This window comes from Nipponia nippon, unplaced genomic scaffold (assembly GCF_047370975.1).
Source record: "Nipponia nippon isolate SJK-2023a ecotype South Korea unplaced genomic scaffold, ASM4737097v1 scaffold_1, whole genome shotgun sequence".
Lineage (NCBI taxonomy): Eukaryota > Metazoa > Chordata > Aves > Pelecaniformes > Threskiornithidae > Nipponia > Nipponia nippon.
Window position 1 is genome coordinate 164718574 of NW_028262290.1, and position 127658 is coordinate 164846231.

General features: G+C 45.6%; 1 protein-coding gene across 1 annotated transcript; it reads right to left on the bottom strand.

The window, feature by feature from the left end:
* Nucleotides 1-283: 283 nt before the first annotated feature.
* Nucleotides 284-88677, bottom strand: WNT3A (Wnt family member 3A). The gene is made up of 4 exons (XM_009475326.2): nucleotides 88607-88677; nucleotides 38867-39108; nucleotides 5049-5314; nucleotides 284-2045 (listed from the first exon to the last, which is right to left on the bottom strand). Exons 1-4 carry the CDS (start codon nucleotides 88675-88677, stop codon nucleotides 1566-1568), a joined length of 1059 nt encoding a protein of 352 aa, XP_009473601.1. The 3' UTR covers nucleotides 284-1565.
* Nucleotides 88678-127658: the final 38981 nt, after the last annotated feature.

Sequence of the window (127658 nt, forward strand, 5' to 3'; positions counted from 1 at the left end):
TGTAAATACCAGGGTGATGGGCTGAGATTCATGCCTGATACCCACATGGCTGAAGGAAGCCCTGATGCCCACGGGGGAGGCAAGAGTTGTTTCTGTAAACTGGCAATCTTGATCTGAAATCAGAAATAGAGCAGCATGCAAAGACGGGGAGTCAGAGGTGAACAGCAGAGATGGGGCAGCGCTGCAAAGTTGGGATTTGGCTCTGTGTCCAAAATTGCCCAAAACTCTGGGCTGGTTCAGAATCTGAGTTTTGTGCATTTTAATCTGTGCCACTTTTAGAGATGGGAAGGGCTGTAGAAATTAGGTGTGGAACAAAATTTGTCTTGAGTCTGAAACTGTTCCAGCTTGTGAGGGGTGGTGGTGGTGGGTTGGTTTACCGTCATGTAAATTAATGGGTAACAAGCCGTCCTTCAGAGTCATGTTCCTGACAGACTTGTGGTCTAAGGGTTTTGCTAAGTGCCCGGGGGAAGCCTGCATGAAGTGCAGAGAGCAGATGGACTAAGTGCACTTTCCACTGTTGGTGACCGCATCCTGTAACGAGGTGGGAGGGGGAAACGCTTTCCCTTTTCTCCTCTATGGGAACAAGCTGGGATGTTGAAGAGCTGGATGTCCCACGCCCAGCAGCGAGTGTCCAGCCCCAGGAGATTCCCTCTGCACCGCATGTTTCCAAGGAAGGCTCATTGGCTGAGCCGCATACCGGGCCACAGCTGGAGCAACATCTCCCTTCATGGGATTGTCTCCTTAATGCACACACCGAGTCCTCTTCACTTCACATATGGGGCACTGAACATTTACGTACCGTGCACATCATCTGTGTGCCAGCAGGGCATTTGCAGGAAACCATCAGCAATTCTCTCTCTTTCTCTCCCTCTCCTTCTCCCTCCCTCCCTCTCTACAGAGAATCCTGAATCCTATGTCAAAACTGGCAGAAGCTACTATGCTAAAAAGTTCACGCGAAGAGCCTGCCCACTCTACAGCTCTGTTACATATTTGTAGACTTCTCTGGTTCCAGGGCAAAAGCAAAGGAGTATTTGCATTATTTTTTTAAAAAATCATTCACTTATCTGCTTTTATTTCTTTTGCTGCTGTTGTTGTTGCTCATATTATACACAGAGTCTGGCCATTTGGGTATGTAGATAGATCCCAGAAAGCTTAGTGCTGCTGTCCAACACAGCCTCTGCCTGGCTGAGGGAAAAGGAGATACTTAGGAAGATGCAAGTCTTTCAAAGGATACTTAATCACACGAGTCACTTCAGGTGGGTGAGAGCAGAGCAAATCCATGCTTTTGCTGATGCCCTTCTTTCTGGCTCTGTGTTGTCAGCTGGTTGAAAAACCGCTGTCTCCTACAGGAGGCATCATTGGGGCATAACTTGTGTGACTGCCAGATGTACCTCAGGATAGCCCAGAAGTCATTAGACCTATTCTATCCAACCAGTTTTAGCCTTTTTTTAAGTTTTTATTCTTTTAATATCAAAAAAGTAGACTTCTCTCATGTCTGCAACCTCAGAGGAAGTAGGCTCGAATCCATTTCTCCCCTTGAAGCCCAGCGAAGGGTTTTGCCTGCTTTATTTGCACGTGTGGACATCATAAACTCGTATGCACTCTTGGCAGCGGACGTAGCAGCACCAGTGGAAGATACAGTGACATTTCTCCTTCCGTTTTTCAGTCCTTGTGTTGTGCCCACGGCCGCAGCACAAAAGATCGCAACCATCAATCCCGTGGGAAGTGACATTACAGATCCTGTCACGGGTCCCAAAGGAACCTGTCTCAGGGTTGGGCTCACAAAAGTTTGGTGAGTTCTCGTAGTAAACCAGGTCCTTCTCAGTTGGAGCCTTGAAGAAGTTGTATTTGGGCCTGAGGGTCTCAACCCAGCCACGGGATTCTCGATGTTTTTCCACCACCATTTCAGAAGCGCTATCATACTTGTCCTTGAGGTAGTCACCGATGACCCTGAAGTCTGGCTGAGACCACCAGCAGGTCTTCACTTCACAGCTGCCTGAGAGGCCGTGACATTTGCACTTAAGATGCATGAGTTCTATAATAGACTGAAAAAGAGGAGAGGAAAGGCAAAGAAGGAAGACATTAGCCTGTAATCAAAACACATATTGCATTGTGCTATTTAGTCAGGATTTCCTAAAGAATTGCAGTGTTTTCATAGATATATTTACACACTTTTGAACAAAAATCACCTTATCCTTCAGTCAATGCCCTGCACAGGTGCTGGATCTGAGGCAGATAAAACCTCTACAACTTTATTATTTTCAAACACTGTCTCTGATTCCCACCCCACCTTTTAGCATCTACCAAGTGCTTTCACTAAGGGCTGAAGTTATTTCTGTGCGTACCCACTTTTATCTTATCAATGTACATGGGTGAATATTGCCGCCCTGTCACCCAGGAACACAATTCAGACACATCTAGGCAGAGAAGTGAAGAACACAGAAATCTTCTAAAACAATGTTTTCGTAACTGAAATATACACCTGTTCCATTGGAAATTAAAGAAATATGAAATGTCCTAATGATCTAGTCCAGAATTCCATCTTTTATATATGTTTACATTAAGCAAATAAGATTCTAGCCTTGCTTGTGGCTATGTTCAGAAACATGAAATGTAATGTATTTTTTATTTTTAAGCCAGAATTACGATTTTTCTAAAACCATTTAAAAGAAAAAAATAGGAGTCCAACTTTTGATTTTGAAAGGCCTAGACTTCAACATCAACATTGTCCTGGAATAAATGGAAAGGTGATTATTGATCCCAGAAGTTTTCTATTGGCTTTTACCTCTTATGAAATTAGTCTAAAGGTTTCTAGAGGTGTTGCCCTCCAGTGTACTGAGGTGGGAGACAGCCTTATGCAACTTACTTGATAATCTGCATTTTCAGACTGATCAGCAAATTTCCAGGTACGTGAACAGACTAGTGCCAGCCTGAGTCCAAAAGATTTGCCATGAATCAGCACCTTGGTGTTCACCAGGTGCTTTCCTGTGTTATTTACGGAGTATCACCCGCCGCAAAGGAGGTTGTAATTAGCGATGAGAGAGAACCACAAAATGTTTGGTTCATATAATCATGCTGAACTTAACTTAATCAAAGCTTCTGGCATAGTGGTAGGGTTTGAGTTCATATGGGAACTAATATGAAACATTGCCTATGGCTCAGGTTTAGCTGGAAACACTTGAGTATGGAGGCCTGGAAGACCTACCCCATGAGTGCTGGCACAGTGAGAATGGAAAACACTACTGCCTTATAAAACAGTAGGATTTCAGATAATGGTGTGACATCTGCTCTCTAATCTTTGGCATCTGTAAAATGTCTGAAAATAACTCAGTGTCAAGTAACAAGACTTGCAGTAAAAAGACCTCTGCAGGCCTGTGACCACAGGGATGTTTGCTCAAAGCTCAGTTTTTCCAAGTATTCTCACTTTAAGGCCCTTCTTTCCACTCTACCCAGCTTCTCCACAATCCTATTTGTCTCATTATCTGTCCCAGCAACTGCCACCAGCAATGCACGATACCTTGGGGTACCTGGGATAATTTGGGCCAGTGCTGGAGGAAACCACATTACTGCTTGTAGTCATCTACATTGCAGACAATTTTTGTTTCTGGTGGTATTTAATTTTGAAAGGTCGTATTCCCTATTTCAGACCAGCTCTCCTGTGGTGTGAGGTGGGATAACTCCATTAGGGTTTGACGGTGTCCACCTGAGGGGCTCACACCAAAGTCCTAGCTTGCCTGAGGACAGCTGTTTCCTAGCACAGCGCAACTGTGGTGGCTTTGCTATAGCTCACTGCACAGTCATATGTCCTCCTAGACATGTGTAAGGCCTTCTGCTGAGGGAACAAGACCATATTAATCTCTTCTGATTACAGCGAGGTATCTTTCTTCCACTGAGGGATAAGCTGTCTCAAGTTTACTACATGAGAAAAAATGCTGTTATCACAGAGAAGCTGTGGCATGGTCTCTATTAGCAAGACCTTTGTGGTTCAGTTTCACAAATTGTTTCCCATAGCTTACATTCTTCTGACATTTATGGGCTCTTCTTGAGATGAAAAAGGGAATGTCCTCTTACTGGGATTGTTCCACCTTATGGAAAAGATTCACTGTGTACGATGCAGTCCCTGTGATGAGGGCAAGATTTTGTGCTCTCTGTTCCCTTATACATTTTGTTCCATGAGTGTTTGAAGTGAAAACACATTAGCTGGCTTTGGGGCATGGTCCAAGTTTAATCAGGAGGTACCAAAGTCATATTCCCTCTTATTTTCTTTAAATATTCCCTGGGAAATAGAACCGTGTTAAGAAGAGGGGTGTTGGGAAATGCTCTCCTGCTCTTCACCACCCTCAAGCCTACAGAGCAGAGTGGTGATCCCAGGAGAACGGACAGTTGCACTTAAACTAGGATTCAGTTGCCTAAACACATGCATCTAATGCCATTGGTGAGCTCCAGGGGTGTCTAAGACATCAGTCCCAAGATGGCAGAGGACCTGCAGGAGACACAGTCTTCCCCAGTAGCAGCCCAAGGAGAGGCTGGATACTTCAGGATATCTCAGTTTATACTTAAATACATTTGCTTAAGCAGCTGAATCCTGCCCATAAACCCTGGTCCATCTCTCTTAACTTCAGGTGTCTACAGCACGGACATTCTGGATCTCTGGCTGTACAGCTCACCTTCTTCCTACAGCCAACGGAGGGGAACAGGCACAGTCAGGGCATCATTTACTCAGGTATTTCAAATGTCTCCATCAAGCTGGGATGAAATCCCATCCTAGACCTGTCTGTCTTGATCCATTCTCTATAAAAAAGGTCTGGACAACTGACTCCAAAGTAGACATTTACATCTGTGTGCGTGAATTTACTTATAACTTTCATAGATTGGGTACATCGATCACCTCCCTGACAAGAACTATCATAGGGGAGGTATCATCGTTTCATGATGTAAAACTGCCCAGATTTATGTTTGGTTATTCCCCTCAGTTCCCTCCCACTGTTCATTATGGCAGGTAGAAAAGTTTAAAGGGAGATAAGAAAGGTGAAACTAAATGTCCTTACGGTCCTTCCAGCTTCGTTGTTGTGCCTGTTCATGGCAGACCGAGCGTCTGGTCTGTTCTCTCGGGCGTCTGCAAACTCCCGAGACACCATGCTCCCAAACTCCACGTCCTCGCTGCAGCCCCCCCATTTCCAGCCTTCCCCAGGAGAGCCCTTGTGGCGGGTGTCACAGCCGCAGATGGTGGCTGAGCCTTCGGCACAGGATCTGGTCACTGCGAAAGCCACTCCAGCAGAGGCAATGGCATGCACAAAGGCCGATTCCCTGGTAGCTGTGAAAGAGAGAAATCAATGAATAGTGGCCAGTGAAGGGACCACTTCATGCCACCACATCATGATCACGATCATGCCACCACAGGGCATGATCAGCCCTGTGAACACCTTGTCTCGAGGGCATGGCAGAAGGCCAGGAAACTCTCCTCTTCCCTGTGGTCCGGCTTGGACCTATTCCAAAGACATTTTCTTATACGAGGAAATAAGCTCCTATGTAGACAAGACCAGGCTTGATTCAAGGCCACTGAGGTCAGCCAAGAAGTTTCGACTAAAGTCCTCCTAAGGTCTTAGGATAGGGCCATGGCAAAACAAAAAGCAGTGCAAACCTGAGTTTCAGGGGACATATAGAATATTCTGTATGGTACTTTGCAGGCAATGCACCACATAGCCATACCCTGAGCTGCAGTCTTGGCTTCAGATGCACAGAATTTGGGCTATGTTCCCATAACATGGAAAATGCAGATCTATACTTAATGACAGCCTCCATCCTTAGTGGTGGGACCAGCACCAGGTAAAGCACCTCCTCCTCCTCGACTGGGAGAGCTGCTGATGGCTGGAAGGTAGGAAAATGCCAGGATGGCCAGATACTCCCCAATCCTCACTATGTAAACTAAACACTGTCCCCACCCTCCATCCTGAGGCCACCTTCTTTTTCCTAGGCTGTCTAGCTCACTTAGAGATAGTGTTCAATATATGACATCTTGCATCAATGGAAAGTTTTGCTCACCTGCCTAATTAAGGCCCCTGCCAAGGGGACTGGAAATGAGCTTTCTTTTTCTGCCCATTGCCTCAGGATGGTGGGTGGGATCAGCCAAAAGATGTCATGGTTAGGGACTGAGGAGCCTTAGTCTCTGTGGAGATCTTCCTTCATAGCCTTTCACCCTAGCTGGAGCTGGGTGGGGAAGGGCAGCTCAGCATTAGCCTGGCTTTCCTGGATGCCAGTGCTTTTTCTACACTGTGCCAAAATGAAAACCAAACATTTCAAACTGCTTTGCAAATGGGGAATATACCAAAATATCAATTTTTACTCCCCCCACCCCACAGTTTTGGTCTCATTCTGTTTCTTCACTCACTAGAAATGACTCTGAAGTTCAACACCACTCCTCAGAAAACATGACTGCAATGTTTTTTGGCTTCAGCAAAATGGCATTTTTATCATGAACAAGGTTATTCTCAAACCCTTGAGGCAATTCTAAGAAGACACAACAATTCTGATAACTGGCCTCCCTTAACCTCCTATACCATTCCCCACACGAGCTCACCTCATGCCTATAGACCAGTTAGCCAAGAAAGTATGTTGTCTCTGACACCTTTCAGATGATTAGGCTACGACAGTGTTGAAATATGAATGGATCTATAAAGGCAGAAGGTCAGGCTTTCAGTTGATGCAGCTTCACCAGCTTCTATTGAGCTTTGCATCAGCTGATGAGGTGCCTACTCAAAACCACTCAAACCTTCTCTGTACCATATTTTGCTGATCTGAGCTTTCTCTGGGCATTTTGGCTTAATCTTTACTTTCTAGATGCTTCCAGGCTTTACTAACGTGAAGAGAGTTTAATATGCCAAGCCAACAAGCCAACATGTTCTCGGGGAGAAATCAAAACTGCATGCTTGCAGAGCAGTCCCGTCTGGATTGAAGGCTTAAGCAAGAATTTGTGCAGCACTGCTTTGCTTTGGGAAGACTACCAAATACAACAATATGCAAATCAAATAATGTGCATGAACTTACAAGCTGAAGGTATGAGCAATGTCCTGGAACATGTTGTCAATACGCATCGTGAGGTTAGTAAGCCACCGAGGGCTAGAACCAAAAAAGTAAAATGCAGGAACCCTCAGTTCCACAATGTGATTTTGAAAAACCCTTGTTCAGCATCTGTCCAGCCTGGAGGATCCCAGCTTCCTGCAAATGGTGGCCATGCAGTTCCTGAGCTGTGTGAAAGTTCAGCTTTTGAGCATGAACAGATGAGTCCAGTTCTAACAGGACTGGGGACTTGGCGTCTTGCACTTGCCTAAGCTCAGATGGAATCCTGAAACCAAATATTGAGGGTGAGGAGCTTTGTATGATGTCTCCAAGGACACTGAGGACCAGCCCTGGCGTCTGTGAAAGGTAAAGGCTTCTCATAGAAGCCAGTCAGATAAGATGGTGGGATGAATGTCATTACCCTCTGGTAGGGAGGTAGAGGGTATAGTGCCTGACCAGAGAAGAGCTGACACACCTTCCACCTCCTCCCATTGTGGTCTAACTAATCTTGAAACCTTTTGATATGCTGCTATGCCTTGGGCAGGAGAGGAAGATGATAATTCTTCTTCTTCTTCTTCTCCCTTCTGTCTGACAGCTGTAATGGCTAAAGCACGTTGCTTTGGTAGAATCATAGAATCATAGAATGTCCTGAGTTGGAAGGGACCTGCAAGGGTCATCGAGTCCAACTCCTGTCCCTGCATAGGACAACCCCCAAAATCACACCAGGTTAGGTCTCATCTCTTGGGAATCACCCCTTCTTCTGCTCAGGAGGAGAGACCTAATCCAGGCCTTTGGCTATTTGGGAAGGTGTCATAGGTGCTGAACTGATGTTTGCAAATGCCATGGAGAGCCGCTGTGCCTTGCTATGCTGGCACTGAAAAGAAAGCATCTACAGCCATAGTGTCTGTGCAGAAAACCTTCCCCTGTGAAGTATGAGAGGGGCGGCCTTGGCTTAGGAGTCCACAGGTTGTGGATCCCACCTGGGCTTCAGCAGGAGCCATTAGCTCAGAACAGAGGTGTTTCTCTGTGCCTACAGGTGCAGAGCTCACCAAAACCCAGGGAGCTTCAGGCAGCGCAGACAGAGGGTCCGCAGAATTTCTGCATTTGCCAGGACTTGGTTGCAGCTGAACAAGGAGTTACAGGAGGACAGCTTTGGTTTTAGATACCCAGTCCTAAATCCCAGGTCCGTTACCTAAACTCTCCACTGTTGCTAGCCCTTACTGAAAGCCTACAGCTCCAGGAGGGTATTGATAGGATTTGCCTTAAGAAGCACCGATTATACTCGGCTCTCCTCTTCCCAGAAAGAACCCAATGCCTTTTACAGCCTGTATACGCCGTAATCACTCCCCTGCTTTTGAAATGCAGCCACCCCTGGGGTGGAGCACAGCCACCACTTAACAGCACACAACAGGAAGCAAATAGCATTGTATCTGATCGTAACTACCTGGGGAATGCAGGCAGGCAGAGCAAAGAAGCTGAGATCTGGCCCCGGGCACTGAGGTTAGGAGTTTGTCTCTTGAGAAAGTTGCAGCCGATCTCTTAATGACTCCACGAAATTAGGGCACTGGGTTTAGATCTCTTACCCCTATCTTAAGGCACCGAGTTCAATATTGACGCAGATGGAAGACTGCCATCGCGTGAATCACGTCCTGCCACCTCCTAAGTTATAGGACTGTCCTCCGATTACTAAGCAGACCTGATCCTGCTGAGCTCCGAAGAGGTCCCCAGGTTGTAGCCGGAGGCGATATGGCTGCAGGAATGGAGAAGGAGTGTATAGAGATACAGATAAGCAGAAGGAAAGCATGCACTTGTAATGGAAATGAGGGGTTATTAAGGTGCCATATAAAAATGCAAGAGACTTAGCAAAGATAACAGGAAAGTGCAGTATATTTGTCAGGTCGCCTCATTCCTCTGGGTGGTTCTGGTAGCAGGAGACAAGCAGCTCGTTCTGACCTGAAGAGAGCTTCTGGAAAGTCATCTGGCAAGAGAAGGTTAATAGGGACTAATACCTCATGGGGATGTTGACTTAAGAGCATTTTAACCACTTTGTTTTCAGTGCAGCACAAGGTCACCAAAGCTCTGACTTCAGCTTGTTTAATTCCTGCCTGCTCCTGAGTTTCCCTGCAGGGCTTAGAGACTTGGATGGCTGGTGCTTCAAGGTACCCTGTTCTGGACCCTTTTGGGGGGGTTGGCTATCAATGAAAAAGGTGCTGAGACTTACAGAGGGCCTTTAGGGATGCTTCGTAGATGCCCCCTAATGCAGAGGTCTCCAAGTCACTGGTCACTTCTGGAAATTGTTTCCTAAGGAGCCCGGTCTGTGAAGCTGAGAGCCTGAATGTCCTATATAGAACACCTCTGACCACCCTGTCTCAGCAGCAGAAATATCTTGGGATCCAAAAACACACGGCCAAGCTGTATCAATATGCGAAGTCGGAGGCCTGAGGATGAGGTGACCTAAGATTTGATTTCCTGCTTTCACAGGGCTTTTTAACGTGACTTTGGTCAAGTCTTTTAGTCAGTCTGTGCTTCTGCTTCCTTATCCATACACCTGAGGAGAATCCTGCTTATCTCCTCAGGAGCCTGCAATGCTAAGTTCAGTGATGTCTTCAGAATCATGGGCAGAAGGTGTTGGAGCCGAACAGAGGGTCATCAAGTTGTGGGATGAGGAAGACAAATGAATAACCGCATAGATATCTCTACTGTCTAATATATGAAACCTGCTCTCATGTGTTCTTCTGCCCAGACAGTGATTTATTTTCCCTGAATCTTTCTCTGAATGACCAAATGATTAACCCCAGGTCAGGTAGATATCCCAGATATGTGGGAGAAAGAACTACGGTGATGCAGAAGGATGAACATAATGGTTTATTTTGGTCTTAAAAAGCTACAGTCCCTTTTTACGACCTTTGTACCATAGTACCGAGCCCTGTTGTCCCCACTCTTGACACCCTAAATGTTTCCTTCCTCCCTGCACAGTGGTCTGGTGGTAACAGCAGGTTTCTGGGACAGGGCAATGCAACCCACCTTCAGATGTGTTGGCAGCTGAAGTTGCAAGTCCTGTGTCCTGGACTACAGCTCAAAGAACTAGGTGGCATTTTAGAAAGGGGGCACTGCTGTTTCCACTGACTGCTCTTTAAAAAGCAGTGAGATCTGTGCGGTCTAAGAAAGAAAGAAAGAAGGAAAGAAAGAATGAATGAAGGAAGGAAGGAAGGAAGGAAGGAAGGAAGGAAGGAAAGAAAGAAAGAAAGAAAGAAAGAAAGAAAGAAAGAAGAAAGAAAGAAAGAGAGAGAAAGAAAAAAAGAGAGAAAGAGAGAAAGAGAGAGAAAGAGAGAGAAAGAGAGAGAAAAGAGAAAGAGAGAGAGAGAAAGGGAGAAAGAAAGAAAGAGAGAAAGAAAGAAAGAAAGACAGAGAAAGAAGGAAAGAGAGAGAAAGAAAAGTGAAAGAGAGAAAAAGAGAGAGAAAAGAGAAAGAGAGAGAGAAAAAGGGAGAAAGAAAGAAAGAGAGAAAAAGAAAGAAAGAAAGAAAGAAAGAAAGAAAGAAAGAAAGAAAGAAAGAAAGAAAGAAAAAGAAAGAAGGAAAGAAAGAAAGAAAGAAAGAAAGAAAGAGAAAGAAAGAAAGAGAAAGAAAGAATGAATGAAGAGGAAAGAAAGAGAGGAAGGAAGGAAGGGAGGGAGGGAAGATATCTTGCTTGAGGTGGTTCTAGGCTGTACATCTTGTGAGGGAAGAAGCAGACCTCAGCAGCTGGAGAACAGATAGCCAAGCAGTAGAGATGGACCCTGCTCTAAGGGTTTTCCACTCAGCATGCCACTTTTCTAGATGGTCCTACTGAAGATGTGGAAGCTCCTTTGCAAAGGGAACCTCATGTCTCCAGGACGGCTACTGACTCTGCTCTGTGGAGACAAACCTCCTACGCCAACAACCCTTTACTGCCTAGGACCTTGTCACCATCCTTTTTGAAATGTAGCCCTTGGAGTGAAACACTGACTTAATGCCTTTTTGGGCTGGATAATGTATAAACAACATGGGAAAGAATAGAATTGTCCCAGATTGCTTCTGGAGATGTATGACAGTGAAGGAAAGAGTTCCCACATCTTAGCCACTCCTCCCAGCCATCATTAGCATGTCTGCTCTTGAATAGAGGATCCTACTCCCTGTTCGACACTAGGAAAGACACTGCAGTGATGTGGCTGCAAGCCTTGTTTTTCTGACACCTCAGACTTCTTGAGTGCTCTTGGGAGAGTCACTTAGCAAGAGGGGTAAAATGGAGAAAATGTCATATCTGCTTAGCAGGACTGCGGGAAGGAGACATGCTGTTTTCTCTGAGCTTCATTTTTCGAAGCTGAAAGACAAGAGAAAGCTACCTTGTGTCAGCTATTTCAGACACCCAGACGCCCATCTCTGAGGGGTGGAAGGTATAAAGTCTTTCCAACATTTGGCTGGTAGGGCATGTACCTGGGGAGTGTGAGAAAGGGTTTCAATTCCCTCCCTGGCTCGAGGGGATACAAACCCACAGCTGTCATGTTAGGATTCGCACAACAGTTGACACTACATTGACTCTGGATTAAAAAAAAAAATAAATCTGAATAAACCCCAAGAACCTGGAAATAAAACTGGGGGCAGACTAGTGCTTCTGGTATTTGGAGCCAGCACAGCCCTGCCTCTTAGAGCAGGGGCTTGTCCTAACAGCTCAATTTCCCCCTGATTACTGTGGTCGGGGTCCTTCTTGTAGGTTAGACATCATGGGGATTGCAAGGGGGAAAGGCATTGTCTAATGGAGGAAGATGGTGAGGAATTTGTGAAGTGAGCTTTGAGAGTTTTGGAAGCCCAGTCTTTGACTCAGGTGAGGTGAATTTTGGTTTTGAGCATAGTATAAAGAGGACTACCCAGCTGCTATCAGCACACTGTGGTTTCCTCCTTGAATCCATCAAGAGAGCCACCTTACCCAGATGTGGGAGGAGAGCTGTGCCGTTCCCTCATAGGGAGGGTCACCCATAAACACCTCCATGGTGAAAGCTAAACCAGAAGGGCTTGAATGAAAGGCCATGTTGCACCACTTTTTGGATGCCAGAAAAGATTAATACCAAATGCTCCTCACCATGGATGCAGGAGCTGAAGCACTGATGGTGTAAAAGTCGGTGCCTGCTCCTTATTTGCAACTACACTGAAGCCAAGGCTGGAGGAATGCCTCAGCTCTGCAGGGCACCTCTCAGAGCTACCTTGAGCCAAAGGCTCATCAGTTGTTAAGTAGATGATGACCCCCAGGAGAAGTGGGTTTCTTTAGGCTCACACTGACAGCTTTGCAGGTGCAGCTACTTTCTGAATAGCAAAAGTGAAATCCAATGGAACTGGTGAGTCAGAGCTCACAGGAGCTGCAAAAACATATGCAGACATCACTATTGGCTTATACTAACATGAATGACATTACCTGCTGGCCCTGAAATCTGTGTGCAGGATAAGCAAGGGCCACCTGCAGCAATGTAGCCTTGCTTGTCCCAGGTACCAGCAGAAGATACTCCAGTCTCTCAGCCCAGCTGGCCTCTGTGCTAAACTTGCCAACCAGCAGATCCCTCAGAGCCAAGAACCAAGGGTTCAGGTCATGAGGATGATGTCGCCCACCTTACGATGCTCTTTGCACTAAAGCGGGCTTATAAGAAAGATAGGGACAGAATTTTTAGCAGGGCCTGTTCTGTTAGGACAAGGGGTAGATAATGGTTTTAAACTAAAAGAGGGTAGATTCAGACTAGATATAAGGAAGAAATTTTTTACAATGAGAGTAGTGAAACACTGGCACAGGTTGCCCAGAGAGGTGGTAGATGCTCCATCCTTGGAAACATTCAAGGCCAGGTTGGACGGGGCTCTGAGCAACCTGATCCAGTTGAAGATGTCCCTGCTCATTGCAGGGGATTGGACTAGAAGACCTTTAAAGGTCCGTTCCATCCCAAAGCAGTCTATGATTCTAAGAAATGAAGGGTCACATCTCAGAGCACAGGACATATTTCTCCCCAGGGAAAGGAGGAGGGAAGGTGGGAAAAAAATGTTAAAAGGCTTTTTTGGTTTTTTTATGATCACAAGGAAGCAAATCATTTGCCAATCAGAACTATTAAATATTGGCACAGCACCAAGTGAAGATGGAGAACAAGGAATGCCTTGGCACACGCCAGCTGACAGATTCATCCGTGCTGCAGAGACAGTGCCCAAGTGCTGGAGGGGAATAAGCATTGTTTCCATCGTAGAGGAGGATCACAGAGATGTCACGGCTGCTGTGAGCCTGACATTGCTTGTGGGGAAAATACTGGGAACGTTGGAAACAAAATATTGGCTCTCACGGCCTTGGAGGCAGGCAAGCAAGCTTCAGTTTCACCACATTCCTCTCGATTGTAGCAATAGAGGATCCCATCTCAGATAAATCAACTGAAAGGGTTTTACATAAGCTGCCTGGCTCAGCCTCAAGCTTCCTTCAGCTTCTCTCTGCAGAGGCCCCTGTTTCCAGTGTTCATGTTTCCCCTCACCCATCCTCACCAACATCAACATGTTGGTCTCCTGCAAAAGAATCTCCCGGCCTGACACCGAAAGCTCCTCAGTTACCCCCTTACCCCTTAAAAGGGGATCCTTGTACCATGCTTTCTGCTTGCTTTCAAAGATGCATCTTCTACCCATTAGGAAAGGTGGAGAGGAGCAAGTTGTGGCCTTGGATGTGCTCAACAGAAGGACTATAAAAGGAGGGGACAAGTCAGGCTTCCTGGTGGGAGGGTGAATCATTCCACAGAGCACATTCCCAAATTCAACAGCACGTGCTGTATTCATACTAGGTATATTGGAAAATGCTTTCCAAAGTTAAAGCTTTAGGAACAGACCCTGAGCTTCTTTAAACCTTTCATTTCTTTACTTGGTGTTACTCCCAAGTCTAAACACCAAGCAGCCAAGTGCCCTGACCCTGATTTTCTGCTTGGTCACAGCACACCATCAGTTAGGAAGTCTTTGTTGTTATTCTAAGAAGACTCTAGAGGCTTTAGGAAGATCAGAGCCTGGTGTCTGCCTCACCCAGTGGGCTACAAATGCTGCACAAAGTCCCTCTCTGGACATGAGTGACTCTGAAACTCTACCTCAGTTTCCCCGTTTGCAAAAATGGACAAAATTCATATATCATGGCACATAAAAAAACACTCATCAATTTATTCAAATGGTGATCACTATTGACTGACACCACAGACCACATTTGGCATACTGTCCATACAGGACAGAGACAGAAAGCTCAGCTTACACTCTATAACCTGAGCTTCGTGCATCCTTTCAGCCTACAACATTACAGAGGAGAGGGGCAAAAGGGAGGACTTTTCTCCTCACCCAGTACTGCATGATGCCTTATTATCCTAGGAGTGATGCTTATGCTTGGATCACTCTTTTTCCGTAGGGCCTTCCATGAGAACATCAGTACCTTGAGCTGCCTCTGTGCTGAGCTGTGTGAGCATGGCTACTTTCTTATCAGCACCTCATCTGGTGTTATAGCCATTATAGGTCTTGGCAGTAGGTCCAGGACTTTCCAGACCAGCTCTGCATTGCACAGAGAAGACATGTCCAGAGCTATATAAACCCCCATCAATCTTATCCAGAAAAGCATGATTGCATGGGATCCTTTGGACAAGAGCAGAGCCTAAATGATTGCATGGTATCCTTTGGATGCAGAAGGATCACTAAGTCCATTCCTCAAAGATCTGTTTCCAAGACTGCAGTCTCAGTGTAGATTTACAGACTGACCTGAACGATTTGGAGCCATACACTAGTGAAACCCAAACACCTGCTGCCGTTGTCCAATGTGTAGGCTTGTTTCAGGTCCCCTAGTCTTTGGCAGCATTTCCCAAGTGGGTTTATCACCAAGTCTAGGGAAGCCCGCTTTGCAAAAACAGCAGTCCTTAGGGGCTGCAGGTAATGAAGGCTTTCAGGTCTAACCCTGAAATGGGGTTGGGGTGGCTCCAAGAGCAGATGCAGCAGTGGGAGAAATGCAGCTTTGGAGCACCTACACTGCCGCAAGTGATGCCAGCCAGGAGCCCTGCAGATCCATGCCGGGCTCTGTGTGATGCCACAGCCTATGCCTTTCTTCACAGAGAGCCATGCCAACTCCATGCCCAGCTGATTCTGCACTGTTTCTCATCAAAATCCAGCTCCGGGGTTTGTTTGACTTTTTTATCCTTTTAAAAATCAGGCCCCAAAATGCAAAGACTTATGCAAATGCAAAGCATAATAACAAGAAGCTAACCACACTTTTGCATATCTTAAAGGAAAGGTTAGGTTTGGGTCCCATCTGTGTTTTGAACGAAGTTCTGATTGAGTTCTTGTTTCCTCTGAACCAGCATGCTAGTGTCAACACATCCCTGGGAAGATGAAAGGCCCTAAAAAGACATTTGATCAGATTAGCTGTAATTCAGATCATTGGAGGGAAATTATTAAATGGGCAATTCCTGCCAGGGAACATGAAGGCGATACAGATAAGAGGGAATGTTGGATTGAAGGAGGTTGGATTAACACAGCTTGTAAAATCCTGAAGGCTGAGTTCCCCTAAAACATCAGAACGGTGTTTGGTTTTTTTTTTTTTCTTTTTTTTTCCCCCCACTTTTTTTCTGCTGGTTGCTTATGGTTATCATTGCACCCAGCACAACAGAGCTGCAACCTCCAGGGCGGTGCTCGCGCTTCCAAACCTTTCAGGCTTTACCTGTTTCAGGTAGAGCCAGATTGTCAGATGCCAGAGAAGCCTGGGAGCCTCGTGCACGGTGCTGGGAGTGGGACCGGTGCTCCCTGCCACCCTCTGAGCCCTCGTGTGAGCCGAGGGTGGGTCGAGGGCTGGAATGCTCTCGCTAATTAGCTACTGTCAAAATAACCCCAGGTGATCGCAGGTAACCAGACCCCGAGATAGGCAAATCAGCAGGACGGTCTGGTATCAGTAACCCAAGTCTGATACCTGCAAAGCAAACATCCCTCTATCTCACTCTCTATCGCCCTATCTCTCTGTCAATCTAATCATTACCATGTATGTCTCCCTACCTACCCTGCTTAATGCAAGCACGTTTTATCTGTCTTTCTGTTGGCTTGGTCATGTGTGAAACACTCCGCGTCTGATCCCCCCCCTCCTGCCATCCCGTAAATGCCGCCTTCTGAATATTTCATTGCCGTCTCAAGTTCTGAAACAGCACGGTCCTCTCGGCCCTTCGAACCGCCCCAAATTACCCCGACCCCTCGTCTCCCCAACGCCTGATGTCCCTGGGAGGCTCTAGACAAAAGGAAGCTGTGTGCCAATTGGGGGTTATTAGCAGAGATACAGCGCTCTTATTGTGGCAGGACTGAGTCCTTAATGAAAGGGGAAGGCGGAAAAGGAGTCGGGAAGGACTGGGGTGAAATTCTCTGGGGTGCGTTCCAGGTTAAAGGATCATCAGGGTCCCTTCTGGCCTCGAAAAAAAAGGCAAGGAAAAAAAGGCAAGCCCCAAAGACTGCTATGCAAAACAGCCCCACTGGTCAATAGGATATGGGGAAGAAAAAAAAAATTGTATTCTGTTATCAGAAGCAACATGGTCGAACAAAAGGATCGCCTTCGCCCACCTGAGAATGGAATGTGAGGCTCCATTTCGCTGCTCTGATCGTATTTGACAGCCCCCCTCGAGACTGCCTGGTTGGTATGGCAAATCGTCCTTATTACCTGCTGGGGTGAATGAATCCCCCTTTGTGCTGGCACTGTCACGCTGCATTAGGTTGACAATGGCCCGAGATATTTTATATGAAATTTGCCCTCACTTGTGATTAGCCAGCACCAACTAAGTCATAGCAACCTAGAACTATGCATTGGCCGGGCCCCGTTGTCGGCCGAAAGGGAAATCCCTATTCAAATGGTTTAATAAAACAATCTAAAGGGCGTGTGAATCGTGAAAAGCATTTTCACTTTTCTCTTTAGCTTAATCTCATGGTCGCTGGGATATTGTGCTCTGAGCAGACCCCAGCAGGGTGTGGGCTAAGGTCCCCCATCAACTTCTTTTACAGCCTCCTTTTCTGCGAGTTAATGATATACCGGTGTGATTGCCTCCCGCAGCAAGAAGAAACACGCATTTGATGAAAAGGATGGACCTCCTAACACATCCTAAATGGCAACAATTTCTCATCCAAAGGTCACAGGTCATAACCTGGATTTTGAATCACCACCCAGATCTTTTTCAAAGCCTTGCTAAAGCTGGGGGATTCTGCAAGGCCATTTTACACACAGACACACACACACAGACACCGTGTTATCTCCAGAGGTTCCTGCTCCGCTTGAATCCTGAGTTTAGTGTTTGGAAACAATTGGATTTTCCCCTGGTTTTGGGCTACGGTTTGCTGCCTTTCACGTCCTCTCAACCCTGGGTTGCGACGCAAGGAAAAGCACAAGACAGAGGTGGGCAATGCAGAGATGCGTTGTCTCTCTGCAAGACACCTCCTGAGCACCCCCAGAGGGTCACCCAGAGCTCAGCAGTGCCCGGGGTACAAGCAAGACCTTTGGTTGAATCAGCAGCTGGCCGTTCATCCAAAACTTGCCACGCTCCCAGCCCTGAGCATCACCTCCAGCAAGACTTCAAGGTCTCAAAACTCTCCCCACTTGCTTGCAGGTGTGGAAAAGCTCCCCCAGTGCTGACCCCTTGATAAGCAAGGTCTCCCATGCACAGGCAAGATGCAGCCACAGAGATTTGGCTGTGGAGTGGGGTGGGAGGAGGGGGAAGGAGAAGCGTAGGGTTCCCCTTTTGCATTTTTGCTCCTCTTCCTCGCCCGGGCTGGGAAGAGGAGGAGCACAGCGGCAGCGGGTGTGGGGTCTCTGCAAGGCTAGCTGAAAGCCGGGTGCTCATCTTAACATTTACCTAAAGAGAGGAACGCTTTGCGTCTGCAAAATGAGGCTGGAAATCCCCAGGGAAACGAACTCCCTCGTGAACCTCCCGCAGCCGAGCTTCCAAGCACAAATGAAAGGTGAAGGGAAAAGCAGCACGGGAACCTGTTTTGTTTTCCCCACTTTTCTTTCCTCTTCTCTGTTTCCCCCCTCTTCCCACCATGAAGCCTTGGGCCAGGTCGGGGGTTCCTTGGTTGTATGTCAATATTGTCCCTCGATTTTTTTCCCACTGGAGCTCAGCAAGAAGAGCGGGGCTGCAGGGAGCATGCACAATGAAAGCAGCCCAGGCTCTCATGAGGGACACTTTGGGCTTTTGAAAACCACATTAGCCTCTCCTAAAAGGTGTTCATATGAGCTGTGGTATGCTTCCACTGCAGCTTTCCATGTAATAGTAAGCTATGTGGGGCAAGGAGTGATTTTGTTATTATGTGCTTGTACAATATTTAGCACAATGGGGCCCTGATCTCTGCTTGGGGCCTCAGAGTCTACTGTAATACAAATAATTAACCATAATAGAGCTGGGCAAATATCTTAATAAAACCATGGAATCAATTTGAGGCAATTAAGCAATTTTTCGGCTTGCAGAAGTTTTTGCTTTACAGGCTCAATTTGGAGAAGGGAGGGGGTTTTGGGTGCTGGGGGAACTGCAGGGAACTGCTCTCCCCCCTGCAGCAGGCTTTGGCGGACTTTTTTTTTTTTCTGTGGGTTTCAGTTTCACCCAGTTGAGGACGCAGAAAAGTTTTATGCAGCTCCCAAAGCACAAAAGCCACTTTTTATAAATAGCTCGTGAGAGGAAGCATGGTTTGGAGGATGGATCTCTGTGGTTTCTGAGGCAGAAGGGGCTCAGTCCTAAACAGCATGACTTTTGAGAAGCTCATCTGCCCTGCCTCTGCCCCAGTTGTCCACCTGTGAAATGGAGAGCAATCATTATCTTCCTGCTTTCTAATCCCAAGCACTTGAGGACACAGCTAGCTGCTAAAGCGATGGGGATTGCAGATCTATTTAGACAGAGAGAAATAAGAAAATTGCAAAGCCCCAGACACAGATTAGATGATTTACAAGCAATTATAAGTCAGGAGATAAGCTTTGGATGACAGATATTCTGATTATAGTTGAAGCTCTTGTATAATTTGCAAGCGGAAAAGGGAGCTAAATATATTGAACACTTGTCTAAAGTTGTATTCAGTTCTGTACTTGTCCATCACGGAGGAAGTGCATGTGAGGACACTACAGCAAGGAGCGCATCTTCTAAGGGTGGGCAAACTAACAAATCTCCTGGCTCACCCAACCAAAATAGTAACCTCAAGAACTGAACTACGCCACCCTTTTGTGAAGGAAATAGCTATACCTTCCATAAACACATCTGCTGGCCAAGTGGGTGCAGACCCCGAACTTTGTCATGCATAGATCTTTTATGGCCAAGCCTTTGCAGGAACTCTTATGACCAACAGTCCTGTTCTCAGAGGCATTCCCTTAAATCTTTCAGTCCTAGGAAGACACAATCAGAATAATCACAATAGAAAAAGTGAAAAAAATAAAGATATCCCTCCATACACCATTGTGTATTGACAATATTGCTAAGAAAAGTCTGTGAACTTGTGATCAGCCTGTTGTTGGTCCCAGACATGGAGAAATGAGTCCTAGTACTTAAAAAATGAAGAAAAGGATCTGCACCACAATGCTTTCAAATTAGACCTCAGCCTCTACTGCATGTATGTCCTAATAACCGTTCATTTTAGCTACCATGAAGAGTTAGCCTGTCATCCTGCTGGACTGAAAATGTCACCAGCTTGATTTGGGAAGCCGAGCAAAAAATGTGCAAGGTGAATACTTGGCTAGGAGACCACCTGTCAATCTGTCACATCCAGAATAAGACAAAGAGCTTGAGTTCTTGGTGAATATAAGACCGCAGAAATGAGATAAATGGAAGTTTTCCATCAGCTTCATTGTCAAATGATAGACAGAGGTTAAATAATAATAATACCAACAGTAAAATAGCCATAACTTGTATCTACTTGTGATTTGAAACAGTGAAGCTCTCACACACACAAACAGTGTCTACCTTGCCCACACTAATGTGAATGGGCTACTTATCCTGGACAACTGTCCACCCACATGCCTGTGCCACAATGGAGAAGTGGGTGACATGCAGTTCTCATCCTGCAGTGTGAGCAAGTGCCACATGCTCTTACTGCAGGGACAAGGAGCCAGCTCGAGGAGGGAGCTGTCTTCAACTGGAACATCCAAACTGGGTTAGGAGAATGGTCTGGGTTTTCTGATGCCCACCAAGAAGCTGTCAGACATGATGATTTCTGTTCCTCACTGAGCCACGCAGATTTTTGAACCAGTGACCCCAAAACAATTTCAAAATTATGGATAGATGTTGTCAAGACTCAGTTCTCCTGCTGCTACATGATCCCTCCCATAATCAGAACTGCAGCACAGTTGTTGCAGCATGAGATAGATAGCTACCTGACCTCAAAAAAAACCCTGTTGTAGAAGCAAAGGATACCAAACACCTCCAGACAACTTTCTCAACCAGTGATCATTTGTATTCATAAGACAAGCCAATTTCATTAATCTTATACTTACCTTATTTTGCCCAGGTTTCTTAAGCTCAAATAACACCCACCTACCTAATTACAGAGGTGCAGTTTTCTCGCCCAGCCCCGTGCCATACACTCGTCAGCCTTCATGGCGAATGGAGCTGGGATTGTGCAGAGATGCTCTCTCCTATGGAGATGATCTCTTCCAGTCTGAACTGCACATGGGTTTTGCCCTCCCAGGCAAGGAAAACGATGGGCACCCAGAATGTGAATAACCTCCAGGTAGGGATTGGAGTCTCTCTGAAGAGAGACGGGGGCTGTGAGCGAGTGGGAAGAAGAGGCAGGTGCTGTGGGTTTTGATCCAGCTTCGATCTCTGTCTCTGGGTTCACCCATTTTAAGCCAAATGATAACATTTCCTTTGATGAAGAATTCCCTTCCTCAGGCTATACGTCGTTATGGTATTTTTGCTTCTTCTCTCTCACATTGTGAGTCTTTTCCAGAGCTTCTCCAACCTGATTGCAAGAAAACTTGCAATTCCAGCTTATACTTCCTTATTCTTGCTGCTTTTAATTCACCGAATGCCTGTTTGCTCTTACGTCAACCCTGCCTTCATATTTGACGACTGGACATGATGTTATTCCTGATTTTGCATCTGCTGTTCTGCTGCAGGTTCTTAAAAGAGCATCCACACCCCACGGCTATGGGTGTGTGCGCTCCAGAGTTGGTGGGAACAACTCATGGCTCCTTATCCAACATATTAACTTGGGGGGGAGGAAGGGTGATGACCTGTTCTGCCTACACTGTCTTTGGTGACTTTAGTGGGAGTGGAAGGCATTTGCCAAACTGCTGGAGGAACCCAGTACCTTAAGGGTTTACTGACAGTGCACATCGCTTTCATCCCTGCCTATCTTACAGCAACGAAATCAAAGCTACACATCCTCCAGTCTCTTGGGATGGAAACTGCTAAAGATTCCTCTCTTGCTGTTAAATGTAAGCTCCCTTGGTGCCAACACTGCTGCTGCCCTATGTAATGAGTGGGGATAGATGATACATGAAGTGAAGGGAAAAAAAAAGAACAACCAAGAACCCTTAGGAAATGTCTTTGAAAATCAGTTACTGAATAAATTGGGTAAAGTAAAAAATATATTTTGGCCATCAGCAGAACAACACAGGGCCTGATTCTCGTTTTGACCTGGTGTAAATCAGAATAACCTTTATCTAATTCAGTGGTAGTGGCAGAAAATTTAAGCCAGTGTAATAAGGGGTGCATCTTGGTGTAAGAGTATTTTTTCCTACAAAAATGTTGCTTTTTCTAATAAGACACCTCACTTCCTGTTATTTTGCATGAAACTGATATCTATATGCACTGGCAGGCTTAGCCCCTGCTCCAGAAAACCTTAAAATCATAGATATCAGACTTGGGCCCCGCACCCTTCTGCCCAAAGGCAGGATCCACTCTGCCTAAACTATCCCTGACAGATGTTTGTCTAACCTGTTCTCGAAAACCTCCCAGGTCGCAGCTCCCACCCCTTCCCCAGGCAATCTATCCTCATGCTTCACTACCCTTACCGTTAGACGGCTCTTCCCAAAGTCTAGCCCCAGTCCCTCGGCTGCGATTGAAGTGGACGTGGAGAAAAACTTGTCAAATTAACCTGGGCAAACCAAAGGAGGAGGTGGAAGTGCAAGGAAGACAGGAAAATGAAGTAATGCTGTGAAGTCGTGTAGCAGGTAAGTGGCAGAGCTGGGAATGGAGCTCAGATCCCTTGACCCCATGACTTACACCTGTGTAAGCGAGGGAGCCCTTACCTTATTAATCCCACTGGGTACCTCGCCTTTCTCCTGGCCTTTTTTCTATTCTCCCTTTTCTCACTCACTTCCATCTCTTATGTTAGTTTCCCTTGCCTTTCAGCATCTCACATGTGCCCTCGGAGGGAGAGGCTGTTGTAACATATTCAGTCTTTGACTGATTCATCCCTTTGCTTATACATGACTAATACTCATGCTATTTGTCTAACTATTTCAACTGATGCGCATTTAATACGTAAAAATTTAATTAAAGTGTTATTCATAAAAAAATATCTGGGCCAATTTAATATATTTTTTTTAAATACCTAAAGGGAATATTCCAATTAGGGACTAAATGCCAGAAAACACTGTCAGATTTTTTTCCCCCATCTCTAATCAAAGCAGCAGGTTTTGATATTATAAAGAAAAAGCCACCAAAACCACAACAACATTTACAGGCATTCACTCTGCAGGTGCAGAGATCAATCCTGAGAGAAGCTGAGAACTTCCAGCTCTCGGTGGAAACCAGTGGAAGTTACTCTGAGGAGAAGCCAACTACATACCCAGAGCCAGCTCCTCACCTAGTGGATCTGTGCTAATGCTCTGATTGGAGAATTTGCTGAATCTTTCTAATCAGCTTGGTCCTGCAACCTTTAATCATGCAAATAGCTCAGGTCTTCAGTGCAGTTCCAGACTTGCCAGCAAAAGGCTTGCAGGACTGAGTATGGAAAGGGGAATTGGGATTTGTGCTGGCACAACAAAGTTTCTGACAGTTATGGGCCTGAAAATGCATCCCTCGAAATAGGTGCTTCTCCCAGGTTAGCTGGGAGGAGTAAAAACTCTCAGGGTTGCATATTACATGGCCCAACAAGTCTCTTAGTGGACAACGTCATTCAGGAGCTTAGTGGATATATTAGCATTTCCTGCTTCCAGATAGGCCGGGACTACCAAAATGAAGGAGTTGGATGGAAACCATGGCCCCAAAAACCACAGCAAACATCTGAATGTGTTTATCCTAAGAGGATGAACTTGGTTTGTGTCTTGGGAAAAGGCTGAGATCAAATCACCCAGTCTTCAGTTTAGCATCATCCAGAGCTGATTCACAACCTTGGTCAGAAAGTCCGGTCTCCAGCAATTTCAGTTAACTGTGTAATAGCAGTTCAGTTCAAAAGTCTGCCCAGGACAGTTCCCCACAACAAGGCTGCGTGTGTTGTGCACAGGGCACAATGGGTGGTATAACAGTGAGGACACAAAAGTCTTGCGTGACTCACAATGGGGTGCCACACCAGTCAGTGCTGATGGTGGCCCTTGGCCTCCCTACCCCCTCCCAGCCTCCTGCCATCCACCACAAGCCATGAAAACTTGCGCTCCCTAACACTATCAGTGCCCCCTAACAAACAGCATGACCAAAATGTTCAGTCACCTACATCCCAAGCGGACACCTTCACCCCAAACCTTCAGTTGCTCCATGGCTGACATCTACCTACAGGTTTCTGAGATCTTTTGAAGGCTTTTCAAGACTTGTGAAAGTCTTGAAAGGCCTTACTGTCATTCCAGTGCAAGCCCAAAGGAGCTATAGAAATCTCAGAATTTTCCTCAAACTGGAGTGCCTGTTTCCTACCTACACCAAAGAAGTCATGGCTGCCATGCCAAAAACGAGGCCAATGGAAATGCTGTGCATCACATGTAAGGAGTGGTCCCCAAACTCTCTAGCAGGAGGCTGCGGATGAGTCATGAGATTTGTTCTTCATGGAGATCTCCAAGCCCATTTAACCCAAGTCTTCATTTCAGGCATTTTTATGAGGTGGTTGCAAAGGCTTAGTCATTTATGTCTTCAGAGGGAGATAGTAGGGTACCTGAAGTATGTGTTGGTACGTGATTTACCTCCATGGAGCAGCAGCCTTGCAGTGCACACGTAGGAGCTGTTAGATATGCTAATATGTGAACACAGGCCTCATCTTGAAATCTTAAGAGGGGATTAGAGCAGATGAGTCCTCATTTAGTTTTCCAGAACAGCGGCAGAGATAAATCTGGCTGGTCCTTTGCAGGGTGTTAAAGGGGGATTTCCTGGTGGGTGGGTCTCCTCTGTGGGGTATTATTGTATTGACAGTGGGGCGGGAAGGAATGGATTAAGCAACTGGCAATAGGATATGGAGCCTTTGCATGTGCTGACAATGGATATAAGCTGGGGAGGGTGGAAAGCTGTCAGTGGGCTCTAGGAAATCAGGTTTGGTCCCTGGCTTATTCCTGGAGACCACACTGTTGCTTTTAAACTGAGCATTACTCTTCAGAAATTCAGCCATGGCTCCCACACTGGATATGTCACCAGTGACCAGCGATAGGGCTCAGGTGTTGTGGACACTGCTGGACCTCCTGGTGCAGAAGGCAGTCAGCCAGTTGGAGCTGCTGAAGTTGGGTCACCCATACACTGCCCAATCCTATCCTGCGGTGGAGCAATGCCAATGCTGGAAAGAAATGTTATGTCCTGCCCGTAAATCACTCCTGGGCCTCGCCATCCTCTTTGCTTTCTTGAATATGTGCAGTTTTTCTGCTATGTTTCTTGGCTATGGTGAAGATTTTGGTATGCTTTTCTTCTAACCTGCATGTTTGGTCTTCTATTCTGGATAAGCATAGGCGCTATGGGCATTACCCCTAACTTTGGTGCTAATTTGGGGGATTGGTGGAAGCCTGCAGAGAGCTCAGGAACTGAGAGCAGAGCTGAGCAAAAGCAGAGCTGAGAATGGGTTTCCACTTCACCCTGGAGATGTGCTCTCATTTAGAGAGGAAAGATTCTGGTGAGGAACTGCAGGGATTCTTCAAATTTCAGGGCCTGTGTTTGCCCTTATTTTAATGCCAAGTGCAACATGGCAGTCTCTGAAGCTCAAAGTCCTGTTGAGTAAATACATTTAACTTAAGAACCAAATGTCCATGATCTGCAGATTCCCACAGTCTTACAGAGCTGCTTGGAGATCAAGCACAGAAATGAAGAGCTCCCAGCCAGTAAGCCCTACACAAAGAAGATGGATACTTCATGAAGGCTGGTTAACCTCAGTTGGCTCAGTCAGGTTAAAACAGTTTTTAAGGCAAGGCAGTTTGTGTATTAGTTCAGGTGAGGAGTTTAAGTTCAAGGCAGGTTTGGGTATTAGCTTGGGTGAGTAGCTTAAGTTCAAGCTGTTAGGGCAGGAGTGGCTCCCCAGCAGCTCCTGAACCACATGTGGCTCTCCAAAGTTTTGCATATGGTTCTTTGCCCCAGCTATGGCATGTGGTTGGTTAGCAGTAGGGCTGTGTTGTGTGGGGGCCAGAAGCCCAGTATCGCTGGGCTGTATTACTCTGGGATGCGGCTCACTCACCCAGGCCAGGTCCAGAGGAGCCACTGTCATCTTCTGAGGCAGTCCCAGTACACCGCTACCCTGGACTTCCTGATGTACATCACATGTGGCTCGCAAAGTGAAGAAGATCCACCATCCCGCACTGGGGCTCATCCCAAGCTGTCTGATCCCAATCAGTACCAAGTTTAGCTCTTCTGTTATTTTAAGCCAGCCTACCTGGCTCAGTTGCCCAGTCTGAATTAAGAACACCTTTCTTCTTCTGGCAGGGTTGATGGAATCAAAGAAAAATCTAAAACATCAGCAGGCATAAGCCTCACAAGAGACGGTGCAGCCCTGAATTAACAAACTAGCAGTCAGCCCCACAGAAGACCCAGCCCTAGAAAGAAAAGCCCAATATAATTCCAGCTTTTGGTCAACCGCATTAGTGGTCAACCCCATAAAATAGGCAAATACGTGTACTTAATAGTTCAGAGTGCTTGACGCAGTGACCTCACTGTGTTGCAACACCGGTGATTACAGCCTCTTTTCCAGTAGAGCTGTAATGCTGATACATATATTTTTAAATTGCATCTATCCTACTCTGCAGACTTTGAATCACTATTATTTTGTAGCCAGCCCTAGTGTATGAGGCCTGTGCCAGAGTCGTAATGGTGAGTATGGCTGTTTGAGCAGAGTATCATCCATTTATGAAGTATCTACATGAAAAGTCAAGTTAAACATGGAGATATGTTTGGATACCTTAAATAATAATAATAAAAAAAAAAACAAACACCCTTTTAACTTTTCCTTCTCGGTTCTTTTTGAAAAAATGCTGGCTTTATGTCAGGCTGATTTAAAGATTTCAGGGAAGTCACAGTAACCTTAACATGAATAATGAACACAAGTATTAATGACTGATGGGACAGGAATATTCTGAAAGTTAGTGGTTGGCTTTGGTTGAAGTGAGGAGGTTTTAAGGAGAGTTTTTAAATCTTACATTTGATTATTCTTACACATTGATTATGGATTATTTGATATGGTTCCTGAAGCCTTGGGACAAACATTGGCAACATGGAACTGAAAACTGAGGTGGTGCTTTTCTTCTGGCTGAGAAGTTCAAAGGCTTCAACGTCTGTCTGGCCTCTTGAGAACCAGCACAAGAAGACAAGACTACATTGTCTTGCTCAATGGAAGTATAAAGTATTTTATGATAAGATATTTGTATCCTCTTCAACTTTTTCCTGATCTGCAGGGATCAATGATATGGAGATGTGTTTGGACCAGGATTATAATTGATAAAGCCATAAACAGAACTTTACAAAACCTATTATTTGCCAGGGTCTTGCCATCAGAAGCTCACTAAGTCATCTCTGATGTGTTCAGGTGCAAGGGATGTGCACATTAACTTTTGATTGAGAAGACACTGTGCTCAGGCTAGATATATACAGAGCATATTCTTCATCTCAGATGCTGTGCACAGATGGTACTTCAGTTACAAATCTCATCAGAGTGCCGCTGTGCTGGACACAGGCTGAACATCTAACATAGACTGGCCGTGCTCCACAAAGCTCCCATCTACCTCTCTCAAGATACATCTATATCTTCAAATTCATCTGTCAAGGAATCTATATCCGAAATACAGTTAGGAAAGCAGACTGAAAATGTTGTATGAACAGAAACATCTTTCTCCACCAAAACCAACAGCACTAAAATACTTTTCCACCTTTTCTTTCTTCTCTAAGAAGAATATGTGCAATTTCCTCTTGCAGCATCTTCATGACAGAACCCAGTGTTTATAACAGTGGAGAATAAGTCATGGATTTGGGACCTATCTGTTACAGCCCTCATTTTATAGAGCTGTAAGGCTGCTTTATGAATTTAGGGGAGCCCTTAGGAGAGCACTGCTAATACTTCACTCTAAGTCAATCTGGATTTAGGCAGCATGTCAGAATGAAGGAGTTTGGAGAGCATGTCATGCCTAAGGATATTAATGAGGGACAAAAAATCTAATTACCATATTATAGGAAATTCTGTTTGTTTTATTTTAAAGAGTTGAAAATCAGATGGATAATATGAGAGTCTGAATTTTTGCATGTGATAAGAGACTGGGAAAAAAAAGGTATTTTAGGCTGTTGAAGTATTTTATCTTGTTAATGTCAGATTTTTTTGTTTGACAAGATAAAATCATTCAGCTTCAATAATATCAAAACACTCCAATATTCTATAAAATATGAAAGGTACAGCAGTGTGCTTCTTTGATAGTTTAATGACTTTCTATTTTGACATAAGATCATGTTCAAAATAAAAAGAAGTAAAATGGCTTCTTTTCAAGAACTCAGATGAAACTATCTGAAATGTGCAAAACAAAACAAGAAAGCCACAGCTGTGCATTTTTGCCTTGAAATTGAGGGGGTTCTGCAAAACATCTCAATTTTGATGCAGCTGCCTTTTCTGATGGAAAACTGGCCCAGAAAATAAATAAATAAATACATTTTTGACAAGATATAATATCTCCTAGGGTGGATCCTGCGTGCCTAGCCTAAGGGGTCTCCAACTTTTTTATGGCTCCGGGTGAACAGAAATATCTCCTCGTGCCCTCCCCACCCATTCACACTCCCACAACATCCCTGTGGCAACAGCTTCCCTGGGAAAGTAGCATGATTAGGAAAGGATAAACCATAATTATTAGCTATCATTTAATGTGATTTAGCACCTGGAAATAATGGAGAGGAAATTGTGCCAGATGCTTAGTCAACAAACTGCAGCCTACCAGGAAGCGTTCCATGAAGCATTACTGACCCGTCGATCAAACTTGAGAGCAACAGTCATAAGTAGGCCAATAAAACTACCTAAATTATGTTGCAAGAGCTGCAGGGCCCTACATATGACCTACTTTGGTATCATTCTCTTTGAAGTATCCAGTCATTTCTGTGGTATACTCCGTGGGAAGCGGAGATGGAGAGGAAGAAGGACCTGCTTCACTGTCTCCATCACAGCCAAAAGCAGATCCAGAACCAGAACCTCTCGTTTCTGCCTTGCTCCCCATCACTGGTCCAGGCTGGGTCTGGAGAAGCCAGCCAAATAACATGTATGCTTTGGAAACTGTCTGCCTTCTCTAGGAAGGGTGAGATGAGTAAAGATGAAATAAAAACTGAAAGACACTCTCCATTCCTCCAGCCATGACCTGTACCCACTCTTGAGTTCCACCTCAAGCCATGTGGATGCCTCTGTGTTTCCCAGGATCTGGTGGGCTCTCTGGCTTTCTGTCTGTGCTTTGTCATCAGGTTTTAGGGTCACCTACAGCCAAAGCTCCAGACCCTCCCTGAGGTTCACAATGCTGCCTTCTACTTCCTAAAAAAGCCTGCCCAAACCAAAACAAAGCCATGACAATTTCCTTCAAGTCCCTCCCTAAAGCATATCCATCCTGTGACATATGTATAGCCCTCTTTTATGGGCCCATCTTACAGTGATCTGCTGTAGGCAACACTCTCCAGAGCATCTCAGTGACCCATGGGAGCACGTTGAAGGTAAGCAGGAGATGGTACACCATACACTTCCCTGCTTAATGTCTTGGCATCTACTTCACACAGTCATCAGCCACTGTGGCTTCACCCATCTCATGCTGTTTTTCCAAAAAATGCCAATTCTGTGCTGCACCCCTGCCTGGAGTGGTGGAAATCCCTACCTACTTCATCTGGGTGTTGCCTCCCATGAAGCTCTCTGATTCTGTGACTTTGCATCTCCCAAGACTTTGGAGCCCCCAAAGGTCTGCTTTGCTCTTACTCCTGTTTTGTCCTCGCTGCTCAGTCTTAAGTCAACTGTTCCCTAATCATTCCTATGAGCACATCGTTCACATGCATAACAGAAATCCAAACACAGTCATAACAATCCTTTTGAACTGTTCCCTCTCCTGGTGGCTGACCCCTTCCTCTTTGTTAATCCTATGGATCTTCTTGGATGATGAGTCCTTCCTATGAAGGAGGTTCTCCCTGAAAGATGGGGCTGAGGGAGCAAGGAATGAAAGAAGTTGATCCATGAAGGTGCACGCTTCCTTCTGCAGCAGACCTTAGCAGGAACCATGCTAACCTTTCTCTTGTGAAAAGTGCCTCGTCTGTCTGTCCTGCCTGCCCTGCAGGAGACAGCCCCGTTCCCCTGCTGTGCAAGTCCACAGTGCAGAAAGAAACATGCAGGGCATCTTTATACACCCTGTTTTTCCTCTTGCTGCCCTGTCGTATCTGCTTGGCGAGGAACAGGAAGAAATTCTCTGTTACACAGGAGTCCAACCAGATGATCCCACAGCCCCTTCTAGCCTTAAAATCCCTGCGTCTATTCAGCACTGCCAGCTCATAACACATCTCACAGGGAAGAAAAGCCACATTCATGGGCTTGGATCCCTCTTTGTCAGAAGACTTTGCTTGTTTTGGCTGTTTGGTACATAAGAGTGCGGGCAGATGCATGTCTACCTCCTCAACTGGCAAAAACCACCCTTGCAGACCTGAGGACGGTGCACCCCGATTCAGGACCCATCCCATAGCGGTGCTTAGGGGTGAAACCCGCCGCTTCCCCCTTCCCCCCAGCGCTTGGATGAAGGTGACCAAGCCTCCGCCGTCCCTGTTTCCCTCCCTGGCTCCCGTCCATGCTTGTGTGTGTTTGTGCCGCCTGTTGTGCACCGAGGGCCCATTTGGGGCCGGGATTCTCCCGGGACAAAGGGATGCTAATCAGCTCCCTCTACTGTTCCCTTTTGTCTAGGACTAGCTCCCACGCTTGGACTTGGCACTCTGGGATGCGGCAGAGGGAGCTCCTTGTTGCAACCAGCCGGAGCCCAGTTGGGGAATGCAATGTACCCAGCAGGGAAAGGGGAGGAGAGGGGGAAGGAAATAAATCTATAACTCCACGCAGCCCGCTCCCTGACAGCCCGTCGCATTTTGCACGCCGCCCGAGGCAGAAGTTTCCAGTGCCTCCCACCGCCGAGAGAGACGCCACCGGTTTTATAGCCACGGGCTGTCTTGTTCCTTCTCCCCTCCCTGATCCCCTGTCTAATGTTTTTAGTCGCCAGAAAAATCTCCATGTCAGGGCTGACAGATGAGGGTTGGTGCAGTGGGAGGTAGAGGGAGCACAGAAAGCAAACAGGATCGGCTCCTGGTATTGCTGCCATTTCCTTTTCACTCTCACTGCTCTCCCAGCTTTGCAGCCTGCGTCTGGGTGTTGCCTGTTTGCAGCTGTTTACATGGGCTGTCTCATCTCCAAAGAACCGTGCAGATGCACAAGAGCCAGATCTTTATCCCAGGATCACTTTGCAGGTGGAGAGGTGATGAGGTCAGGGCCTCTCACTAAGAAACCCAGGCTACGCTTAAGCCCACCAAACCCCGGCCACGTGCAGCCTCCAATTGCATTGGGGATGGAGAGGCAAATGCAGCCAGATGTGATGCTAACCATAGTCTTCTGAGTGCTATCCTACTGGTCCTACAGCCACGGGGCTGCCCAGTGCTTGGCATTAAACACCTCTGAAGTTACAAGGGGCTGAAGTGACCCCTTCTGATGGTGACCTGGCCCTAGCAGCAGGTCTAGCAGTAACAGAAGGAGCTCCTCTACCACCTCACTGGTATCCTGCTCCCAAAGGCTGAGGGACTAACATGTTGGCAAGTTTCCTCAGCATCTCTGTTTGCTGCCGTTGCAACTTGCAGATCTTGCCAAGGCTCAGTGGAAGCTGCTAATCTCCCAGTACTGATGTGGGCTACAAACCAGAGATGTCGCTACAGCTCATCTAGGCCTCCCCAGACTGCATTTCCTCCCCAGTGCTGCTGCCTGTACTGAGCTAGCTACATAAAAGCCAGTTCAGAAATGCTGCAACCATGAATATGGGCTGTTCTGTACCTGTGGGCTGGAATGTTGGACTCAGGCAGTGCAGCGATATACTGGCACTTATGACTGTCTCATCCCCTGCAGTAATCCCCAGCTCCAAGCTCAATTTACACTGACATTAAACACAACTGATGCTTCTGTGTTAAGCCAGGATCTGCCAGTCTTTTTCTCAGCACTATTGGCAAATCTCTGGCCTACAGTATTTATGCATCTTGACGGCTGAGTGGAGCTTGCATAGTCACATTTTCAATCCTGATCCTTCCAGTTTCCTTCCCCATAGTTACAGGGTAGAGTTTGTAGATCTCCGTTGTTGATACCAGGGCAGCTGCCCAAATTGCCATTAGCGGAGAGGTAGACGGGGTGTGGTTGGAAATCAGATCCTCTTGGGAAGAGTTTCATGAGAGAGCAGAGAGTACCTCCTACATGTAACTAACCTCCTGGATGGATCAGTATCTTGTGGCTTTCTGCTCATGCCTTACTTTATTGCAGAAGTGGAGAAGTCTGATCTAGAGCAGGGAAAGGAGGGGAAACATTTGGCACAGAGACAACTGAGATGCCAGAATGCCATCAGGAAAATATGATGAGGTCTGCTAAACATATTAATTTTAAATCATGCAAGACATTATGAGATGGTATTACGCCTGAAATAGCAAGGGACTGCCTGTATTCAGTGGTCCAGAAGATCCTTTTCAGTGCCATGTTCTTGCATTAGTAAAATGGCCTCTCCAACAGAGGCTGGATGTCAGGACTGCTTTCTAACAGGAGCAAGACAGGGGGTGGGAACTATTTGTCCCCAAACTGGGCCTCTAAGAAGTACATATGGAAGTCTGAGCCTGTAGCCCTAGGCTCCCTCTATAGTCAATGGAGAGAAATAAACATCTTGGTATGATTCATGTTATCCTGAGATAGGTGTCTAAGATAGGTCAGATGAATTGCTCTCCGGAGATGCCGATTGCTCTCCACTGACTACAAAGGGAGCCTGGGGTGACTAGCTCAGACTTTGACATCTAACTTTGGTAGATGAGATCAGGCCTATCAGAGAGTCTGTGGAGCGATATTGTTACGACACAGCAAGAAAAAAAAAACGGAGGAGACTTGTGTCTCCAAGGTATTATAACTGAATTTAAAAGTCTTGTTCCATTCTTGCTAAATCTGGGGAAAAACTCTCATGGATTTCACTAGACACAAGATAAGCTTTCTCATCCACAGTAGTAATAGGGACAAAAGAGTCAACCCATGAACACAGCTATGTTTTGGCTTTCTTGAGAGAGACGAGACATGGGGCTTATCCCCAAAGGGTTTAGAGTCCAAAATAAGCCTAGCTGCCAAATAAGCCTAGTCCAAAATAAGCCTAGCTGCAAAGGTAACAGAGCCCTGCATCCCATATGAAACTGGATGTGACTTGAATCCCACATCTCTCATGAGCTAGACAAATGCCTGCTGTGCCCTTCATGTGGTCCCTGGGAGCAGGAGTCTTCTCATCAAGAGCCGGTCTCCCTGGATTCCCTCAGTGATTGATGAAGAGATGTAGAAACTTCAGGGTGTGAATAATTTAATCCTAACTGTCTAGAATACATCAGATGAATCATGCCCCAGAGGACCCCAGCATCAAATGGAACTCCCTCGACCTGTCTCGCTGTCTGACATAATGGACCCAAACTTTTGCTGACCCACTGCTCTTCTGCAGGCCTCAATTTTAACTTTTTATAAAGTGTAATTAACAAAGAAAATTCTCTGTTCTAGAAGATTTATTCTGAATCTAGCAAAGAAAAATATAGTGGCTGGTTGTCAACACCAGAGCCACATTGCATTAGAAATGAGGAGACTTGTAAAAGGGGAGGTAGATAGATTGTCTGTCTTTTGGTGGTATGTCAAGGCAAGATGTCCTTTGGGAACAGATGTTGTAGTCAAATTCAGATTTTGGTTTCCATTCCAGAAGTCTTGAGGTGAAATTCTCCAGTCTGCATCATGCAAGAAGTCTGCTTGGATAATCTGAGTCTTGGCAAGCCATAAACATGCAGTGTGAGCTCTACTGCAGGAAGGAAAGAGGCATTTGAGATCCAGAGATCTCATATCTCTACCAATAACACACTATTATTGCTGCCCATTGCCAAGTGGCCTTGAAAGAGATTATTTGGTATCATTTTCTGAAAGACACTCTGCCATGTCTATAGGACAGTGTCGTCTGCAGGAACATCATGAGTGAAGGTAATTAATAGTAATTGTTTAGGGCTCATGGTCTCCCTGGATAAGATGACAGGGAGATACCACCCTATCCCATCCCATCCCACCTTGATTTGAGTTGGAAGTGCTGGAAGGCAAGACATCTAGCCCGTTTAATAATGAAGCAACCAAGTGGTCTCGTATTTCATTCCACGCTCATCCTGGTAACTGCACAAACAGGAGCTGTATCAAAAAGAACATCTCTTTGCTGGACAAGAACAGGGTTAACCCAGGGGGGCACGAACAGTGGGTCACTCCACCGCTTTTGTGGCTCTTGTCATTTGCCTTCTAGCAGGGTCGACGGCCAACAATTATTTCCGGAATGAATTTATGCCTCCGAGCCTCTGCATCACCCATTAGGCTCTCATTTGTCCGGTGGGGAATTTGATATATGTCCTCAAAGGGCACATCCGACGGGCACAGACACTTGACAAAGCAACGGGACATGCGCGCACCCGCCCCGGCTCGTTCAAACCCTCTCGCACGCCGGCAAACGTCCCGACGTACAAAAAGGGACGGTGTGGCTTCCCAAGGTTGCACGAGTGTTAAACTCTAATAAACAAGCCCCATCGGTGAAAGCTGAAAGAATCTGAGCCCTCTCCAACAAAGCATTTAATCCAGTTTGGCGTAACCTTTGACATTATTAGGGATCGCAGTGACCCTAATCCAATCAGATTGATTAACTAAAGCGAAGACCCCATAAGCTGACCCCCCTCTGGCCTCTGCTATTTAGTCCTGACCAAACAGTGGGAGAGACGTGCCGTATTTACACCACAATGGGTCTGCGCTGAGAACCTGTTTCATTACAGAGCGACTTAAACTCCCATTACTCCATCAATGTATCATTCTTCAATAGTTCATTAAAAGCTGCTCCTCCACAATAACTATTAACCATTTCTCAGTCCAGCTGGCAGGTTTAAAGCCCCAGCCAGTCTTTAGCAGAAGGAGGTGGGAGTGAGTGAAAGAAATAGATAGACAAGGGCTCCCTTTTTAAATTTAAACGAACTGGGGGTTTAAATAGTTTGAGGTAATTTACTTTTATTGAATGGGGGGAGGAGAGGGAGGAAACTTTTATTTTGACTTAATTATGTGCTGAGGTCCTTTAAAGAGACAGGGCCATGATAAGCTTTTATTGTATTACTTCTCTTGAGATCAGTTCATATTTCTGCCCAGAGGAGTTTCAAAGAGAGCTCGCACAGTGTTGAGAGACTAGGAAATGCACCACAGCTTAGACATGAACAGCATCTCCTGTCCATAAATGTTAAAAACAGGGAGAAAGACACAATTCCCAGTAAATGCCACTTAAGTTTGAGACGGAAGATGCCTGTTAGGTTGCACGGTTCATTTTCTGTTGCCAGTGATGGCATGTCCCTCTACTACATCCTCCAAAGTTTTATCCTGTATATTTTTAAAGGCAACGCAAAAATTTTCCCTTGTTCTTGGGAAACTGCAAGATGTGGCAACTGCCTTACAAACTGCCAGACCTCTCAGGTAAGTGGCTGGGCATGAGCTGTGGCTAAGGTGATCATTTAAGGTCATGTGGCTATTGCCATGTTCTGCTCCACTGCTTCACACAATACAGGTGATGTAACCGTATCAGTCCCAAAGAAATAAATGAGAACAGATTTTTTCCTCTAGAAATTACTCTGTTAGAAAAGTTCAAGTGAGGAGTTCTTTCTGCTGTCCAGTAGTTGAAATTTGAACTTCTGGGAAACTAGAAATTACATTAACTCTAGCCTCTTATATATGACTGAGAGACAGACAGGGAGGTTTATATAGAGCGAAAGACATCAGGCTCACTTCTTTTCCTCTAAAGGCATCCTGTTCTTTGCATTCCCGATAGCTTAGGGTACCTGAGTCACCTATTTCCTAATTTCCTAGCCCTTTGCAAGAAATACTCAACAGTGGCACCTATCTGAATGTTTCTCCATGGAGCTGCACAGCTGCTTATATGCTCCCAAGACCAAAAAGGAGAAAAACCCTCTTCCAATAGCCCCGTAGCAATTTCACCTCCTGCTAATGCCTGAATCATTCCCCACGCAGGTACCACAGCACAGCAAGGAAAGTGATTCTTCCTTTTGAATAAGGAACATTTAGTCCACAGCCAAGGACAGGCAAAACTGAGTAATCGAATAGCTGGATGGGATGGGGGACTTCTGCTCTTCATATGTCCTCAGTGACATATGAAGAGCTAGAGGGACATAGGGCCAAGCCTGTCAAGTATTGCCTTGAAATAGCAGCAGGTCTGGACCCCCTGAACATCACCATTCCCTTGGGCTCATGAATACCATTGCTGTTTAATATGTGATTCATTAGGCTTGGCTATGGAAATGTAAAAAAAATGTATATACATAAATATAATTGTAGTTAAAACATGTGGGATTTCTTTCCATAAACAGACTGATGGGGAAAAAGAGTCCGGTTTTAGATGAAATATTAGAATATGGCTCTTAATGGGACCAGAGTCTGGTGACAGTTTGGCACCGCTGAATCACAGCTCAAGCCTAGCCCTGAATTAGCAATGAGATACCAAAGCAGCAAGGGCAGCCCAGACAGTGAGGCAGCCTCAGTGAGATCTGGGCCTAGAAAGTATTTCCTGAAGGCATTAAAATCAGCCCTTTTCAATGAAAGAATTGCAGATAGTCATGTAAGGCAAAAGGGAGTTGCTTTAGTGACTACGCTGGTTTGTGCTGAAGGAGGATGGGGTCCCTATTGACTCAGATGAGAAGCTCCAGTTAGATCTTGGGTGACTTAAAAATTAAGCTGCAAAGTACAGTTTTGCTTGCTTTCTTTCTTTGTCTCCTTTTCTCCTTCTCTCTTTCTGGGTAGGAGCTCAAATATGTTCCTACCCTGGGGGATCTGCCGCACAAGAATGCGACTGAGCTGTTTTTCTTCTCCCCCCTTCTGCTGTAGGTGAAGCAAAACTGAAGGGTGGTTTGATTCTCCCTCAAGGAACAACATTCTTCAGTTATGAAATCGTCCCAGCCTTCTTTCCCTCCCTGAGCCTGGCTACCAAAAGCCTGCAGTCTCAAGCAGGGACAGACCCTTCGTGTCGACACCGTTGTGAGACAAGAGTGTTTGGCGGCTTGTGGGATTGGGGCTCCTTCGGTCAGTGAGGAGGTGAGAGTAGCTTTCCTTGTGCACAGGGTGAAATTGCTACAGGAGATGTGGAGCATCTAATCCGAGAGCATCTGGGAGCGCAAGGCGCTCCATGTGTCCTTAAGGACATCCAGCCTTGTGACCAGGCAAAGGCATTGGGTTGCCTGGTTCACTTACTGCCTGTGCCCAGTGAATGCTCTTGGGCAAATCACACTGGGATTGTGCCTATGAGAAAAATATTCAGTTTGGCTGTGCTGGCCTAATTCAACTGCTATAGTCACCCAGGAGTGATGTACCCAGAATGGACTTTTTAATTGCATGCAAAATGTTGTGGTATGACACTTTGATAGGGGCTTAAGTGCACCACACTGGCGATCTTACAGGTGGAATTATTTTGGGGTGACCTCTCACCCCTAAACCCAAGTAGTGACACCATCATTAATACAGTTCCTCAGCTCCCCAGCTCTAATGGGGTAACCCCGCCAGGTGAAACCACCCCTTCTCCTGCTGGGTGAACGTGAAATGCCTGTTCTGGCTGGTGGAGGCCCTGCCATGATACAAACCAAGGCTTTGCTGTTTCTTGGTTGCCCTGTTTTTCAAACTTCATGCAAGGGGAATTGCTCAAGTCTCTTCTGAGTAATGCAGCAGGGGAAAACCAAACAAACCCCCCCCATCTCCAGATGGCAAGCACTGGACGAACGTGCCCCAAAGGTGGCTTTAGATCAGCTACATGCACCAATTCAGGAGATACCCTGAAACTATCCCAGATGCTCCCTCGTCTCCTCATACGAGTTCAAATGGTGCTACTCTGCTATTCCAGACAAAGTAATTCCAACTCCCAAACTGTCGGGAGCTGTCAAGAAAAGAGGATTTCCAAGCCTCTTCTGCTGGTCCTCTCCTAAGAGAAAACAGCCATATTCCTGCACAGCTCTGCACAGGGCACCTGGACTTACCACCTGGGCAGGAACCAAATGCAAAGCAAGTCTGCCTCTTGGATGAACCCCTTTGTGCTAAAGGGAAAGGCGGAGCTTGACCCAGACTTACTGAGACCAGCAGCAGCAGGCTGGACTTTAAAAGGCAGGCTACAAGGGCAAAGAAGGATAAAACAGTTCTTACAGGCTAAAATAGGCTCCTGCCAACTTATAGGGGAAAAGACCAGATACTCAGAGTTAGACAAGTGCTTAAATCCCACTGCATTCAACAACTTAGGGCAAAACATTTCTAAGAGCCCTCACTTATATCGATGGGTGCTGTGTCAGAATCAGTTGCTGGAATTAACGCCTTGTCTTAATTTGCCACATTCATAACCAATGAAAGCTGAACCATTAACTGATGGCAATTTCCTCAGGCCTTTGATCTTCATGGTATCCCATTACAGTATCAAAACTGATGGTATCCGATAAGTCCAGCCCCTAGGAACCATTCCCAACAGTTCATCATTTCCCCTCTGCAATCATCGAGAGAGCTGAAAATGCGGCATGAAATTCCATGTGATCAGAAAAGGAGCCAGACATCCAGCTTGACCACTGAAAACACAATAATCCTTTGTGTTCCTTCCAAGGGGCATAGGATCATAGGATAATTCATGTTGAAAGGTACCCTGGGAGGTCTCTGGTCCAACCTCCTACTCCAAGCAGGGTCACAGATGACCCCACTTTCTGTGCGCTGCCGAATGGGGCACTTCCCAGTTTTCTGGGTCACCTATACAATCCCAATGAGGTTTGAGGTAGAAATAGTGGTTACCTGTGACTGGATGTTGGCTGTACAACGGAGGTGGTGGGTAACCACACTCCTTATGTTGGGGAGGCACAGATTTACTTGCTATCCCTATGACAAGGCTGTAATTATCTTCTTCTGTCTACAAAAGACCTACTGGGTCAGGTTTGAACTGCTTGGATGAGGTCCTGGGCCAAAAAAATTTTCCCTGCCTGTGTCGCTTGTCTCCTTTATCAAGCTCAAGTCCTGTCTCCAGCAGCCCATTTTTAGATGGCACTTTATCACAAGCAAATGAGTTCACAGTATGTTTCTCAAGATCTCTGCTGCTACTCCACCATAGATGTTGCTGTTGGCAAACCCATAGCACTGCGCTCACCTTTATCTAGCACGGGCCCGAAGATGGCTAAGCTGTCATTAACGGTTGTGCAGTTCCACCTTCTCCCTCGAAATTGGTGTTGGCACTCCTGGATCCCAATCTTCACCCCTTCTGCTACGCTGGGCATGATCTCCACATAGTTCCGACAGAAGCGTAGCTGCTTGGGTACCAGTCCCGGGATGCTCCCACAGAGGATGGGCTGAGTCCCCAGGGAGGAATACTGGTGACCAATTGCCAAGGACCTGGAAAAAAAAAAAAAAACCAACAAGGAAAAAGAGATGCTGTCAGGCTGGCTTTCAGCTTTGCACTTGGTTCAAAAGAACGGGGATAGAGAATCAACACCTTCAGTTCCTCTGCATTCCCCTCTCCCAAAAATGTCCTTTCCACTGTCATCCCTCCCCAAAACAACATCATCTCTTTCCTGAAGTTCCCTACAGGCCCAACAAGGCAAGCAACTCTATCTTTAATATCTTCCTTCCCTTTTCTTCATCATCTCAAAACCTTAATCCATCATTGTGCTGTTTCTTCCCAAAGACGCTCAGCTTGTACAGCTAGTTCCCTTTGCAACCAGAGGGTCAAAACTATATTTTTTTCTTTGAAAGCCAAGTACGCCTGTACAAGAGCAGGTAAGTAAGTTTTATAGGAAATTTTGGCAGCTGAGGAAGCCCAGGGATTAGAGAGTCAAAAGCACTTTCAGAGCTACACAAAGTAATAACACCAACAGTAGAAGAAACCATGCTCCAAGTCTTTGGAAGGGGAACACCAAAAAATTGACAACCATCATAAAACTCAGCAGTATGACCATTATATTTGAACCTCACCAGGTAACTTCTGTGCACTGAAACTGACCCTAAAGACTCAAGCAGTTTGGACCTTGGGAAATTAAGAAACCCAACTCTGAGCTAAATGCTGCAGGAATGCTACATGAACACCTCACTACTCCATGATGCTTTCATAAGCAGTTAAATTTCCTGTGCTGTAGAGGAAAGGGGATGGAAATATAGCCCTGCTGGCGTAGAAACCACCTGGGGAAAAACTTCTATGGTATAATATGGATCCAATGTCAATGCTATTCCCCCGTGTGAACAATGGTACTCATGTTACTGAAACGTTCACGCGTAGGTGCATGCAAGTTGGGAGCCATGGTTGGCATATTGGTAACATCCCTGAAAGTATGGTCTAGAAAAGATACTTTAGCAAAGTATTTCTCCAACTGTTTAATCCAGACATATGCTTTGCAAAGCTTTATACTGGGGCTTTCTAATCAGGTTGAAGTGTTTTAAATTATTAAAATGGCTGCCAGTGTCCTTCCAGATATTAGTTTAGCACATTTTCACTTTACTTTCAGACCGGTTTCAATTTGGGAATTTTCAAAAGTAGGGCTCTATTTTCACGAAAGAATGCCGGCTTTGCTGTACTGTCACAATGATACGGAGAGCCTGCTTTGACCATCAATCTGTAAATCGCTTTAATTAAAGTGAGAAGAGGGAAATCAAAAAGAAAAACCACGAACAAAACTTGAGTATAAATTCTGCGCTCAGCCAACTGGAAGTCTGTTGAAAGGAGTGTCCATGAACCATTATGCTGGTTGAAGCCTTAGAGACAAACAAGTCAGCTATGCAGAGAGATCAGCAGATATGTAGCTAATTATATAGATTTTTAAAGTGTTTTTACTGGTGCTTCTAATAATAACCTTGATTACTAAAACTGAAGGGATTTTTAGAGTATAATTTCCTTTTCTTCTAATTAAATCTCTTGATTGACTTTTCTGCTCAGAATTAATGACAGACAGAAACCTGCCTGGGCAGTGTGTATTTCTGTTTACATTCATTTTTGCTATGTGGTTTTCATTTGGGAACAGCCTGGTGTGTTTGAATTATCAACAGGGCAGTCAGGGAATATGCCTTCTCTCTCTTTTGCTCTGACTAAAAAAAAGTACAAGAATTCTATCAATCATTGCTGGAATTCAGAAGAAAATTAGCTTGGCTTTAGCACTTCTCTAGACTAGGATAAAAATTGTTTTAAAACGTCTGTCCTTTTTATGGGAGAAGTGTACTTGCAGTCAGTTAGCTGCCTTCCTGGTAGATACCCAGTCAAGAGGGGACAGAAGTGAAAAGGAGATGGGCATTCAGATGGTCAGGTACCAGGGGATTTTAGGCTGAACTCAGTGGCTTTACTAAGTGTGCATAGACTAGGCTTTACAAATCAGTCTTTCCAGGCAAATGACACATAGGGACATCCATTTCTGGATCCCAAATGACTCTAGGTAGGAGTCTAGAACAAAGATAATCAGCTCAGTCAAGAATGTGCTCTCCAAGACATTGCCCAGTAAATTAAATTTAGATGGGCAAGGTAGAAGGTGCCTAGGAAAGCAAAGAGTTTTCAGCTGATTTCCTAAACATAGGTGCCTCTTTCCAGTTCAGCTGCACTTTCGGGAGAAGATTAATCTCACCTAATATTAGAGGGCAATTCATCCTACCCCAGGGAGGGAGGATGAGATAAGTAGCATGAACTTCCCTCCAGCAGTGCCTCTCTCTTTTCATTGCTTTAAAGGAGGAAGGCAGGCAGCTCACACTGACCAGGAACTGCGTTCATATCACCTACCTTCTGATGTCTGCAACATGGACATCTCTAGCTGATCTGCTCACCCCAGCCTGCTTTTGTAATCATTCAGTGGAGTGAAACAGGCACTTCTAGGGCACGATTCATCTGCCCATTTTAGATGTCTGCGTTGGGATGACGTGAATCATGGCCTTGCCTGCATTGACTGTATTGGCTAGACTATCAAGACAGCCTGGGTGACTGGTTGAGTGGGATATGTCTGCACTGTAAAAATCTCCAGATGAATCATGCCATGATACCTAAAAATTGGGATGGCTAAGTTCCTTGAAAAAGTCCCACCCAAGAAAGCTAAGTACTGTGTTGAGGCCCATGCAAAGAGCTCAGCTGTAGGAAGGAGGCAAGTTCCTGCAGGACCCTGCAGGAACCCACAGGAGAAGACCAAAGAAAGGACCCAGTTAACTTGTTTTCCCTATCTAAGTGGCTTGATGTGGGTTTTCTTGAGCTTTAGATTAATTCAGGGAACAACTAGTGGCAGAAAAGCACCTGTGAAATGGAGCCCATGCCAAGCCAAAGGGTGTTTTAACTTTGACTACACTGTGTACATTTTTGTTTCATTGTTAAGTTATATACAAAACACTGGATCACAGTTTCTGGAGTAAAGACACCTTCTAAAACACTGTTTCAGGCTTCAGAGGACTTGTTGAGTGTGTGGCCTCTGTGGCCTTGTTGGGAATGCAGAGTCTTAGGGTGCCACATCTCCAAATCTCAATCTGTTGAACCCCCTGAGGACTGGGAGTTAGGAGGTATTCACAGATGCCAGCTTTAGGCTCAGGAGCTAGATGGTCCTATTGCTGTAAACAATGGGGAGAGATAGATGCCTTCATCGAAGCCACCAGAGAAGAACACTAATTTAGTTGCTCTGACGCATCCTTCAGAGAATAGTTCAGCCACTGACTATACGGGGAGTCCAGGATGCGGACACTTTCCAGTGTCTAAAGTTAACTTTAGTGGAAACATCTGTAGAGTTTGTTCCCACATCAACTAGAGTCACCAGCAAAGCTTTCAAAAGTGCCCTATCCGATTCCCACCAAAGATAAAGTATCCACTGAGATAGAATCAACCTGCTGCAGGCTCCATCCATCATGTTGTGAAGCCAGGAGGACTTTCTTGAACTATTTCAATAGGACCTGGATGAAGTTTTAGGATCCCAATCTCATAAACTTTAGTTATGTGAACAGCCAAACTCTAGCCTGTCTCTGGTTTTTGGTGGTTACTGCAGTGGTAGAATGAAAATACCAGTCATAGGAAGAGGAGTTTATAGGTTGGTGCCCTCAACTATTTGTTTCCGTTGCTGGGAAGATCATCTAAGATAAAAAAAATAAAAACATGTAGAAATACTTTTAATTGCTTTTCACACTGCTCACTTCTCAATACAGTAGGGAAACAGTCACACCTTGCTTTGATCTATGTTACAGTCTGGAAAGTTTAATCTGCAAAAGACAATCTCCAGCAAGAGTCTTGTTCTCAAGGCGTCATCAGGCACTGAGACAGTGTAATGCAAATTTGGCATTTCATGGAGGAGTGTGTAGTCACTTGACTTTCAGCTGAAGATACAGGGTGGAATCTCAAAACATCTTTCCATGAACAGTGCCTCTGCTGTTAAACACAGCTAAGCACAGTCCTCTTCCTAGCTCACTTGCAGACTCTGGAGTGTGATAATGTCTATCAGAGCACCCTCTTTTGGCCTCTACTTTGCTTCCAGCTTCCAGGTGTAAACACTTTCTCTCTCTCTCTCAAGTCAATTTATCTTTAAGAGAACTAAGTTCTTTGGGCTTCCTGTAATTTTTATTGATCATGAGGTATGAATCTTATCAACCTTCCAACCCTCCTCTCCCCCCAAAAAAACAACAACAACCAAACAACCAAAACCTTTAGAAAAGATTGGGAAAGTCTATATAGATCAGAATCTCATTTCAGTGTTACTCAACTCTCTAGTAGATTCCATCATTCATTTTTCTCACTGTTTCCAATGATTAAACCGGTCTTTTGCATTTTTCCACTCTCCTGCAATCTGCTTCTAAACTGTCTTCTGCATCTGGGTAGTTTTGAAAATGTGGTGGCAAGAAACGGGCCAAGTGCTGTCTATTGTGGTCTAACCAGGCGGCATCTGCAAATGTCTTAAGCATCAACACTTCCTGGATGCATTGACACCAACTTCTTCTTTTCCACTGGAGAATTCATGAAGCACCCAAGTTTACAAACACAGTCATCCCCAGAACAGGTACTGCTTAAATTTGAACCAAGAGAAAGGGTCAAAGAGCTGTTCTGTTCAAACCAATTAGCCTTTTCTTCCCATTAGCTCAGGAGGAGCCATGAAAACACTGTTCTGTATGTCCACAGTCAAAGTTCTTGGCTTATCTTTAAGCCTTGCATGCCCTGAAGTGTTTAATTCAACCTTCAGTGAGCATTTTTCTTTGCCAACACACCTAGAGAGCTCTTCATTTCCCTTATCTTAATCTATCTGCTCCTTCAGCAGAGCCGTTGTAAATAAGTACCTGGCCACCTTCTTAATAAATTACATGTACCCTCCCTCTTGGAATGGACACCCCAGCCAGGGGTGAGGAAGAAATGAGGAAGAAATATGCAGGAAATTTATGCTCATAGCTTTTTCAGAAAAAGAGAAGGCTTCAGTTCTGGATGGCCCTGCTGTACAGCACCACTCTGCTGGCTTTTCAAGGTCACTACCTGCTCAGTATGGCTGTCAAAAGTCCTTGACACATCAGTAGCAGCATGTAGAGACGCGTACACCTACTTGCGTCTTCTTGAATTCTGTTATTCTTGAACTCTGTAGGAGCTCTATTTTGCTATTCATTTTGGAGAGGCCTTTTGCTGGCTCCAAGTGCTGCTGAGAGCTTCCTCAGCAGACATCCTTCTGGGGTTCCCAACACAGGTAAAATAACTGCATTTATTAATGTTGTACAGCAAGAGTGTAACTTGTCTAATGACCCAGGATAAGACCCAGAGAGCACTTAAGTCCCCACTGAATATTGAGAACTGAGCAATAGCGGTGACTTTGCTCCTTTTGTCTTACACAGATGTAAGGTAGCAGCCAAACTGCTGAAGAAGTGAAGTGAAAGGATGTCCATCTGCTTATAGTAGAGGGGATTTATGTTTGCTTGCAGATGCCCTAGGTTTTCTTCCACACTGCACCATGGGATTCCCTAACAGCAGGATGTCACACCTCCTCCAAATCCTTTCTCATAATCCGTTCAGATTTCCAGAGTTTCACCTAACTCTCTTTTCCTTTCTCACTCATTTTGGCTGCCTCTCTGTGGTCCCTCATCTAACTCTTTGAAGATGAATCTCAGCCACACGATGAAGGAGGGGACAAGTTGTGCAGAGCTGTCTATCTAAAAAGATGCATACTCACAAAACGCCCTTGGTATCATGACACTAAATATTGAAATGAAGAAAGTGGCTGGAGAAGTCTTCATAGGTTCTGTCAAGCTATAAGGAAAACCCATCCAGGGTTGTCTCCCATCTCCTGGTACTAGGCCAGAAGGGCTCACAGGGAAGCTGCTAGCAAGTGAGGAGTGGTCACCCCTTACATCATCCTACAGCATCCCAGTTAGGCCCTCTGTGGTGCACTAACCATAATCCCCCATGGGCTGCTAAGATCGACCAACATGAACTTCATGTATCTGAGGCTGCCTAAAAACACATTTGGGGAGAAGTGAGCAACTAGGAGGCTGTGAAGTTTCCAAAAAATAGAGGCTGCCATGAATGGCCAATAGCACCTGAATGTTCAAGAGGCTCATGGGATAAGGTGTCAGCCTTGATTCAGTTCCCACAAACCCTCACCACACAGGGCTGGCATAAATGACAGAAGAACTGTGGTGCCCACCTGCCGTGCACAACTGGAAGCTGGGAAAGATACCCTAGAGCTAGGGACCAGGCACAGGAGATGTAGTTGAGCCTGCTGTGTCCTTTGCACTCTGATAGCATGTATCAGTTCCCAGTCTCCATGAAACTCTTCTGCAGAGACTTGAACCACCAGCCCAGAGGCCAGGTGGGTGGACAGGCGGAAAAAATAATAATTCTATATTCATTTAATGGCATTTTTTTTCACAGAAAAACACCAATATTCTAGCACATGTTTTGATCATTTTTCTGTTTTCCTAAGAAAATTAAAATAAAACCTGGAGAAATTGTAGAATGGAAAGAAAGGAAATGGAACTTGACAAACCCCATCATTTTCAATGGAAAAGGAAATCATTCTGCTAACTAATGTCCCTCCTGGATGGAACTGATTTTCTTTTATGCCGTTAAAACTATCCCAAACCCAAGCAATTACAAAATGTGGACAATAATGAAATTTTTAATTAATGTTTTAGTTCAAAATTTGAAAACCACCTTAACACAGATCAGGAAAGCAATAGGTGTAGCTCTAGAAGACATGAATCAAGTAACTGATTATAATGAAAAATATTTTTTCAGTTTGACAGGTTTTTTTTTGGTTGTGTATTGCCCAGTAATAATCAAACCTAGGCCTAAGAAGTCTAACGCTAATTACAGAAGTGACATATTTTAATTCAGAAATGAAGAGTGTCTGTAACTGATTGCAGTGGGGTCTTCAACTTTTGGTCTCTGAGCATCTGGCTATCGACAGGTTATTCCTAAGAGGTTCACAAAAAGAACTAAGAAATCTAAGCTTGTTGTTAGAAAGATCAAAGAAATCTAATCCTGTTGTTAGACAGATCAAATTCACTGTGCAGGTATCTGTCCTTCCAGAATATTTTTCTTCCAGTCTGGAAAAAAAAAAAGACTGAAACCTACTGTAACAACTGTTCTTTCCACTTCTCCTGTTAGATATCTCTTCTTTCATCCTAAAGTAGAGCTCCAGATATTTAAATTCTTTTTCTTCATATTTAAATTCTTTTTCTTTATATTTAAATTCTTTTTCTCTTCTAGCCCAGAAAGTATGTACGTAATTTTGCGGTTGGGTCCGATCCTGCAAGCACGCAGGCATGGAGGTAACTTTTCTCCCATGAATAATTCCCTCACCCTTGCCCCGCATTAATAATAATGATGGTGATGATGATGCAGCATTGTATTTCTCTAGCACCTTTCATCAGAGGATCTCTAAGCGTGGGACTCATCTCACCTGACTTTGACCATTTAAAAGTTAGGCATCTTAGCCAAGTTAGCTGTCTGCTAGAGTCCATGGAAGAAGATCAGCATCTCCAGAGGGCAATTCAGCCCATCCTAAGATAGGTGCCTCAGACAGGTGGGCTGAATCACTGGAAATGCCTAGGAGGCGGCACTGGCTGTGGAAAAGTGATGAGCATAAAGTATACACCTTGTTTTTAGCAAGCTAAAGGTAGGGACCAGTAAGTTCACCCTTTTTTGCTGAATTTCAGAAATCCCTGGAGGGCTGGTAAGAGGACACCAAGGAAAGTCTTTGCTGAGGGATAGATGGCAGCTATCGCTAACATGGACCATCGCAGCTTATTTATAACACCCAATAGTAGTTTTAGTCAGAATTTGAAAAATAACATACTCAATGGCAACTTCGAGTGGATGCTAAGAAAGCAGAGTGTAATTATCTGAGTTGAGGTTTGGCCAGGACAGTGAGTTCCCACAGGAACTAAGGCACACCACAACACTCAGCACCTTCCACTCTAAGTGCAAGAGATGTTTCTTTGACTTTGTCTTCCCTTAGGATCTACAGAACAGAATAGAAGAGGACAGAATGAGTATTAACAACCCGGTTCCTTGCAAAAAGTCTCAGGAACTCTTTAATTACCCTAGGCAATTAACTCTGTTATACATGTCATCTGAAAAACAACCCATCCAGCAGAATAATGGCCCCTCAAACCATGTTTTCAAGCCTGGCTCCAGGACACAGTGACCCTGATGTTGTTTCCGTACCACATCCTATAACTTGGGCTTCTCCCTGGAGGTCTCCCTGCTAAGATCTGCCTCTATCCAGTGCCATTTATTTTATAAGATTTGCCAGGATTGCAGTACAGGGTATTAGAGATGTATAAGCCTTAACATTTTAATCTGCCACCTACACTGCAGTTTATGAGAGCTGTAAATCTCGTGGTTATAATGTACTCATCTAATGATACTGCTGATGGATAAATTTACCTGGGATGAGGAACAACAGTTAGTTGCAAATGAAAGAAGAGTAATTTAAAGTTTCATGTAAACACCTTTGCTGCCTTACTTCTGACTTCTCCCAGCCTAACCCCTATCAGGATTTCATGACAAATGGAAAGTATGTATATATGTGTGTTTGCGATGCAATGGCTGGTTGGCCTGTGAGAGAACCTGCCTCTTTCTACCTAGTATAATGCTTATATACCTTGGACATGGGAATCAAGTTTTAGATGAAAATAGATCAAATTTTCTGGGTCAGGTGTGCTAAATTAGGGGAATGGAGGGAAGAAAGAAGGCAACATATTAGGCAATGAAAAATGCCTACAGTATTTAAAGACATTTAGACTCCTACTATGAATTTCAATAATAATTAGGAGTGTGGCTAGTCTTAACCCTCCTAGTTCCCCCCAACCCCCAAAGCATCCCAACTTGAACCTTTTTTGAATGATCAGCAATATAAATTACATATAGTGGTTTCAAACCTCTCATTAATGCTCATCCCCCTGAACTCAGGTCTATTCTGGGCTATGTCAGTGCTAAATACCTTGGAGGACTGGGCTCAAAGACCTCAGATCCTTGTGAAGATTGGATTTGGACTTCTAAATTGCTTAAGTGCTTAAGTGCTTGGGGGAATTTTACCCTGAAACTCCTTAATGATGAAGCCAATTTTGAAATGAGAACCATGGATGGAAAGCTCCGTCATTGTGGTGCTTAGGTAACCCTACAAGAACAACATGATTTTCACTGTCTACTGTTCTAATACAGCAAGTTACTTATATTTCTTGCTCTTTCCTCCAAGAATGTATTTTGAATATGCATTTGGTCATGCTAAACACACACACATACCATCACTCAGTTGTGCGCACACACACACACACGTCTGCGAGTTCCTTCTTTGGTTTTCACTGAGTCATCAGGCTCGCCAAATGTGTGAACTCACGCTATAATGTTCTCCCAGAAAAATAACAAATTGATTTCATTTTTACAGGCTACAGCATGCTATATAATTGGAGACACTGCCTTGTCAACTCAGACCGGTCTGACCCGACCAGAGACATTGCTTACAGCTGTTTACGGAGCCATAAAGTTTCCTCCTCTTTGTTTTTCCTTCCTTTTTCACTCTCTCTCTCTTTTTTCTTTTCCCTTATCCCTCTAATGAATCCTACAGATACTTTTTGTTCTGGTCATAAAATACTATTAGGGAAAAGGCAGGAAGCCTTGATTTAGAAAAGCACTTCAGTCAGTGCTTCAAGTTAACACTGTAATCAATGGGACTTAAGCACATATTTAACACTGAGCATGTGTTTAAGGACTTTTATTGCACCAAGACAGTCAGTAAGGAACTTTCTTTTACACTTGTGTGTACTTTTTTTTAATTATCGATACCAAATTAGAGGTTTTGATTGAGCAATCGCAGGGATTGTTTCCTTTTTAGACCCAGAGCACAGCTCCAGTTGCATCAGGAATTTTACCATTTCTCATTGTCGCTGTGTCCAAACCCTGATCATTTGAGGAAGAGCAAACTCCTATACTAGTTTGTCTACTCTACTGAAACTGCCAGTTAGGACTGGGCACCTTTTTTTTTTACGTTGATCTATTTCCAATAAAAATACATATATATATAAAAAACCCCACCCTGAAACCTTCTGCGTATTTTTCACATATCTATGTAGTTTGACAAATTTCCCAGGCACTCAGAATAAATTTAATTTTTCTGACCATTGTAAAAAAAACGTTTTATGGAGGGTGGTTTTGCATACAATTTTATGTTGTGTAAAAATCTTTTATGCTTATCTTAAAATACTCAGAACCTCAAAACTTAAGTGAAATATTTTGATTTCTGTGGAAAAAGAATTTCTGATCAAGTGCTTGATTTTCCAACCATGAAAAAAATACTTCCATTTTGAACTACTGGGAAAAAAAAAAAAAGATCCCAACCCCAAAAGAGCTTTTCATCTAGTTACACTATCCATCAAAATACTATTTAAGTACTTTGCAATAAATTACGGTTGTGCTTCCTTTCATATCATCCATTTGTCACAGAATCTGCTTCTTCTTCAGTCTGAAATGTCACAAGACTCATCTCATTCAATCCCTCTGAAATGCTCAAGAACTGATCAATACTGAATCAACTGTTCCAAAGTCATACATAGATATGAATACATCTTACATCTTTGAGGACCATTTCTGTACACAGGATGGACTTAGGACTAGGGACAATATTTATCTGGATCTTGTTCCAAACATGTATGGGAAAGGAACATGAGAGTTGGTCAGGGAAGAAAAACTTTCCTCCAAAATTACATTGAAGCTTTACAGGTCTCTATTTTTCTTTTTAGAAAAAAAATGGAAAGCAGCAGAGGGCAGAGACCTCCTTAACTTCTCCTTCCCTCTGTTTTGGAAGGGCTGCAGCAAAAGATGACCTGTTATTAGACAACAGAGAATCCACATGGAGGAAGGCCATGAGGAACACCCCAACCCAAAGAGAAGGCAACTCTTACTTAGAGCTGGCCTCTTGCAAGACTGCCATGAGACAAAAGCTCAGACTTTTTTTGCTGCTTATAAAACTATTTTCTAAAATGAAACAGCAATTTCTGCTGCAACAGAACAACTGGATTTTTTTTTTTTTTTTTTGCAAAGAAACTGCTTTGCATGGGAAAAAATCCTCATGGCTCCTTGACATGTTTCAGCTAGATCTCAGTAAAATTAAGGAGGTACAGACTGATGAGTCGCTCAAAGGTACAGGAAAAATGCCAGTGTATGTCCTGGCATTTGTATACACTTTGAGAGAGAGAAAAATTCTTTCTCAAAGATCATCTCTCACAACAGAAAGAATAACAACAGCAATAAAACCTGATGCAGAGAAAGAAGAGAAAGATTTAATTTGCTTTACAGCACTGACTTTTACGATTGTTTGCGGATACCTCCTGTCTACTGAAATGGATGTATTGGGTCTCCTTCAGCCCAAAATTTACTCTGGTGTGAATGGAACAGGCAGGGATGTTTCAGCCATAAGGCAGCTTAATTTTTGTGGGCTGCTAAGCAAAACCCTTCAACTTCCTACATCTATGGCAATGACCTAACGTTAAGTCAAGGTTTTATAATCTGTTTGTGAGATAGGAAGCCCTATTTAAACGTAATGTGAATCTATTCACAATCAGCTTGCTTTTCTTAGCCATCTTCTGTGGACTCTTAAGGTCACCCACTCCAAGGGTCTCCAGATCTCTTGGTTGAAAAAAGGTGATTTGGGTGAAAAGCTCTTCCAGTCTTTTGAGTGATCAAGTAAACAGACCCAGTCTGATTTCCTGCAACACGGCTGGAGGAATTACAGCACCATGTGTGCATCACCAGACAACGCAGACAAGGACCAAGCTTTCTTCTCCAGGCTCCTCTCTCTAAACTTACTGGTGTTTGATGTTCGCACACCAGGAGCCGTGGCTCGAAGAGTTTCTTCTCCAAGTGACTCAGCAGATGCGGTGCCTTGATGTTCCTCAGAACAACATAACTGTTCTCCAGCCTAGTAGCTTCTCAGTGCCACTGGTGACTCAGTGCCTGGCTGAAAAAAGGCTGGCAGTGGTCAGGCTGATGAATGGGGAAGAAACTCGGGTGAGAGAGGAAGCATGTAGGAGGGGTAGGATTTGAAGGAAAGAAAGCGAGTAGGGAGCTGTCCTTGGAGCAGGAGAAACTAACCCAAATCCCTGACTTGGAGGATGAAATAAGATGCTGGGCGAAGAGCAAATAACAAGAGCAATGGGCTTGTTTTCCCTGGTTGGTGAGGGTAAATGACCCTTCAGTGCTCCCGGCAAGGAGCCTCCCGCAGAAGGACTCTCACAGGGTGGCAGCAGCCAGGAGCTGCACCTGCAGACCTCTCTGCGCAGCATCGGAGCCTTAATGATTTCTTTCTGAAAGAAAGTGGCTGGGGAAATGCAGACAGGCTGCCAGATAGTGATCAGCTCACGGAGGGGTGATCACTATTAGGCAAAGATACCAGCTTTGACATGCAGTGAGGGAAGCGGCCAAGAATTTGGGAAAGCAATCCCAGCTTTCTGCTGCATGTTCCTCTGCCAAGATACCTCCTGTGTTTACTTTAGAAACCAGAGACGAGCCCTCCTCTTCATAATAATAATAATAAAGCTGCAGGGTCACTCAGCTTAGCAGATGGATTCCTTCCAGCTTGGATTTCTCTTCGTTAGCTGCAGAATTGATGCACTGATGTATCTGGGGGATTATGCAATGTTAATAATTAGGTTTCACAGGAGATCTGAACAGTGACAATGCGAGGCTGTGGGAAGGAAGCTCCACTGGAGAAAATCAAATCTGCCCATGGATCTCACGTGGAACCTGTGGACTTTGCTCGGGTCTAAGGAGACTGAGTAGCCACAGGGACCACGCAGCCCTCTGCAGCAGGAGCTCACTGCTTGCCAGCAAGCTGCTTTCATTCATGCAATAGAAGCAGCTCTGTCTCACCAAAGAGCTGCAGGAGCAACGAACCAGATTGCATGGCTTTCCCATGCTCGTAGATCCTAAATAGCTAGTGGTGCCTGCCATAGCAGGGACAGAGACAGAAAGTCTGCAGGAATATTCCCTTGCATTTCTTTTCTATTAGTACTGAATCAAAACCTTAAGCTCTGGATGTGATTGCGCTGAAATCCTTAAAACCTAAACCCCCCAGAGCTTTTTGTGTGTTTTTGCAATTTTCTTCCGTGGTGCACAGGTGGTATCCAGAACACTAAACCTGCCCCATTATTGGGTTTAACCTGCTAAGGTTTTATTTTTTACTTTAAAAAAATGAAATGTTTTATTGCAGTACAAGTAGCTTATTTTCTACATTGAAACAACTTCTAGCATTATGATTTTTTACTATAGTCCTGCATGCGTTAGAACACTGAAAAGTAAAAATCTAAAGGAGATATTTTGTCTGGTCAGAAATACTTAACTGAACAAATCACTCAGAATTTTAGCAAGTTTTTTTGATTAAGAAATAAAGACATTTCCAACTGTCCATATTGCCTGGAAAAGAGAAAGTTCAGTTTTCAAGGATTTTTACAGGAACAACATAGTAAGTGGTATACAGAGGTTACAACTACTACCTTAGAAGGCCCTGCACAACTCTGGGTTTTACTATTTTCAATAAATTATTGTGTACTGTGCTCAACTAATTAATGGAACTCAGTTTCACAAATTATTGTTGAGGTTCAAAGCTTAGCAGGAATAAGAAGGGATCAGCTATTTTCCACAAAGCAGGAATGCCTGGAGATTTGACAGCATGAAGATGTCAGGGTTTTAAAGGATTCTAAGCACTTCATCTACAGGACATTAGCCCATTTATAGCCAGTTAGGAGGGCAAAGAGAAAGCTTTCTTTGGAAGGAAGAGTCTGTTCCTTAACTGCAAGGCTGAAAATGGCAATGAAAGCAAAACCATGAACACAAGAACATATTTACCCTTGATGCCACCATCAGATGTTTTCTGCCTTCTGTTCCCTTCCCCTCTTGCGTGTACCCATGCAGAGACACACCTATTGATACATCCCTGTGCATGGAGGCACCATTTAAAATTTCTCTGCTCTAGTGCACCCAAGCATCAACCAGAAACATTGAGTGCCCTCAAGGAACTCTTTCTTACATCTTTTTCTTCCTGCTAATACTGACTAATAATATTTGGAAATCAGAAGCTCAGAACTAGGTGGGTCAAATTTCCAAAACCTGGGGAGGTATTTCAAGACATGGGTCAGTTTGGTTGACTGCACACGAGCATCTCAAACCCTTCCAGCTACGCTTGAGGATCCTACCAGGTCTCGCTCTGTATGACCTGTGTGGTAGCTGCCAGCCCCACTTGGGTGTCTTGGGTACCACTGGGAATCTGTGACAGAACTGGGTGCCATTCTACATTTCCCATGTGCCCATTGGAAAGAAAAGGGCACAATTAGGACACAAGCAATTTGGCCTAGTTTAGATATCTGTTTCAAGATGAAGTTAAGCCATGTGCTGGACTCCACTGGCTATAAAAGAGTTAGTTATACTTCAGATGTGAAATGCTGACACTGTAGGTACTTAGTGAGACAAATCCCACCTTGAACTCAGAATCATGTGGTCAGGTGATAAACAGGAGGTTGATATTCACTTGTACTAAACCCTTTGGCCAAACAAAGATGTGGTTCTGGAGGTGTTCCAGAGAGACTTGCTGAGAAGAGAAGGGGGGTTGCAGTGGGGTAGGAACTCCCTCCATGGGAAGCGTGACAAATACAGGAACAGAGACGCAAGCCCAGCGATTCCCAAAGCAGCCTAAACCAGGACAGGGAGATTCTCACCGAGACAAGAAATTCTGAATTGAAGATTCAGGACTGTTCCCTTCACTTGCCTACTAGTGAGATAGCTTTCCTGAAGTGGGGCGGGGGAACTGGTGAGAGGCAATCACAAAAGTCTAGGAATTCTTCTGAAATTCTTCCGAAATTCTTCCAGGAAAAAAAATAACTTATTTCTTTCGAGTTTCTCTTTAACAGCATTGTAATCTCATTGATCCATCAATGTATACATTTTCTAAGCCAGGCCACCCATTAGCTTGTCTTCTCTATACCACTAGCCATTGCATTTCAGACACTAGATTCACCTGGAACAAACCCAGCAGCTTTGTTCAGCTGAATCACCTCCTTCAGAAAGGTACCCAGTCTTGATCCAAAGATAACCAGAATCTACCAGTTCCCCTGGGGACGTGCTCTGATGGCTAACCACCTTCACTGGTAAGAGCTGCTAGCGCTGCTGAAGCCAATCGCTTGTGGCAGCAGTGGCAATCACAGACCATGGTGGGGAGACTTGTGCAAAAGGAAAAGGCTTTCCAGATGTGGGCCTTGCAGGTGCTAATTTTGACTCCACAGAAATCAGTGAGACCTGAATCCTGTCTAGAATAGGAAGCAAGAAGGGGAAGACAGTCTGTCCCCCATAATTTTTAAACTGGTTTTGGTTTGCTTCCTTAAAAATAATAATTAGAAGCTTCACCCACTCCCTGCAAGCGATCATTTATTCCTTCTGCTGAAAAATTAGTTTGTAAGAAAATACGCTGGATCTCTCTTGGAAGTGCTTCTTCTGGGTATTTGCTTTAATGAGGGTGATCTCACCAACTGAAGAGGGAGTTGGTGGTGGGGAGGAGGGGAAGGTTTGCACTGTTTAAGGAGGCTCGTCGGTGAGGACGGGGGACCTACCTGCCCCTCCACCCCATGCTGTGTTCCCCTCAGCTCCCCACCACGCTAACCTCCTTTTACTTTCTGAGCAGCAAGCTGCTGCTGCTGGTGTTATTGACACATATTTCAAACAAGCCCGTGCAAGGGACTCGAGACACATTACATTGCACATGGTGCCCCGGGCCACAGATTCGCCTCCTTACACCGACAGCACGTTTTGCTTCATAAAGAATGTGCAGGCCTTCACCTCGAGCTATTTATCTGGTGTGCTCAGAAGAAATAAGAGAGAGGGAGAAAGCCCTATATGCCCATATTGGCTGTTAACCCCGTACTACATACCCCATAAGTGGCCAAATATTGACCTCTCTCCGCATGAGGTCTGGGCCACTGTCTGCTGATGAACCTGGATGGATGCCTGCAGTCCATTCCCTCTCTTTCTGTGCACCTGCATTTAGGAAAACGGCTTCTTGCACCTCTTTGTAACTTCACTGACCCATTCATACAGCTCCTAGCACGTGCTCCATCACGGAGCTCAACCAGAGCTCCCAGACTGGGAGCATCCCACACTGGAAGAGGAATACTATCTGGTGAATAAAAGTTGCTGATACACACCTCTTTCCAGGATCAGGATAATCTTCCCTTGCTGTTAGCAACATTTTTTTTTCCTGCTTTCTCTAAATCTTTCCATCATTGTTATTATAATGATAATAACAATAATTATTACTATTATGCCTTGAACTTGAGTCTAAGATTAGGGCTCCCATTGTGTTAAGAGCTTGATGGAGAAATGTCAAGGAGCTGATTCCTGCTGTAGAAAGCTCATTGTCTGCATTCAGGCAGGACATGAAGGGGTGAATGAAACAGAGAAAAGGGGCCAGGAATGAGGTAGGATGAGACGCAGCAGTAAGTAGAAAATGAAGAGCAGTTAGCAGAATAGCAGGAGTCAGCACTGGTGCCTTGCCTAAGCAAACCCCGCTCCTTGTCTGTGTCCACACATGTCAAATCTCAGCAGGGAGAAGGGGAATGCTCCCTTGAATTTCCCAGCTGCAGAAATGTGGATTTTTTTGACATAGCAGTAGGAGAGCCTTTAGCAGCTGCACACAGGTCTGATCGCTGCCATTGCCTCTTCACTGATAGAGCTCTGCTCCAAGTACATCAAATGCTCAGAAAAAACCTTCCTCTGTGGCAAAATCGGGGTGGAAAGCTTTCCACCATAAAAACCCTACATTACTCTTACCTTGAGACGAGTTAGCTGCAGTCATGTCCCTTTTGGAGGCTGGAAAGCTGCCAGGGATCTGGGGTAAGGAGTTGCTAACATCGTGCCATACTAATAATTCTTCATTTCACCCACCTTTTTTTCTGTCTCTTTGGATTAGATTTGAAGCGCTTCAGGGCAGGGACTGTCTCTGGCTATATGCACATACGGTGCTTAGGACAAGAAGCCTTTCGACTTCCTTGGAACTGCCAACTGCTAATGTATTGCAATTAATAAATAATTGGAAAGATCTTGAAAGGTGAGACGTGAAATGACAACAGACTGACTGAGAGGGGCTGGGAGAGTTCTAAAATTTCTTTGAAAGCTTCTTGTTTTGGTAAATGTTAAAAAAAATGCACACATTTCCAGGCCATATACAGGAAAAGGAAATTAATGCCCCTACCTGGACTGTGACACATGAGCACTGAACTACAGCCTAGGTCAGGGAGCTAAAAGAAAAGTCTGTCCAGGTGGAGTGGCATGAGAAGTTTAGGTAAATAGAATGTAATTCCCTAAGTGAACACCTTTGCTCTTACAAAAAAATGACAATGAAAGTGAAATCCCATGGGATAGTTTAAAAATCATCCAACAGCTTGTAGCACTGCCCATGAATCTCAAACTCACTCCATTTCTACGTGCACTCAAAAACAATGTGAGAAGAGTGGGAAATTGTGAATATAGTGAATATAAATTAGGACTAAGGCAGATAAGTGATAAGGGAAGCTCAAGCCATCAGTGAATAATCCATGAGTAGCAGTGCTAAGAACATGAGAATGACAAATAAATAATTGTTTAATATATTGTTAGAGAATATACAGAGATATTCACACACACTCATACACACGCATACATTTATAGTCCCTAATAATATATTAACCATATGTAGATAAACAAGGAGATAAAGAATGAAGGGAATATAGGATATTTCTGGATAACTGCTGTTAACATTTGTAATAAATCTCAAAGTGATGATGGAAAACAAGAGAATGCCAAATAGGTTAGGAATCTACTGTGTTGTTAAAGAGCAAATGGATAACTGTAAATCTGTTTTCTGGCCCAAAAGGGAAATGGATGATAGAAGACTGAACCCGTAGAGAATGAGAGAGTTGTAATATAATTAGTGGTAGTAACCACAGTTATATGGAAAATTAATTTAACGTAATTTTTAAATTAGATTGTTAAAAGTAATTCTGTTGATATAGCATTCAGAATATAAAGAAAAATAGTGAATAAAGAATTCAAAGTGGTGATATATAGGATCAATACAGTACACAATAAATAGATGCACAGCTGAGAGCTCTCCAGTATCATTCTGCTAGACAATCATCATCAGATGGAGCTGTTTCTAACTGAAACTCTCGGAGGTCATCTCAGTGCTGTTTAACTTTCTTACCAATGGTCCAAAAAAATCTCCATCACATCATTATTGAAAAAGTCTGCAGGATACTGAAGCACTGGAGGAGTGAGAGTGAAGGATATGGACAGGGCAGCAGCACAAAGTGAGGGCTCAGGATGTGTCCACCTAAAGCCACCTTCTTGCCCCAGATGACAAGTCAGGCTTGCAGGAGTGACATAAGCCATGTCGAGGCTCCAAGTGAATGCAGGGATTTGGAGACTGACCCCCGTGATGTGAACGCGGAGCACGACAGGGCTGGCTAGGAGAGTGAAGACAGAGGAGCGTATAACATCTGCACACAGCACTGGTGAGGACACTACCAAAATACCATATCCAGATGTACTAAAAAGCCAGAGAAGGCCCGGAGCAGCAGAAAGACATCTAAGTTTGAGAGGATCGACTGATTCATATCATTTGCAGTCCATAGCTGCTACATCATTCCTCCCTTTATACACAACAAAGAAGGCGGACACAGGATTGAAGCCAGTCGCATAGAGGAGATGCTTTGAATATTACCAAAGCTTCTTTCTGGTGAGTCAGAGAGAGCTAGAGTTATGAGCTGAGTTATTCATTCCTTTCTTGATCGCCAATGCCATAGTATGCACCAATAAGTTCCTCCAAGGTCTAAGAATAGTGGTCTGAAAGAGAACTACAGGAATTTTAGAAAATGCCACTTTGGACCTCTTTCTAAATGCTGTAGCTCAAACACAAGTTATTAAATCTGATGAAGGAGTGACCAGGTGTAGCTCTCAGACATCATGGTCATAATGGTCCTGAAGAGAGAGAATCATACTGAGTTTTCCTTGAAGGCTTCCCACCCAAGTAGTGACTCAACCTCCTTATTGTGTTAGGTAAGGAATCTGACACGATCAGGCCCAAGATGGTCCATGGCTTCAGGCCATAAAATCCCCTATCACTAAGTACTATAAAATTCTCTGATCAGAGGAGCATTCAAGTACTTGCTGAGTACTAAGATCTTCCTTAGACAATGGGATGTAATATATCTACAACCATATAAATAGCTGGTTGGATGAGAGTTGGATAAGATCATGGCTTTACAATGCTGCCCCTCCTGCTTTTAACCCATCCCAGCGTTGGCTGAAACCAGGATGTGGCAAGCCTTAAAGGGATTTATGCCTTGAAATTACCAGCCTTCTTCAGCCTTACAGGAATAAGGATGTTGATTCTCACCAGCAAATTGCTCCCACTCAGCACTGACTTTCCTTGTTGATCATTTTAGCACCACCTTTTTATTTAGAGCATCTAATCACTTATCAGCAAAGGTCCTAAACTAAAAACGCTGTTTGGAAACATCTCAGTTGTGGCCCTTTCATTCCATTGTCCTGCGGCACCCTGCTCAAGAAAGGCTTTTGCACCCCAGACTCTCCCTGTCAGTGATACTCTACTCAGTTTGGGTCGTCATTGTGAAAGACACCCTGTGCTAGTAGAAGAAAAGGAATTGCCTTGCTGCAATTTCTATGCTGCTTGCTGTGACAGGACAGAAATGTCTCTTCGGTACCCAGAATTTGGTTGGCGCCAGAGCTCTGGGAACAGACTGAAAGGCGTGGGTTGGTTTTGGATGAATCATGTTTTTAATCATCAAACACTGCCAATCAGAACTGCAGCAGATTTTCCCCAGTTTTTTGTTTTACCTTAAGAATGATAATTTCAGACTCACAACTCTGGATTAAGCACAGATGGAAACTTCACAAGCACTGACTAACGAAACCCCACAACCCTCTTGTTTGAGATGAAGAACCTTCAACATCAAAAGATTAGGTGATTTATGAACCTGTTCGTAATGGAGCTGACATTAGATTTGAGATAATAATCCTTCCAGCGTGCACATGGATCAATTATATCAGTGACTAACTTTAATTAGGAGAGAAGATGGCGTAGTTATTAAGGCATGGGTAGAGGACTGCGGGTTCAATACCTCATTGCACAAAAAGATCCCCTGTGGACTTGAGGCAAATCAGGCATTTTGGTTTGCCTCAATTTCCCATCTGTGAAGTGGGAATAATATTACCATACACATTCAAGAAAACAGCCATGTATTTAAGGAATTAAAGACAACGGCCATTAACACTTAGATGATGGATTATTAATAAATGAGCCATATTGCAGTGGTAAACTGAGGCTCATGCCAACCACAGGAACACAGGAACAGAAGGTAGCTGATGGATCACTGTATTTTCTTCTAGAAGGGCTGCAAAGAGTCATATCATGTCTCTGCCTATAACCAGCTGTTTAATAGTAAGCATGATAGAGTATGCAGACCTGACTTCCAAGTTGCTGTTGCACCTATGAACACTATTTTGGGTGGGGGAGTCTTCACTTCTATTTCTATGTAGGAATCCCCCCACCTCATCCATAAAGTTTTCTCCTTGCAGTCTTTGGAGTGACACTATATGCAGTTGTTTTCTGTTGTTCCAGTAAAGCCTTGTCTGATCACTGGTGGATTTTTGTTTTCAACCTTTCAACCCACTTTATTAGATAGGGCAGATGGTGGGAAGCTGGAAATTTCCTTCTCTCACTCCTAGGTCAATTACATTTGTTCCTAATTTACCCAATGCCCCGGCCGAGCTATGGATCAATGAGACATAAGCAAGTATGTAAGGACAGGATGTCCCAGGTGCTTAAACATGTGGTTAAGTGTTTGGGTGAACCAAAGTTTTCATAAGGATTAGATTTAATGCAATAAGAGTGAGTAATCCCACGCATGACCCAGGTTTTCCTTTGTCAGATGCTAAACATTGGACTCTTCCCTGAAGAAATTGCTGTTGTGTTTTAAATTAAGACTTTCAGAATTTAAAAGCATGAAAATCTTCAGATGTTTAAAAAAAAACCCCAAACAAAAAACAAACCACAAAAAACCCTTTCAGGTAAAACTTCCAATAAATCTATGTTCAGCTGTGCTTTACCAACCATAATCATCCATTTATGAATTCAATTCAAAATTTGTTTACTGATTTTTTCATATCAGTTACTAAGACAGCAAAGATCTATGGGAATACTTTAGAAGTCCTGGACAAAAGTAGGCATATCATCCACTTACATTAGTTGCAAGGCTTGATCCATAGTCTGATCCATGTAGTCCAAAGACTACTGCTGAGTAGAGATCTCCGATAAAGAGACCTCTAGGAAACCTCTGCCTCTGCAGCTGGTTGAAGCTGGCTTAAAGGTGAGCCCAAATAGAAGCATGATACACTAGCCTGAGTTAGGAAATGAGAGTACCAAGGTGGAATGTTTGTGTCTTTGCACAATGGATATTTTAACTGACATGTTTTCAACCTATTCTTTCTATTACCGCATCTTCTTGAATGATGGCCAGCAGGCCAAATTCAGCCTGCAAAGCACAAGTAGATAGGAAGGTCAGATGAAACCAGAGAAGAAGCAGCCCATGGTTGTCTATGATCTGGTACTCACAGAGCTGAAGGCAAAAGTCCTGACCAGACATTGACCTTCAAGTCAACCACACAAATACAATGCAGATAAGAGTCCTGAGCTCTCTTATTCACTTTAACTCTCCTCAACCACTGTTGCATGTTGCCTGCATACTGTTCCTGTCTTCTTGTAGCAGCTCCCCTTCAAAAGCAGCTGGGAGCTTCTGTTTCGATTTATTTAAAAGGTTACATGATAAGAAAGCATTGGGGAAGTCAAGCACCCTAATTTTTGAGAATGTCAATCTTCAGGTTACTTTTTCTGCTAATTCTTCTCTTTTTCACAGAGGCAGATAAGGAATCATGTGGTCAAGCTGTCCCTTGGGAAGAAGCCTGGATTCAAGTGGCCACAACTGTCACATACACTGTCCCAGGAGAAACAAGTCCAGAACAGACTGTCCTTATCTGACCCAGGAGCTCAGCTCCTGAAGAATGGTAAATGAAAGGCATTTTGCATGTTCCCTTCATTGTATGCACATCACTTCACTCTGTTTTGAGTGAAAGCAGTATTTCCTGGCAAGAGTTGGCTTCAGAGCTTTATCAGGGCTTTGGATAAAATAGAGCAGGATCTTGGTCATCTTTTTACACTTGGAGTCCCATGCATAGCTTCTGCCAGCTAACTGCTCTTGGGTACCCATACAGTGCAGACAAGATCAACTTAGCGCACAATCAAGATTCAGGGATTTGATCAAAGTGAGGAGATAAGAATCACAAAGGCCAACTTTATGACTCTGTTACTGATAAGGTGACAGAGCAGGGGCTAATCTAGATACTAGCATAATTGATAATAACCTTGGAGCTTCTCCGAGTTGTTTAATGACCCAGGAATGTGGGGAATGCTGTCGCATGGCAGAATTCCTGCCATGTGCCTGACACAATCTCTACCTCAGGCTGTGAAAGGAGGCATTAGGTCAGTTAGATTGGATTGATAGGCCAATACTGCCAGACCCAAATGTTGGGTGTCTGAGATCTTGGCTCCTGGTGCACCCCAGATCCTGGAACACAACATCACAAAGGTGAAGAAAAAAAATATATATCTTGGATAATTCAGCAACTGGGAGGCAATCCAAATTCACTAGGCAAATTTGCTTATATGAGCTAGGAACCTGCATGTTATGCCTCAGCCTGGAATCAATCATATTTTAGTAGCTATGGTAAAATATGCAAACAGCCACTTCCAGCTGAGACAAGTTCAGCACAGCTCGGCCAACGGGGTGGAGGCTCCATTTTTGACTCACCTAATAGAGTTACTGCCTAAGAACCATGAGGGTCTCTGTGCAATGTGCACATGAGCCATGAAGTCCAGCCAATGCTGGGAGAAGGGGTGGGGAGGATCTGTTCATGTATTTGGCCGCCAGCTGGATGGGAAGTGTGAGATTCCGTTCCTGAGCTTGTCTCAGCTGGAAGTAACTCACTGCAGACATAATTCATCCAGACTCTGTCCTCTGCAGCTTTCTGTATAAATCTCATCCCAAGGCATTTTGGAGCAGTACATAATGTAACATGACAACGCTGCTGAAATCCAGTGATCTCTGTCAGCTCTGAGGGACGACAGGTCCTCAGATGGTGTCAAGCAGCAGCACCCCTGGACTCTCAGAAAACTAGGACTCAGTTTCCTTAAAGGCATTTAGCAGCCAGTCTGTCTTTAAAGATACTTACTCCACTTTGATTGTAGTGACAAAACCCTTCCTCCTTCTTACCAGCTGCATACCCGTGCATTTACACAGTGATCTAAGCATTGATGGCAACTCCACAGCTAATAGGATACAGGAACTTCAGCACAGATGAGTTTGCAACTTACATATTCCCTTCTTCTATCTGTATCTTGTCAAGTCAGTCACTAAACTCTAACTCTTTGCCCCATATATATGCATTCCTTTGGCCATTTTAGATGTCCTGTGAGGAGCCTCTTCTTTAACACCAACTCTTTGATTGCATGAGCATGCTGGTGGCCCAACTTTTCATCAGGATGCTGAAGAGAGAAGTAGCACAGTGCTTCGATAGTGTTGATCCTGACAGTCTTTTTACATCTGCTATAGGCGCAACCCTTACACACTCTGTAAGACTGGGAAGTTGAGAAAATGACCATCTCACACTGAGGGTGTGTCCAAAGAGGGGAATATCTAGGTCTTGCTCTAGCAAGCAGCAGGAAATCGCTCCTTCACTTCATCTTAAGTTATGAAAATCAATGCTTATGTAAAGCATTGACCTTAGCTTAGGGTCTCTGACAAATTATTATCTGTTCTCATACACTCCAGAGGTTCTCAAATGCTCATTTCCAGCTCAGGTAGGACCCATCTCACCTAACATTAGCCATCTAAGATGTAGATATCTAGTCTCACCCACTCATCCATTTCCTACTAGATTTGATGGAAGGAAAGGCACCTTCAGGAGGCAATTCAACCTACCATGTCTGAGCTATTGTAACCTAAGTGAGAAAAAAAAATGTTTATGGAATACAGTTACTTATTGGGCTAGAATATATGTTTTGTGATTAACATTGTGAAGGCACACAAACCTGGTCACAGCAAATTATTGGAGTCAATGGGAATTTATGACTTTACACACTTTGTTATACCTGGCACACCAAGTCATGAGTTGGCAATTTCATAATTCTATATCTAAACAACTGAATGTCCAAGTCCTCAGGTTGAGTACACAGACTAATGCCTAGGGACTCCATACAGTCATATCCTGAATTCCAGCTCTTCAGTAGCCTGTTCTATGCCTTTGGATATCTACAACAGCTCCACCAAAGTCAGGGGAGCTATAGTGATTCACACCAGCTGAAGATAAGCCCTCATTGAATTCCATAAAAAAATTACTGATTTGCCTTGGTTCCACCCAGCCTCTTAATAAAATAGAAACCTCCATCACAAATTCTCCATGGTCTTGCCTGGGATCATGTTGAATAAGTTAAATGATGATACTTCCACCATTTAAAAAACACTCCTCTACACTCTGACATTCTAGAATATCAGACAAGTTACTTTACCTGATATCTAACTGGTATCCCTCTTTCTTTCCTTCTCCTAGTTATGCCCACTGGTACCCTGTGGGTACTTCCTTGCTTTCCTTTACTATATACACCTGACAAATGTTTGAGCGCTATTATCATATCATTATTTGGCCCAGATTAGTACTTGCTAATCTTTGCTCATCAGTATCCATCCTTCCAGCCCTCTGGCTCTTTGAATACCCTCCAGTTTGTCAACATCTTCCTGGCATGAGCATGGGATGAAATACAGTAGTCCAGGTGCACTCACTCTGGAGCCATATCATCATATCAACTCAATTCAAGGGCTCAGTGCATTGGATCATGTGGTTTCTTCCTTCCCGTCACCTTGCATTTCACACTTAGGCTGAAAGATGCATGTCTGTGCATAGCTGATCTGTTCACACGTATCTACGTGAAGTTGTGCACGTTGACATGGCAATGCTTTTCATAAATGTGGAGTTAGGGACTCTACCTCCCTCTGTTTACTCACCAAGGTGACGAGAAGCAAGATATTGGCACACAATGAATGAGATCAAGTAATTGACAAGTTCCTGCCTGCCAGCAGGCTGCTGCAACTGTCCATGTGAGTGCTCTTAGCCTACACCAGCTGGGAGACATACAGGCTTAAGTCTCGTCCTTTCTCCTTGACGTTAGATTAAGTTGAGGTCATGTATAGGTGTTGCTGTGCTGCTGATGGCTGGTAACATGTCAAGCCAAAGAAACTATATTGCATTCAGTCATCTGAAGATGATGCATATTTTTATCACAAATGAAGTTAAATGCTTTGATAACCCCCCTGTCTTTAACTTTAGTGCAGCTGCTGTGGTAGTACAATCAAGATTATCCTATGCAATACCACAACTTATCCTTCTTGGTAAGACTAACATCTTAATTTTCTTCTTCGACAGTAATCAGACACAGATCTAAATCAGTAATAGTGGATTACTCTTGAAAGTGAAAAGTATTTAAATTCAATTTGAAATTGGTGACTGGCACTAGATTAGTAGTTTCTGGAAACTGTGGTCTTCCTTCATTATCACACATTCACTGGCAAAGTGAATTTCTACTTCGCTGAACATAGGCTAAACCTAATCCAAATTAGCCGAACCAAAACACAGGAAGACGGTTAATTCTTTTCTTTTATATTTCAACTCACCGACTCCATGATCAATGACTCCCAATACGTCCTGTTACAGTCATGTGCTCCATGGCCAGTCTAGCAGACCTCTCAACTATCATACCCATTACCAGGATAAACGCTCATTGCTGCATGTAGATAACATTATTTTATATAATACCACTTTTATTTGGGAAACAGATAATCTGAAGCAAGCCTGCTAACAGCTGCTTTTTGGGAGAAATTGTATGTGCCTGCTTGAAATTATCTTGATTATTTTTTTCCTTTGTTTATCACATGTTGAATTCTCAGGGTGGAATTCAATTGCTTAAGCATAGGTGTGTTGAGTACCATTTGAGGTGCTTTACAGTATCCACCTGGCTCCAGCCTGCCTTTCTAAAGCATGTGGATACCTCAGATGACATAAAGCATCCCAAATGGCACTACACGCTTCTGCATACATAACTGTATTGAACCTGAAATCTCCACTAACTGTAGTGGGACTCAGATAACTGGCTAGGCATTGATGTCTATATTGTAGAAAGCCAAATGAAAATATCTGAATCTGAAGCTCAGGAATCAATTCAGTGCCTAAATATTTCCACATGAAAGACCCTATACCAGATACCTACATAAGGCTTTCAGATATGATGTGGGACCTATGGGAGACCTGTACCCTTCTGGAGCAGCACGTGGCCTACAGGGAAATCTCAAATGGCTTTAGGCAGCTATGTTTAGCCAAATGTATCAAACTCTCAGTGAGGACTATTACTGTTCTGTTCAAAAATTCACTACGTGCAGCATAGGACTAAAGTCCTCCTTTTCTTCTTTGCTCAGGATTGTACCAGAAATAAGGAATCACAAAAGTGAGATTACAGAAAGGGCTATCCGTGTTTGGGGAAGGGAACTTGCAGCATTGTACAGGCTATTGAAAGATACTGATTTAAAAAAAAAAAAAAATTGCTTGGTTGATTCATTATTTCTACAACTCTCAGCCTCTCCATTCATCTTTTGTGGGCTCAGGTACCCAGATACCTTGGAATTTGACCAATTCTATTATTTTGGCTCAAGTGAAGACAGGAATTGCCTGCTGCAGAGAATCTCTAGTTCTCTGAGTCATCATATACAGCTATAGAACATATATATAAATCACTAATGATTTACCTACAGGAGACATCATCACATAGCAACCTGGATTGTAAATATATTAACTGCTACCTATTCCTCACAAACCCTGAAATACAAATAGTCAACCGCATGTGCATTTGAATAATCTACAGTGGAATGTCTCAAAAGTAACTCATTCTTCTTTGAAAGGGGGCAAGTCACTTCACATTTAGGGCACAGTTTCTGAGATATGCTTGTGGGAATGGCAGATACGACACAGGACTTTTGGGAGACTTGAGCCCTTTTGGAGGGGAAGGTGGAGGTCCCTTGGTTAGCACTAGACCCTTATGGCCTGCAACAAAATTGATCGCTCGGTGTGGACTGGGAGGTGGGACTAATTCGCCCAGCTGATGACATCTGCAATTTGGAGGTCTACATTTGAGCAAGTCATCCAGATTTCCTTTTTAGCAATTAAGAGAAATATGCCAGTTTAGGGCACAGTTCAATGTGTTTTCATTTAATTTTTTTAGCATCTTTAGGGTGATAAAAATATCTCACTATATACATCCATTTCTCCTCTTTATCGACTATAAAGGAGTAAGAAAAAGATGTCTCCATTGCAGATGTCTGAACATGGATGTCCTTGAGTGCGTCCTGAAGGAATCAGTACACAGACACCATTGCACGATAAATTCAGATCCCCACTTAGGGCTCAATCTCATGGTCAAGCAAGTGAAGCTCAAATTACTACGTGCTAGTTGACCCACACCAATCCTACATATGTGGATTCCTAGCCTACAGCAAATGCTAGTGAATGTGATTTAAATTAACCCTTTTTTATTGTGGGTAAGCAAAGTCTAATTACCTCACTTGCTGCAGGCTAGCAGTGAGCACACAGACAGTTACCAAGGGTCAGCTGATGTGTGGTAACTTGTTGCACCGCAGAAACTCGATCATGAGTTTAATTTGCTATAACTTCCACACACAGGCAAACCCTTAGACCTGGATTCTAATTTCTGCTAAAGCCTCAGGCAGTACAAAATTGACTAAAAGCTGTATTAAGGAGAGGGAGCAGTCACACCGATACCCCTCTCTGCTGGGAGATGCTACGGCACAGTGGGCATTAGACCATATTCCTGCAAAAACTTCCATTTTGCACAAATGAAGTATGTAACAGCGGTAACAATAAAAAAAAAAAAAAATTCCTGAATCTTTTTCCAGATTAAAACATTGAGCCACTTGTATCAAACAGCTACAAATCTATTTCACTAGAGGCAGCCAGCATCCCTTGTAACACATCTATACCTAACAGAAAACAATAAAATGCATTTATTTCTTACAGATAAAGTTATCAATAACTTAATAGTACTCTTGCTTCTGAGCCAGGAAACAACGAAGAAAGGTCACCAAAGATCCTTAGCCATAGGTACCATGACAGTTCAGCTAGTTGTAAGTCAGAAACACCACCTCTTTCCTGTTAGAAGAGACAACTTTCAAGAGACACACTGATCAATTTTTTTCCCTCCTCGCATCTTGCTGTCTACTGCCCAGGTAGAAGATAGACATGTTCAGCAGCAATCTCAACATAAGGGGAGACCTGCTCACCTCACCAAGCCCAGGACAGAATACAGAAGCGCTTGTTTCCCGGACCTCCAGTGGTCCACAGGGTGCTCCTAAAACAACTTCATCATCAGGGAACAAACTCCCAACCAGATACTTGGATTATATGAGGGTTTTTTTTCAATCTAGCAGTGAAATGGGAACCAATGATGGTTCACTGAAACCAGCCAAATTCAGCTCAGAGGTAGACCTGAAGCAGAGTGAAGTTGATGAATCCCCAACTGGCCAAGTCCAAGAGAAAGGATGGATTCTCCCTCTCTCTTGACAGCTTCAGGATCACAACTGAAAGCTCTTCCCAAAAATGCATTTCAGTCCAATACAAGTTCTTTGGATGAGTAGGGGAAAATGTGGTGAAATCTTCATTGTCATCTTAAGAAATGAGCCTGTGGAGTCTTACGTCCCAGACCCACTTTCAAATGGGACGAAATATCAGTCACCTAACGCTGAAGTTTCTCAGGGTGGGACTCAGTTCACAGACTGAGACATATACATGTAGATGTCCACATACAGAAATGTCCAACAGGGCTAATTCTGGCTTTACTGAATCCGTGACACACAGAGCATTTTGTTAAACCTTATCTGTCTGGGACTGCAGGGGTCCCCAGTCACCTCTGGGACCAAGCTCACAGTATTTATAAGAAAATTCTGGACACATGGACCAGTGTTATGCTGAAGAGCTGAGCTTGCTACTCCCATCATTCCTTCTGACTTCCTAAGCAACGCATACGTGTGGATTGCATTGTATTGACAAATGAAAGAGTGTTTTAAAAGCTGGTTGAAACATGATACAAAGAGCAGGAAATAAGTGAAGGGAAAGGTGTTCAGATGTCACGGAGTTACAGGAAAGTAGATGAATGTTTCAATTAGAGAAGAATTAGGTCAATTTTCTTTAAATTTTACAAAGCTGAAACTTTGCATTTACTTATAAATTCAAATATTATCACTTTTGCCATAACAGTAAGAATGCGACATTCATAATGAAAAAAATTGCCATGGGACTTTGAGGGTCAGTGGAGACCAGACCCATACTCTGCAAAGTCACATCAGTTGCAATGACATCTCTCATTTGCTCAGGATGTTCTGAGGAAATCTCCCCATTTCCAGGTTGCCTCATCTGAATGCACATCCACAAAAGCCTAATGAAATGCTGAGGTTTATGCTTATGAAATCAGTCTGGAGACAGAGACTTTCTCACTGTAGAGGTTTGAAGCAAAGCAAGAAGGAAGCTTCCAGAGATTCATAGCTTGGTTAAAAACCTCCCTGGAGTCAGGGTTGCTATAGTGTTAGCACAATTAGACTTTGAAAAGACGTGTAGGTACTAGTAAACTTCTCAAGCCATAACACTGTGCAAGCAGCTTCCGTAGCTTCCTCAGCCACAATGACCTCATATTTCATCTCTGCACTGTAATACCGTTGGTGTGATATTTGTCAGCTGCGGTCCCCATCCTCTAGGCTATAGAGCTGTGCCAGTTCACACCATTTCAGCTTTAAACAGGTTCTCAAGGCTGCAGGACTTCAATAGATTTGCAAAAACCTCTTGATTCACCACGACTGAAATTTCACACGTGCCCAGGGCAGAAACCAAAGTTCACACCAAAGCTGGTCACCTGGAATAGAGTTCATCTCATCTCTCTGTAGCCACCCAAAAGTTAGGAATCCAGTTAATGATATCACCTTGGCCTCCTCTGTCCTCGTAACAGACAGATCAGGGCCTCAGGAGAGTAAGTGGTTCTGTCCTAAAAAAGGGTCTAGGATAGGTGGACTGAATTGACTTCTGGGGAAGTTAGTCCCTACAAAAGGAGCCTACATGAAAGCCATAAACTAGATGTTTAATTTTTAGATGGCAGAAGTTTGCTAACATGAATCCTACCCTTGTGAGCCATATACACATGCCAAAAAAGTTCAACAGCGAGTTCAGAGGGAGAGGTTTTTAAATCACCTTTCAGCATGGTTAGCACATACTGTTGGCAACTCAGCTTAATATTTCTCCAAAGCATTGTCAAAGTTATACTGAGCCATTGGCCAGTCACAAACCATCAGCTGCCCTCTGAAGGGTGCAATGATGAAAAATTACTTCTCTTTTCTCTAAAAAAATCTTGGTGTCCCCATTGCAGCCATAAATGGATTAGCACTTTGCACACCAGGATGGTAACAATGCTCCAGTCTTATAGAAAAATGTGAATTAGCAGACCTGTGGCCAGTGACCCTTTCCTAGAGTGGCCAGAACCAGCTGCTCCAGAAGAAAATGTAGGTACCCTGCACAGGACATTTGTGGAACATTGTTTCCTTGCATGAATCTTATTCTGGTCTTCAATAGCCAGATGTCACCTTAAGCCCAGAAATAAAAGCCCCAAAATACTTGTCATTAACTATGACAATCCTGAATATTTGTAATATCTCTGTAAATATTGCCTTGAAAAATTCTATTGAAAAATCCTCATCAACCTTGGTAAGTTTTTGGCCTGATTAACATCCCGTTGTCCACCCCAAAGCTAAAAACTGGCAGGTCCTGCTTCTACCTCAGGACAGAATACAAAACTCACTTTCTATGGGAAGGGAGATCATTCAAGGGTAGCAAGATACCTTCTTCGTATCTGGAGTAGACCTGTCTTCCCATTCAGTTTTCATTTTTTAATGGCAAGCTTTTTCTTTCTCCTGAAGTAACTCTGCAAAGCAGTATCTACTTCAGTTTATTTATGTGCTTAGATTGGAAGAGTTGTGCTGTTTGCACCAGAGAGGATTTGAGTCTTTTACCTCTTATCTCCAGGCAAAATCACCAAGGAAGGTCAAGGTCCTGAAAAACACTTAAGGCTTCTCATCAGCCACTCTTAAAATAGGGATAAAAACCTTCCAGACACCAACTGGCATCACATCACTGACATGTGTCGGCTGTTCAGGCACTCAGTCATACCTCCCAGCTTTAGCTGTCTAAAAGGTAGTTGTTAAAGCTGTTTCCAGAGTGGATGGAGAAAGATAGGCAACTCCAGACAGTGATTCATCACATCCACTAAAAAGATACCTATCTCAGGAAGGATGAATCGCCTTCAGAAGATGCCCATCTTTCTAGAAGGAGGTAAGATGATTAGCTCAGATAGTTAAGCATTACATGGCTAAAATTAAGTGAGTGAATTCCACCCAGAGGTCTGTTAGGGGAGTGTGCTGTCACCCAACAGAATACAGATACAATGACCTGTATGCCTGGAAACAGAAGGTGTCCTCAAACTTTCTGAGAAAGCCCTGTTTTCAAAACAGAGCTGTCCCAAGTTGGTGGAATGCTTCCTCAAGGATGAACTGAATCTTCCCAATCTAACTTGAAAGGAGATGCCTCAAGATAGCTTGAGTCAGCCAGCCTTTGGGATCATCATGAGACAAGGTCCCACCCCATAAGCAAGTGGGGGTTCTTTTAGCCTGCTCCTAGGGAAAATTGTCTATCTCTGCAACCCTGGAAGGCTCCCAGACCAGTATGCCAAGAAATGAAATCAAGGGCTTCTCTTCACAGCTGCTGCCTTCCTTCGTGGCCATTTCCCAGGCCTATGGGAAGTGCATGAAAAAGTGCTGAGCACCCGGTGACCTCAAGGCAACCTGCAAGCACTACTCATCTCACAACCACACCACCTTCTCTCCAATGGCTAAATAGTGTTTTATGTGCCTAACTTCATATCTCCACATGTTTAAACCTCTTCAGAGCTCAGGGGCTGGCTGTGACAAACGGGAATATTAACATTATGTCAGTGCCCAGAAGGTCTCTGACTACAAGGCAAGCAAAGCTTGGGAGGCGTCGGTAGACTACCTGCCCATGTTGGCTAAAGCTGGCCACAAGGATCTCAAGTGGAACTGTTCTCTGCCAAAACAGTGCAGTGGAGTCAAGCTCAGCAAATCATTTCTGGCAAACCAAAAATGCACTAAAATAATTATAATTAGAAATGTAGAACTGGCAGATTGGTTGGTTTTGGTTTTTTTTTTTGTAAAACAGAAGAGTTTGATTTTTTTTTTCAGGATGGATTCTAAAGGGTACTGAGGTTAAAGGCACAGACCCAAGTTACTGGGAGTCAAACCAGGGTGTGAGCCATGTGAACACCCATGTGAACATTCCTACCCCCTGGTATATATGAACCATCTTGTATTTATTGCAGGGTAAGAGCATTCACACGGGCAGTTACCACAGAAAAACTGGCATCTTATTAGTTCACACCCTAACTTACCTTGTGGTAATTTGTTCATGTGCCCATCCCCTAAGGTGCCATTCCCAAAGTGAAGTTGGAGGACGCAATGTCCCCTTTATACTCATAGTCAGCAACTTAGTGGTTAGAGCACTTACCCATGGTATGGGAAAATGAGCTTCAAAAGTTTCCTCTGCTTGATTTGAAGCAGGGTTTTGAACCCGAATTTTTCAAATCTCAGGAGCACACCCTAGCCGACAGATTATGCTGTTCCACAGAACTACCAAATCAACTATTCACATTGATTGAGTCTTGGCCAACACTGGGGATTCAGCCAGAAACCTCTGGAGCTCAGAGCAGAAGCTCTCCACTTAACACCCGTTGTACCTGAGACCTGGGTGCAGATCAGGATAGGCAGTATATGGATAGATTTTACAAGTGCTGAAGCCTATTAGGATACACACAAAAGTTCTGCAATTCTGCCTTTGCATGCCCCAAAACCCCATCCAGCTCCTAGCCAAGTTTTACTGCATGTTGTCAGATGTATACAAGCCTTAACTGGGTTCCTTCTCTCTCCTGCAATGGGATAGGAGATGGGACTGAGATATGCCTGTAATTTACATACATTATTACTGCATGTCCCTGATAGCATGTATAATAATGTGCTATGTATCAGCCCAACACAGGAAAGACTCACCCTGCTCTCGGGCTTGATCTCAACCTGTGTGACCCAGCTTGGTGCCTGTGCATAGAAAACGAACAGAACTGCCCAGATATTTAAGGATAAACACAAAGCTAAGCAGCACTTTTCTGGCCCAGAATCAAAGTATGAAGCAACTTGCAGGATCAAGACCTAAAGGAGCTCAGAATCTAAGACATGAGACAAAGAGATTGCTCCAAAGTCTGTTAAAGTCAAGGGAAGATTTCCCTTCAGTTCGACCTGTCTCTGGAGTAGAAGCTAAAGCTAAGGAGAGGGATATGTGCATGTACCTATCTATGCATATATATATATATGTATACATAGGCATATGTATTATATATGTATATAACTATCTTCATAATAGGTACTTCTCTCCAAAGAATCCTCAAAGTAGCTGTTAACTGGACTCTTCTAGGAGATGTCACTGGGAGCTACTGACAACAAGCCACCAGGGAAGTGGGTGCATTTCTGCATCTGTCCTGCTCCCATGCTCACAAAACACAAGCTGGCAGTTCTCACAAGCCCTTCATCACTCTCATTCACTCTGTCTTGTGACCTTCTACAAAAATGCCTGCAATGTACAGCCATGCTGTCAGGTGCCTACCAGGTGAGGAACACAATGGTACATGTCCTGGTATGGGAGACAAGCTGTGGATGGGAAGCATGGACCTTCCAAGGATTGGAGCCCTCCATCCTCCTTGAACTTAATGAGAAGGTTCATTCACTTCATCTCTTCCTCAGTCGTATGATGCAATAAGTCTGTCAAGAGATTCATGGCATCTCCCACTCCCTCCATGTTCTCCTTCCTCCCACAAATTGCATAGCCAGAATGAGAAGCAAGGGGGAAGAAACAGAAGAGGAATGGATGAAAAAAAAAAATAGAGCAAGGAATTATTTTGTGGCACCGAAACTCATGAGCACTGACTTCTCTGTCCTTCTGTCTGGATTTATGATGTCCAGGGAACGTTGCGCACACACACACATATGCATGCATACGCATGTGCCTGCTTACTCACATGCACATGTGCATACACACTGCAGCCTCTCCCTCTGGGAGGGCACCGGTCACATCTCTCCTCTACTTAACTGCCCATTTTTGTGAGACTTGTGGGTAGCCAATATCTTTGAGAACCTCTGCCAAATGAAGTTCATTAGGGCAATAGGTTCAAACGTCATTGCGGGACAAACAGACAGGCAGCAGGATTGCTTGTCTTGGTTCACACAGAAACCAGCTGTAAGAGATGGATTAGAGGAACAAGGTGTCCGAGAGCTCTTCCATAAATCCCTCCCTGCCCCCAGCCTGCCAGCCCCTCCGGGGCCACAAGGCACATGCCCTGAAGGACATCAGTCCCTTTGCACAAGCTCTCCCCTTACAATTAAAGGTCTGCATTTAAAACACACTTTGGAAGGGCCTGAACTTCACAGAGAAGGGGGCCAACGCTGGCTGAAAATTACACAAATTACACCTGAGTTATTCTCTCCTAATATTAAAGTCTAACTTAGCATAGTAGTGCCTAAGGCTAAGTTCATGCCTAACTTAGCACCCAAACAGTTTTAATAGCAAAACCTATGTAGAGACCTGAAATTTAGGCAGTTTAGAGGGATGGTCACAACACTTCTCTCACTCTTCCATTATATTGTTGCCACCATATTCTTCTGGCATCAAAGAAAATCCCAGGCATCTTTCCTGACATCTTTAAGATCAAGGAAATTTAAGATAAGCCAAACTCTTCCTTATTCACAGTAACAGAAACAGTCTGGGAATTTGAGGACTAGACAGCACAAGTGTGTGAATAAATTTGTACAGATTTTATCAGCAAGGTCAGCAGAACCATAAAAATCTCAAGCTCAGGGAAAGACAATATGAGTTGGTGACTCTTGCCACGGTGATTTCAGGATCATGATTGGCCTTGAGGGTGGTCTCTGTCACGGTACCTCCACTTGGCAGCTCATTACTTGTTGCAAAAATCACTCCAAATTACTATTTCTTTGATTAATTATGCTTCTGCAAGAGCACCTTTCTTGAATCACCTTTTGTGTTGTAGGCTGGCACCACAGAAAACCAAAAAGGACAGACTTTTGAAGAAATACAAATTCCTTTTCCATGGGCTCCCACAGCTGTGGGCAGGATAAGCCTAAGGATTTGGACATGATGGAGTTAGAGCATTTGACCTAACCTTGTTCTTCCAGAAGTCAGGCACCCAGCTAGTCATCTGGGTTCTCTTGATCGCCATCATAGAGAGATACAGAGAGAGTCATTGCATCCAAAGACTGGCATCGAAGATAGGTCTGATGAATCACAGTGAGGAACTGTCAGCTTTCATTCATTGACCAGAAAGGGAGCTTAGATGACTATCTCAGATGAGGTGTCCAGCTCCGAGATGGACTATGACAAATCCTGCTCAGCACGGCTGCAGTGCGTAAGCATTGTGTACGTCTCTACAAGAGAGCGAACAAAGCTAAACTCTTCGTTCATGGTCTCTGTTGTACTGACTCATGTATGTCCAGCTGCCCAAGCTGTTATCCTCATCCCAGTGGGGTTTTTTTTGAAACAATGAGTCAAACGTAACTCCAGCATAGCCCTTCCTCCTGTACCTCAGGCTCTGCTCAGTGACTCCATACTGTACTGTGTGCAGTTCTGGTCCCTGCTATACAAAAAAGATGTGGACAGGCTGGCTGGACATGGTGCTGGGCCATCTCGTCTAGATTGTGCTAGAAAGGTTGGACCAGATGATCCTCGAGGTCCTTTCCAACCTGAAATTCTGTGATTCTATGATTCTGTGAGGGCAGAGAAGGGATATGACCAGATGTCCCATGTCCTGTGGATTTCCTTTAGCCCCTGACTTATCTTTTTCCCCTGGTTTATCACAGAGTCTACAATTCATTAGACAGCCAAGATCTTGCATATTGCCCTACCCTTCTTGTACTAGAGATGGACAAACCTGGGGTCTTGCAAGCAAGAATCCAAACAGGAGCCTGTATTGCCCTATTTCTGGATCTTGTGTGCAGGACGGAATTTCTCGATTTATTCTGTCTGAGTACCAGTGTCAGAGGCAACAGGAGCCACCACTCACATCACTGTTGGTGGCAGACACCACCACTGTATCTGTGGCTGTAACTATATGCTAGACTGTATAACCCTTGAATTAGTGTCTGTACTACAGTTTGGAGACTCTTCTGGTAAACATGACAGCTTACTTGTAATTTTAGTGGAGCTGTTAGAAATCTGTACTGACAACACACTGCCTTGTATTATGACTGAGCTTGAACCTTTCATTTATCAGGAGACTGAGACTACACATGATGTTAACAGGACAGATGGACTCAATGCTTGTTTCTATCACAGACTTCCCATATGCCTGTGGGCAAGTTGCACCAAGGATTTCAGTGGCCACTGAATTAGCATTTCCCTGTCTGATTCCCAATCTTCTGCTAATGTGTCTTATCTATTCTCTTTCAACTCGGTTGTTAGCCCCATCTGTCTGGACCTATACTCTTTCAGGCAAAAACTAGTTCCCACTCTGCCCTTAGTCTGCTGTTGTAAGTGACTTTTAGGTTTTGCAGTCAATCCACTAATATCCTTGACCTGTCCTGTTAGAAAAAGTCTGTGATCCAGTAAGCTCCTTCCTTATCCAGCTGATATTCTTGTTAGTAATGACTCAGTACTAACTACCTCTTATATCCATTACTTCTTCACAATTCTGATTTAGGTGTATTTAATCCAGCCTGAGGCACATGGGGATAATTTCTGGATCGAATGATTTAATGATGGTAGAAGCTGTTATACCTATTATTGCAAACACACAGAGGGATGCATCTCAACTAACCTAAGGTGCCTCATAGTCAGACAGCTAAATCTGTGCTGCTTAACTCCTGTTCTCTTTATGGCATGTGAGGAGAAATAAACACTTCAGTAAAAGCGACAGAGCTAATCCACTTTTCCTCACATTCAGAAAGAGCTAAGGGTATTCATGGACCGGTCACTGCAATCCACTGACAAGTGGAAGCTCAATAACAAAATCAGTTAATTGATCAGGTTGCAGCAATGCAGTCAATAAATTTAAGGCACAAAGCAAGAATTATGTGTCTAAATACCCTTGCACTTCACTTCCTCTGGCCTCTTACTGTTTCGTCTGAGCACTTCCACCAGAAAATCTTTCCAGCTGGTGACCAAACTACACCTCCGCTAATGCTGCAAGAAAACAGCTTTCAGGCCCTGGAGATCAGGCTGCCACTTTCTTTCTCTGTAGATTTACACCATTTGTAAATGGGAGCATATCCAGGCCTTGAAAAAAATCAGCACACTTTGTTCAAGCCAGCTGGTGAATGGGCTAGGCTGGACTGAGCTTCCCAGTCCCTGGATCGCTTACTGCCAGAAAATAATAGACTATATCAACACACACTTCAAAACATCTTTAGTCCTTTTTCCTAGCACCTCACCTCTTCAGAAGGGTACTGTTCTCAGAGCCTTCTGGACAGCCCTCCACCACTGTTACAAAGCTAATCCACAAGGAGAGGCAGCACTCCTGTAGTACGCAGGATCAAATGAGATACCCAGTTGTCCTGATCTGGATCGGTAAGCAAATTATTTCACGACAAATGCATCTGGACTGCTCTTCCCATGGAAGAATGTGCAAGAAATTGATACTTCATAAGAATTCCCTTCAAATGCCTTTCTGAGATATGAGATTTCTCCTCAGGTCTTTTACACCTATGTGGAATGCAGTACCAGGACTTCAAGTGATGGGTATTTAAAGGTAATTTGGTTGCTAAAGATGTAAAGCAATTCCCACCAGGATTTTCAAAAGGGTCTTCCCATGGAAGTATCCTTTTTCAGTATTCTATGTGTCTAGGTAGGACATTAAATGCCTAGATGCTCCTAGCCTTTAGGAGTGTATTCAAAGGAAAAAAAAAAGAAAAAAGAAAAGAACCTGGATTCATCTATCTAAAAGGAGATATCTTTGTCTGACCTAGTCATCCAGGATCCTCTTGCAGGCAATGGTGAGAAAACTGGCACAGCTGGAATCTGAGTCATCTCATCCAAAAGTAAATGTCTAATATACGTCAGATGAGCTGCATCCTATTTCTCACCAATAACTCTGAAAGACACTTGGCTAGAGACTGCTAAAGCTGCAAGATGATTCTTCCTCCAGAAGGGATAGGAATCAAACCTGCATCTCCCCAAAACCATTTTCCAGATTTTTATGCCTCTAAAAGAACCATGGGTCTCCAAGTAAATTCTACAGGTCTTACCTGATGCCCAGTGGTGTCTCCCCAGTCTTCACTGGGCTTTGGATGGGGTCCTACCTGTTTAGCAAGAGCTTAGACTCTCCCATTTCTTCCCAGCTACTGTAGGCTCGTAAAAAAATGGAAACGCTCCCTTAAGTGTGTCCCTCAGCCTGCAAAGGATTTAGAGTTGCTTTCTGTCATGCCACACAACACTGTCTAGCAACAGGCTCTATTGTTGTTCTTCTGGGGGCAGAGGGACAAACTGAATGGTAGGCTTGGCAACTGTTCAAGGAGTTTCATTCCTGCCTTCCCACCCCTTAGTAAATATCTCTATTAGACAAGGTGTACCCTTTTGGAAGCAGAAGAAACTCCTGCTCTGCTCAGTGCTGTTTGGCTTCATTTCACAGGCTTGGCTATAGCAGAGATGGGCTCTGCCTTTTCTTGCTGCTCCGTCCCACAATGAAAATTCTGTTGAATAACAGCAACTTCCCGAATGAGCGTAACCTCTGCCATAAAGCTGCATCTTCCAAAAGAGATGTAGAGGAAATACAAACCTAGAAAGTGAAACTAAGAGATATAGACTGGGAAAAGAGAAAGGGGTTTGATTTCAGAGAACTGAAAGTAAAACAAAGTCAGAGGAATTCTCTGAAATGCAGGTACAGCTGGTGCATTAATAACAGCAACTGTGTCCTCTGCTGAGATAACTGTCATAACAGGGAAGAAAGCAAGCCATTTTGTATCTCTTTTTAAAAAGTTTTGAGATGAAGTTCTATTACAAGCTTGCGTCAATGACTTGTGGATGTGGCTGGAAGATGGTGGGAGACTCTGGATGTGTTTGAGGATAAGGAGCACTGGGAAGATGCATTTGTGCTCCGAAGTGTGCTGGATTAGAGGCAGGATTAAATATGTTACAGAGAAAGCTGCAAAACTCAAACTGCTTAGGCTTTCAGCAGCTATGCTGAGACATATAAGTTGGTGTGAATTTGCTGAGGAGAGGGGTGGCCTAGAGGTTTTTAGTACCCGCCTAGATGGCATGCACGTTCCTGCAATAGCATACCATGGCTGCACCCATTCCAACACACCAGTGAGCACTGCGCACTAAAGAGCTTGTTAAAATGCAGGAAGAAGATGGAGAAAAAGTCCATGACTTGATTTTAGCCATGTGAAATTATGGCAGGCAATGGGAATTAGAAATAGAGCTCATATTTTAACAGCTAGGAAATAGGCAAAAACTCTCAAAAGGGATTCCTTGTCTTGGGTGCAATCTGACTAAACCTGGATGACAATGATGGAGATGTCTCTGAGCTGGTTGCCTCAACTCTTCCATAGTCTCAGAGGATGTAACCAGTCAAGCTCAGTCAAAGGACTGAGACATGAATTGCACCATAAGAAAGTGCCCATTTCTCCCCATCAATGAAAGGATCCAAGAGCACCTGGCTTGGATGGAAACATCTAAATTGCGGACATGTAATGGGTAAAATGAATTCCACCCCAAGGCTTTGCTGAGTTGCCTGCAGATAGGCACCAAGTGCCACTGAGATGCTCTAGGGTCTTTTTGACTGGTCTCCATCTGCTGCTGAGAAAGGATCATAGGATCATAGAATCATAGAATCATAGAATCATAGAATGCTTTGGGATGGAAGGAATCTTTAAAGGTCACCTAGTCCATCCCCCCTGCAATGGGCAGGGACATCTCCAACCAGATCAGGTTGCTCAGAGCCCCATCCAGCCTGGCCTTGAATGTTTCCAAGGATGGAGCATCTACCACCTCTCTGGGCAACCTGTGCCAGTGTTTCACTACCCTCATTGTAAAAAATGCCTTCCTTATATCTAGTCTGAATCTACCCTCTTTTAGTTTAAAACCATTATCTACCCCTTGTCCTATCACAACAGTCCCTGATAAAAAGTCTGTCCCCATCTTTCTTGTAGGCCCCCTTTAAGTACTGAAAGGCTGCAATAAGGTCTCCCCACAGCCTTCTCTTCTCCAGGCTGAACAACCCCAGCTCTTTCAGCCTTTCCTCATAGCAGAGGTGTTCCATCCCTCTGATCAGTTTTGTGGCCTCCTCTGGACCCTCTCTAACAGGTCTATGTCCTTCTTGTACTGAGGACCCCAGAGCTGGATGCAGTACTCCAGGTGGGTAATCATGCCATCACTGGATTGTATACAATCCCTGCCAGGCCTCTGAGGACAACCAGTATGCCATCAAGCATCTTAACTGGAAGTAGAACCTATGCATGGGCTCCTGATGGGAACTCAGGCATCTTCATTTTTGGACTAGATGTCTTTCCTGGAAGACATGCTTTAACTGAACACTAGGGTTGATGCATGGCAATCAGGAGAGTGTCCAAACCTGTGATACACATGAGGCCAGGCCAGCAATGTGAGGGTCTACCATGATCTGAGCTTAAGGAAGCCCTGAGGCACTCTCTGAGCCTTCTAGGCAAACCTCCTCCAACACACTTTGAGTCTACAAAGCCTCTGTGGAAGAGGAGAGATGACCACCCCAGACACTTTGGATGCCTTGCAAGGCCTGTGATGTGAGAAGGGAACCAAGTCCTCATGACGTGACCTTGTTGATGAAGCCTTAGAGTGCACAAAGATGCAATAAGAGAAAAGCATTTCACACCAATAGAGTGTGGAGGAATATGCATGTTGGAAAAGTGTAACAGCATCCCTGCTAAGAATTATCTCTATACCAATATAAAGCATAACTGACTATTATTTACACCAGAAGAGAAACTGTGATGAGGAGACCAAAGGCACCTTGAACTCCTTTGATGGTCCAGGCTCTACAAATGCAAAGTGCTCTTTGGGTATCAGCAACATCCAGGTGGGAAGGGGACTGTGAATATGCAGGTGACAAACAAGGAAAAGAGACAAACAACATCTTTGTGATGCATAACGCTCTCCCCTTGTTTACAGGCTGTTTTTAAAAGCAGTGCCCTATGTTAGGAGTTCAGAACAAGGGAGTTAATGCATTGGTTCTTCTTCCCTTCCCTTGTTTTTTGCAAGCACCAGTAGAATTTGGAGCAAACTGATGAATTTTTACATGTTGTACTAAGATGATAACAGGACTTAAAGAAAACCTTGCCACTTTTAAAGGGACAGAAGGCATGAAAAGCATTACGAATGGCCCAGACTAGATGGAAACAGTTGGCATAGACAGTGTCAGGAGTGGCTTTTCTGCAAGGCCAACCCTGGGCCTGATCCAGGAAAGCCCTGGTGGATATGTCATGGAAGGGCTCCTGCCCTTACAGGCTTTCTTGAGTATTCATCTCCTTTCAGTATTAAGCCCCACTGAACTGTATTGGCTCTTACGGACCCTGGGCCTTCATTTGGCTCTCGGTGGTGTCAGCAAAGCAGACGTGGGTTTAGTGAGACAGGATGGCAACAGCTCTTGTTGCAGCCTTGGGGCTGTGCCCCATCCAGCCTTAGCTGAGCATGTGGACAAGACATACATGCTCTGGCCAATACTACTCCGGCTGATATTTCCCCTTTCTTTCTACTATATTTCAGTGGTTTTAACTGGCACCATCACCCCAGCACCTGCCACCACCTGACTGGGCAGAAAGCACCAAGCTCCACATCACCAGAAGACAGTGGGTGCCTATTTCGAGCCTAGAAAGACCTTCTCCTTTGCAGCAATGGTCTCCGCAGTCCTCCTGTATGCTCCACCTCCCCTCTTCCCAGCTGCACCCTTTGGCCCCACAAGTTTTTCTTTGGGATCCAGAGCAAGATCATAAGTCCAATCAAGGAAAAATTCAACATGGATGTTGGTGGGAGTAGGACCAGTCCATCCCTGCTCGCAGGAGGCCCTGGGGATGAGACTGCATGCTCATCGCACAGCCAACTGTGTTCATCGTACTGCATACAGCTCAGCTGTCCAAACGTAGCATCCATGACTCAGGACTCCCCCTGTGACACACTTGTGCAATGCTTATTAAGTGCTGTCATTATGCCCAGTAAAGCCCTTTGAAATGCGGCCGGGCTATCTGAATCATGCACTTGAGGAAGGCAAGCACAAATGCTGAGCAAGGGGGAAGCAGGCGCATCAACCCATGGTTGTCCCATTGGGCTTTTCTTGCACTCCCATACACGCAAAGCAAAACCATCTGCTTCTCGCGAGAGTCTAGTACAGAACAGCCTCCTCTCCCTGCTGCTTTGCACCTGTGCTAAGCACTAGTGATGTGGGAAGAGGTGCAGAGACTGGCAGTCCCTGTCTGGAAAAGCAGCAGCATTGCTGCAGGGCTGGAGTCGAGTTGGCTCATCCCAGTTGCAGGAGCAGGGATGCAAGAAGGAAAGGGAACCCATAGATTTGGGATGGACACACCAGTGAGTCAGCCTCGTTTCCCCTGGTACGATCAGCAATCCTTGACTTTTCTTTCCTAGGAGAGACCACAGGCTCACAGCAAAAGTCAAGGCTCCTCCAGCCTAACTCTTTGGAGGGAACAGTCAAAAAGGTTTTTTTGGCCAACAGAAAGCAGGGCTATGGCCATCCCCCTGTTCCAACTACTCTACCTACAGCAGGCCGAGCTGCAGAGCCGAGTCTGGACAAAGAAATGCCATGTGCATAAGTGAAATGGCCCATCTAGGTGGCACAGGAGCTCAGAGAGAACAGGACCCACCCATTTCATTAATGTCTACTGCCCCTGAAGCAGACGCTTCTTTACCCTGCCCTGGTGCTGTGCGCTGCAATAGCACCCAAGGACATGTGGCCTGTGCAGAAAGGTCTTTAGAAAGAAGAAAAGACCTGCTTTCCCTCAGTGAACCGGACAACCAAATGTCTTGGTGCTACACCCAGCCCTGCTGCAGGCTCATTGCAAGGTCCGGGGCAGGGCCTTTAAATTCTTCTCCCTCTGCTTACCCACCTGTAAAATAGGAATAAAAAACATCCTCTCCATTCCTGGGCACATATCAGAGCTTAAGCCATGTTAGTAGGTGCTCAAAGGTTTTCAGGTAAGAAGTCTTATAGGTGTTCAGATGTCTGTAAAGGACATATTTTGCCTCTGGGGCTACCTGAAAAGGGCTGGGGAGCAAAATGATTCCCTTTCCCTTATCTTAGTTAGGAAGGGCTTGCCTGTTTGAAGCAATGCCTTCATTCAGTGCTTTGAATACCAAGTTGCTGGTTTTCAGGTTAACTTATCCAATAAAGTCCTCTTAAAATGGAAAGAAAAAAAAATTAATGAATGTGCAGCAGGACAACACAATTTAATAAAATGAGTGTAAAATCTGGGTAGATGAGGGCTCTTCTTTAGCACACGCTGTGCTCTCTGGGAGAGTCCCAGTCCTCCCCATGTTTGAAACAGGGGCTTCTGGCTAAGACCTTGCACAATTTTCAGTTCCTGCCGTGAGAAAGGCTTCTTGTGTGATCTTGGTCCAGTCATTTAATCTCACCAGCACAGCTCCTCCATGCCTGAACTATGTCAGGAGCAACATAAATACCATTAGAATCTGTTTCTCCAGTCCCACCATGAAAAAATGGAGATGGGAAAATATTTCCCTTACCCTTTGCACACTATACCCTATGCATGGTCCAGGCACAGGCTGTTTCTTACCACTTACATCTACACAGCAAGATCCCCTCGACCCAATTGCCTTCTATTCCCATTGCTGCTTGGGTGCAAATCACCCATGCTGTGCTCCGGAAAATCCAGGTTGGTGGGCGAGTTGATATCTGAGAATAGTTGATATCTGAGAATAGTTGATATCTGAGAATATGATGTTTTACATCATTCCATAATTATACGCTGCCTGGCAAAACAGGGCTATGTAAGATACTGTTGTAACGTAAATACACGAATATAAAGACAATTCCCAGGCCTTGGGGCAAGGGTGGGAGAGGGCTGCATGTGCAGGGATTGCACCGCGTACAGCTGAAATGCAGCCACCTCTGTTTAACATCGCACCGCAACCTGCTGCAGTGAGAGAGGAAATGAAGATGAATGCCATCACCTCAGAAATGTCAAAATCCTCAACTCTGGCTAATTGAGCAGAGAAGCAGGTAGATGCAATTCATATTTCCGAGCTCTAGAGATTGCTTTAGGAGCTCTGGTGCCAACGCACATGGCTCACGCTGTCCCTTGGGTGACCTTCCACAGCTCTGCCTCCCTCCTGGCTGACAAGGGATGATCATCTCTCACTTAACACGGTTGCTCTCTGCCAAACCTAAGCTTTGCTTTCTCAAGTGCAGAGCCTGCCAAGACTCAACTTGGTTCTCCAGGATTTGTAACAAAAAGAGAATTGGGTATCTCATGGGATCCAGAACCTGGCCTGGCTTTCACCCACCCCAGTGCGAATTGGGGGCTGATGCACCCACCCTGAGGGGGACAGATCCCAGGAGAGACCTGAACCAGGTCACAAGCCAGGACTTCATCTGTGTGCTGCTTTTATAGAGGTGATGCTGTCAAACCCTGACAGGGACACGTTCAGGTGTTGCACCTGCGTATTGCTGGAGTAATGCCACTGGGTTACTTGTCTTTCTGTTGGCAATGCTCCCTCCCACCCTGCTCCCATGCACTTACATTTCCTGAATCGCAAAAAATAGAGGTGGAAAGATCTTTTAAATCACTTTCTCCAGCTCTCATGGGCTGTAAAGTGGCTACTGAAGGACATCACGGGCTTTGGCCAGCTTCATCCTACAAGGATGATTCAACCAATAGAGCTTCTGTGACCAGTCTTGAGGAATAAGCAATAAGAAGCAAGAGCAAACACAGGTCACCGCCAGGAAAATATTACTAACATACGTCCTTCATGTCTGCTTTCCAAATACCAGCCTGGCATCTCCAGTAACGCTGCATTCACTCTCCCACTAGCGGTTATGGATCATCTCCTTGCCCAGTTTGTTATGGGGCCGATCTCATCCCACCCCACTTCGGATGCAATACAGCTGTTCCAGAGAGCAGCAGAGGAGACAGGAGCTCCACCACGACCAGCAGAACAGCAGAAGGGACGGACATTGCTGCCTAAAGCGATGCCACCACATGAGGTCCCGGCCAGCACCTATCTCCTCCCATGAGACGTCCTCTTCCAGTCCCTCTCCAGGCACATGCCTTAACCACCTGCACCCCTCAGCATGCACCCAGCTGCCTCGCGCCCCAGGAAGAACAACATTTGAGATGCCAGCTGGCAGGTTTCTCCCATGGTGAAGAGGTCTGCCTTACTTCTAATTCAGCCCAGAGATCCTCTCCCATCATCATCTCCCCTAGTACCAGCCTCCTGGGCTACAGGAGGTTAAAATCCCCAGCACTGAAGCTCTGTGTTAATTTTTATTGCTGTTTTTTTCCTCCTGAACCAAACCCTTCTCCCTTCTGAATCATTTCTGCACTCTCGCTGTCCTCAGACCAAGTCAGGCCTCATGCCACTGATTAAAAAATAAAATAAAATGCTTTTTCCATTCCATGTGCACTCAGCCAGCCAGCCAAGTTAGCTGGAAAAAGTTTTAATTTTGTTCGTGCTGCTACTGTGACTCCGCATGGACCCCAGACCCCCACAGGACAGGGGACAGGTTACATCTCATCCTCCCCCACTCATGAATTCTGCTTCTGAATTTCCTAAATCTTCCGTCACCCCCTCCGGTCTCTCTTCTTTTTTTAAAAACAAACCAAAAAATGAACAGCACTAACATTTGAAAAAAAAAAACAAACACATTTTTGCTCTTAATCTGACCCCCTGGGTGTGGAAGAGCCTGGTGCTGCTACCAGTACCTCCTTTAGGTTGAACAGCGCAACGCTGCACTGCGCTGGAGAAGGTCCCGTGGGGATACTGTGCCACAATAAAACACGCCAGCACATCCCTAAAAACTTGCCACATCAGTCCCAATAGGAACCACTGCCGCCTTCTTTTATTATTTTTAAATCATTATTTTTTAAAGCCTATGTCATCCCTGGCTATAAAGACGTTATTTGGGAATTTTCTGTTTTTAAGAAGCTCCCGTAGCTTTCCCCTGCATCGTCGCTGAAAGGACGCGGACGGAGCGCGAGAGCATCGCTGCTCCGAGGGATCTTTTCCCTTTTGCTCCACTGAACTTTTCCCGAAGGTCCCCCGCCTCTGGGTCTGCGCGGAGGCCATCAGCACCGCACGGCCTGATTTTAAACAGGTGCCCCTATGCCATGGTGGAAACAGCGATTTAAACAGCTCCGCCAAGTAAGGAGCTCTATTTAGAGGTAGACAGAAATTACAGTAACAGACACACGCCCACTTGCTCCCCCTGACAAATACACACTTGACGTTTCCCCGAATTTCTTTCCTTTGGGAGAATAATTAACAAAAACCTGGTTTCTCGGTCCCTGCTTTTGCTTAAATTATCTTGAAGCTGAAAGCAGTGTAAGTATCCATAGCTCTGTGTCCTTTAGGATGAGTTTACACTTTAATTAGAAACTATTATTTGGGGGAAGGGGCACAGTTTTGGGGGTGGTAAATTACAGATTTTCTGCTGTAAGCAGTCAAGTCGCCATGAGCTAATACAGGGGAGGCTTTAGACAGAGATGGCTGAGATGTTTGTTGCTTGCACTACCAGACTTAAAAAATTCCTGGCCCTTTCTGCAGTCCCTTAAAAAAAAACAACAAAAAAAACAACAAAAAAACAAGCCAGAAAAACCAAACCCCCAAAAAGAAAAGAACGAAATATCAATTAAAATAAAGTAAAGCACGATCGATTTGCTAAATCAGCTGATTTGGAAGCAGGCTGTCCTTGACTAGGAGAAAAGAAACGGCGCTCCCGATGTGGGGATGTGCGCGGTGGGTCTGTGGACCCCTGTGCCAGCCTCCAGCCCCCGACCCTGCGGTCTCCAGGGCTGTCCCACCGTGGGGGTGGCCGTGGGTTTATATCTTGCTTGAGGATAAATAAAGAGGGGAAGGGGAGGGGGGGGGGGGGTGAGGGGGAATTTTGGCAGCCAATGTAGCAGCACCCAGCCTTTCCTCCGACTCCCCCACCCCAATCAAAACCTCCTTTGCATTTCCATGGCCTAAGGGGGCTTCCTCTCTTTGAGAAAGAAACGTCTAAAACCGCTGGTTGGCACCGGGGGAGGATGGAAGGGGGGGCAAAAAGAAAACCCCCAAAACAACAAAAAGTCGCCGCCGCTGTCCCCCTGCACACACCTGATGCCTGGGCTTGGAAAGAGACCTCCAGCCCCTCTCTCCACCTCCTCTTTCCCTGCTTCCCCCCCGCCACAGCCGCTTCTCCCGCATCTCCGGGAGCGGGAGCGGGGCTGCGGGGCGGCGGCGGCGGGGAGCGGGGGACGGGGACGGGGACGGGGACGCGGCCGCTCTGCCCTCCTCTCCCCTCGCTGGGGTGACAAGGGAATATTTATGTCGGTATTAGAGGAATGCGTTTCCTTCTCCAATCAGGAATGCAACCGGAGTTTCTAATTATAAGTTAGATGGTGGCTGGGAATAAAAGATTGCTTTTTAATGACTCCCGTCCAGGTGCTCTTTCTGCCTGTCTTCCCAAGAACACATTTGCATTTTATTGCTTTTCTCCCATCCCAACGAATTCCCTGCTTTCAGACATACCTGAAATAGTTGGAAAGGCTGCCTTCAACACCCTCACCTCTGCACCGCCGGGCTGCGCGGCCGCGGCCCCCGATCGCCTCCGCATGCCGCGGATCGCACCTGAACCCCGCTGCCGCCCCTCAGCAGATGGGGGGAGGCAGAGATTAAATGCGCTTCGAAAAATTAATTATTATTATTATTATTAGCACTTTTTTGGACGCTTCTGAGTTATTTACAGCACCGCCCCGGGTGCGGAGCAGCCCCCGCTCCGCGCTGCGGCCGCGCAGCCCCCTCTTCCCCTCCGCGGGTGCGGGGCTGGCAGGTCCCTACCCGGGCAGCTCCGCACCCGCGCAGCCGGCGGCGGAGCGCGGGGTCCCAGCGGCCTGCCTGCACCTGCCTGCACCTCCGTGCCCCGCGCGACCCCGCGCAACTGCGCTCCGCGCTTCCTACGCGCCTTCAGACAGGAGCCTTCCTGCGTTAGGGCTTCCCTGAGCCCAATTACCTCCGCGGGGTAATTAGAGCAGATCTTGCAGTTACATGCCTTGCCCAGCACCATTTGCTTTTTGTGGGGGAGAGAGAGAAAAGGCTCTTAAAGGCGTAGGGTGCAAAGCGCGGAAGAAAAAGGAGCTGCAGCCCCGACAAAAAAGTGCGTTATCCCAGGGCAAAGGGGGGGTGCGCAGGTTCCCGCGGATCTTGCGCGGAGCAGCTCCGCGGCAGCGCCGGGCACATCTCCCCCAGCCCCGTCTCTGCTCCCTGCTCTGCCTTTCCACAACCAGCCCAGGTTGTTCAGCCTCCTCTCACCTCCTTTCTCTTTCTTTCCTTCCCCCCCTCCCTTTTTTTTTTTCCTTTCCCCCTAAATATTCCTTAAAGCGAAGGGGAAAAAAGAAATGTTTTCATCCTTTCCCCCCCTTCCTTCCACCTGACTAGCTCGAAATCACCTTGAAATGCTCATGTCAACTTGTATCATTATCTCTTTAATTCAGGCAGCGCCTTTTGTTCTTCACAGGAGAGGATCAAAGCACTTAAAAAAAAAAAAAAAAGTAACTTTCCGATCGCTCTCGCTCGCTCTCTCTCTTTTACAGTAGGAGAAGGAGAGATCAGGTATAACCCAGTCAAAATAAACAAAGTGAATGCATAAATAAAAGAGGTGAAATGCAGGTTCTAAGAACTTGCTGGCGCTGGAACAATCCCACCTCTTTAGCTGAGTGGCAACGAAAGGAGAATTTCAAGTCATCTTAAGTGCAGGAGTTGCAGAGAAAACAGAGGAGGGGAAAAATAAATGAAAATGAGAGAAAAAAAAAAAAAAAGAAGAATAAAACTTACCACCAGATTGGGTAACTTGACAGAGCCTGACTCAACCCACAAAGAAACAGGAAATATCCAAAAGAGGCCATTGATGAAAAGTTGTCTTTCTTTTTTTTTTTTTTTTTAACCAGAGTTGCCAAAAACCTTCCTTTCTTCTGAGGCAGGATGATTATTTTAATAATAATAATAATAACAATAATTTAAAAAAAAAAAGTCAAATGGAGTGAACTCAACCCGACCAGGTAAATCCTCTCTTGCTTCCTCTACTACTCTCAAGGAAAAAAAAAATCTCAGAGAGGTAAAAAACTCTTCTCTCAGCCAAGACACTGAAGGCAAATATTAAAAAAAAAAAAAAAAAAAAAAAAAGTTTGAAGTAGCTCTCTTAAAAAGGACCCAATCAGCACTTATTGCCAAAGGGAGAATTCTGATGCTTTGGCTTGTTCTGTCAATCAGGAGCGCGAAGTCAGGAATGAGCTAATTGCAAGGAGATAGTGTTTTAATACTCATTAGGGGGCACGTTGGCCCACAAGCCAAGGGATAAAATGTAGTTTTAAAAAGGGGAAGGAAGATTTAGGGGGTTTAAATAGACAGGGGGGACCCCTGTGGATTTGGGTAGCTATAACAACCTGCCCGGATTTCACTCCCTGGGTCGAAGCTACTAAAATGCAAAAAAAAAAAAAAAAAAAAAAGAAAAAAAAAGAAAAAAAGTGATTTTTTTTTTTTTTTTAAATTATTATTTTTCTCGATTTGCTCCTTCTTGCCATTCTGTCTTCTTCTCAAATCCCCGTTTCCTCACAGTGACGGTCGGGATGCATTTGAACAAAGTTTCTAGATACTGTCGGCTGGGTCTTTTTTTTTTTTTTTCCTCTTTTTTTCATTAAAAAAAAAAAAAGGATTTACACCCAGACGTGCACGCACACACACAGACACGCACAACCCCCCAGACATGCACACCCCTTCCCCACCAGTCCAACCAGCCAGATATCCAAGAGCTCCACTGAAGACATCTGCTAAGAAATCAACTTCTTCCATGCAAATCTCAATAAGGCTCATCCAGATCATCACAATTTGCAGGAGTCCCAGCCCCGGACTTTGCGAAGGCGCTGCTGCAAAAGACTTCATCCACCAGATCCACCCCACGGGGCACTAGTAATTGATCTCTTTTTTAATTTCTTTCTCTACATATTGTAACAATTTCTCTCCTTTCAGTGGCGGTGGTGGGGGGTGAGTTGGGGTTGCGCGGTCCCAAAAATCTGCAGGTTTTCGGTGGGGTGGAAATAAGAAAAAAAAAAAAAATCATGAGTAGTAGTATTATAAAGACGTAGCTCCTCGAGACTGGGTACGCGGTTAGATTTGCTGCTCCTCTGGAACATATTGTTTAAAGCTTGCTGTATCTGTGAGCAAGTGTCACCCAGCTGACGGGCTTTCCCCTTACCCTGGGTCATTTGAAAGGGGGCTGGAGAGGCGAAAACGAGGGGCTGGAGGCACTGGATGAGCTAGGAGATATTTTCTCCCTGGAATAACAACGATGATTCTCTTTTACGTGATTTTTTGGGGTTGTTGCAGCTACTGCCTGTTGGTTTTTTTGCTGGTTTTTGTCGCCCTTTTTTTTTTTTTTTAGGAAAGAGGGAGAACTGGATGAGATTTTATTTATTTGTTTGACTTTCTTTCATTTTATCTGTGAATCAGAAAAATTCTGTGGCTCACACGGAACAAAGAGAGGTACAATTTTTAATGACTTTGTTGGAGGAAGGCTGGCAACCTTGCATTAGCTCAAATCAAAATGCATTTTCTTTCTCATTAAGAATTGCATATAGATTTTCCCTTAGTAGGGAATATTTCTATTTACACACACAGAGCTTTATATGCATATATATAAAGATATGTTTGTGTTTAGCTAGATGGAGAGATATATTCATTCTAGTGAAATTATACTAGAAATGCAGTTCATTCGGGGATATTTAAATCATTGGGAATTTGGCAGGGGTCGGGCCCTGATTATTTTCTTTGGGGTTGGATGACAAGTGATTGCAAATGTGAGCTCTGGCAAGTGCTCCGAGATCTAATCGCCCCGTGTAGCCAAGCTCGAGTCGATCTGAGCGGCTTCTCGCTTGCTTCCAGAGGAGGAACGGATGCTCTCTCCGGCTTTCCCAGCAAATCCCTGTGGTGTTGGTGTTGCAATTATAGCGAGTGTATTAAATCCAACCCCCCCCCCACCACCTCCTTCAGCAGCTCCCCAGCCCAGAGGAGCCAAAGAGGCTGGAGAGGGAGAAGGGAGTTTTATTGCATAAGGTAGGATGAGGAAAAGGAGGAGGGTGGTGGTGTGTGAAAAATCATCTTAAGGACTTTCCCTCTGTATTAGAGAAAATCCTATCCAATTATAGTATTACTGGAAAGAACCAAACGCTGAGACTTTCAAAGGAGGGGATTTCTCTCTCTTTTCAAGTGAAATTGCTCACGCTGCAGACTGGAACACACACACACACACGCACAGAGCCGCTCAGACACCAACGCCTGCCCGGGCGCGGGGGTCCTGCAAGCGGGGGACGGAGGGGGAGGAAGGGGCAGGACACACATCTCTTCCAGGGGTCGAGCTAATCTCCCCTCCTTTTGTTCCTGGGGAGAGATTTAAACATCCCCCAAAGCCTCTGCCCCTCCCACCAGGAAGCACCAGGCAACTTTACCTGAAGGTACAAATTCAGCCACTCTCCCTTTTCCTCTTTGCTTTGCAGCTGCTATTTGGGGAGGATGGAGATAATCCACTTTGTCATCGGCGCACACGCACGCACACGCACACGCAAGCGGGATCGTATTGATTTCTTCAGCGGGCAGCATTGCTACTTACTCTGACGCCAACTGCTTTTAATTACACTGATAAAAAGGTAGTCTGGTGTATAATAGCTATTCCCGTCGCTAGGAACACTACTGTAGATTAGTTATCTATTATCAACATCACCTTTGAACCAGAGCCCTTTAAGGGGCAGATTTTGCAGTCCATTAGAGTCAGTAAAAAGACTGCCACGGGCTTTACGGATATGAGACTGCTGGCATTTGGCTGCCCAAATCTGCATTGTTTTCTCCCAACAGTTGTTTTTAGGGCCTGATGTCCAAACCTGGCTAAGCTCATGCATGCTGGTCCATTGGTTTCCATCCCTCTCCCAAATATTTGGACACGCATTCACACATATGCTTCGCCATGGGCAGGATTTGGCCCTCCGTGGAGTGACAGCAGCATGCCTTTGTCTTCTTTGCACTTGGCATTGGTCATCAGTGCCCAGGGAGAACTTCTGAGGGAAGTCTAGGTTGCAGGGTTGTGAATCCTCAGTGGTAGACACCTAGTCTCAGTCCTAGTGGAGCTCCAACCTGCCTCGTGCAGATTTTCCACAGTGCCCATCCTTACACCATCAAAGTAAACACCAGTTTTGGTTCATGATTTCCCCAGGAGGTGACTGTCAAATGGGAGAATAAAGTCTTCACCATGCTCGCACCCGTGGGGCCAATTCCTCAGCCCCATAAGCCTGCTGTGAAAGGAGGTGAGTAGTTTCAGTTATCAAGCTGGCATGAGGAAAAGGGGATGGGAGGACATGGAGCAGGCCTCATCGTCATGGGGTTGGAATGCCTTATGAAGGCATTGCAAGCTGGTCCTATCTTGCTTATTCATGGGGATGGCCCAGCTGGCATCTTCAGGGCCCACTTGAGTGTGTAAATAGAGCTGGATTTAGAAACATGACTGCTTCACGGTACAGTTAGTCACGAGAGGGAACAGCTGCGCTCGCCCATGTTCAAAAAAAGGCACGTCCAGGGTGCTTCCACCCCAGACACGTCTATGTAAAGAGATCAGGGGCAAGGAGAGGAGGTTTGGAGGGATCCAGGCAGACAGGAATGCGGGCAGACTGGTGCAATGCAGCCCATCACACTTCACAAATACTCTTTGTGTCACTTCTCTTGCTCTCCTTCCCCCTCTACCCTACATGGAGAAGATTCGTTATGGCTGCAGGATGGGAAGATCATCCTCACTGAGAACAAACACAGAGCCAGTGAAGGCTCCTCATAGGGCAGAAGGTTTTGCTTATTTTTCGTGGAGGAGAGAAGTGCATTCTGCCCCTTCTCTAATATTTGAATTTCCACTAGTAAAATCTGATTCATTATATGCTTTTGTAAACTGCAACTGGAACTAGTTCTTGCTGGAAGATGGTTAATTTTCCTCATTTGCAATTTACTCACTGTCTGCCCCACACATCGCTCTCTGGACGCACTGGTCTTTATAGCTGGGTAGAGCCGTCATGGCCGTGTGAGAAAGCCATGGCCTATTTTTTCTTCCATGGCAAGAACCCCACATTGCAGCACGTTGTGACAATGGGAGCACCAGTAAATCCCCACCAGGCAGCTTTGTAACCCACCCTCCCTAAAGCCAGCCCTGGTGAGGAACCCCAATAGCATGTAGGAGTTGCTACAGATATCTGGAGACCCAGATACCAAAACATGCTGTGAGCACTAAACCTCCTCCCTCGACTGATGCTTGGAAAATATCATATAAATGCTGGGATCCTAGATGCCTGGGCACTGGGTTGCTGGAAGCCTGGCTTTGCCACGGGTCTGTTGACTTGTGGCATGTCATTGTGGTTCTCTCTTTCATTTTGCCTCTGTGGCTTTTAAGGTCCCTGAAGACTGAAATCCATGTCATCCATGTCATCCATACATCTTGACCAGGAGCCACAGCAGAACAAATAGTGACAAGGTAGGTTAATATTGATCTCATCAGATGTGAAGAATGAGGCAGAAGATGTATAATGGCTGGCTCATGATGTGATTCAGTGGTGGAACTGGTGAAAAGATGGATTTTGCTGGTAGATTCATATCCCTTCTTCAAGACAGGTCTCTCTGTGACCAGCTGGTTTTACCGAAGAAAGGTCACTGCTGTCCAGAAGTGGAGGTTGGTCAGTGTTAGAGATGGAGAGGGTTTTTAGAAATGTGCCAAATATACTGATAGCACAGACTTCACCTTGCCTGACTACAGCTGTCCAAATCCTACTTACATACTGTTGGCTGCCTCCATGATCAATGGTGCAGCGGAGACCTGAGCAACTCAGCCCACTGTAAATACTAGTCTATGGTAGGTAGGTGAATTGCTTCTGCAGTTACATTTCTTTCTGTCTGGGATCTAGTTTAGACTTGGTGTCTAATCTTCAGATGGCTGAAGTTAGGTAAGATGCCTACAGGCCATTGCATCTTCTCTGGGCTCTAAAGAGGCACCAACAGCAATGAACAGATCAGGAGCACATTCCGGGTGGGTTTCTCAGCTCTTTAGGCTGCAAGGAGATGTCCCCAACTGCAAGGGGACAGTGTACATTTGACACTGCCTACCACAGCTTTGGCTATGGCTGCCATCTGCCCAGCTTATTCTAGGCCAACGACAGACTGGGATTTTAGCTGCTCCTGGATTCCCATCAAAGCATTTCTACATAAAGGTGAAGGCAGTGATGTTGTCTGAGCACAGTGTTTGTAAGAGAAATGGGGGGTGGCTGAAAGCTTAAGGTCCAATACTGATACGTCCCCAAGAGGACAGGAAGGATTAGATACATGGCATGGCTTTCAGTTAGATGGAGGCAGAGCACCCAAAAAGCTGCACTGCTATGTGCCAGACCTTTTGCAGAGTAGAGCCGATCTGTCATGGGTGATGATTTTTTCCTTTGGACTTTTATATAGGTGACTTCTGTCACCTCACCTTGGGTGAAAAAAATGTCATTTTGAGGAGGGTTCCTCTCTCATGTTGTGTGTGTCTCCAGCTATTACCTGCAGGCACTGGTGCTGACTCTTGTTTCTTCCATGCCAGGCTCTGAAGAGCATGTCCTGGCCACCAATGAGCTGCTTTAGAAAGGCAGAAGGTGGTAAGGCCAGGCCTTGAACTGGTGGTAGGGGCTCTGCTTGTGCCTTTACCACCAGTCTGTGGCATGACTTTGTGCAAGCGACTTCACTGCTCCAGGTCCCAGCTGGGTTGCTCTCCCTGACATGGTCACTTCTTTAGGACAGGACACCTGTCCTGCTACAGCTTGAAAGACAGCAAGACTCAAGGTGAAACTTGGGGGACTCTGACACTTCTCCCTATTGCTTCCCTCCATCTTCTGTCCCTCAGTTGCCTGTCCCCTGGTCGGCAGGGACCAGTCAGGCACCTGCCTTGCCTATCTTCTGCAGGAGAGGTAGGGTTCTCACCGGTGTAGCTTTGGCCCACCTAGTGGTACAGCAGGAGAACAAACCTAGAGAGAAAAAAACACAGACCAAAAATGCAGTCAGTGCACAGGGATCTGCAGCACCAGGGCTCTGGCTTCCTCTCCCCACCGCAGAAGGGTTGGTAGAGCCCAAATTGGGGAAGAGGCTTGTCTCTATGTCCCTGGTGGGTTATCAGGAAGGCCTGGTGGGCAGAAGGATGGTAAAGTCTTGCCTTGGAAGGTGGGAGGATGAATTGTGGGTGCTACCTCTTCCCTTGCCTCCTCCATGCATGCTCAGGAGGGATCAGTGCTCAGGGATGGTGCCATCATGCAGCTATTTCGTTGTCACCTGCACACTCAACAGCACAGGGTAGGTGGGGACACCAGCACCCCTGGCCATGGTCTTCTGCTCTGGTGAAGAGTAAGTACACAGGTAGGCAAAATATCTTCTGAGAGTGATGGTGGCAATTAGAAATAGCATGGGCTTCACCCAAATCTCCCCCAAGAAATGACAACAGAAGGGGACTGAACATGCGTATCCAGTTTTATCAGACAGCAGAAGCAGCCAAGAAGTCAGTGCCATGTCTATGTTCAGATAAACATTTCCTTTCATTGTCCCTTCCCCCTACACCCACTGAGTTGGTCATCTTCAGCCATCTTCTCCAGAGCCTCTCTCAGCCCCTTGGGGTTGTGGCAAGAGGAATCAGTGCTCTGCTCAGTAGGTCCATTTGCTGACGGCAAGGAAGACTTTTCCAGGTGGTCTCCACCAGCAGTTGCCTGGTTGTTGCAAAGTCACTTGCTGGAGACCATCCTCTGACAAATGAGTGCTGTGAAGCATAAGTTGGGATCTTCCTCACGGGATGAGATTTGGGGAAAACCAATTTATTTTGAAGGCAAACTGACCATTTGAAGGCAAGCTTAACTCCCTGAATACATAAGGAGCAGTCCTGCTTTTCTGGCACATTGAGAACTCCAGATTCATAGAGGAAATAACCCAAAGTAGGAACTGAAGAATCTGATCAGTGTAAGTTTTCCCCTAAGGACTCCAATTCAATAAATGTACACCTAACCTGAGCCCTGCGTGTATAATGTGTGTTTGCTTATGTGGAATTTCTCTAGGCCAGATTCAGATGAAAAACCTATTAATCAGCAGTGGAAGCTGATAATCTCTAGGGGCCCAAACTTGCTATGATGTGTACGAATAACCATTCATAGGACGATGAAGGCTTAGATGCTAATAACTGAGAACGATGAAATCTTTCCAAGAGAGTAACAATAATCACCTGCTTTCTTTGAGAGAAACATTTTAGGGTCTGGTATTTTGGCTCCTGGGGACAAATCCCACATCCCTTTCCGGAGACACCCATCTAGCCAAGTCTCAGCATCTAAAAGGAGGATGACAACTTGTTAATGGTACATATCTAAAGGGAGGTCATGCCCTTGGAATTGAAGTGCCTTCGATAGATGGAATGAAATGTCCTTTGGGGGTACTTGTTTTCTGCCCCCCTTTAATTAACTACTGCCTACACAGCTACCTTCACCTGTGTGCCCAAAGCTAGAAAGCTGAAGTCAAGCAAGATGGTTCTCAGTATTAATAGTACCGCAATGAGCATTGCTACAAATGCAATATTGCTGGTCTCAGAGGAGAACCACAGGAGCAGAACAGGGCTTTTGGGGAAGATTCCTTCCAAATGCACACTCAGAATAAGGACTGGCTTTAAAATTGTATTTCATTACTCTGCTCCATCCAATCCCGCTTTATAGAAGTGATTTTTTTGGGGATATATGTTGGATTAAGGAAAAAAAAAAGAGGAAAACCAAGTGTTTGCGAGACAAAAAGATCAATAACAGAAACAGTTATTTATGAAATCATCGATGCATTGATGATGAAATTTTCTAATCCCATTCTAAGATACAATTCAAATAACACCTTTTCAAAGGGCTGGCCACACTCCTGCTGCAGGTGCAAACAAATGAAAAAAAGATTTAAACCAGAATTTTACCCCTTTGTGAATTCACTCATAACAACCCTCTTTGAAACCCAAGTGATGCTATTGCTCAAGATGAATGTTGGGATTCAGTCTTGTGCTTGCAAATCAGTATGCATTTTAAACAGGGATTACTCTATGCTGCTGACAAGTACTGGACTGAAAAGCTACCCAGCCTGGAGTGTCTTCTCTTCAGTCACACAGCAAGGCTAATTAAGATATATTAAAACCAGTAACTGGGAACGTTGGGTACAATTTGAAAGCATAGGACCTAGACTGGCACTCGTGTTACTGTCTGGTATTGCAATAGTGCCCTGGCCAAGGTCTCCAAACCCCTTTATAATGTGTTTTAAAAGTGTAGACCATCAAGATTTTTAGATTATCTGATTGTTTTGCATTGAATTTATTTTAAAACAGCTTAATATGAAATATCATGATGGCAAAGTTGTCATGATGCGTTGCGCTGGGTACCAGCCCTCCGCAGTGTGCGGGAGGGAAGCACGGGGGGGGGCTGATGAGCTGGGCCAGAGCTTTGCCATGAGGTGGAAAATAAAGAAATAAGCAATGGTATCTCTCACGCACACTAAAAATCACTCTCACTGGAAGGGCTGGACGGGGTGCGGGATTGTCTGGTGTTTTGCTGTAGGAGACGCTCCTGCCGAGAGAAGGTGCATTCTTGCAAAAGTATTGGGAAGAAAAGATCTGCCTGCACTCAGGGGAGGAAAAAGAACACAGATTTGGCTGAGAGAGTTAAGAAAAAAAGCACAAAACCCCACCAAGGTGCTAAAACCTCAGTCAAGTGAGGTGTTGACAAGGGATCCAAGTTGATAAATAAACAGAAAGAAGCTCTCCCTTGCAAAGCCTGAATGACAAAGACAGAAAACCAGGCACTGGAGAGTGTCCCTTACCATTTTCATCACAAAAGCTGGTGGTGGGGGGGAGGTTTTAACACAGCAACAAGTCTGACTTTCTCTCCCTTTCTCCCTCCTTCCCCCCCCCCCCCTTCCCTTCCCTCTTATAAACAAAGAGGACAAGAGGTCATATCCCCAGGGTTTAAAGAGACATTTCTCCCCCTTCCAGGGAGGGTGGATGTTCTTTCAGCCTGTTTACAAATTAGTCAAAGTTATGATGTCTTAATGTAGTTGCTGGGTGGCCACCTGTCCCAGACTTTCTTCTGGTGCATGTACTTCATGTGCAGGAGTGACACCTGCAGATGGTTTCTTGCCCAGCATCCAAGTCCATGTATCAAAATGGGGCAAAATGCCACGAGTCAGGTTCTTTGCACCCGTTTTGCTCTGGTGTAAGCAATGATGAAGAGTGGAGATTGGTGCATGGTTCTGCAAAGTCCACAGGATGCTTTGAGGTAGGGCTGTGCTCTCAGATGGGGTGATGTGTGTTGGGTGCTGTACAGACCCAATGGACACCTTAGGGAGGGATTTCTGCCCAGGGAATTTGGAGCAAAAGCAGGGGCTACATCACTCTGGTTTGCAGGATCAAATTTAAGTCCAGGTCCTCCCATTCTTCACATTGCTTTAAAAGGTTGTTTCCAAGCCCTGGGCATGAATCAAAGTGGCTTAAGCAGCAAGCAGTTCAGTGGAAAACGATGCTAATGATGCTCATTGTCCCCTGTATCTTCCCCTTTCCTATGTGGGCTCTCTGGTGCCTAGTAAAGGTTGAGCTCACATTGCAGCCCATTTCTCCCAGGGGGAAAGGAGGGAAATGCAGTAATAAAGTCTTTCTTCCCTACCTGTACACTTATTTTCATACAACTTAATGTCTCTGAAACTTTTATCTTTCTGCCAAATTGGGCTGGGATTGGCCAAGGGGTTCAGAAGTTGGAGGGGAGGAAACGAGCAGATAGAGACACACAACATAATCAGCTAAACCAAGTTTCCCAAGGAAATCAGACTTCAAATGCATTACAGCGCTTTACAAGTCTTGCAGGAGCTGCTTACAAACCCCAGTTGTGAGCCAGAACCCCCCAGTGCCAGGCACTGCATGAACATATTCCTCAACACAATCCTTTCCCCAGGCCAGTGCTCAGGAGTTTAAAACGAGAAGTTTTAAGGCACATACCGTTGGCAAGCACCTGCTTTTCAATATGAATGTAGAGCAACTCCCTTAATGTGGGTTGTATTTGGCTGGATTCAGCAAGAGAGCAGCTCTGCTGGAGTTGGTTTTTTCATGGGAATGGCAATGAAATCACAGGGCTTGAAGAACTTTGCCTCCTAACAGCCCTACTTGGCTTCAATCCTACCCAGAAATCCCATGGGCTCTGCGGAGTAAGAAGGGAGGAAAATCTGGAGGGCTTGGCCCCACAGGCAGCTGTGATTTTTTAAAAATTATTTATTTATTTTTTTTACAAGAAAAAAGGGTTGTACTTTTTCTCTGCAGCCATGTCAGGTGGAAAAAGTGCTTAGGTCTTCACGGGGCACAGGTCACCCATATGCCATTGCCCTACTGGTGTCACACCAGGGATGAGCGGGTCCAGTGTCTGGAAAATGCCTTTATCTACTGAGGCAAGTGTTAAACCCTGGAGCCTGCAGTGGGCCCTACTCCACCGATTATTTCTTTTTAGGCAGCTGCTGAACTCCCATCAGTTCTTCATGGCCCTGACTCATTGGCTCCAGGCAGGACTTCCCAGAGACCGGTGGACTGGAGGGGAGAAGTACCTTGTGACCATGTCTCTGTGGAAGGTGGGTACTATACAATGTTGGGGATATTCAGGTCAGTTCAAAAGTCTTGGGTCTCCTGGAAGGACTTGGCCCATCATTTCCCAGCCCTGCATTTCCCAGAAAAGGGGCTGCTCTGCTCCTGTCCCTGGGCCATGGTGGCAATACTGCCTGCGCTGGAGAGGAGTGAGATCTTCAGCCGCCTGCTAGGAAAGCCCTGCAGATAGCTTACAGCTGCTGAATCCTCTCTTGAGATGCTTCCTCATCCTCTCCTCACCTTCTCTTTCCCTCAGCGGACTCCTCGGAGCTAAAGCTGCACAAATCTGAACCTGCAAATTCAGAAGACATCAAGCAGTAAACCATTGGCACTCCAGACATCAGGAGTCAGCTCTTTCTGCCTCTGTTTCCTCCTCTCAGAACTCGTAAGGTTTTAAGGAGTCGGATATATTTAGTCATGAGTTGCTTTCTAGTTTCTGAACTTTTAAAATAGGTGGGGAAGATGGTTTTTGAAATATTTTGCATACCATGAAACTTGCTGTATATTTGCACAAAATAACATGACTCCAGAAGCTGATGTGTTGAGAAGAAAAAACAAAAATCCCCATCAAATATTGAGATATGTGGTAACTTAATTTGGAGATAAAGACATTTGGAGAAGTAGCGCATGAAATGGAGAAAATGACAGCTATATTCAGAACGGGTAAGCAAGATTGGTCATAAAGAATGCAAATTTTTGGAAACATTTTTATTTTTGAAGAAAATTCTATTTGCATTCACCTCCCATAATTTCTTTGCAATTCTAACATCTCCTTGAAGCTCTTTGCAGAGCTGGGGGCGAGGGGCATTTGGAACAAGTCCCCGCCAGCTCAGTGTGGCCAGTTAAGGGAAGGTGGGAGGGAGCTGCTGGTGGGAGAGGACAAAAAGCCACGTTATCCAAACTGTCTTTTTTGCCATACCTGCCCCCAAAGTCTACCTACCATCCAAAGTCTGCCTGACACTTCCTGCACAGTTTTGAACATGGCAAACTCTGGAGCTCCTTTGGATACAGGAGGCAGTGACTTTTAGGAGGGTCGACAGAAGGAAGTTCTCATCTCAGTTAAGCAGTTGGAATATGCCCTAAAGCAAAGGTCCCAATGACCTTGTTCAAAGCTACAGAGGGTATTTTCCAGTGTAAGGTTACAGCTCAAGAAAAGGCATTGGTGGTTTTTCAAGGGAGAGGTACGTGACAAGAGAAGGTTAAAACCTTTCTCCTATTCCAGTATAGGGTTTGCAGGAAATGAGAGGTCTCTTGGACCTGTGTTGGGTGAGAAATGTAGTGTTGCCTTGGATAGTTGGAGGAAATATACTCTCATGAGCTTTGCACCATCAAACACCACAGCACGTCATTCAAACCCACTTTAAACTCAGCCTTCTAGGGTCTGCCTGATAACCCTTCTCAACGCTGTTTTCCATCATGGACAGCATGATGAAGCAGGGCCATCATTGCTCAGTCCCTGCAGTTAATCACTCATGGCATGCCTGAACAGATTGAACACCACATCTCCTCCCTGGGTCCACAGACAACAGCCAGCAAAGGGTAAAAAACGTTCCTCGGGCATTTTCAAGATTTCTGCACCATCCTCGTTGTAAAGTAGTGGCCTGACATCTCCTTCAGACTGAAGATTACTGCAACACCATGAATCATGAAATATGGGATAGATTTCTCAGGGTTATGGGGCAGCATGGCTCACAGAGAAACCAGCAGCTGTCCAGAAGAAAAGAACAGCAAAACCAGAAAGAAAACACTAAACTCTGCTGAGGAAAGACGGAAAGATGAAGAGATGGGATGAACAGGGAAAAGGAAAGATAAAAGCATGTGGACAAGAGGGAAAATGTCGGTTCCTGTTAAAGGAGGTGGAGGAAGAGGGAACCATCCAAGTCAAACATACTGGTTAAAAAATAGCTTATGGTCATGGCAACAAGGTGGTAAAAAATCTAGTAATGGTTTAGGCTAATCAGGGTTTGATTAGCATCGGGCAAGCGAGACTGGCTGATAGCATCCAGTGCAGGTAGCAGGTGATGTTGCTGTTGAAGAACCTAGCCTGGTGGTCACCATGCAGGGTTTCTCTACGGACCACCACCGCCCCGAAAAAAGCTGTTGTCCTTCATGGACAGCTCCCTATACAGGAATGATCTGAAAAAAAAGAGAAAAGGAGTCAGAATATATCTAGGAAGAAAGTGGGAATAACGCTGGGAGTACCTCATGAGATTGCCTAAACATGAAAACTGTATTCCCCTCCAGTCACCCTCTGTCAAAATAGAAAAAAAAAAAAAAAAAGAAGAAAAAGAGACAGAAGAAGAGGAGAAGATTAAAAATATCAGGGTTTCATTGCCGAGAGGTGGTGAGTAAGAGATGTACAACATAATGAACAGGACAGAAATCAGTCAAGAAGTTATAATTTGTTCTGACTCATGATACCAGCCCAATGGAATTAAAAGCAACAAAATTAAAACCAGTAAAAGCAGATGCTTTTATATACATAGCTAATGATTAAACTGAGGAACTCACTGCCACATGACAGCGCAGGCATTTAGCAGGATTCAAATAAAAAAAAAGATCCTCAAAGAAATGAAAAAGCAGTTTTATGCTCTGATAAATCAAATCATTCCAGATTATGTTTTGGAGAAGTGCTGTAATAACACTTCCAGTATGGCTTGGAGTCTCTGTTTTGGGCCTCGCTAGGGGTCCCTTGAGGATGTTCAACCTTGGCTTGCATTGGATCTGGTTTCTAGCATCTGTGAGGCTGCTTTGTGGTTCCTAAAGTGATGGCACTTGATCACAGATACAGATTAAATGGAGGGGAGCTTGCAAATAACTTTCTCTTTCTCCCCCCCTGCCCCCATACCAGTACATGAGAATTCACTGACTACAAAGGATAATTGTACAATTTTAATGGATATTACATCCGAAATGAAAAATATCCATCCCAGATGAGTACCCACTGTCCTATGCCCACCTGGCATGTACCCCCAGTGAGGTCTAGTCTCAGCTCCTCAGCTTGTAGATTTGACCACCCCCAAAAAATTAGACTAAAACAATTCCTCCAGCTGTCTAAAGCCTTTACTTGGTTAGAAAATTAACAAAACAAAATCAGCTGATCTCTTTTTTTGTTTGGTTTTTAAGAATTGTATTCCTTGGTCAGATCTGGACAGAAAAATGCACCACTATCTTGAAAATCACCTTGAGACATATTTTGTGAAAAAACAAATTTACTCATTGTTATTAGGGTAGGCCCTTACAGTCCCAACCACCATGACAGCCTTACTCTGTGGGACAGATTAGGGGTGGTTTTTGCAATAACTATTTGGATTCCGATGATTTTTTAAAACTCAACCTCAGGTTTTTCAAGAAAAATTGGAGAATGGGATGTATGTTCCATAACTGTCAAAAAAAGCCATTTTTTAAGATATTCTTTTCCTTTCCCAGTGTTATCCGTATGGCATTAGCCACTGCCACGGGCTTGCAGTGCTCAGGTGCTGCCCTGGCAGAGGAGAGGGCAGTGCCCTCACATGGGGAGCGAATCCCTTCCTTCCCCCATCTCCTCTTCATCCTCCAGGGTGCTTCAGACAACACAGTGGACAACATCTTCTGTTCTCCCAGCTCCTTGCACTGTCAGAGACACTGGGATGTCCACTCGAGGTTGCAGAGGAAACCCACTCCTTGTAGAGCTGGAAAGACCTGTGCCAGACACCAAGCTGAGGACAAACGCAGAAGAGGACATGCCCAGTCTCCACCGATGCTCTGTATTCAAACACAAAGGCAAAGCATTGTATTCAGATGTGCCTTCAGCATCTCACACCCAGGTCTTCAAAAGTGTCAGAGTGGTGGTTAACCAAGGAGGGATAGGTTCCTCCATGTCCTGAGGCCCAGATTCTCAAAGGTTTCCTTACATCACCTAAGGCTTTTCTAACTCATGAGATAAATATATGTGGCAAGAATGCAACCATTGGGCCAACCATAATTGATTAGATTAGTTGTCTGCCTCACTTAATAGCCATCATCTACAAACTGTGCCCAATTAAGGGCTCTCCTGGGGAATTATCTTGTGGGAGACTGCTCACACACAGCATTAATGGGTTGCTTTCTGCCCTGGAATGAGAGTCCTTCTCACCTTGTCACAATGTTAATTTTTTTTCCATTTGTTGTTATATCTCCTATGCTTTTGTAAAGAGGATAAATGTGTAATCCATTTTTCTATTGAAATAAATTATTGGCAGTTGTCTTGCCTCAATATCTTGCAGCAGTGAGTTCCACTGATGAATGATGTATGGCAAGACTTACCCTTACTTTAGAAGGCTTCAGAAGCGTAGGAGCATCTCACACGTAGTGTCCGGAATAGCACTGTGACCTTTTAGTCAATGGTTCCCAAACTGTTAGCCACAAGCATGTCCTGAATGTGACTACAAATGTGGGATTTACAGAGGGAAAAAGGGGTCACCAGCAAAACACTCTGCTACCTCCCCTGTTGTTAGCGTAAGACAATGATTGGGGGATTCCCACAGGTTTTGGGCAGCACCAGCCATGCTGCACTCCGTGGCTTTGCGTACAATTCCTGCGCTGGCATGAGGCCAGCCAAGAACTCAGACCTGTGTGAAGGAGATGTGAACCCACGTGTCCCAGGGAACCAAGATTGTTCAGGGATGTGGTTGAGCCCTATGTCTCCTGTGCTGCAGAGAGGCTGAACGAGCTCAGACGACTCCATTTCATTTGCTGTCCGAGCCCCTGGAGCTACAGATCTAAACATCTGGCAGGATCCCTGTGTCCTCGCTGATGCAAAAAGTCCATCCACGCTACAGCACTAAGTAGACAGCAGTCTGTAGCTGTTACTGCTACTGGTGGTACCCATGACCAGAGGTGGGGAAGGAGTGCAGAGCCCCCAGCTCTGACTTGCTGTGATACATTGATCCAGAATTGCTCTTAACCGCTGATGAAGGAGCTTCTCTGCTTCACTAGGTAGCTTACCCCGGAGGGCTACCGGTCAGCATCCACCCCCGCAGCCCACCAAAATGTCCTCGCTGAGAATCTTTGTTCCAAGTGACACTGATTTCTTGTCACCCTCAGCCCTCACCTGCCAAGAGCTGCCAAATGTAAACAGTCACTGCCATCTAGTGACCACGGAACAGCTCACAGCTACTGGAAAACTTTTCTGGTTTCCTGAGGGGCAATTGCAAGGGGACATGGGAAAGAAGATGACCAGTCAGCCTCAGCCAAAGGCCTATAAGCCTGTGTGTAGGCACACGTCAGGCTAATTTAGGGTTGCACCTGGAGACAGTGTTTCCTTGTCCAATGGTTTGTCATTTCTTGAGCAGGTGGGAAGGGAAAATGTGCTCACTGAAGTGTCCTTAATAGCTACCATCTCTGAGGACTTCAACTAGCTGCTCATATTCTCAGCAAAAGCTGTCCTATCCATGGAGAGGGTGATTTGACGGGGTTTATGCACCTATTGCTTTTTCAGCTGCTATAGCTATCCCTTTGGCTCAAGCTAGAGCTGAGCCACAAAGGTGCAGAGAATCATAGAATCGTTTAGGTTGGAAAAGATCTTTAAGCTCATCAAGTCCAACCGTTAACGCAGCACTGCCAAGTCCACCACTAAAGCACCACATCTACCCGTCTTAAATACCTCCAGGGATAGGGACTCAACCACTTCCCTGGGCAGCCTGGTCCAATGCCTGACTACCCTTTCGGTGTAGAAATGTTTCCTAATATCCAATCTAAACCTCCCCTGGAACAACTTGAGGCCATTTTGTCTTGCCCTATCACTTGTTACTTGGGAGAAGAGACCAACCCCCACCTGGCTACGACCTCCTTTCAGGTAGTTGTAGAGAGCAATAAGGTCTCCCCTCAGCCTCCTCTTTTTCAGACTAAACAACCCCAGCTCCCTAAGCCGCTCCTCGTAAGACTTGTTCTCTAGACCCTTCACCAGCCTCGCTGCCCTTCTCTGGCCACGCTCCAGCACCTCGATGTCCTTCTTGTAGTGAGGGGCCCAAAACTGAACACAGGATTCGAGGTGCAGCCTCACCAGTGCCGAGTACAGGGGTACAATCACTTCCCTGCTCCTGCTGGCCACACTATTCCTGATGCAATCCAACAGTTTCACTTAGCAGAGTGTTAATTCCATTAATTGATAGTGTTTTCTGCAGTGTAAGAGGGACCCACTTGTAGGAAGGACTGTGATTTAAGGGGTCTGTTTCCCAGCTATTCATCCTCAGCTTCCCATAAGATGAATTACTTCAGAATGGTCCCAAACTACATCTCAGACCCAAAATTTCAGCCTCACTCTTAGTGGATTAGCAAATTGGGACTGAAATTACAATTAGTCCCTGGATCATTCAGGGTGAAAGTCCAAGGGAGTCTCTGTTATTGCTCTCCATCGCACTGTCTCTGAGAAGCCCAAAACTGAGCTAGCACAACATTGTATGATCACATAATACTGCATGGACAAGGAAAAGAGTGGATTTCCAGCTCTTCCAGGCATGGACAATCTTTTATTCTATATCTGCACACATGCTAGCGAAACGCAGGTGTAATACAAGGCTAAGTGTGGTGGTGATACAAACAATGTCAGTGCATCTTCTGGAGACCTCCCTGTCCAAAGCAGCCCTAAAATCTGGTGTTATGCATTGGCCAGCCAGCAATCCCCAGGCCCTGTGCTGCCTGCCTGCTGGTGCTAGGGTGAGAAAGGTCTCATTTGCCAGAAGATGGCACTGGTTCTCCATGGAGCTGCATGTGGTAACAGGTGCATCTTCATCCTTCCCAGCAGCTTATGCTCCTCAGCTTGGGTTAAAGCCCTTCCCTAAGACACTCCCTCCCCGGGATCCTGCAGGTTGCTGGCTTATTGGGAACACAAGGGCAGCTTTATCCCCGCCTGGCCAAAGGCCATGTCCTGGAAAGTCACATCTCTTTCTACGTAATGAATGCAGAACTTGCAGGGTGGATTCCTTCTCGTGAACATATGAAAAAGCCATCTCTTTGTTCTTCCTGTACTATTTCACTCCCTCATCCCAAAGCCTTGCTTGCTTAAGGAGAAAAAGCACCTGAAATAAGTTTATTCAGCTTGGCAAGGACAAGGATTGTTTTAGGTTAATTGCTGTTTATCTCTACGTTTGCAGCTAAGTGGCAGCCACAGGAGATGTACATCTGCTCATTCCAGCAGATGATAGGCCCTTGCTTGGAGAAGTCCACAGAGATCATGGGAGAAGCAGGAGACTGAGGGCCATTATCCAGTGGCAGATGAGCAGTTTTGCATTATTTCGGCATGGTTTGAAAGTCACTGTGCTCTAGATCAGTTTTGCGGCCAATAGATGGGGCCATTTCCACACCTACTACCTTCAGGTCCACCAGAGCAGGTTCTCCCAGTGCCTGCAGGGAGGTGGTTCCTGTCTCTGTGGTATGAAGGCTTCCTATCTATGAGGCTAGGAAATGTTGTCGGGGAAAGGTCAAGGCTTGGTCTCCCCTTCTTCCCTTTGCAAAAGACCAGCAGACAGGCAGGAGTAAGTCTCCTGTTGCTCCACTTTTTTCCCAAGATAAAAAACGTGCCAGTTCTCCCAATAAAACCTGGAGAAACTACCTGAGGGCAGCATTGGTTCCTCAGAGGAGAAGCAAGGCTTTCCTAGCCTGCCAAAGCAGGGGACCCCAAACTTTCATCCTGTAGTGGTATGGGACATCTCTGTGCCTTGAGGAAATTAAGCTATTACTAATTTAATGACTCATGGCACTTTGAAGAGGTCAGGTACTCACTGATAAATCACAGAATTCCCACACTGGGATCTGGGACCAGCAGTGGATCCATCAGAATGGCAGAAAACCCCAGTTCTCCCACATCTGGAAAAGCAGAGAAAATGGAGAAACGCTAATTGGAGAAGAAGATAAAAGCTCCTCTTTTATTTCAGTTTCAACAGTCATTTTTTATCCCTTGTGCATTAAGACCTGAACATGTAAAGAGCAGAAATAAAGGCACCCACAGCAGAATTTTCCTGCTGATTAATTGCCCTTAGACATGATGCAATGGCCGAGTGGAAGAGAGTAGTGCTCTGAGTTGCTTTGGCCTGCTAGCTACCATTTGGTGTGTGGATTTCATTGTCTGGACTTCAAAGGTCTGTTCATGTCCTCCTGTGGGGAAAAAAAAGCCTCCAAAACAAACACTCCCCCCCCCCCCCCCCCCAATAGCCCAGCAAGCTTCAGTTTTAATCCAGGACATTTCTGAGTCACCCAACCATCACCCAGCAGCAGAGGTGAGTGCTAGTACTATATTTTTACATGGCTACTGCCAGTCACATCTGTGGAAGTATTTCTCTTTCCAGTCTTGTGTTCCCTCACAGCATCACTCCTGTTGCTCAGCAATCACAGCAAGACAGAGGAGCATGGCACTGGTGTCCATCAGAAAGGAAATATCAGCAGGACAAGATGGCCCAGGACGTACAGCAGTTATACACCATATGCACCTATTAGACTAGGCATCCTCTCAATGCCATAAGTCTCTGTGAACATCTGCACACCACAGATTTAGGTAAATGTTCAGCTGAGGAAACCCTCCTTTCCTAGAGGAGTGAACTGCATTCGCTTCTCTGGAATGTGTAGAGGTGAAGTGTCAAAGAAGCCCTTCCACCTTCTGGAGATAAGTCTTCCTGGCTGCCAAAAATAAGAAGAAACCTTTTCCCACTCTCTCTCTGGTGGTTCAAGTCTTGGGCTTCTCAGGGAGAAAATACCCAAACTTTGCACCATAACAAATGTTGTATTATCCTAGTTCTTCTCTTCCATCAGTCCCCATATCCTTCATCTTCTCTCAAGGCCAACCGGTTCACCCAAAAACCTCTTCCCAGGCTCTAGGCTCCTACTATTGCTTCTGGCCAAGACTACAAGGCCACCTTCAGCAGCTAAACCGTCATTCATTATAAAAGCGTCTGCTGCTGTAGACCTATTTCAGTGCTTTCCAGGTTGGCCTGCCAGTCCCAGGCTTTGCTGCAACTCGCAGTTGCATGAGTCCTTACAAATCTCAGAATGGCTTTGCTTCAAGACAGAACCTGAAGGAAGGATGGACTAGGTCCAGCCTGTACTAAAAGTGCCAACAAACCTTGTCCAACTCACATATTTTTGAGGATTTAAAGTCAGTGGTTAAAATAGATGAGAATTACTTTTATCTGCCCAACAGCAAAGGCCAGCAGAAACACGCACTTGTAAGCTGCACATGCCTTTTGGCTTTTTAACATGCCACAGTGGAGGGAACTAAGGGCACACAGACCCCTCTCTGCAGGAAACCTAACTGCTGCAGCTTCCCTCAACGTGGGATCGCACAGACCTACTGAGATACCCATGTCAGCCCTCTTCTGCCACCATCGTGGTGCATGGAAAACCTGTCACAACCCTGTCCTAACTGGGTTGGGGTTAAGACTGAAATTAATGTTAATTGCAGAAAGATAGAATGATTCAGGTTGGTAGGGATCTGAGGAGGTGTCTGAGGGGTGAGGACAGATATTGCGGGGAGATGGAAGGGAGACAGTTGTTTGGCCTGGAGCTGGGATGCAGAAAGAATGTGGGAATGGAGGAAAGAGAAGACCTGGGCTGATAAAAAGATTAAGGGGATTAAGAGAGGCTTATGCAAGCTGACCACGATGATCTTTGTGCTTTCCATTCACATCGCTGTTTGCCTGGCTCCAGCTCACATTAACAATCAACATTGTGCTTGAGAAGCACAAAATCTCTCAGTAGATAACCTGAAGGAGACCCATGGCATACGGCTGATGGACCATGGTGTATTGTGCTTTGCCCATGCCTTACCCACACAAATCGCAAGAATAAAAATGTGGTCATGTAGTGGCCGAGTGGCCAAGTGGGCCTACTCTTGACAAATGATGTAGGTGAGCTCTATAATTTCTTTGCTGATGAAACCAGCATTTTTAATGTGTGAGGCATCTGAATGTGACAAAGATGCATCTCCTCTCACCCACAGGAGCACCTGAAAACATCTTGTGCTCCCCAAAGCCTGATGCCCCTCTGAACTTGCATGAGGAGCCATCTGGGGACTGTTGTGCCGCGGCTGCTCGCAAATCAGCGGTACAATGGCATGTGTGAGAGTGGATGCTTCATTGGTTAGTCCCTGAACTATGGCCTACTATTTGTGAATGCTGACAATGATTTACAGGCCAGGAGTGGTTTGCATGCCCACACACACACACACTCACAGGTGCCGAAATGCCCTTGCGTGCTGGTAGCTATGCCCTCTCCTTCATCCCCCAGGATGCCATGGCATGGGACAGGCAGGTTCTGCCTCTCTGGTCCAATGCCGTCAGCTGTGCAAGGCAAGAGGGGAGAGCAGATTGCTTCCCTCTTGCTCTGCATTGAGGTTTAGCAACAACCAAAACAGAGGAGAGGAGGGGAGGGCAGATGGGTGATGGGGAATCGGCTGCAGGAGGAACCTGAGGTGAACCCTGCACATCACATGTGAATGCCTGCAGCAATTTTAAAATGTTATGCTGCATTTTGAACTCATGTATGCCAGGCTGGCTGCAATACTGGCCATGTTTGCCCAACAACCTGAGGTCTGAGCCAGGACCCTGTGGCAATATCTGTGCCACTAGATAAAACAATCTGGAGCATGCTTTCTGCATCTGAGAGCAAGCAGCATGGCACAAAGCACATCCAGATACCTGCATGGCATCCTCCCTCCGAATAGGGTGGCTTCTCCAAATTGGCTCCTGGGAAAATTACGTTTTCTCCAGAAATGCACTGGAAGATAAGAGCGCCCAGCAAAAAACTACATACTCGTATACATACATACTCTGATCCTTTCCTCCAGATACACACATGTACTAGTTTCATGCAACAACAAAAAGCTTGGACAAATGTTCCCAAGCAAACCACCCAACCTGTGACTCATGCGCATGGTCCAGTGTTGTGGTATGACTATTTTGGAGCAACATAAAGAAAGAGGCCTGAGCATCCAGCATCTGCAGTGCGCACAGCAGAACATTTTCCTACTAGCTCGTCCTCGGAAACCCGGCACTGATTCAAAAAAGCCAGAAGATGAAGGACAGTAAAAGTAACATGGAGATAAAGTAAACCAGAAATTAGTGAACAAGGCTCCCATAACCTCCCTGGTAGGCAGGGAAGGATGCAAATGCAGAACCACAGTCAGCTGGTTTTGTGGCTCCTTCCAAGGTCAAATTTTGCTTCTCATTCCAGGTCAAAGCTGAGAGCGTCAGGCAACAATGTGCAAGTTAACCTGCCATTTATGGACCTCTGGGCCCCAGAAACCTCCCAGAAAAAGGCTGTGATGAATTCAGCAAATTCAAGTAACATTTCCTTACATTCGGGTCATTCCTTGTCGCTCGATGGGGTCCAGGTACATAAGTAGGAGATAAGCAGCTGCTGCGTGTCTGCCAAGACCAGCTGAGGGATTGCCCATGTGTTTTGTGATGGTGGCAAGTGCCATGGCAGCTGAGCCCCCTTCACTGACAACAATCCAGGCTGCTCTCCCTCATGCTGGTATGAGCAAGAGACTCAGAGATACCAGCATGTGGCTGCCTGAACTCCTCCACAGTCCCCATTGATCAGATCTCCGCTGATTATTATGGGAGCTTAGATATCCACTGAAATGGAGACACCAAAGCTCAAATCAGCTGCCTCAATGTAGGTGTCCAATGAGACACCATGGGGCATCTAAAACGTCCACATGAGCCTGGCCTGCAGGATATAGGACCTTTTGGAGGCTTGCATTCAGATGGGATGGCAGCTGGAGGCTTGTGGGGTATCCCACAGAGCATTTTAGATGGCAGTAGGTACCTGTAGGTAACTGAATTGTGCCTCCAGACATAGACACTAAAATTTAGGTGCTTTAATGTGTAGCCAAATCCTACTCTTATGGCTTTTTCAAGGTGGAGGTTAAATCCAAAGGCTTTCTATGGTCAGCAGAGCTTTAAAGGCAGTGGTGAATGCGAAGAAATATCTGGCAACTGGGACCTGCCGGTGGGTCTTCACCCTCTGCATTGTTTTCTTGGGCATGAGCTCCGTCACCAGCAGTCTCCTAGCTAGCTCTGAATGAACTGCCTTGGGCTGCTGCCAGTCTTGCCTTTGGCCATAGACCTGACAGCCCCAGAGCTCACGTGGAGCACTTAAGAACCGATAAAATAAACCCATTTGCTGCGGGAAAGTGGTGGACATTCAGAAGGGGAACCACCGAGAATCAATGTCAATAGCTTTAGCCAAGCTATTTTTACAGTAATAACATTGTAAAGAGAAATCACATTGTAAAGAAATGGAAGTTTAAACTCTGAAGCTTTTTTGTTAGCTGACAATTAGTGTGGCAAATGCTTTGGATCTGTTGGAAGGAGATATCTGGGTGAGGAGGGACCTATTAGTTGCTTGCATTGCATTGCAATGGTCTGCATTGGGCATTTTGAGGGGAACTATCAGCTTCTCTCTTCCCTGGCATAGCTGTGCATTTCAGTTTCCAGTCTTCCAGATAGCGCAAAGGAGAGAGCAAGCTTTGAAAGAGTGAGATGGGGGAACTGGAGACCAGCTACAAGAAGCAGCAGAGCAATCTGCAGGCAGGTGTGCTATTAGAAATGACTGACGCATGGCTCGATTGCATATTTTTTCTGTACCTTGCAGACATCATCAGCAGAAAATGAGCTTGGATTTGGATTTGAATTGAATTTCATGAGTTAGGGCCCTTGGAAAAGTGAGGGGTGGCTCTCACAAAGCTGTAACTGGCCAGGCTGGAAAAAAGCCCTGAGGATTTCACCTACCCTGTTGCCCTGCCCCAAGACAGCACCGCATCTGCCAAACCACCCTAGGCAGGAACGTGCCCTTAAGGACCTCCGTAGGCAGATGGTTTCCAGGCTTTAACTGGATTCCCAGTTAAAAAACAGAAGCCTGGTAGTCAAGGCTTGAAAGACAAAGCAACCCACTCATCACAGGTGTCCTCAATGGGGACAGGATCCCAAAGACAGGAGGGTGTGTTGGCATTGGATGGAGAGGAGCAGAGCTAAAATAGAGGGGACAAACAGGCAGGTGTGAACCGTGTTTATTTTATGTAGGTTAATTTTTTGTGCTGGGGAGGGATTTTGTGTGTTACTTTGCTTTTTTATTCTTGTTAGCTTTGCCTTTTCTCCTTTCAGTAAAGTACTGTTTGTTGAACTAAATTATTTGCCTTGGTAAGCAGGGGGGGTTTAGCTCACTGGGCACCAGAGCATTGCTGTATGTCCTCAGATTCCTGGGGCTGGAGGCCCAGGCTGGTGTTTTCTGAGTGACCCCTTCACACTTGAGCCCGGTCCATGTTGCAGCCAGCCAGGCTGGCAGACGGGTCACACTAATGTTTAACTTCAGCCTGTGTCACTGCATTCGGAGCCTGTTGTTGCCTCCCGTCTAGATGAGTGGTTTATTCCCTCCCTTTCCCAGCAGTGCAAGTGGATACACTGACCCCATCACCTCTTGGTCTCCCCTACACCAAACAAGTCCATTCCTCCATTGCCCTTCACAGGTCCTCTTTTGAGACCTCTGTCCATCTCAGTTGCTGTCCTGTGACCCCCTCTAGGGCGGACACATCCTTCCTTGAAGCAGCAGAAAGCTTGAGACAGGTCAAGACTTATTTTTGCTAGGAAGGACATGTGGATTCCTGTGCTGGGATGAGCACAGGGTCCTGAAACAGGTCAAATCCAGGACTACAGGGTAAGAGGGCTCTGTCTCATGGTCCCTGAGCAAAAGTAGGAGGGAGGTCCATCTCTGTTACCCTTTGCCCATAGTGGGGTTGGCTACTTTGTCTAAGGGAGTGGGCTCATTTGGAGTCGTTGGGCTGTGGGCACTGTTCCACAAGCTCCTCCAGAACCTCTGGCACAAGGACAAGTGGAGGAGCTCATGTCTGAAACCAGGGCAAATGGACCCATGCCACCTCAGACGGTCAGTGTTTATCTCAGCCTACTTCCTTGTGGAGAAACTACAGACTGTCCCTTTCCCTGCATTTTTAGGATGCAAGTTAAGCACATTTTCTCCCTGGATCATGCTCTTCTCTAACCTGGCAGCCATGACCTCTCCCCATCATCCAGCGCAATGTTCAGTGCTTAACAACAAAAAAATCAGGTGAGGCTGTGGTGTTGGCGTGCCTCTCCAGGCGGGAAGGGGACCTTTGCTTCAAAGGTTACCCATCGATGCCCTGGAAGGCTGGAAGTACTTCCCAAGTGACAAGTATCCGCTGGGGAGGAACAAACACTCCAAGTGTTTGTAGACCATTCTCCTATTACCTCTTACCACCCTAGATGATGACATGAAGTCAAGGCCATTGTTCCTAAGTGCACTTGAAGTGTATTGACCATATTGAGTCACAAGCATTTCAAGACTGCCATGGGGAGTCCTTTGTCTGGACTGTTAGCCGTTATTGTCTGAGATGTGTCTTTTTTCATCTAGTGGTAAATGCCAGGTTTTCTCAGTTTTGGGTTAGCCTGGCTGTGTGCTTTAGCAGATGATAGGAAAATCGTTGCATCCTACTCAGGGTGATGGGGATGTATCAAGGGTAGTTATAAAGGACATCTCCCCAGCATATTTGTGGTTGGTGTTTCCTCCCATCAACTCAAAGACATCTGTCTTGGGAAGGGACAGATCATGCTCTGGAAGTGACCATCTCGAGAGAGTGGGGCTGGATGCTCAGTTTAGATTACATGTAGAATTAAACTCCTGTCAAATTAGGGAAGCTTGGAGTGAAATCACTATTACCCTCAACCAGCTAAAGTGCATATTTGTCACTGTCACACAGAGACAGAGATTTTTAGGTCAAGACGTAATTATGCAGTTTGATAGCCTGAACACAGTAAATCAGAAAATAGGACCCAGCGACTCCTGCTTTGACCCTGACAATCTCTGACTTCTCACCTGGATGACTCCAGGTGTTCCCTGTATTGAGGATGTCCAAGCAAGAGACACCTCCTAAATAACACCAGGAAATCAAGGACACTTGTAAGTGGTGCAGGTGTGGGAATGTGCAAGTTTGGGATCTAGAAGTCTGGACTTGTATGATGTTCAAGCAACCAGAATAAGAGATACTACTGAGATTCTGAAATCCTGAATGGTGATGGCCCTCAACCTGACTTGCTGCTTAAAAGAGGTTGGAGTGAGTTTTGCGTGTCAGCTTGCAGTCACTTGTGTGATACCTGATAGTCAGCTAATTTAACTGTTGGAAAATGGTCTGGGGTTGAAATATGCATTTTATGTGGATCTGTGTGTGTGTGTCTGTTCATACAGACATTTTTGCATGTGCACGCACGTAAGGTTGTGCGTATGTACACTATATGTATTTATGTGTGTTATTCTCCCATTGTTTCCACCAATTTGAAGTCAGAGCCTCACAGCCTAGCATTTCTCCTCTCTCTTATTGTCCCAGTGTCAAATCCTTTCCCTGCTCACAGCTGGGAAGTCAGCCTGTCACATGAACTGTAGGCAAGGAGCATTATCTGCGTGGGTTTACTTGTTGAACAATGTAAGTAGATGATTAACCATTAAAGCAACAGAGTTTGCTGACCCATTAACCAAATAGGAAGGCCCTCTGGTTTGCTAAACAATGGGTCCCATACAGAAAGCACCCCGACTTGTCCATCTCGTCAGTGCCGCTGCTGACAGACCGTGCGGATATTGCGATGTAATGACTCAGTTCGGGTTCTCACGCAACCAATCGCGTGCCGGAGGCCAGTGCTCCCCACATTTTCATCTGCACTGTGTTGACCTTGGAAACTAATCTTGCCCGAATTTGTGCTTTGTATCAAACCCTGGGAGACTTAATAGCTGCCACTCATTTTTCACCCTCACTTTTGCATGCAATGTGTCTACACATTGCAGAAACACTGTGACTGAATTCAGTAGCTGCTAAAGCACAAAAATTTCCTCATCTGGAGGTATTGGCCAAACACCCATCAGTTCTTGCATAGGGCAGAATTAATCATCCATTAGAATCATAGAATAGAATCATAGAATCGTTGGGGTTGGAAAAGACCTTTAAGATCATCAAGTCCAACTGGTAACGTAGCACTGCCAAGTCCACCACTAAACCATGTCCCTAGGCACCACATCTACCCGTCTTTTAAATACTTGCAGGGATGGGGACTCAATCACTTCCCTGGGCAGCCTGGTCCAATGCTTGACAACCCTTTTGATGAAGAAATTTTTCCTAATATCCAATCTAAACTCCCCCTTCCTTTCTAGCGTAGCATTACTAATTACTCCCTGCATTGCATACCACCCTTGCCTTGTCAGTCAGATGCCTTCCTCATCAAACCATAAGCCTCGTGGTTTTCCTCTGTGCATGCTCAGCTGTCCAGTACTTATTACCCGTCATCCTCCTTGGCGGGTGCTACTGGAAATTCAGGAAACTGAATTTCCCACCTCTCTAATTTCAAAAGAGAAGGAAAACCGGTGATGTGATGATATGAAGGGGGAATCTCTTCCATCTGGATGTCACCAATATCATGATGTGACACTAAGACCAGATACTGTGATGGGAAGATACCTTTTTTTTTTCCTTCAGGCTAGTACATGGATGTAGACTGGGTGGATGTTCTGCAAGCTGTACATTTGGTATATGGGATATTCCTTGGTGTATCTCAGGGTTCCCAGGATTTTCAGTATTCCTAAAGGCAGATCTAAGTCTGGGATCCTCAAAGTTACCTAAGAGTCAGTTTTCCAAAGGTATTTAATATTCTAAAGATGAAAATAGAATACAAAAGATCTGTTTTGGGACTGGGAAGAAAAAGAGTGAAAAAAAAAGTCCAACATTTGAACTGAAACTTTGAAACAAAGCATCTATTTGAAACAAATAAGGACAAGCTTTTCTACATATTGAGCTTCATCTCCACTTCCCCCCACAAACTGCTTGAAAAATAAAAGCATTTCATTCCCAACAAATCCCCCTTCTTTTAGGTGATAAATTTTGCCCAGGTCTGTTTCAACCTGATGTATGTGTGTTCTTCAAAGACGTGGACAGCAAGAGTTAAGTGCACCTTCAGCTTTGAATGCTAAAGGGACATTTTACAAGATATTTTAAATCCCTGGTGTGCTCAGTATCCGAGTGTCAGACAGGGCTTGGCTTATCGTGCTTTCTCTTGTGCTCCTGTGCCTACTTGCCAATACTGTACCAAAATTGCTCTGTAAGAGACTAAGCATATTTTGGCTCTCAAGCCCTGCCCTTCAGGGCTGTGGCTCTGGAGATATTGTCTCAGTTGGTCTTCTTTGGCCTCCAGGTGCTGATCCAGGAGGACCTGGGTCACATCTGCCAGCCACATTTTGGTGTCTTGAATAATCTAGGTCCTCTCAAATGGCCCAAGACACTTCTGTTAGGACAACTGATTCCCACATATGGATTGTACTGATTATGTCTCCACCGACTAGGACGAGAGTTTAGATGTTAAGGGGAGAAGAATTGCCCTTTAGGTTCCACTGCATATATTGCGTAGATCTCCAATAGCTATAAAAGGAGTCTGACATGAGTGTCTAGGTCAGATGGAGGTATCTAGACTGTAGACCTCTACATCCAACCCAGTGAATATCATTTAAGGATTGGATGGAAGACAAATTAACCAAATATATGCCAGCTGGTGGATTTTGGGCCAGATCTGGAATGACCCGGTTGGTACATCTAGGATGAGTATCCTGCCCTATAGGCTGCATGCAGATCACAGCTTACCAGTGTAGATGGACACTGCTTTCCAGTGCTCTCTTTATCAACTACCCAGCCTGCCCACATAGTAATGTCACATCACAGACATCAACCAGATAATATGGCCTGGGACTCCTCCTAAGATTTGGACTCTTGGACTATGAGAAGGTTCAGCCCATCTGCAAGAGCCTTGTGGACACACAAAGCTGAATGCTGCGAGATAACAGGGCTTCAGGCTGTCTCTCAAACTGGCTGTATTGGGTGTTGAGCTTGCAATCTAGCACATAAGGGCTACGGAAAGGGAAGGCAACAGAAGGAAACACTGAGATGGCACACAATGGTGTGCTCGTAAGGGGTTACACTGGATCAAGCAGTATACGCTATCATCATCCTTGGTCATCATGATGATGTCCCACCACCGATGGTATCTGAATGCCTAAATATGACGGCATCACAGAGTTCAGCCTTGAGTCATTGCAACGGCTGTATATGGAGACCACCCCAGCTGCACCAGGTAGCTCAGTACTGATATTCAGATTTTCCCCAGCAGTGAGTTACCTATTGAGATCTGGCATTTTTATTCTGTCTGTTACTTAGATGGAAAGAAGTGGTAAAGGATTTCAGAGATGTGGTGGGCTGGGATACGGTTTGCAAGAGTCTGAGCAGCAGCTTGCACATTGCAAAATTATTATTTCATCACTCTAGCTGTGGAGGGAGGCATTAAACATTGAGGAAGCAAGCAGAGAGCAGGACTGGCAGCAGACAAGTAGCACAGCAAGAATGATCCTCTACTCGCCACTCAGGCAGTCCTAACCCTAGGAACATTTAAGTCTTTACAAGCACCCTGGGTGTTCGAGCTCCCTTTATAGAATCATAGAATGCTTTGGGATGGAAGGGACCTTTAAAGGCAATATAGCCAATGGAGATACTCAGTGCAGTTAATGGGGTGGGATTCAAGTGTCCAGACATGGTCACCTAGTGTTGTTTGAGATGCCCTAAGGTGTCCTGGTGACCTTCAGCTGCTGCTCCAAGAAACACAGGTCTCCTGCATCACACCTGTGTGGATGTCCAAGGGGCCCAAGCTCAGGCGCCCAACAGACATGGGACACCTTCACTGGAGACCTCTGAATGGAGAGGGCTGGGTCCCAGTGAGGGGTTCTGTGTTTTGCCACATATCCACTCAGGACCGTCACAGCTGACAAGCCCAGTGACTGCAATCCTGACTTCTGAGCTTGAGTTTTCTTTCAAAAGGCTCATTTTGCTCACAGGGATGGGGACTTACTCATGAGAAGTTTCTTCCAGCTCGGGGCTCATGAGCAAAAACCTGGCAGTCTACTCACGCACTAACGCAGGTAAAAACACCCAGCTCCTAGACTCTTTGGCTGAAGACCAGACAGATGACAACCTTTAAGACAATGACATTTCAGTTACAGCAGTAAATCATAAGTCCCGCTTTAACAGAAGGCTAATGTGAAATAAACTCCTTTTATTAGCATGAAACATCCAAGAAGTAAAATAACATGATCAAAATCACCCTTCATCTAAAAATAAAAGCAAAGAGAGAGTTTTCAGCAGCACTGGAAAATACCTGACATGTTCAATGGGTGGGCTTGATATTGTGACTACAAAAATATTTTCGCTCAGTTTGTTTCTGGCTGTTTTGCAGCTGACGGGTTGCCAGATCTCTTGGCTGGATACCTTCTGCTTTGGCATTCAATAAGATGGGTTCGCTAGCTTACCCATGTGGCTTGAAGAGACAGCAGTGCCGCCGGACTCGGAAAATGGCCCCTCCAGGAAATCCCCTAGAAATATCCCACTGTTTTGAATCACTGCAACTGTCAACAGTTTCAGAGAAACTGCCCAGAGCTGCTTAAAAACAACCAACGTCTTCTTGCTTCGGCATTTCAAACAGGGCGTAGCAGGACCAAGGATCAGCAGTTTTCCCCTTTTGTTTAAATAAGTGTGGCTGCTCGCAAGATGGAGGAGCACAGGAGGACAGGTCCCCGGGGAGACGCCTGCCATCCAAGAGCTGGCGGTGAGTGGTTTTGGACAATGCTCTTGGCTCCTCTCCGCCAACCCGCACGGCCCCAGCCTGGGGAGGAGAGAGGTGGATCTCCTGAGGGGCAGCCAAAGGGAGGCTGAAGCCAAAAAACAGGGGCTGGAAAATGGTGTCAGAAATAAGTTCAGGTAGATTGGAAAGACCAAAGGGTTTGATTTTTCTTTTTTCAGGCTTTTCAGCAAAAAATGAAATCGGAGAACAGCAAATGTCCTTTCAGCTCAGCTCGTAACAGTCCATTTGAGCTCAGTTGCCAGTTTTGTTTCCTTCTGAGGGCATTTCACTCCTCCCTTTACTGCCTTTCCTTTGTACATAGGGATTTTTTTTTTATAAAGAGAGAATGTAATTTTCAAACAAAAAGGTCATATTTGGAAATATCCAAGGAAATCTGTTGGCATTTGGGACCTGCCTTGAGAATGTTGCAGGGAAATGTTTCATTTTTTTCCCCAGAAACTTTCTCCCACCTTTTCTCCAGCCCACAGAATTTCAACATGAATTTATGAATATCTTCTGTCCCTTCCAAATCTCCATTTCAAAAAAATTCACTATTCATTAAAAAAAGTAAAATAGAGAAAAGACACTACACAGACCTGCTCCTCATCCCCTATTATTATGATTTCTTGTTCTTTGCTATGTTAAAAATTGACCCAGCATCCCTTCTCAGTGGAGCCAACAGAGGGAACAGGATCCAGGATGAGCATCCACCAACCCATATCCTGCTCCTTCCCTCGCTTCCCATGACCACACGTTGACATTGAACACACACCAGCCCACCTCAGCCACGTCTGGCCCTGTGTTGTTGCAACCCATGTGCATAAATGCAGTCCAGGAAAAGCAGATGCTACGACCTGTTCTTTACCAGCAGGGAGAGATCCAAAATGAAATGGTGATAAGAAACTAGATATCAATAAGAGGAATTAAAAAAAAAAATATCAGGGGGGATATTTTTAGGAATAATAATATATATTATAATATATATTATAATATATATTATAATATTATATATATATATTATATAATAATATAATTAGGGGAACTTCAAAAAACCCCATGATGGATGGCAACATCCACAGACAACTGGGATGGCTAGAAACTGTTGCAAAACATCAACGAAAAATGAATTTGCAGGGATCTAAAGAGGTTTCCGTGTACCTCTCTCCAAGTGGACAGCAGTGACTGCAGCCAGGGACCCAGAAACAGGGGCCAGCTGGAGTCCAGAAATGCAGCCTCTACTCTCCACTCTCTCTTTTTTTTTTTTTTTCTCCTTTCCATTATTGTATATCTGCTTGTCCCTCTCAGGGACCATGCATGTCCTTCAGTTAACTGGTTTAATATATGTTCAAGGTCAAAGACCCTTGACTTGAGCATATCCCTGGTCATTGCCATCAGTCCCTAAGATACAGAGGCAAGGTGGGTGACCTTAAAGATAGAGGAATAGGTTACCCCAGGGCATCTGTCACCCTAAGGATGAGGTAAACAAGAGGTCCTACAGGAGCAGAGCTAATGAGATCTCCTATAGATCTGCAGACGGCATCCCGACATCTACCCTTGCAGTAACCCTTGCTTCACCTTCAGCTCCCCTAATGCCTACCTCCGCACATGCAAAACCTCTATTTCCTAATTTCCCTCCTCCAGTTGCTCCCTTACTACCTCCAGTATCTCCCCAGTCCAGCCGCAAGCAGCACGGCTGGGGACTGCTTCAGGGCTGTCACCATGTCAGTGGTGTTAATCAGCTCAAAGGAGCTGCTGAGCTCACACACGGGCCTCTCCCTCCACCGTTCACCAATTCAGGTCTCTCTCTTCTATCTGATTTTTCTAAGGAAGCAAACTGTCACCAGAAACCCTCAAATAATGGCCAGTAAATCACTGTGTTTTACAGCATGGGCTCAGGCAGAATGTGAAAAGAGTCCCTGCTTGCTTGGCACTATTTCTTCAGACCTAAAAAATACCTCCTGCAGCTCTGTCTAACAAAAACACATTCATTCCTAGCATGCCTGATTGTCATAAAGACAATAAGGACCTTATTTTGCACTGGGACTAATTGCATTAAAAATCACTCTGGCCCAGACTATAAAGTCCCCAATTCTCCATGAAATCACCAAGAGAAAGGTGTCCATGTAAAGGACAACGTGTCTGGGTTTACTCAGAGGGGCTATTTTGATAGTACTCATGTACTTAAGAAGAAAAACCTTTGCAAGAGCAGAGCACAACTCAGGAAAGATATGCAAGGGAGCAGGAGGCAAAATATCCATTTTTAGGTCATTTTTAAATAATTTTGCCAGCTCTTAGCAACATCAGTGAAGAGAGATGTCCTTTGCTGCCAGAGAGAAGTGATTGGACTTTAAGAAAAGCATTTACTGGGCTTTCCATCAGTGGGAGATATTTTACAACTTCAATTTTTTAACGGTGGAGAGCAATTAAAAAGTAAAAAGTTTGAAAACATTTTGCTTCACACACACACATGTATAATATCAGCAAGCCCTGAGGTTTGGGGGACCCCTGATGGTGCTTTCCTGTGGTTCAGGCCCATCAAAGCCATTTGGGGAAGTCCCTCTGAGTCACCCTCTGCTCTCCACCTCACTGCAAGGCCCCAATTGCCTGAAGGGCAGCATCCCTGCCTGCCCCTGGGCATGATTTTCTTATGGGTTCACCTCATCGATGGATGCAGAGCTCTACAAAGGCACCATTCTTCACCACCATGGGGACCTTATAGTCCAGGAGTCCAGAAAGCCCCCCCTAAATGGGAGACACAACTGCTGCTGGAGCCTGTTGATCTTTTGGTTGGACTGCCCCAGTTTGGATCTGCAAGCCTGTGCAGATGCTGGGTTATAACTGCCATTGCACATCACTCCAAAGACGAAGAGCAAATGTAACAGAGCATCAGCAGCCCCTGTGGGTCAAGGTTTGTACAGTGGGCCTTGGGAAGTAGGAGTCCTTGCAAAGGACGCACAAGGGTGGACCAGCTGCAAGCATCTCCACCTGCGTATGATGCTTGTATGCCTCCTGGGGAAAGTCTGTGCAGCCACCTTGAGCTCACTTGATACAAATAGGTGATGAACGTGGTTCTTCCTTCAGCTTAACTTGCAAACTTAACTTGCAAGCTTAACTTCCCTCTTAAATTAAAGGGAAAGATATGAGCACTCCTAAAGACCACCCCTTGCTCTTGTTGCACGAAATACAATTCTTGGAAGGGCCTCAGGAAAGCTGAAAAGTTTCCTCTCTCTTTTCTCTCAGTGGCATAACAGGTGAGCAGAATGCCTACTGATCGCTCTTAAAAAAAAATAAATAAAGGAACTGCAACTGCCGTGGAGTGGGGGCTGGACTAGATGACCTCCTGAGGCCCCTTGTAAACATATTTTATGAGATTGCCTGATTATACTGAGAGCTGGCAATGCTCAGAAAGGATCTGCATGAGCCTGTTACCGTGAGCCAGGAGTAAGGTGCTTGCTAATGCTTAATAAGATTTAGCTGCTGTGTAACAGATGCCTATTGGGACCTGTTGGTTAAGTCTCTTTCAAAGTATTTTAATATGGGTCCTGTAATCAGTTAAGAGAGGGGATCTCTGATGGGAGTGAGGTTTAGGGAAACCTATGGCTTGTTGAGATTTGGTGCGAGGGGCCCTGCTAGGGGACAGTCCCATGGCAGCTTGGGGCCCTGGCCTGATTCTGATTCTGTTTCCACCACACTGCCTCATTTTGGGGTGCACTTACAGACGAACAAGCAAAAAACTCAACACGTGTAGCCCAATGAGCTATGGCTTTGAGTCCAGCATGGTCCCCACAGATCTCGGGACAAAGCTGGTGGCCCCCCACCTTCTGCAGCTGGGGACACACACAGCTTGTAAGGCATCCCCATGTCCCTGCATCCAGCTTTGCCCTGGATGGAAAGGGGGGCTCCACGATGGAGAACTGCTTGCAGATCATCACGGAATGACAGGTTCTCATTCGCTTTTGGCCTTCAATAACACTGAAGTAATGGACTGCAGCTGGCTTCAGTGCCTTTTCTTCATTTGGAAAGGTGAGGAGACACAGGGCAGGAGGGGAGACAGGGGCGATCAGGACCATACTGCTCCTTATTTGCAGTGGTTTGCACTATCCAGAGCCCTGGGGAAGCAGGGATGCTCTCAGCCTGGCTCTCAGCAGCCCGGCTGAAAGCAACAGGCATATTTTGACCATATCTCTACCCCTCAAAATCACTGACCCTGGTCAGAGAGCTGGGTGCTGGCAGGATGGAGGGAAGGGGTGGAGGTATAACACAACACCATGTTGCCTGAAGCTCAGAGCTGTCCCCGGGGTTACTCTAACTACATTCAAGCCTGATGGAAAAGAAGCGAGAATCTGGCTTTGAGCCCATGTGTGATCACTCGGAGGGAGGAAACACCCTGGAAGTCCATGTGACGGCGAAAAAAGAGTAACTGGAAATGAAGGCGGTGGCAGCAGGGTGGACTTGCACGGCGTGATCCCTGAGACGGTGGAATAAACGACGTCCCGTGGGCAGGCAGTGATCCCGGGTCTTGTCTGTTATTTCAGACTGTATCCGGAGGGTAGATAAATGCCAGGCCCATTTCTAATTAAGGAAACTGAGGAAGGGAAATGTGAGTGGCTTGTCTCGGAGGCGATTTGTCGGGAGGAAACGCAGCTGAAGGCTTCTCAGCTATCCCCGGCACAGCCTCGGATACCCAGCCCAGACTGAGCTTGGTGAGGTCCCCACCTCTTGCTGCCTTGCTTGAGTTACTCCGACATGGGAGCGAGTGCCAAGTATCTGGTGGGGAACCCATGCAGGACTGGCAGCGAGGGATGAACGAGATGACCTCATGGGTATTTTCCTTCCCTCTCGCACTGCTATGACTCAACCGCCCCACTGAGCTGGAGTTGCTGCCCTGGAGAGGTTGGGTTCATGCAGCAAGACCTTGGTGAGCTGGTCAAAGTCCTAGCCTCTCTAACGGGAGCTGCTTGGAGGGTAGACAGAACCCAGCTCCATGCTGCAGAGAACAGCACCTGGAGCAAAGCCATAGGGAGCGAAGGGGAACCCCAAGCAAAAGAGGCACTGGGTTTCCTGCAAAAAACATAACAGGGATGGTGGTGAGGGCTCCTCTGGGGTGGGGAAGCCTCTGGAGCGATGCAGGCAGGCTGAGCCCCGGGAGCTGCTCAAGAGCTGAGTCATGGAGAAGGAAAACTTGAAGTCACCCTCCAGATCCTCCTGTGGTCTAACGTGCCCGGGAAGAGCCTGACAGGGCGGCCGCAGCAACCTTGTGCTGTCTGAGGATGTCCCATTGACTATGATCACTGTCTGTCACTGGTCAGTGTCACCATGGGGCTGGGAGGCAGGGCTCGCCCCAGCAGCGGGCGCAGGATGCCAGACCCTTCGCTGGGATCCTCGCAGGTTGCTCCCCCAACCACCTGGCACGCAGGAGCATGTTACAGAAGCACAACGGTGGGTTTGGGGTTAGGGGGAGGATGCAGGTTTTTCCATTGATACCACAGCAGAGGGAGGTCCAGTGGCAACTGCTCTGGGGCTACTTGCCCAGCATTAGCATTGCACCCTGGTGTCTTCTTTTGACCCTAAAGAAGACAGTATGGTGCTGGCAATGGCACCATTCCCTGGTGCGGTTACGGCCCTTTGAAATTGTCACTTGAAACGCCAAACTCCTTGGCCACTTGGCTGCTTCGCTCTGGCTGTGGTGTGTCCCCTTCCTCCTGGATATAAAACGCCCTGCTGAAAAATGCCCACTTAAGAAGCCAAGCACGCTCCAGCATGTCCACGCTGCCCATGACAGCTCAGCACTGCGCCTGTGTGGCACTGCCCTCTGCTGTCAGTGGCTATGGGGACACCGGCCAAGGCCACCACCGCTGAGTAGAAACACCCAGCTTTTGTGTCACCCTCGGGACAGCTGAAGGACCTGGAAAGTCACAAAGCTGCCCCAGGAGGATGCTGCACCCAGGGCTGGTGCATGGTTCCCCGGGCACGACAAGCAGGATCCGTGGGCAGCAAAGCCCTGGAGGAGTCAGCGCTTGCTTGGGCTTCCCCTTTCCCCCAGCTGAAAGCAGAAGTGGTGACTATTTTTGGTGCTGTCTCACTTCGGAAAGAGTCGTGCATACCCTAGAGCATCACCCTAGCTATGGCACCTTGCTCTGGGCAGAGGAAATGAGTAACAGCGAGGGTCGCGCTGCCTTTCCATGACCCGGCCCCAGCTGCGTGCCCCGGAGCTCTGCCTCGGGGCTGCCCGGCATAACCGGAGTTTCCTTTCGCGTGCTGGCCACACCAGCTTCTTGGGGACATGCATGAAGAATGACTCTTAAACTGTCTTTTCCAGCAGAGAAACACTCAGGCAAAGCCTCCCAATGATATATATATATAACCATGCTTGTCCTCCTCTCCCTCCGCAGTCCTTTTTTGCCTTTTCTTAAGCTGGAAGAGCTTGGGTGGGAGGATAAGGACACCCAACATGACCCCAGAGCTGGTCCTCATCTCCCAAACTCTCCTTAATGAAAGGCCTCTAGATGGGGCTTTAAGGCAATATTGCTGCCGGCCTCTGCCGGGCTGGGATCGCCCGCGGAGCCCGGGGGCCGCTCACCTTCCAGCACCCGCAGGGGCACACTGGGTGGTGGCACGACGCCACTTCGCCCCGACCATCGGGATAAGGGAACTGAGATATTCCCAGACCCTGGTGAATCACACGGATTTGAGGAAGCCATTTGCTGGATTGGATTTGACCCCCCCCCCCCCCCCCCAGGATGTTTCAGCCCCCAACCCAAGGGGTGCTGAGGCTTGCGATGCGGAGCTGCAGTGGGAGCCCCCAAACCCCATGCACGGCCGTGTGCACGTGGATGTGCAAAGGTTTGCGTGGTGCAAAGCTGGTGCTTTTCCGCAAGCCTATTTTGCAAAGGTTCAGTCAGGGACTGGGCTGGGCTGTTTTACACATTAAATATTAAAGCAGCTTTCCTTCCCCCCCCCCTATGCTTTTATTCTGAAAATAAGCAGAATCCAAATAGTTTGCACAGTGCTGGGAAGGCTGGAAATGCCCGAGTGCATGGCCAGCGGTGAGAATAAATTCACCGAGCTCCCAGTGCCGCTCAGGGCGCTATTCCAGGACAAAAGGTTCATCCCCATTAACCCACTCCCTGCGTGGTTCCTGAATCGGTTTGTCCGCAAACTATCAGGGTCAGACACACAGCCAAACCCCTCCATGGTTATCCGAGGGTCTCGCTGTCTGGTCACACACCCAATTGTCACCTGCTGGGCACAGCTCTGCGGAGCTGAACACCTTAAACCCCTGGGCACAGTGGCTTTTGAGATGAGAGTCCAGTGCCAAGTACCTGCGTGTCCTCCTGTCTCTGTCCCCGCGGGGACACGGGGCAGTTCAGCAGCGTGACACACATGCACGCTCAGGAGGGAAACCTTTTCGTTCTTGGGTGGCAGCGGGTGCAGAAATTTGCTCGAGGATGACGGCGAGAGTGACGTCGACCGGACCTGGAACGACGCTGCCACCGAGCAGCGGCCCCAAGGGCTGACATTTGGGCCATTAACTACTTCCCAGCCGGGGTGCTCATCGCCCTGTCCACGCACTGGGGTCTCTGGTCTTCCCTTCGCTGCACCAGCGATCGCTGGGGTGCATTGCTCTTGCACAGGGCTGGGAGTGTGTGCACGGGACTGTGTGCACAGGAGCGTGGGATGACTGTGCCTTTCCACGTCCAGCCTTTGCACCACTGATCAGCTCTTGCATGCAGGATCAGCCCTTGCCCATCTTGCCTTGTCATGCCTGCTTAGCCCTTGAAATACCGAGCGGCATGTTTAACCCTTGGACAACTGTCCAGCCCTTGCAGAACTGCCCAGTTCTTGCACGCTGGATCAGTGCTTGCACCTACAGCCCTTGCGTGACCTCCCAGCCGTTGCACACTTAGCATTAGCATGATTGATTGGCCCTTGCATGCCTGGTCCTTGCATAGCTGATCAACCCTTGCACGTCTGACCCCTGCATGCTCAGTGCTGGCACGGCACTCCAGCCTTTGCACGCCTGACCCTTGCACAACTGCCCATCCCTGGCACATCCAGCCCTTGCACACCTGGTCCTTGCACAACTGCCTGACCCTTGCAGCCCTTGCATGACTGCCCTGCCCTTGCACATCTGGCCAGATGTGCCATATCCACCCCTTGCACATCTGGCCCTTGCGCAACTGCCCATCCCTGGCACATCCAGCCCTTGCACAACTGCCTAACCCTTGCACAGCTGTCCAGATGTGCCATAACCACCCCTTGCACACCTGGCCCTTGTATGATTGCCCATCAGTCTCTGCATGACTGCCTGTTCCTGTCGCATCCAGCCCTTGCACAACGGCCTGGCCCTTGCACAGCTGTCCAGATGTGCCATATCCACCCCTGGCACACCTGGCCCTTGCACGGCTGCCCATCCCTTGCGCATCCAGCCTTTGCATGACTGCCATGCCCTGGCACAGCTGTCCAGATGTGCCATATCCAC

Bases quoted from the DNA above. Each gene is read 5' to 3' on its own strand.
- WNT3A (XM_009475326.2), bottom strand. From the start codon at position 88,677: ATGGCCTCTTTTGGATATTTCCTGTTTCTTTGTGGGTTGAGTCAGGCT. The intron at 39,109-88,606 runs GTAAGTTTTATT...TTTTTTTTCCAG, and splicing joins TCAAGTTACCCAATCTGGTG to GTCCTTGGCAATTGGTCACC. The intron at 5,315-38,866 runs GTGAGCGCAGTG...TCTCTTTCACAG, and splicing joins CGGGCCCGTGCTAGATAAAG to CTACCAGGGAATCGGCCTTT.